This window comes from Candida margitis (assembly GCF_024628925.1).
Source record: "Candida margitis strain CBS 14175 chromosome Unknown scaffold38, whole genome shotgun sequence".
Lineage (NCBI taxonomy): Eukaryota > Fungi > Ascomycota > Pichiomycetes > Serinales > Debaryomycetaceae > Lodderomyces > Lodderomyces margitis.
The window spans coordinates 1-116491 of record NW_026261805.1 but is presented as its reverse complement, the minus strand read 5'-3'; the positions used below and the strand labels follow the sequence as shown (position 1 = coordinate 116491).

At 38.6% G+C, this 116491-nt stretch overlaps 43 protein-coding genes across 43 annotated transcripts; 20 read left to right on the top strand and 23 right to left on the bottom strand. All coding sequences in view use genetic code 12, as the record gives it.

Annotated features, from left to right (window-relative positions):
- On the bottom strand, positions 1-519 carry CANMA_002401 (FAD-binding oxidoreductase; the record flags this gene model as incomplete). The annotated part of the gene is made up of 1 exon (XM_051814466.1): positions 1-519. A coding segment is annotated over one exon (519 nt), but the record flags the coding sequence as incomplete, so codon positions are not given.
- Positions 520-765: 246 nt separating this feature from the next.
- Positions 766-2901, bottom strand: POX1-3 (acyl-CoA oxidase; the record flags this gene model as incomplete). Its single annotated transcript, XM_051814465.1, has 1 exon — positions 766-2901. The coding sequence occupies one exon, from the start codon at positions 2899-2901 to the stop codon at positions 766-768; it is 2136 nt and encodes a 711-aa protein (XP_051672032.1).
- Positions 2902-5458: 2557 nt separating this feature from the next.
- Positions 5459-6189, bottom strand: TOM6 (Tom6p; the record flags this gene model as incomplete). Its single annotated transcript, XM_051814464.1, has 2 exons — positions 5459-5621; positions 6041-6189. The coding sequence occupies 2 exons, from the start codon at positions 6187-6189 to the stop codon at positions 5459-5461; spliced, it is 312 nt and encodes a 103-aa protein (XP_051672031.1).
- Positions 6190-6401: 212 nt separating this feature from the next.
- RNA1 (GTPase-activating protein) lies at positions 6402-7643 on the top strand (the record flags this gene model as incomplete). The annotated part of the gene is made up of 1 exon (XM_051814463.1): positions 6402-7643. The coding sequence occupies one exon, from the start codon at positions 6402-6404 to the stop codon at positions 7641-7643; it is 1242 nt and encodes a 413-aa protein (XP_051672030.1).
- Positions 7644-7768: 125 nt separating this feature from the next.
- Positions 7769-11683, top strand: RAD50 (MRX complex DNA-binding subunit; the record flags this gene model as incomplete). The annotated part of the gene is made up of 1 exon (XM_051814462.1): positions 7769-11683. The coding sequence occupies one exon, from the start codon at positions 7769-7771 to the stop codon at positions 11681-11683; it is 3915 nt and encodes a 1304-aa protein (XP_051672029.1).
- An 81-nt stretch (positions 11684-11764) lies between these two features.
- Positions 11765-12544, bottom strand: CANMA_002396 (uncharacterized protein; the record flags this gene model as incomplete). Its single annotated transcript, XM_051814459.1, has 1 exon — positions 11765-12544. One exon carries the CDS (start codon positions 12542-12544, stop codon positions 11765-11767), a length of 780 nt encoding a protein of 259 aa, XP_051672028.1.
- Positions 12545-13024: 480 nt separating this feature from the next.
- Positions 13025-15487, top strand: CANMA_002395 (RNA-binding ribosome biosynthesis protein; the record flags this gene model as incomplete). The annotated part of the gene is made up of 1 exon (XM_051814458.1): positions 13025-15487. The coding sequence occupies one exon, from the start codon at positions 13025-13027 to the stop codon at positions 15485-15487; it is 2463 nt and encodes an 820-aa protein (XP_051672027.1).
- Positions 15488-15612: 125 nt separating this feature from the next.
- On the top strand, positions 15613-16599 carry CANMA_002394 (rhomboid protease; the record flags this gene model as incomplete). The annotated part of the gene is made up of 1 exon (XM_051814457.1): positions 15613-16599. One exon carries the CDS (start codon positions 15613-15615, stop codon positions 16597-16599), a length of 987 nt encoding a protein of 328 aa, XP_051672026.1.
- A 43-nt stretch (positions 16600-16642) lies between these two features.
- Positions 16643-17251, bottom strand: CANMA_002393 (uncharacterized protein; the record flags this gene model as incomplete). Its single annotated transcript, XM_051814456.1, has 1 exon — positions 16643-17251. The coding sequence occupies one exon, from the start codon at positions 17249-17251 to the stop codon at positions 16643-16645; it is 609 nt and encodes a 202-aa protein (XP_051672025.1).
- A 1807-nt stretch (positions 17252-19058) lies between these two features.
- Positions 19059-21233, bottom strand: PXP2 (Pxp2p; the record flags this gene model as incomplete). Its single annotated transcript, XM_051814455.1, has 1 exon — positions 19059-21233. One exon carries the CDS (start codon positions 21231-21233, stop codon positions 19059-19061), a length of 2175 nt encoding a protein of 724 aa, XP_051672024.1.
- A 2917-nt stretch (positions 21234-24150) lies between these two features.
- CANMA_002391 (uncharacterized protein) lies at positions 24151-25959 on the bottom strand (the record flags this gene model as incomplete). The annotated part of the gene is made up of 1 exon (XM_051814454.1): positions 24151-25959. The coding sequence occupies one exon, from the start codon at positions 25957-25959 to the stop codon at positions 24151-24153; it is 1809 nt and encodes a 602-aa protein (XP_051672023.1).
- A 3165-nt stretch (positions 25960-29124) lies between these two features.
- CANMA_002390 (uncharacterized protein) lies at positions 29125-30012 on the top strand (the record flags this gene model as incomplete). Its single annotated transcript, XM_051814453.1, has 1 exon — positions 29125-30012. The coding sequence occupies one exon, from the start codon at positions 29125-29127 to the stop codon at positions 30010-30012; it is 888 nt and encodes a 295-aa protein (XP_051672022.1).
- Positions 30013-30134: 122 nt separating this feature from the next.
- RPP2B (ribosomal protein P2) lies at positions 30135-30473 on the bottom strand (the record flags this gene model as incomplete). The annotated part of the gene is made up of 1 exon (XM_051814452.1): positions 30135-30473. One exon carries the CDS (start codon positions 30471-30473, stop codon positions 30135-30137), a length of 339 nt encoding a protein of 112 aa, XP_051672021.1.
- A 416-nt stretch (positions 30474-30889) lies between these two features.
- Positions 30890-31599, top strand: RPS15 (40S ribosomal protein uS19; the record flags this gene model as incomplete). The annotated part of the gene is made up of 2 exons (XM_051814451.1): positions 30890-30902; positions 31184-31599. The coding sequence occupies 2 exons, from the start codon at positions 30890-30892 to the stop codon at positions 31597-31599; spliced, it is 429 nt and encodes a 142-aa protein (XP_051672020.1).
- A 296-nt stretch (positions 31600-31895) lies between these two features.
- DBP5 (ATP-dependent RNA helicase) lies at positions 31896-33386 on the top strand (the record flags this gene model as incomplete). Its single annotated transcript, XM_051814450.1, has 1 exon — positions 31896-33386. One exon carries the CDS (start codon positions 31896-31898, stop codon positions 33384-33386), a length of 1491 nt encoding a protein of 496 aa, XP_051672019.1.
- Positions 33387-33455: 69 nt separating this feature from the next.
- Positions 33456-34505, bottom strand: CANMA_002386 (mitochondrial 37S ribosomal protein mS43; the record flags this gene model as incomplete). The annotated part of the gene is made up of 1 exon (XM_051814448.1): positions 33456-34505. One exon carries the CDS (start codon positions 34503-34505, stop codon positions 33456-33458), a length of 1050 nt encoding a protein of 349 aa, XP_051672018.1.
- A 330-nt stretch (positions 34506-34835) lies between these two features.
- On the bottom strand, positions 34836-37299 carry CANMA_002385 (uncharacterized protein; the record flags this gene model as incomplete). Its single annotated transcript, XM_051814447.1, has 2 exons — positions 34836-35925; positions 36713-37299. The coding sequence occupies 2 exons, from the start codon at positions 37297-37299 to the stop codon at positions 34836-34838; spliced, it is 1677 nt and encodes a 558-aa protein (XP_051672017.1).
- A 1523-nt stretch (positions 37300-38822) lies between these two features.
- On the bottom strand, positions 38823-40598 carry CANMA_002384 (uncharacterized protein; the record flags this gene model as incomplete). The annotated part of the gene is made up of 1 exon (XM_051814446.1): positions 38823-40598. One exon carries the CDS (start codon positions 40596-40598, stop codon positions 38823-38825), a length of 1776 nt encoding a protein of 591 aa, XP_051672016.1.
- Positions 40599-44200: 3602 nt separating this feature from the next.
- On the bottom strand, positions 44201-44986 carry ARV1 (sterol homeostasis protein; the record flags this gene model as incomplete). The annotated part of the gene is made up of 1 exon (XM_051814445.1): positions 44201-44986. The coding sequence occupies one exon, from the start codon at positions 44984-44986 to the stop codon at positions 44201-44203; it is 786 nt and encodes a 261-aa protein (XP_051672015.1).
- A 126-nt stretch (positions 44987-45112) lies between these two features.
- Positions 45113-46438, bottom strand: CANMA_002382 (FG-nucleoporin; the record flags this gene model as incomplete). Its single annotated transcript, XM_051814444.1, has 1 exon — positions 45113-46438. One exon carries the CDS (start codon positions 46436-46438, stop codon positions 45113-45115), a length of 1326 nt encoding a protein of 441 aa, XP_051672014.1.
- Positions 46439-46534: 96 nt separating this feature from the next.
- On the bottom strand, positions 46535-48232 carry CANMA_002381 (DNA topoisomerase 3; the record flags this gene model as incomplete). Its single annotated transcript, XM_051814443.1, has 1 exon — positions 46535-48232. One exon carries the CDS (start codon positions 48230-48232, stop codon positions 46535-46537), a length of 1698 nt encoding a protein of 565 aa, XP_051672013.1.
- A 673-nt stretch (positions 48233-48905) lies between these two features.
- CANMA_002380 (uncharacterized protein) lies at positions 48906-50576 on the top strand (the record flags this gene model as incomplete). Its single annotated transcript, XM_051814442.1, has 1 exon — positions 48906-50576. The coding sequence occupies one exon, from the start codon at positions 48906-48908 to the stop codon at positions 50574-50576; it is 1671 nt and encodes a 556-aa protein (XP_051672012.1).
- Positions 50577-50648: 72 nt separating this feature from the next.
- Positions 50649-56495, bottom strand: SEN1 (putative DNA/RNA helicase; the record flags this gene model as incomplete). The annotated part of the gene is made up of 1 exon (XM_051814441.1): positions 50649-56495. One exon carries the CDS (start codon positions 56493-56495, stop codon positions 50649-50651), a length of 5847 nt encoding a protein of 1948 aa, XP_051672011.1.
- A 444-nt stretch (positions 56496-56939) lies between these two features.
- On the bottom strand, positions 56940-57998 carry CANMA_002378 (uncharacterized protein; the record flags this gene model as incomplete). The annotated part of the gene is made up of 1 exon (XM_051814440.1): positions 56940-57998. The coding sequence occupies one exon, from the start codon at positions 57996-57998 to the stop codon at positions 56940-56942; it is 1059 nt and encodes a 352-aa protein (XP_051672010.1).
- A 587-nt stretch (positions 57999-58585) lies between these two features.
- Positions 58586-60013, top strand: CANMA_002377 (RBR-type E3 ubiquitin transferase; the record flags this gene model as incomplete). The annotated part of the gene is made up of 1 exon (XM_051814439.1): positions 58586-60013. The coding sequence occupies one exon, from the start codon at positions 58586-58588 to the stop codon at positions 60011-60013; it is 1428 nt and encodes a 475-aa protein (XP_051672009.1).
- A 28-nt stretch (positions 60014-60041) lies between these two features.
- On the bottom strand, positions 60042-61853 carry CANMA_002376 (uncharacterized protein; the record flags this gene model as incomplete). The annotated part of the gene is made up of 1 exon (XM_051814437.1): positions 60042-61853. The coding sequence occupies one exon, from the start codon at positions 61851-61853 to the stop codon at positions 60042-60044; it is 1812 nt and encodes a 603-aa protein (XP_051672008.1).
- A 504-nt stretch (positions 61854-62357) lies between these two features.
- On the bottom strand, positions 62358-63538 carry CANMA_002375 (uncharacterized protein; the record flags this gene model as incomplete). The annotated part of the gene is made up of 2 exons (XM_051814436.1): positions 62358-63176; positions 63521-63538. The coding sequence occupies 2 exons, from the start codon at positions 63536-63538 to the stop codon at positions 62358-62360; spliced, it is 837 nt and encodes a 278-aa protein (XP_051672007.1).
- Positions 63539-63849: 311 nt separating this feature from the next.
- On the bottom strand, positions 63850-69261 carry SEC7 (Arf family guanine nucleotide exchange factor; the record flags this gene model as incomplete). Its single annotated transcript, XM_051814435.1, has 1 exon — positions 63850-69261. One exon carries the CDS (start codon positions 69259-69261, stop codon positions 63850-63852), a length of 5412 nt encoding a protein of 1803 aa, XP_051672006.1.
- A 232-nt stretch (positions 69262-69493) lies between these two features.
- On the bottom strand, positions 69494-75124 carry FAS2 (trifunctional fatty acid synthase subunit; the record flags this gene model as incomplete). The annotated part of the gene is made up of 1 exon (XM_051814434.1): positions 69494-75124. One exon carries the CDS (start codon positions 75122-75124, stop codon positions 69494-69496), a length of 5631 nt encoding a protein of 1876 aa, XP_051672005.1.
- Positions 75125-76009: 885 nt separating this feature from the next.
- CANMA_002372 (uncharacterized protein) lies at positions 76010-77227 on the bottom strand (the record flags this gene model as incomplete). The annotated part of the gene is made up of 1 exon (XM_051814433.1): positions 76010-77227. One exon carries the CDS (start codon positions 77225-77227, stop codon positions 76010-76012), a length of 1218 nt encoding a protein of 405 aa, XP_051672004.1.
- A 4426-nt stretch (positions 77228-81653) lies between these two features.
- On the top strand, positions 81654-83078 carry SFP1 (zinc-coordinating transcription factor; the record flags this gene model as incomplete). The annotated part of the gene is made up of 1 exon (XM_051814432.1): positions 81654-83078. One exon carries the CDS (start codon positions 81654-81656, stop codon positions 83076-83078), a length of 1425 nt encoding a protein of 474 aa, XP_051672003.1.
- Positions 83079-83847: 769 nt separating this feature from the next.
- Positions 83848-84834, top strand: CANMA_002370 (uncharacterized protein; the record flags this gene model as incomplete). The annotated part of the gene is made up of 1 exon (XM_051814431.1): positions 83848-84834. The coding sequence occupies one exon, from the start codon at positions 83848-83850 to the stop codon at positions 84832-84834; it is 987 nt and encodes a 328-aa protein (XP_051672002.1).
- Positions 84835-85241: 407 nt separating this feature from the next.
- On the bottom strand, positions 85242-89462 carry CANMA_002369 (uncharacterized protein; the record flags this gene model as incomplete). The annotated part of the gene is made up of 1 exon (XM_051814430.1): positions 85242-89462. One exon carries the CDS (start codon positions 89460-89462, stop codon positions 85242-85244), a length of 4221 nt encoding a protein of 1406 aa, XP_051672001.1.
- Positions 89463-94037: 4575 nt separating this feature from the next.
- CANMA_002368 (uncharacterized protein) lies at positions 94038-95093 on the top strand (the record flags this gene model as incomplete). Its single annotated transcript, XM_051814429.1, has 2 exons — positions 94038-94059; positions 94468-95093. 2 exons carry the CDS (start codon positions 94038-94040, stop codon positions 95091-95093), a joined length of 648 nt encoding a protein of 215 aa, XP_051672000.1.
- A 1115-nt stretch (positions 95094-96208) lies between these two features.
- USO6 (Uso6p) lies at positions 96209-99592 on the bottom strand (the record flags this gene model as incomplete). Its single annotated transcript, XM_051814428.1, has 1 exon — positions 96209-99592. One exon carries the CDS (start codon positions 99590-99592, stop codon positions 96209-96211), a length of 3384 nt encoding a protein of 1127 aa, XP_051671999.1.
- Positions 99593-100415: 823 nt separating this feature from the next.
- CANMA_002366 (bifunctional choline kinase/ethanolamine kinase) lies at positions 100416-102083 on the top strand (the record flags this gene model as incomplete). The annotated part of the gene is made up of 1 exon (XM_051814426.1): positions 100416-102083. One exon carries the CDS (start codon positions 100416-100418, stop codon positions 102081-102083), a length of 1668 nt encoding a protein of 555 aa, XP_051671998.1.
- Positions 102084-102220: 137 nt separating this feature from the next.
- PEX7 (Pex7p) lies at positions 102221-103351 on the top strand (the record flags this gene model as incomplete). The annotated part of the gene is made up of 1 exon (XM_051814425.1): positions 102221-103351. One exon carries the CDS (start codon positions 102221-102223, stop codon positions 103349-103351), a length of 1131 nt encoding a protein of 376 aa, XP_051671997.1.
- Positions 103352-103842: 491 nt separating this feature from the next.
- Positions 103843-106476, top strand: CANMA_002364 (uncharacterized protein; the record flags this gene model as incomplete). Its single annotated transcript, XM_051814424.1, has 1 exon — positions 103843-106476. The coding sequence occupies one exon, from the start codon at positions 103843-103845 to the stop codon at positions 106474-106476; it is 2634 nt and encodes an 877-aa protein (XP_051671996.1).
- Positions 106477-107490: 1014 nt separating this feature from the next.
- CANMA_002363 (uncharacterized protein) lies at positions 107491-108558 on the top strand (the record flags this gene model as incomplete). Its single annotated transcript, XM_051814423.1, has 1 exon — positions 107491-108558. One exon carries the CDS (start codon positions 107491-107493, stop codon positions 108556-108558), a length of 1068 nt encoding a protein of 355 aa, XP_051671995.1.
- A 596-nt stretch (positions 108559-109154) lies between these two features.
- Positions 109155-111209, top strand: HGT5 (Hgt5p; the record flags this gene model as incomplete). The annotated part of the gene is made up of 1 exon (XM_051814422.1): positions 109155-111209. One exon carries the CDS (start codon positions 109155-109157, stop codon positions 111207-111209), a length of 2055 nt encoding a protein of 684 aa, XP_051671994.1.
- A 1560-nt stretch (positions 111210-112769) lies between these two features.
- CANMA_002361 (uncharacterized protein) lies at positions 112770-114212 on the top strand (the record flags this gene model as incomplete). Its single annotated transcript, XM_051814421.1, has 1 exon — positions 112770-114212. One exon carries the CDS (start codon positions 112770-112772, stop codon positions 114210-114212), a length of 1443 nt encoding a protein of 480 aa, XP_051671993.1.
- Positions 114213-114593: 381 nt separating this feature from the next.
- Positions 114594-115385, top strand: RPL8B (60S ribosomal protein eL8; the record flags this gene model as incomplete). The annotated part of the gene is made up of 1 exon (XM_051814420.1): positions 114594-115385. One exon carries the CDS (start codon positions 114594-114596, stop codon positions 115383-115385), a length of 792 nt encoding a protein of 263 aa, XP_051671992.1.
- An 875-nt stretch (positions 115386-116260) lies between these two features.
- Positions 116261-116491, top strand: CANMA_002359 (uncharacterized protein; the record flags this gene model as incomplete). The annotated part of the gene is made up of 1 exon (XM_051814419.1): positions 116261-116491. A coding segment is annotated over one exon (231 nt), but the record flags the coding sequence as incomplete, so codon positions are not given.

Here is a 116491-nt window from a genome sequence, read left to right as displayed (position 1 = left end):
CCCACATTGAACGACCACATCTAAATCGTTATCGTTGACTGCTAACACTTGATTCATTCGCGATGTGTTAACCACAACACCCTTACGAGTGGAGTGAAAGTTACCTTCAATACTGCTACCTCCCGAAAATGGAACCACCGGTACACGCTCTCTATTGCAAATCTTTAGCACTTGTGACACTTCCTCTGTCGTCTTTGGGTAAACAACATAAAGTGGAACTTCATTCTCCAATGGTTTATGCGTGGTAAATTCGTTCCCGGTATGATGATCAATTTCAGGTTTACTATTGACAACCTCTATCTCTAATTTCGTAATTTCAGAAATCACTCGAGATATATCTTGGCAATACTTTGGTGACTCAAGTGAAGTCAATTTTGTTGTTGATGAATTGGGAAACAAGTGCAATGGCGGGCTTCTCAATACTTCGTATCGACCGTATTTGTAGGCAACGTATGAAACAATTGCTGTGCTTGTTATACCAGCAACTACTGGTCGCCACGGTAGTCTTTTCCACGACATAGTCTGACTGTTGAAAGTCAGCGTAGGAGTATATTTTCATATCTCACAAGACAAAAAAAATATGTGTTGCAAATATAATTGATAGCCACAGTTTATCGGCCAATCAGATTCGAGCTAAGCATAAAAGGAAAGAATAGTACACTAGTATTTGCTCAACTATACATTCTCTACACTTTTGCAATTAACTTATAACTTATTTCATTAAAAACTAACTATACATCACAATAAAAAATTTGACCAATTGCTTTACTTGGACAAGATTTCACCGGCTTCTAAGGTCTTTTCAAATCTTTCTCTTTCATCAATTGATGGACGGTTCAACATGCCTTCCAAAGCAGCTGAGTATGGGGCCTTGTGTTTGGCTGGTGGGTTCAAGGTCTTGACCAAGTCAAAGTAGTTTTCGTAAATGTCACCATCGTATCTACCAATAGCGGCATTGATCATCATATCAGACATTTGGAAAGAATCAGTCAATCCAACAACGTTTGGTCTGATTTGCTTACATAATTTTGGAATTTGAATCTTGGCCAATTCGGTGATGGCGTTGGTGGAAGCAACATTGAAAGTCAAGAAGGTACCGGCAAACTTGTCCAAAACAACAGTAGCGGCATATACTCTACCCAAGTCATACAAGTATGGCTTCAAGCTTTCGTCATCGTGTGTGTCAACTCTTCTGACATATTCACTCAACAAGTAGTGGTGAGCCTTCAACTTGGAAATGGTAACCAATTCAGCACCAACAAAGTCAAAGTTTTCCTTTCTAACAACCTTACCACTTTCATAAGACAACCTGATGATAGCAACTTCCAAAGACTTGATGAATTTCTTGAGGTCGTTGATGTCGTTGGCGTTATCCAAAATAACTTTGCTGGCTCCTGAGCCAGTGTATTCTTTCAATTGGTTCAAGAAATCTGAAGAACCCCTGACAACCTTATCGTCATCTTCAATAGCAATAACGTGTTTAACCAATGGCTTACCGATGTTGACACCCAAGATGTTGTTGTCACCTTCCCAAGTACATTGGACGACCCAATCGTTGTAGGCTCTTCCGAAACCGTTGTAAGCGGAGTAACCGTGACCACCACAAGCTTGTCTACATTGGTCAATACCTTCGGCAGCCAACCAAGTACAGGTGGATTTCAATGAACCAGAGTCGATAAACAATGATTTCATGGCATCGATAGACTTCATGATACCAACATCGTCACCTTCATCAACAGCATCGTCCAACAACAACAAGGTTTCTTCAATGGTTCTTTCAACCTTCAAGGCACCAGCTGAAACAACGTAAGCAGCAGCCAAGTATGGGAATAATCTCTTTTGGTGTAATGGGTAGTCCAACAATTGGGTTTCTAAAGCATCTTCATCATCTGGGTCGACATTGTCACCCTTAAACTGTCTTCTACCAATAGCATATCTCAAAGCAATGGTTGATACTCTGGCCAACATTCTGTAAGAATCCAAAACCATCATAACTCTACCACCCAACAATGCCGAGTAAGACAATTGTTCCAAAGGTGGCAAGATAACTTCACCTTCTCTTGAAACCTTACAGAATTTTTGCAACATAAAGAATCTTGGGATTCTGACGGAGGAGAATTGAATCCAACCGTTATCAATACCATCTCTACCCATCTTGGCACCAATGTCTCCAACACTGATACCTGGCATCAAGTCGTGGTTAGAGTCTCTTAATGGAACAACAAAAGTTTTGACACCATAATCTTCGTCATCGACAATCAATCTGGCGTAGACAGTACAGTGAGTGGCTGAGTGAGCAGCACCACCAATCCACCACTTAGTAGCACCAATGTGTGGGGTGTTGATGACGAATTCGTCACTTGACTTGTCAAAAGTAGCGGTGGTTTCAAGACCCATAACGTTTGAACCATGAGCCAATTCAGTCATACCGAAACAACCGTAAATACCTCTGATGTGAGCAGTGTGTTTGTCCAAAGCCCAGTATTTCAATTGGTCATAAGTACCGTTACCTCTGATACATGAGATGAACAAACCCAAGTTAACACCAATTCTAGTACCAACAGCTGGGTCGAAAACACCAAGCAATGAGATTCTTCTGTTGAAAACATCAATGGAGTCAGTTTCCAAATATCTCGAGATTCTGTTGATTTTGACTGCGGTGAATTCTCTTAATTGTTCCTTGTTCATGTCATAGTAAGAACCATCAGTCCACAAGATTGGGTCTCTTTCCATTTGTTGAGTCAAAGCCTTGATCAATTCAGCTCTGTCTTTGGAACCTTCCAAAAAGTATTGCATAGCTTGTGGGTTAATCTTTTGGGCGTCTCTTTCAGTTTGAAGAGATGTCTTTGGATCTGGACCCTTGCTTAAGCTGACGTTTTTAGTGGTGTATGGGACAGACATTGTGTATAAACTGTGTATATGTGGGGGTGTGTTTTTTAGTTGAGAGGGGCGTTAAAAAAATAATGATAATTCGTTAATAAAAAGTGACAATAATTCGAATAGCAAAATAGTTAATCTGAGTTTGACTATTTTATATGATGAATTAAATGTAAAGGGTGGGTGTAATATAACAGTAAATCTGTGATGATATATAAAAAGAAGAAAAAGGAAAAGGAAAAGGAAAAGGAAATTTCGGAAGGATAGAAAATCTGGAGAAATATTTGATGATATTTATATTTGAAATTGTAGTGGGAGATTTTGATTTTAATTTTTTTTTTTTTCACAGGGAAATGTTATGCACGAAGTCAATTTTGTCTGTTTGTCAAATTTATTTTTCTGTTTTTATTTTATGGAGAAAGAACCGACGAGGTTTAAAGCAAGCACAATACTAACGCTTTACAATATAAGAATTTGATTCCAATAACACTTTGTCTAGTGGGGCCACTCTATCCCCTATCCCCAATTCTCTCCTTCTTTAGCATACCTCTGATACTGGTTTTCTTATGAAGCATGCAGATACTCTTGCCTCTCTTTTTCGGCTAAATTATGGAAACCTTGTCATCAAAAATTGCTTTCTGACGCGACATCGTTTGCTTTACATTTGTCAGTTGAATTGTCCAGTTTTTTTTTTGTGTCTGGTGTCTGAATTCTGTCCGTTGTGTCTGTCTCATTCTCTCTTACTCCGCAAAATGTGAAAAAAAAAATTATTTAAAAAAATCAAAGAAAAAGAAAATAAAAAATATTATTTCCTCCTAACTCCGACACAAAATAATCTTCACCTCGGAGTCAAAAGCTATGTGGATATTTTCTCCTCCACGNGACTCGCCACTGCCCCCCCCCCCCCCCCCACCCTCCTGTATTTCAACTGACCCCAATGTTGATCGATATCTAGGCCTGGTTCAAATCTCACAGGGCAAGTAGAGGGATACTCTCGCACGATGCTTTTCCCCCGCAATTTACCTCAAAATCCGCTAACGTCTATTGCAAAATATTGATTACAATACAGCATCAGGTGCTTTTATTTTTTTTTTTGCTTTTTCAGTCTCTTTCTCGTTCCCTGGTCTTATTCAACTACATATCATCGGTAAATAAAGTTTCAATTTAGACCGATGCTGGATGTAGACAAGTACAAAAGGCTAAGGGCTTATCAGAACTGCACAATAATAAGGAGAGGGGTGAACAATTTCTAGTAATTTTCCCGTTTTGTAAAGTTTTTTTCTTTGCCCTATTGTTCACAAAACTTACTTCTACCGAGGTCAATGCTTTGACCGAGGCCAAAAGTTTCACGTGACTATTTCAACTGTACAGAGAGAAAAACGTTTTTTTTATCACACAAACTGGAAATAACTTTATTTTATCACACGCTTTCTTACTCAGAAGATGACGTTTAGGAGCATCTGAAGCCTTCTTTCTCCTCCTTTTTCTTCATAACAAACGCAACTTTCTAGAATGTGGATCCTTAGTAAACTCCGAAATTGTCGAAATAGTTGTCAAAGGTATCTTTAATTGAGCTCTTCCTAGGCAGTTATTCACTCTCAATCCTTTGGTTTCCTCGGAACGAATCTGTGTATGTTACCTGCATGCAATGCATGCGAGTGTTTTTTTTTATATATCTGCGGTGGCCTGATTTAACCTTGTCCCTTACCAGCCGGATTTTACGCAAGCCCAATTCTTTCTCTCGCTCTGATTTAGCGGTTGCGGATAGTGAAAAATTACACAATACCTAGAAAATTTATATCCAACCTCAATGAAGCAAAAGGTTTGAAACGAAAAAAAAAACATGTCATAGATGATCAAGAGTTTGTCTTATGACTGTGTACTTTTTGGCCATTGAACGTTATCACTATGCGTCCCATTAAAAAATAAAGCTTTTTCTCAGAAGCTTTTCTTGTGTGTCCCGCGGAATAGGTGATGAATGTATCAAAAACATAAAATGTGGGGTACATTTTGGCGATCTACTCCGAATCTGATACAAATGTCAAATGCTTTTTTTAAGGGTAGCTACCACTTCCTCTATGACATTGTTTCACATGCATACTGGGTCCCTCTTTTTAAAGCTTAATGTATAATATGTCATGTGCTTTGCACTATCTATAACTTTATTTTCTTCTAATTACTCTATAGAGTGTGTAGATCAGAGTATTACTATAATGCTGTGATTTACTTGTCCTTGAAAACAAAGGGTCTGAATAATACTATATACTCTATAGGTAAATCTGCACTATAACTCTTTATCTATTTTACAGCCAATTCTTTTCACTTGTGCTTTCCAAAGGAGAACAGGCTTTGGAACAAGAGCCTTGATTTTCTATTATGGCCACTTTAATAGAATAGATGCTTTGTGAATTGGCTACCGAGTACCATTATCTTGTGGCCTTTTGCTTGATTGCCACTATAGTAGCTGATTCGGATGTCGTTGCTAAAAATGCATTTGATAGTAGTTAAAAGAGCAGAGAGCAGGCTGCATTGCAGAGTCCACGATTATCTAAATCTACCATATCAGATTCGTTTTTGTTCATCATTGTAATTCCACATCAGCCGTCAGCACAACAGAAATTGATGCAGTGTATGGCACCAGAATTATATTGTATGGGGGTTTCAGGTGACCTTCGCCGTTGCCATCTAATTCACCTTTGCATTTACTGGCAGACATAATGCTCTTTGTTTCTCCAGTAGCGTCACTTTAATCTTCATGACAACTGCATCCTCAATCGAATCCGGATAAAGTGTTCGCCACTTGAAATAGAGGTGAAAAGAAAGAGATATAGTAGTCTTCAAATACTTTCTTGCATGTTTCAGTGTGACAGAACATTTTGCGAACGGGATAGACCTCAAATAAAATCGATATCACTTTGCTTTTCATGTGGATCTATATTCATCCACGATAGATATATCATCATCTCACACAGCAACATCATCTAAGCGACACCTAAGTCCATCCCATTGAATCGCTGACCATCATCCCACTCCCAAGCAAGTAAAGCCACTCCTTCTTTTACAACAATAATCCCCTCCAAAACAATAAAATCAGTCTATATTAACCAAATACTATATACATCTGGGATACGTTTCCTTTCAAACTTATAATTGTGGTACCAACATCTCCATCAATGGTGATTGAATAAAGGCAACGCCTAATCCAAACAATGCAACTTGTACACCGACAGTAAAACCAGGTGAGTTTCTAATTTTCTGATACGTTGATGGTTCTTCTTGGGCCTTTGGTGGTGCTCTAGTTTGGAAATTCATCTTTGATAATCAATTAAAACACTTTGTGGAAAATGAGTGTTGTTGCTCTGTTTGGAGTGTGTATCAAAATTTTTTCTCTTCTTTTTTTCTTTTTCTTCAATGTCCAACGTCATTATTCGGATATTTTTTTTTTCTTTCTCATTTTTTGATCGTTGGTGCACATCAACAGAATATCCAAAACACCGGAGTATAGACAAAGCAAAAAATAACAGATGGCTTCAGTTGATGTTGAGTTGGGAGTAACTCCTGAAACTACTTATTCCATCGCTGGAAAACAAATCAAATTCAACAGTGAGGCGGACATTGAGCCATACCTTAAGGAACTAAACGAGGTTAAAAACGTCACCAAGATTGACTTCTCAGGAAACACAATAGGGATCGATGCATCTAAAGCATTAAGTGAAGCCCTTTTGAAGCACAAGGATACTGTCGTTGAAATCAACTTTTCTGATTTGTACACTGGACGTTTAAACACGGAAATCCCCCAATCATTGAATTATATATTGCCAGCATTGTTGAAATTTCCAAACTTGAAATTAATCAACTTGAGTGACAATGCCTTTGGATTGCAAACAATAGACCCCATCGAGGCATATATTGCAAAAGCTGTATCTTTGGAACATTTGATTTTGTCCAACAATGGTATGGGACCCTTTGCCGGGTCTAGAATCGGTGGCTCATTGTTTAAATTAGCCAGAGCTCAAATAGCCGCTCAAAAATCGTCTTCGTTAAAGACATTTATTTGTGGTAGAAATAGATTGGAGAATGGATCAATCAACTACTTGGCTGTTGGGTTGAGAAATCACAAGAATTTGGAAGTAGTTAGACTATACCAAAATGGTATCAGACCTGCCGGAATTTCCAAATTAGTCGAGAAAGGATTAACTCACAACAAAAAATTAAAGGTGTTGGATTTACAAGATAACACTATCACAACTTCCGGAGCTATCAAACTTGCTGAATCGATATCGAACTGGCCTGGTTTGGTTGAATTGAACTTGAATGACTCTTTGTTGAAAAACAAAGGCTCCTTGGAGGTTGTTAGAGCTTTTGGAAAGAACAAAAAGGAAAATTTAACTGTCCTTAAGTTGCAATATAATGAGTTAGAAACAGACAGTTTGGCAGTATTGGCTGACTTGATTGGGGAATATTTGCCTAATTTGAAGCTTTTAGAATTAAACGGGAATAGGTTCGAGGAAGATTCAGAACATATAGAAAGCATCAAGGAAGTGTTCGAAAAAAGAGGTTTTGGAGAGATCGATGAGTTGGACGAGTTGGAAGAATTAGACAGTGATGAGGAAGAAGAGGACGACGAGGACGAAGAAGAGGACTCGTTAGAAGTGGACCTTGATTTGGAAGAGTTGGAGGAAGAACTTGCTGGTGTTACACTTGATGACAAAGATCAAGCTGTGGATGACATTGCCGATGAGTTATCAAAGGCCCATATTGATTAGGGTGTTTAGACTTTGAAATATAAATGCTCTCTCCTCTTCGGTAGCGTTTGTACTTTCGAGACGCGATTCTACTTTTTTTTTCAATTATGGCAGGCATAAGTTAAGTATGGTTGATCTCGATTACCATGTCAAGCATATACAAACTATCCATAAAGGGTATCAGATCATTTGAACCTGAATCAGATGAAACGATTCAATTTGGATTCCCATTGACGTTAATCTGTGGTCAAAATGGATGTGGGAAAACAACCGTCATTGAGTGTCTACGATACGCAACTACAGGTAACCTTCCACCGAATTCAAAGGGTGGTGCCTTTGTTCATGATCCAAGTCTCAGTTCCCGAACTTCAGTGACAGGCCAAGTGAAGTTGGCTTTCAAGAATGCCAATGGCAAGTCAATGATCACAACGAGATCAGTACAAGCAAGCATCAAGAATACAAAGACTGCCAGTACTAATACAATCACATTTAAATCGATGGAAGGCCAATTAGCTTATATTGAAAATGGTAAAAAGACAAGCATATCGTCCAAAAATGCTGAACTTGATTCGCAGATCCCCATTTTTCTCGGTGCATCAACAGCAATTCTAGATAATGTGATATTTTGTCATCAGGATGAAAGTTTGTGGCCCTTGAGTGAAGCATCAGTGTTGAAAAAGAAGTTTGATGATATTTTTGAAGCCTCAAAATTCACCAAAGTTATTGATAATTTGAAAAGTATCAAAAAAGACATGACTACGGATATAAAGTTGATTGAGCAGAGCGTTAACCATTTAAAAATTGATAAGGACCGTGCAAAAAAGGTACGCGATCGCTTAGCCGAGATGAACCATTCGGTTGAGAAGTTTACTTCAGAGATTAGCGAATTGAATATTCAGATTGAGCAAAAGGATATCGAGGCGGAGAAATTATTTGCAACGAATCAAGAGTTCCAAAAGACTTTAAGTGATTACGAAAATATGTTGATGAAAAAGGCTTCCCTTGAGGAAAACATTGAAAGATTGAAGAATTCGATTGAGATTTTACCCGATAATGACGAGGAATTGCTCAACAAACAACAAAACTTTGCCGTAATTGTGGCTGATAATAAAAAGTCAATCGGCACTTTACAAAAAGTCGAGCACGATCTTAATTCCAGCTTGAAGGAGAAAACAAAAGAGTATAATGAATTGATAAGGTTGGATGGTTCACTCAAAGCCAAGAAAACAGATTATGATGCCAATAAAGGTAAAATGACCAAATTGATGAAGGAAAATGCGGCAGAAGTTGATCTTGATGAAGATGAAGATGAAGATGCCTCAAAGAATATAGCCATGTTCAAGGATGCCATAAGCAGTAAACTTCTGGACGTGCAAAACGAGGAAAAAGAATTGCTTTCAAATCACAAGTCCATTGAAGCGGGAAAGCAGAAGCAATTGAAGGAAGTTGAAGACGAGATACTCAAAGACGAGCAAACATTGAAGTATATTGACAGCGATTTGCAAAAGTTTCAGCAAAATTTGAGTCAGTTGAAAAGGAAATTTGACGCATCCACGAATGATGAATCTGAATTGGTTTCGCGGAAAGAGGAGTTGGCTGCGACCATAGAGGAACTCGATTCTAAAAAAGGTAAAAGAGAAGTGAAAGAGCTTGATGCGAAAATAACGGCGGGGAATGCCGAAAATGCAAAACTTGAGTTTGAGTTGGACGAGATATCCAAACGATTGCTGATTAGTAACAAGCAGTCAGGATTGAGAACACAACTAAGATTTTTTGAGGACGAAGTCAAATCAAAAAATGCAGAAATAGACAAAATTATGCAAAGAATCAACAACAATTTTAAGTCGGTAGTTGGACTTGATATTGATGTTGATTTTGCTGAGCCCAAGCTTAGGGAGAAGTACGAGGAGTTGAAGCTGGAAGTGGACAGTCGGCAAAAAAAAGTGTATAATATTCAAAGTGAAGTTGAATCAATGAAGAACTCAAGAAAGGGGATCTTGAATAATATATCCGACAATGCATCCAAAATCGATGGGTTGAAATCAGATATCACCGAAGTTATTCAAGAGACGGAGATTGATGAGTATGAAAGCATTTTGCGTGACTTGGAGGAAGATTATCGAAACGTCACTGAAGATGTGAATACTTCTGAAGTGACAAAGAGTTATGGTAAATCAGCATTGGAAATGGCAGAGAAAAATAAATGCTGCTTATTATGTAAGCGAATGTTTGACGATCCTGCATTGCAAAAGTTTATCAACGAATTGAAGCAAGGATTTGATGAGGAGAAAATTAGAGAGGTGAAGAAAAATGCTGAGGAGATAGGAAAAGAGTTGGATGCTATAAAGAATATAAGCTTGAAGGTGATCAACTATAAGGAATGTATCGCATTAAAGCCGAAACTTGAGGAAGATTTGAACACTATTGACGACAAAATTAATGGACTAAGCGACACATTGAAAAATGAAATTAAAACACTTGACAGTACGAGACAAGCATTTGAATCTGCCGTCATCTTGAAAAAGCCGCTCGATGATGCGACCAGATTGAATCATGAAGTTCAAGACCTTGATATCAAAGTGGACAAGTTAAATGATGAACTAGATGAATATGGTACGTGTCTAGCCTCTGTAGAGGAGTTGCAGAGACAACAACAGGATATGAATGTAAAAAATCGTAAAATTAGACAAGAGGTGGCTAACTTGAATGACGAAAAGTACAAGGTGCAGAAGGATATTCAGAGGTTGGAAAATAAAGTCAAGGATGTGAAGTTAATTATTAGTAACCTAGAGAGGTCATTGGCGGAAGTACTGAATATTAAACGATCCATAGAGGATCTAGAAACAAGCATTACCAGTTCTGAATCTAGAAGTAGAGAAATTAAATTAAGGTTGCTGCATTCAAGAAAGAGCAGGGAGAAAGAGTCTCGCGAATTGAAGCAAATTCAAATGGATCATTCTCTGGCAGCAAGCCAGATGCTGAAGAAAGTCAAGTCACTTGACTCTTCAGTGGGAACATTCCAAACACTTTTTATTGCAGTGACCGATTTCGAAGCTGTCGGATTGCCTAGAATGGAGACAAACATTTCCAAAATCGAAGCAACTTCGAAGGAGTGTGATTCCATTAAGGCGCGAATCTCGGAAAATGCTATTAAAATCAAAAATTATGAGAAATTAGTGATGGATTCTTCGCGTGTCGAGCACAACATCATTGCCAACATTGACTATCGGGCACAAATTAGTCGTTTGGATGAAACTGAATTTCAATTGAACTCAATCGACATTGAAAATGCTCAGTTGCAAAAAGAAGAATATCAACAAAACTCGAAACGTATTCGAGATGAAATATCCAACCTTTCTTCACAACATGCTGGGAAAGTAGGTGAAGTGAAGCAAATTAAGGATCAAATTGAAACATTGAAGAAGGAATTGGCAACTGAATATAAAAATGTTGAGGAAATGTATCATGAAGAATGGATCAAGTTGCAAACTAATTTGCTTGTGTCTAATGACATACAAAATTACTCAAAGGCATTGGACAATGCCATTATGAAATACCATAGTATCAAAATGGAAGATATAAATCGTATCTTGACTGAATTATGGTCCCAAACCTATCAAGGAACCGACATCTCAACAATAGCTATCAAGAGTGACGTTAATCTTCAGGCTAAAGGTAATAGGTCGTACAACTATCGAGTGGTTATGGTTAAAGATTCAAGTGAATTGGACATGCGAGGCCGTTGCTCGGCAGGGCAAAAGGTATTGGCGAGCATTTTGATTCGGTTAGCATTGGCTGAATGTTTTGGGTCAAATTGTGGTATAATTGCCTTGGATGAGCCCACAACCAATTTAGATAGTGAAAATGCTGAGGCGTTGGCGTCGGCATTGAATCGAGTCATTGATTATAGGAAACGACAACTGAACTTTCAATTGATTGTAATTACTCATGATGAAAAGTTTTTAAGTCATTTGCGTGAGTTTACTGATCATTATTACCGAATTGACAGAGATGAAAAGAGCAAGTCGAGGATCTATAGGATGAGCTTTGCAACGAGGTAATTTCGATATATCAGCAGCTATATAGTTTTATCCAATATGATTGGGCGAATTGTTGCACTTGCGTAGAGGATATAATCACTACTAGATCACCCCCGATATGGAGGAGCTAAAGGTGGTGTGTCGATTGTAATTTCTCATTTGATGCAGATTATTCTCCTCCTTAATTTGTGTGATTATCTTATCCTTGTGCTTCCACAAGTGTTCCAAATACCGTTCCAATTTCTTTCTTTTATTAGGTATTCGGGCGATTGATCTTACTTTGACATAGACAAGCACGGTGATGGGATCTTTTGAGGAAAAGATTTCCAACAATGTAGGTGGTTTATAGTCGACCTCATTGCCACTTCGACGACAATACAAAATTGTCAAGTCATACAAATTGGAATAAGCGTGTGGTTTGAATTTTGTCAAGGCAGTTATTATATTATGAAAGGCTGAGTATCGTGGGTAAAGCAAATGCTGTAGTTTTGGAAGGAAGTACTTTTCACCAACCTGCTGCTGCAATTCGAAACCGTCAATGGTCCACACATTCACTTCCGGAAACAACGCAATCCATTCAGAGAACTTGCTCTTGAGTAATTTAGAAAAGACGTAGAGGATTGAACTTTCTTCTAGCTCCCAATTTTCATCTGTTTTCAATAAATGAGACAAGATTTTGATTGTTGGAACTCTCCATACTAGAAACCATGAGAAAAAGTTGATAATTGGCAACTTAAGACTCCTGTTTTGCGGTATTCCATGAACTGAATCCCTTTCAGGTTTTGTGGATAGCCTTGATAGGTGCTGCAAAACAAAATAGTCTGCTAATGAAGCATGGTTGCTGATAACTACTGCTGGATTTGGGTTGAGTTCGTCTCCCATAACCTTTATCTTGACTTTATTCAAATGCTTCAAATGTTAGAGTCTGGTAAAGTATTGAGAATTTAGTTGAAACATACCATTAGATAGAGACCGAAGTCCCAGAAGAAGTTGCCACATTTATTCTTAATCAAGTTGGCTGTGTCTGGAATTGGCAGTGCCAAAACTGTTGCAAAAATTGAAACCACATGATAGAATAATATATAAAGTAACAACATGACTAGATTGCCGATGCCTTTGGACCAAATTGAAAATGCCATATCACTCTCTTTTGTGTGTCGAATGCCAATTAGATCAATTAATTCCATGTTTGACACCTGATTGATATTTACCGCTTAACGGGTTGGTGGTAAAGTGAAATAGAGGACTGCGATACTTTCGTTGCACAAAAAAGGGAAGAGAAAAAAATAAACCACAATCGAAAATTGATTTTAGACCTCATCGCCAAAACATTCCCCTCTTCACACAACAGCATAGACAACTATGTCAAGACTAATTGTTAAGGGACTTCCAAAGTACTATACAGAAGAGAACTTGAAAAACCACTTCAGTCAACAGGGCGAAGTAACTGATGTCAAACTAGTCAAGGCTAAGAATGGGGAGTCAAGAAGGTTTGCATTCATTGGGTACAAATCAAACGAATCGGCAGAGAAAGCAGTAAAGTTTTTCAACAAGTCTTTCATAGATACAGCAAGAATAGATGTTCAAATAGCCAAATCGTTTTCTGATCCTAGTGTGCCATTATCGTTTAAGGAAAAGAGAAAGAGAGAGAATGAAAGGTTAAGGAGAGAAGAGGATTTGTTGATTGAAGAGAATAACAAACTTAAAGCTAAGAAGCAAAAGGTGGAACGGAAATCACTAATCGAGGAGGAGATGGAAAATGATCCCAAATTTAAGGAATATATGGAGGTAATGAAACCATCACATCAAGTCAAGTCATGGGCAAATGATACCATAGCAGACGGATCAGGGGGTCCTTCGAATGCGGACTTGGAACGAGCTCTAGAAGGAGACAGCACACAAGCTATTGAAAAACTCAAGCCTGAAGTGATAGAGGCTCAGGATCAGGAGAGTGACGACGAGTACAACGATTTCAATGGGCCAGTTGATAATGAGGACGAAGAAGAGGAGATGATGCCTTTAGACAACTTGAAGGAGGGTGAATCTGGCACCTTGGCTAAAGATGAAAACGTTTCAGATTTGGATTGGTTGAAATCGCGAAGCATTCGTATCAAAGAAGATGGTGAATTGCCAGCGGATAATAATGCGCCGAACCGAGAGACCAAAACTCAAGACGAGCACCCAGTCAGACCCACTCCAGTTTACAAATCCGACGAAGAAAAAGCAAGAGATAAAATTGAAGAGACTGGGCGGTTGTTTATCAGAAACATCCTGTACGATGCTACTGAAGATGATTTTAGGCAGTTGTTTGAGGCATATGGTCCACTAGAGGAAGTACATATTGCTGTGGATACCAGAACCGGTAAATCAAAAGGTTTTGTTTATATTCAATTTGGCAACACCACCGACGCAGTCAATGCGTTTGAGTCACTTGATAAGGAAATATTCCAGGGAAGGCTCTTGCATATACTTGCTGCCGATAGGAAAAAGAGTCACAGGCTAGATGAATTTGATTTGAAAAATTTGCCTTTGAAAAAGCAGAGGGAGTTGAAGAAGAAAGCACAGGCTTCTAAGAGCCAATTCAGCTGGAATTCTCTCTATATGAATACAGATGCAATTATGGATTCGATGGCAGCAAAGTTGGGTGTCACAAAATCACAGTTGATTAACCCTGAAAATTCAAACTCAGCCGTGAAGCAGGCGCTTGCTGAAGCACATGTCATTGGTGACGTAAGGCAATTTTTTGAAGAACGGGGAGTTGATCTTGCGAGTTTTAATCAAAAGGAAAGAGACGATAAGGTCATTTTAGTGAAAAACTTTTCATTTGGAACAACCGTAGAAGAATTGGGCGAGCTATTTTCACAATACGGTCCAATTAAAAGAATAATCATGCCGCCTTCAGGAACAATTGCAATTGTTGAGTTCAGCGATGCCCCTAGTGCCAGAGCTGCGTTTACCAAATTGGCCTATAAACGATTCGGCCCAAGCATTCTTTACCTCGAGAAAGGTCCAAAAGATTTATTTACTCGTGAACCTGCTGAAAATGAAAGTGTCAAAATATCTGAGCCTGAAAAGGTTGTTGAGGCAAAAATATCTGCCAGTGATGTTCTTGGTGAACCAGAAGCGGAAGAAGAAGAGGAAATCCAAGCTCCCACTGTCGCCATCTTTGTCAAGAATCTCAATTTCAGCACAACAGTACAGCAACTTTCTGACTTGTTCAAGCCACTACCTGGCTTTGTTTTGGCTACAGTCAAGACTAAACCGGATCCAAAAAATTCAGGCAAGACACTAAGTATGGGTTTTGGTTTTGTTGAGTTTAAATCGCTAGCTCAAGCAAATGCAGCAATAGCTACATTAGATGGACATGTCTTGGATGGACACAAGTTGCAGTTGAAAATTTCACACAAACAAGGAGGTGCTACTTCATCCACTGCCAAATCCGCCAAATCGAGTAAAATCATTATCAAAAACTTGCCATTCGAAGCTTCTCGTAAGGACATTTTGGAATTGTTTGGTGCTTTTGGTCAATTGAAATCAGTTAGGGTACCGAAAAAATTCGATCAAAGTGCAAGAGGGTTTGCCTTTGTTGAATTCAACTTGTTGAAAGAGGCAGAAAATGCCATGAAACAATTGGAAGGAGTACATTTATTAGGAAGACGTTTGGTTATGCAATATGCTGAACAAGATTCAGACGATGCCGAAGCTGAGATTGAAAAGATGACAAAGAAGGTCAAGAGGCAAGTTGGAACACAGAATTTAGCAGCTGCTAGATTGGCGGGTAAATCAAAAATTGAATTGGAAGAGAAGGATGATGAATTTGAGTAAGATTTTTATAGAGCTAAGATAGCAACGAGCGTTGAAGTAAAATAGAGAAGAAAAAGAAAAAATTCTAATTCACATTTAACAGAGCCTTATCTCACTCCGGCTAGTCAATCTCGTTGCCACCAAGAATGTTTCAAGCATTACGATTTATGAAGCCTAGTCTAGGTCGTAATTACTTATTCAGCAACAACAGCCTTTTATCACTAACGTTTAAAAACGTAAGACAATATAAGAATGTACTGTTCAACTCCAATGTTCAAATCTTGCAATCATCGATGAACCCATGGCAAAGAAACTTCCTAAAGCAGTTTATGAACCAGCAAGCCAAACAATCTCCCCTTAGCAGAAGCCCAACTTGGAAGAGTTATAACCTGTACTATAATAGGTCGAATTGGGACAAGTTGAAAAAGCCTCTATTGTTCACGGTGGCATTTTGTGTGGGCACAACGCTTTTAACTCCTTATTTATACAGCCATACACCCTTGTCAGTGCTCAAGCAGTACCCACAGGCGTTAGTATGGGGAATCATTGCTATAAACGGTGCTGTGTTTTTAATGTGGAGGGTGCCTCAATTACAACGTTTCACCATGCAATATGCAATCTTATTTAAAGATAATATCCAATCACCGTGGACTTTGTTGGGGTCGGCATTTTCTCATCAGAGTTTTGCTCATTTCTTTATCAATATGCTTTGTTTTCAATCATTTGCTGCGTCGTTGGTGGGCATACTTGGTGTGTCAAACTTCACCATTATGTACTTGAATGCCGCTGTTCTTTCATCGTTTGCATCCCTTGCCATTCCCATGTTTTTGGGTAGTTCGTTGGCAGTTGCGTCCCTTGGAGCATCAGGTGCCATATTCGGAGTGTTTGGTTGTTTTTCATACTTGTTCCCCGCTGCACCTGTCGGTATATTCTTTATCCCCGTCCCTGGTGGAGCCTGGGTCTTGTTTCTAGGCACCATGCTTTGGAATGCGGCAGGAACTGTCTTACGATGGGGAACGTTCGACTATGCTGCCCATTTGGGAGGTAGTTTGGTTGGAATTGCCTACGGTTATTACTATAACAAAAAGAGAAGAGAACTGATCCGGAGAAGAACATTAGTATTAGACTTTTAGTCTAGGCTGAATATCCACTTGTATATATATATAGAATTTAGACTCATGCGAAACTCACCTTTTTCTTCTTTGGTCTTGTTTCTTCTACCTCTTCCTCGGCCCTTCTAGCTTTTGCATTCTTTCTTCTGGTTGACCTAGCGACTGAAGCTTTGTTTCTCAACTCGTCCTTCTTTCCATCCAATTTGTCCTTCTTTTGTTGTTCTTTCCTTTCAATCTCCTGTCTCTTTAACTCCCTTATTTCTTCCAACCGTTTAGATTTTTCCAATTTACTCTCATTAACCTCGTCGTGCTTGTCATTTATACTCTTGACCAACCTAGTTAGAGTCAATGTGTCATGGTCATCGACGAACTTCTTGCCCTTTTTACCACGCTTGACCTTGACACCTGGTACTATCGCCCTATTCAAAGTCGGTATATCTAACTGTTCCTCCTTGTATTCTTTACCATTCTTTGCCCCGTATAGCCTTATTTTGGCCTGTTGTTTCTTGACTTGTAATTTAGAGAGCTTCTTAACTTTTGACTTTGGAGTTAATTTTGGTTGATCAGCTAAGAGGTTCCTTGCTGCCGAATCTGATACAATATCTGACTCATTTTCTCTCGTCTTATTTTGAGTTTTATTCCTCTTAGCTGTCTTGGACTGTCTAGGTGCCATTATGCTCTTTGGTGGTGTGGGATGAAGAGTGGATGAACAGAGAGATGAGTTACAAAAAAAAAACTTAAAGAATCAATGTAGAGCGAGGGAGAAGCTTTAGCTTATAAGCACCCATACGAAGAGATAATAAGTATCACTATTATATACCCACTGGATAGTTAAGTTGGCCCCTGCTCTCATGGAACCTAACTATCTGAAAGATACACTACAAAAGTCTCACCCTTTGAGCAAGTAACACTTGTTCAAAATTCTCCAACCGCGGCACCGATGCGTTTGGTCGGCACTAGGACGGAAAAACCGGCCTACACAATAAATTTACTTTTCTCATCACAGCCAAGGGCTCCTATCCGCTGTTGAGGGTATAAAAAAGAACATTGTAGCTTCAATTTACAATTTACTCTAACTCTACTCTCCACTTGACCCTCCACCTTCATGATGCTTACCCTATTTCGACTCGCCAACTTGATACTCCTCGGCAACGGGTTGTATAAATCCTTAACAACTAAACTACCATCTCATTTAATCAAATCAGGCCAATTCTAATTCATTACCAATTGTTCATTATTGCTCACAGTAATCAACCTTGTTTTATCATTACTTAGGCTCAAATCAGTCTGGCTCTACAATTTAGCCAGTAACTTGGAGTTTAATGTTGTTGTATCCTACTGGACTATGGCAGTCTTGTTTCCCCAAATGGTGGCAGAAGACGATGTTGATCGCAACTTGTTCATGGATCTACAAGTACATGCATTCCCTTATGTATATTTGATAATTGATAGTCAGCCAGAACTATCACTAGCTGTATCCACGCTGATTACTTTTGCATTTGTTTTTGTCTATTGGTTGTATATTGAGTGGCAGTGTGGTCAACATATTGCCGATGGTGTTAGTGGTTATCCGTATCCGTTCTTGAAAGGTAAGAGTCAGTGGCAGAGGTTTTCATGTATATCTGTGTTTGCTATAATTGCTTGCTGCAATTGGTTTATTTTGAGTATCAGAAATTGAGGTTGTAAATAAATTTGCAACTTTCCAATCATCTGTTGAACTCTTATTTTTCTCACTCGTAAATAGATTGCCTGATTTTTAATAAACGTCCGCTGCCAACCATCCACATATTACTTTGTCCCTCTGCTCATTAACATGTCCACATACCCTCTATTATTTCATCTAATCTCCCTAGCTGTATGCTTAAGTGGATTATGGGACTGCTTTCACCAACAACTCCCCCAGCATTTACTTAGAGGCGGCCAATTCCAATTCCTCACAAACGTATCACTCATGCTTACAATTGCATATACTATTCTATCATTATTTAATATCAGATGTTTTACATTCTACAACGCAGTGGCTAACTTGGAATTTGCGGTAACAATAACTTACTGGCTGTTGTTGCTAATCTTTCCCCATTTCTTGAATACTAAAACCCTACCACCGACTTTGCAATTAGATTTCAAAATTCATCTTTGGCCGTATTTATATCTCCTTGCTTTGAATGAGAAGGCTAGTATCAAAGGAATCCCATTATCTGGTGCATTGCTTTTAATGTATTCGCTGTATGGTGAGCTAATAGTGGCAACTGATCCCACTGGCGAAAGCAAATTTGCCTATCCTTTTCTCAACAATTGTAGTGTCCCCGGAAGGGCGGTGTGGATGCTTGCAATATGGGCTATTAGTAGTTTAAACTACCTCATAATGAAATTTATAGAGAGGATATAGAATAATAGAATAAACTCACTTTTTCTTTATTCATACCAGGAATAATATTTATCAAGGATATCAAAACTATAAATTCAGCTCATTTTTTGCTTTACTTGGATAAGATAGCAGCGGTTTTCTCTGATTTTTCACCTCTTTCTCTTTCATCCAATGAACTTCTGTTCAACATGTCTTCAAGAGCAACACTGTATGGGGCTTTAGGATCACGTGGATTGTTGACCGATTTAACTGCTGATAAGTAGTTGTTGTAAATGTCACCATTGTACTTACCAATCAATGAGTGGATAATGTTATCTGGTTGCTGGAATGAGTCTGTTAATCCAATAACATATGGTCTAACCTTTAAGCACAAAGCTTGGGGGTAGACATAGGTGATGTACTTGGCAACATTTGGAGAAATGACACCGTATCTCAAGAATTCACCAATAAATGGACCCAAGATGTTTGTGACGTAGTACAACTTGAGAACGTCTTCCAAATGAGGTCTTGCTGGTGACTTGGCGGTGATTTGAGTTTCCAATCTTTCGATAAATGTTTCCAAAAGGTAGTAGTGGCATCTCAATTTAGATAAAACGACTCTTTGTGCACTAATAGCATCCCATGATTGATGAGACATTGGAATCAAGTCCATAGAAGTTTTGGAGATTAAACTTGCAATGGCCTTCAAAACACGATCAGGTTCGTCAACATGGTCCTTGACTCTGATAACTGGTTTCTTAGCCTTAGCCAACTCTGGGGCAGCGTTAAGGAATTCCAAAGTAGAATTCTTGACCTTCTTACCATTCAAAACTTGTTGAACAGTCTTGATAACGGCCTTACCAGCAGCCATTGCTAAAACATTGTTGTCACCTTCCCAGGTACATTGAACTGCCCAATCATTGTATGTTTTACCAAAGGCATTGTAACCAGAGTAACCGTGACCACCACAAGATTGTCTGCACTCGTCAATCAAGTTGGAAGCTTCCCAAGTCAAAGTAGACTTCAATGAACCTGAATCAACAAACATGGACTTGGTGTCAGCTATAGTAGTTTTCAACAACAACTTGTCGTTTGTCTTTAACCCTTTGTCCAAATTGTCCAACAATTGGTTATGTTCAACCTCCAATCTGTCAGTACCAACAGCAGCAGCATAGGTCAATGCCAAGTATGGGAATAATCTTCTCTGGTGCAAAGTGTAGTCAATCAATTGAGTCTCTTGAGGGCCACCGCTCTTGTTGAATTGTCTTCTACCAACAGCATATCTCAAAGCAATGGTGGTGAATCTTGCTCCAATTCTATAAGAATCAGCAGCCATACCAACTCTACCTTCCAAAAGTGAGATGTAACTCAATTGTTCCAATGGTGGCAAGGTCACATTACCTTTACGGTCAACCTTACACCACCTTTGCAACATAAAGAATCTTGGGATTCTAACTTCGGTAAATTGAATCCAACCATTATCAATACCTTGTCTACCCATCTTTGCACCAATATCACCAATAGCAATACCAGGCAACAAGTTGTGTTGTGAGTCTCTCAATGGAACAACAAAAGTCTTGACACCATAGTCAACATCTTTAATGATTAATCTGGCGTAACAAACAGTGTGAGTAGCAGAGTGGGCAGCGCCACCAATCCACCACTTAGTAGCACCAATGTGTGGAGTATCAATGATAAACTCATCTGTCTTTGGGTCAAAAGTAGCTGTAGTTTCACAACCGGCGACATTGGAACCGTGGGCCAATTCAGTCATACCAAAACAACCATACATTTGTTTAATGATGGCACTTTCCTTCTTGTGGGCCCAGAAATCGTATTGTTTTGAGGTACCATTTCCTCTGATACAGTTTAAAAACAACCCCAAGTTGACCGACATTCTAACACCCAAGGATGGGTCAATAACAGTCATCAATTGCATTCTTCTTCTAAATTTTTCATATGGTTCGATTTCAATAAATCTAGCCATCTTGTCAATTCTCTTAGCGACCAATTCTCTTTCTTCCTTTTGAGTAATATCAAAGTGTTCTGGTCTTGTTTGTAAAATTGGGTCACGTTCAATCGATTGGTAAAGACGTAATATTTCGTTAGATTTAGCTTCGTTACCTTCCAAAAATTCGTGAACTTCCTTCAAGTTCCAATCGATGTTAGCTCTTTCCTTTGCGATATCCTCAGCTGGATTAGGAGCTGGGCGTGATGAAATGACATCCTTGACAATTCTAGCATGGGTGTCGGGATCCTTCTTGGTAGCATTGAGGTGAAGATCAGGTGGAAGACTTGTAATAGCCATTGTAACTAAAGTTTACTTTGTAGAAGATATATATATATATGTAAGTTGGAATCAAATAGGTCTTTTATTGGAAAACCTCAAATTATGATGTTAAAAGAAGAAAAGAAGGGAATAAAATTTAAATTAAAGAAAACTAAAGGGGAGAGAATTTTGGCATGATATTTATATACAACAGAAGAAAATGATGTTAGCCTATTGTTTTTTTAATTAAAAAATAAAAATTGAGAGACAAAACGGTGATAATAAAAATTGAACAGACAGAAAGTACAAAGCGTATACCCCTGTAGAAGCATCTTATTATTAAAATCCGAGAAACATACACAACTCCCATATACACGATCCATTTTTGTTTAAATAGACTTGCATTTTTCAAAAATCAGGCGTTTAAGCTTATATTCCACGGATATCATCAATTTCGTAAAAAAAAAGAGCTCTTTGTTTTGTTCTAAGGGTGGGGAAGACAGGTGAAGAAACGAGGGTTGCCAATCAACAAAAGAACGAAAAGTCTGGCACTATGTGTGCAACTTCTTTAAAGTATGGACCTCGAACCAGCTCCGAAAATATTAACCGATTGTAAATCTACAATCGGTTAATCTATCATCACCGAAAACCTTGGGTTTTGGGGTGTTTGTTCAGCGGCAAAATCAGAGAGAAATTGGAATGTATATGGAAATTTTATTCGAAGAGAGAGCGAGATAAAAATCAAAATGTGGGGCAAATGGGTGTCCGCATGTCTGTCTGTCTGATTTTTTTTTTGTCTGTCTGAAATATATATAAAAATATGCAAAACAGAAGAGGTTAGAATAATGGTTGCCGACGGGTCGTTAGGCTCTAATCAATGGACTTAAGGGATAATAACCATATGTCATTTGATAATGTTGTTAGATCATACGATTTTTCTATTACAGCTCTTGGAAAACCATACAGGAAGGGAAATTTAAGTTTCACTATCTTATGAAAAACAAAATCCCTCCCTTAAAAGAGTGAAATTTCCGCATATGCTATTTATCCGCTTAACTTTTTGTGCGCTACCTTCATTATATTCCTCGGTTGAATGTCGGTTAAAAAAACGAAAAGCAAAATTAAAGGAATCAACGGTTTTCACAGCAAAGAACTATGGTTTGAGTCAACTGACTAAAGCACTTTCGTAGCCCCTGTTTCCCATTTGTATACAAAGATGGATGGTTATATCCTGTAGCATAATATGTAGCTCTGTGTTTATATGCATTTTTGTTTCACAGGCTAAATAACGTTACCTTTGTACCGATGCTCATGTCACAACCAAATACCCTAACCTAAGAAAACGAGACTTGGTCTGGTAGTTATACTGCGATATGTTTCTTTTGAGATTTCCATCTAACATTAGGAACATTTGCTATTTAGACTTTTCGCAAAAGATTGATGCAAAAAATTTGGTTGTATCACCAAGTGATTTTATTGGAATGGTCAAGTCAAGTGGCACAAAGAAACAGCCTCTTTGGGTTTTAAATAAACACAGGCCATATTAAGGAAACCACTCCCATATATTGAGATTTGTGTTTTGCTTACTAACTATGAGACTGACTGCAGCTTCAGCAGAAGGTGAGTTCCAATCCATGTGTTTAGACAACCACATTCGTGACAAATGTGGGGTTTACTCTAGTTTTACCATCACGGGGCTGTAGTTTATAACAGTATTGTCTCTTTTGGATAGAGAGTTTGAAATTGTAAGCATAGACTATTCAAAAAATGCTTTGGGTGCAAAAAAAAAACAAATACAATTTCCATATAGAGTTAAAACTTTCGCTAAAATTGACGAACAGGGTAATAGCATAAATTGTGTTGTTAATTCTAAGCCAAGTTTTCCAATATATTCTCCTGGTAGCTTAGTTGGTTTAAAGCACAAGACTGTAAATATTTCCAGATTTTGTAATCTTGGGATCGGGCGTTCGACTCGCCCCCGGGAGATTTTTTTTTCCAAGTGAACTAATTTGTTTTTGTTTTTTAAGGTTCTTATTTCTTCTTTCGGGTTTCAAAGACCTGGAACGTTCCTCTATTGAAGCTTCTCTGTTGATTTACCATCTCATATAGTTGAGTATTAAGGTAGGTACATGGGAAGCTTTTTCTTTTCCTGCTAGTGCTCCTTTATTTTTGCAATCACTTGAACTGCTTCATGAAAAATAGAGGTATGGCTATAGACGGCGAAGCTTTCTCTAAATAAGAATCCAACTTCCAGCAACTTTAGTTTACTGTCATGATAAATGGTCTCTATCCACTTCCAGTTTTACAATTAATGTTTTATCTCTCGTAGAGGTACTGGTAAATGCTCTTTTACAACAAAATTAGGCCTGCAGGATAAGGTAGTACGGGCCACTTTTCTTTTCTTTTTCCTTATCAATTAAAGGGGTCTCCATGCAGCCTCCTTGCTGCAACGGTTACAATCAGGGCGTCGTCGGACCAAAACCTGAACTAAATAAAAAACAAACGTACCTCACTAAATCAGGTACTGATTTACTCTCTGTAAGCACCTGCCTCAATAATATCACAATTTTTAGTTGCTGTGTTTCTAAACTCCAAACCGTGGTTTTTGGTTCGGTTTTTGGTCCGCAGCATATGTGTATGTGTGTATGTCGCGCGTAAAATCTTACACTTTGCACTGCATACATACATACATTATTGTTTTATTGTGTTGTGTTTATTATTATTATTATTACACGCTCTATTTACAAACAAAAAGATGTACAATGCACAAAGTATTAAAAACCTCGAGGCAAAATAATAATAAAGGTGTACACATAAATGTTTATAAATATTCCGGACGAAAATATGCGGGTAGGAGGGAACTGCTACAACAACCGTGTTGTTGTATGATATGCTTGACGGATTGTTAATGTGTATAAAGTCTTTTCTTTTTTTCTTTTCTGCCTAGCAGCTTTATTCATCCGGAGTGGGACAGTTGAGGTCTCTCAAACAGCAGCATATCTTCATCGCTTGAACTGGACATGACATTCTCTTGCTCGTGACTTAGTTGTTGTTGTGGCTCCTTCGGCTGATTGGAAGGCAAAGAGCGGTGTTTGTGGTGGTGTATGTGGTGTTGTTTAATGGACAGACCTGTTGCTGTTGATGCAGCTTCACCCAGTTGTAAATTGCTATTCAAATGATTCAATATTTGATCCATTTTATCTGCCGTTTCTGCTCGTAGATTCTTGATCTCCTCTTTCATCGATGATATATCTGACTTATACTGAGACTGCAGTGCTAAAATCTGTTTGAGTACTGCTTGTGTTGCATTCTGTGCTTGAACCAGTTGTTGTATAAGTGCTCGAATTTGTTGAGGTTGTGTCAAGCTTTGTGATTGTTGTTGCAGTTGTGGCTGTTGTGGCTGTTGTTGTTGTTGTTGTTGTTGTTGTTGTTGTTGTTGTTGTTGTTGTTGTTGTTGTTGTTGTTGTTGTTGTTGTTGTTGTTGTTGTTGTTGTTGTTGTAATTGCGACGATTCTTCACTCGTCAGGTATGGCTCAGATAGCAGCTTGTTATCTAGACGTGCTGGTGGTTGAAAATTCGGCTGTGACGAGTACTGATTTGGCTCGTAGGTCGCATGCTCAAATTGTGGAGTTGTAATGGACATATGCCTAGCCCTTGTACGTGCCAGATTAGTTGTTTGTTGAGGTGAAATGGCCGAGGAAGGGTTACTCGAGCTCGTCGACTTCAAGTACGGAGTTTTGAATGCGCTTGAGGGCTCTTCAACTGTTGGGGAAAACAATGCATGTTGTGAGAAGTTGGAGTGAGGTCCGATTGTGCCTGGCTGTAGACCTTGTTGTTGCTGCTGAAGATTTTGACGAGGATTTTGTTGTTGTAGGCCATCAAACATCCCCAGTGAATGTCCCGGTTGAATAGCTTCAGATGCCACGTTTAACTGGTGGGTCTCCAGCGGTTGTTCTTGGGGAAACAACGGCTGCTGTTGGTACAAGTTTTGCTGTAATTGTTGGGCAGCTGCAACTTCATGCAGCAAGACGTAAGGGTTCCTTATTTGACTTGCTCTATTGTTGTACGATAGCGGGCCTTCTCCTAGCATACTATGATTTTCAACAGATTGAGCATGGTTTGATAATAGCTCAGCACTGGAGTAGTCACTTGAATCACGGTTCTCTTGATGCGATCCCGTTAACATTGATGATGGAAGAGAGCTATTTGAAGTGCCTGTTGTATAACCACCCTTGCTCCTAGGTTTATAACCAGCAGCAGCGGTTGCAGCGGTTGCAGGAGCAGCAGTAGCTGCTCTATCAGAATGATCCAGACCACGTGAATCAGTTGATGACCGTGTCGCTAGAAAACTCGCCACGTCACCTGTGCCCAACGAAAAAGGATTCGTTGAAGTGTAATTATTCTTGTACATGTAATCCATGATATCAATCAATAACTTTTCATTTTCATTAAGATTCATCTGTTGTATTGGCTGATGTTCATGAACAAGTTTGTTCTCCAAATTCTTTCTCAATGTTTGGAAACGATGGTTTATCGTACGACTTTGTATAATTTTGGCGTTGTACTCATCATTGAATTCAGATAAAACGGATTCCCAAGTTTTGATTCGGTTCCCTCTTGTGAATATATCTTCCTTGTATTTGTGTATTAGTGATAACAAATAGTTTTCGGAATCGTATGTAAACTGAAAATTACTTCGCTTGTTTTGTTGTTTTGAAACAAATGACTGTGACAGTTGAGAAAGGTTAGATTCGTCTTGATTCATAATAAGGATCACCCTTCGCTTTATCTTCTATGTTCTTTTCTTTTTTCTTCTTTTACCCTTATTTTTTGTCTTTGATTTTATAACTTTGCTAAATGTTGATAAAATTGATCGATTGTTTTTGTTTTTGAGTTGATTTCGAGGTTGGAGTTGTCGTGGTTTTTTTTTATACCAGATTTCTTGACACACACTATGCTTACTAGGGAATGATAAATGATCTGTGGTCAAATGAGATGGTTTGGGAGTAATTAGTTATTTGCCTGGTGAAATATAAAACTCATCCATCTGATAGGGTTAGCATGAAAATTAGTGATGTGAGTGATTTTGGTGAAAAATTATTTGATGATTTCGTTGGGTATAAATACCCACACTTACATACGCCAGAATCATGCATTATGCAAAAGCTCTTAAAATTGAATTGTAATAAATGTTTTACTTTTCTAATATGCAAGAAAATCTATGTGAAAAGAGTAAACAATAGGTTGGATGCAAAAGGGTAGAGCGGGCTTTCAAAGTGTGCTTGTATACGACTGTTGTAATTTGCGAACACAAAACTTGAATAAACACTAAGTTATGTGCGAATGATTATAATTCTTAGCGCATACTCTTTCGAAAATTGGAGAGTTTGCGCTGATGTTCGTGGTGTCTGTCACAAGCTCGTATGCTATTACCAATGGAATAAAGTAAAAATAAAAATAAAAACAAAAATAAAATTTAGACTAAAAAATAAAAAATAAAAATAATATTTATATCGTTTGTGTAACCAATGGTTTGTTTTTTGCAAATGACTTAATAGTTTACATGCTTTCTTTCCTTCCATCCATTTTTCATAAAAGCGTGAAGAACCTTGCTTCCGGAAATAAAATTTCATCATGATACTGCTAATACATAAGGAAAACCAGGTTCCAATAGGACAGTAATCTAAGTCCCATTTCTCTGGTGTTGCCACCCATATATTTGTGGCTAGTGTACTTCGGAACTCCAGCGGCCAGAAAATTAAATTTCTGGTATCTAATCCGATTCCCGTGGAAGGGTTTGGGTTATCCGCCAAACACAACACCCATGTGAAAGTCCACTGTCTAAGGTGTACACTTAACAAAATATGAGATGAAAGTGTCTGATATTCCACGACCTTCTATGCATGAGACAATAGTAAATATAAGTTGAGCCTATCATTTCTTTTCTTTTCTTGTTTTCTCCTTACTAATTTCTTTTTGCTAAGTGGTATCGATTATGACCCTTTTTTGTGTGTTGTTAAGAAATGCCTGTTTACTGGATTGGGACATAAGCGCTTTGACTTTGAAGAAGACGCCTTATTAGTGAAACCACATTTTTGCAGCCCCTATTTCTGCAAAGAAGTTTCCTAACAGTAGATACTTCTAACCGTTCAAAAAAGATGACACTTGTCTTTGGTTTGAGATAAAACCAAAAATATATTTCTTTTTCTATTTTAGTCCTTTTTTTACTCTGACCACAAAACCAATTAATTATTATTATTATATACTTATTTTATTACTATTATTATTATTATTATTATTTTATGTACTTGGTATTATTTTTTTTTAATTTTCTTGAGGGCATTAAATGCCGATCTTCCTAACGGATTTAGCAATTGCGATTTTGTGACAAAAGTTTAAATCAGAGGTAACTTTTGGATAAGGTAAAATGCGACACCTTTCAAGAATCTTCCAGAAGATCAAGGAGGATAATAGTTACAGGCGAGTCCTGTGCATTCTAAAGTTTTGTTTTTGTCTTTCAGTTTTCGAGTAAACATAGTTAAGGATGGATACGCCTGTCACTTTGACTTTGTGAGAAATATCTCGTACTTCTGTCTTTATACGACGTAACACCTTTTGCTGTCGCCTGTCGAGACTCATCTCTATTCTTTCTAACTTTTTTTTCTGCTTTTATTTTGCTTTACCTTACATCAGAAAAGGGTCTTTTGCTCCGTTATTTGCGTGAAAACTTGAAACCGTGAAGTTTCAGCAAACGTATGACAACGTAAGATTACCGAAACCACTGATTTCAGCCTTTTCTCTTTCTTCTTTCTGTTTTTCTTTTTTCTTTTTCTTTTACGTAAATGTTCTATACATGTCTTACAATAGAGCTAGCTTATGATCCTGTGCTCTTCTAGTTTATTCTTTGAGGTTCGATAAAAAAAAACTAATAAGCGGACTGACTTTAAAGGTCACACATTCATGCAGGTTTAACCGACGTGCATTAATCTATACGTGCCTCGGAAATAAATGTCCGACACCACCCCCAAATATTCCCTATGGAGTCATATTCCCAATCTTTATTGCCGGATATAACTTCATTACTTTAAAGAAGCTACCCATGTAGAATATGTTGTACTCTTCACTTTTTGCAATCATCTAAGGCGGATGAATGGATATGACATAGAAGAAAAGCAGGAATGAAAACCAGTTAATGCCCGGACTCTGTTGTCTCACCATTTTCATAAATTTTACACACATTTTAGGTACCTTTGTATAATGTGGATTATACTGAGTTTAAGTTATTTAAGCGAATTTAGTTTTTCCGAGAGGATCAAAGTTTAACTTAATTTCGATTTTTTTTTGTTCACACGAGTGGAATCTGGGGTTGGTGACGTGGGAAATAGTATTAGCTGCCGCTGCATCGTAATATGGTCCTTGCAAGGTGATGCAAGGATATAAGAAAAGTACAACACTGCTGCTAAGTTGCAACAAATGGGAACCCTACCCTGAATCATTCAATATATTTTAAACTAGTTACTTACAACGTAATTAGGCAACTCTGACACCAGCTTTAATTCTAGTTTTGGAATCATCACATTGTCAAATGCCAATTGTAAAGTTATCAAATCGCCTGATAACTAATCCTTGTAGTCCAGTGTGTATTGGCCGCAAGGCGGCTATGTTTTCTGTCATATTTGATGCCGGACCAAACCCCATATTGAACTACATGGGGGTCTGAATCGACTAATTATGCAACATGCGCAATAACCATCTGGATTCTTTGAATTCAGAGCTAAGGTTGTAACTTGAAGCATGACGCAAATTACAATTCTATTCATGCGCGTTGTTTGCGAAACACAAAAATGGAACAAGAAAAACAAAGAAAGCAAACAATTGTTCAAACAATTGAATAGAAGGTGATGGTAGATTGATAGTTACATCATCCTTCATGTCGCCAGAACATTCGCACCGATACACTAGGACGTTTATTGATAGTCAGTTGAGCCTTCTACGGAAACCATTAGTCATAGATGAATCTGTTTCCGAGGTACTATCAAATCAGGAAAGTGGAATAAGTCAATCTCAATTACAAGACATCCTCAACAAAGTCAATGCGTCATTGAATACTAGGTATGATGAGATATTTTCACCTCAGCGGAACAACCAGGTAATTGAGAGGGTCGCAGGAATGGAAATACAAAATCTACTCAAAGTTGATCAGCAAATCTTCAAGATTCATAATCAGTTGCAAGATTTTGATGTATCTGGTTTCAACACCTCATCAACAGATGAATGGAGAATAAAACTTCAAAGACTAGGCGAAATGATCAGAAACTTACCAGAGCCAAAATACCTTTACTTATTAGACAATGGGGGTAATTTACATTACCTGGAGATGAAACCTAATACAGATTGCAGTGAACGGGTCAATATAGCATTGCTGCACCAAAATAACTGCCGCCAAAATGAACAGGTACAGTCTGAGCGTAGCACAAGAAAAATAGAGTTAAGTAGTCTGTCGCCAAAGTCCAGCCTGTTGAAGGTGACAGATGGTGAACTCGTGGCTGAATTGCTAGCAAAGTACACCAGGTTGAGGAGTAAGTTAACCACGTTGAGTGATACACTACAGTATAATTTTGATAAATTGGAATATCTCCGAGGGTTGAATACCAAGATGAATGAAACGTTTAGTGCAGAGAAGCAACTTACAGACTCGACAGCCAATAAAGATGAGAGCCCCTGTTTTGACAACTTGCAAGAAGAATTTGACAGGTTTAGGATACTTGTGGAAAAGATTGCATACAAGTCTAGTCTAGAGGATCTACGCAGCTCGTAGCTCCAAAAGGCTCATTTTAGACGGTCTACGCCATTCAGCTACAATTATTTTAGTTCTATTATCCATTAGTGAAATTTTTCATGCACATCTTATACTAAGCATTTACACATTACACACTCTCCTTAATCGAATAAACCGAAACCCATGTCATCATCAGATTCTTCCTTGGCTTCTTCCTTAGCTTCTTCCTTGGCTTCTTCATCAGCAGCACCACCGGCAGCAGCGGAGGCACCTGAACCTGAAGCAACAGCAGCACCACCAGATGGAACTGAAGCCAACTTGGTGTTACCTTCAGCAATCAACTCGTTGATGTCTTTACCTTCCAAATCTTTCAACAAGGTAGATAATCTTGATTCTTCAATTTCAACACCAACAGATTCCAATAAAGATGAAATGTCTGAGGCAGATGGGGAGGCGTTACCACCTTGGACCAACAATAAGTAAGCAGCTAAGTATTTCATTTTTTATGTATGATGAGTAGAATAATCACTTTTAAGCAAATAGGTTATGCAGACTATCCTTTGGTTTGTTGAAAAGAGATCTTTCTAAGAAGATGCGTTTGGGATATCTTTTGGTGATATTTTTCATTTTTTTTTCCTCTGTGGTTAGGGCAAGGAAATTCTAGTGTGGGAAAAGAGTTAATAGAGCACGTGCAGGAGTATAGGGCTTGAAATCAATATAAAATGCTTGATCTATGTGCAGTACTTAGTACCATTGATTGGTAGCACAAAACATTTTTTTTTTCTCTTCCTTAACTATGTAATCAATATTCACACAGTGTGTAGAGGAGAGAGAGAGAGTGAGAGAAAAAGATTTTTAATTTTCAAAATTTCAAAAACCTCTTTCGAATAATATACCAACAACGACAGCATAGAACATGGTTGACGCTAGTATGTTTTAGAAATCATATTATGATATTATTAGGAGGAAATCAAAAATGGATAGCAGAGACCAGGAGAGGACAAGAGAAGAATATCGACGAAGTTTATATAAAGAAGGGAGAACATATTGATTAAACACAATTTTACCACTCATCCATTTGAATGATCAAAGAACAGTACTGTCACATAGCTGGAGCTTAGCCTATACCCTGTGATGTTATTCTCTTCCTCCAGAGCTATATCATTTTCTACCTTATCCACAACACAATTACTAACTATTCCTCTTTTAGCTGAAAAAAAGAAGAGAACATTCAAGCAATTCTCCTTCAAGGGTGTTGATTTAAAAGACTTGGTTGAAATGCCAACCGAAGAATTCACCAAATTATGTGGTGCCAGAGTAAGAAGAAGATTCTCCAGAGGTTTGGACTCAAAGCCAATGGGTCTCATCAAGAAATTGAGAGCTGCCAGAGCTGCTGCTGAACCAAACGAAAGACCAGCCATCGTCAAGACTCACTTGAGAAATATGATTGTTGTTCCAGAAATGATTGGTTCCGTTGTTGGTGTTTACAATGGTAAAGTTTTCAACACTGTTGAAATCAAACCAGAAATGGTTGGTCACTACTTGGGTGAATTCTCAATTTCTTACACTCCAGTTAGACACGGTAGAGCAGGTAACGCTTCATCAAGATTCATGCCATTGAGATAAAGGGTAAATACGTATACTACGCAACCTTTTTTTTCCCAAGAACAACACAATGTATTGATCTGTTTGTCCGGTTTGATGCATTTAAAATTTTTTTAAAACTTTGTAATTTATAGTCAATAGGGGTTTTAATCAACACAAACTTAGTAAAAGTAATCTAGTGTAGATCAGTGTATGGGGTCGGGAGGTTATTTGCATGGAAGCTCTGAATTAGCAAATGCGATGAAATTTAGTGGAAAAAAAAAATTGGTGTTGAGACATCTCACCGTTTGTCGTCGGTACACATACAATCGCCAATCATGCCTACAGATACAAAGAGAGTTGATGCCGATGCATCAGAATTACTCTCTAGTCTTTCTTTAAACAAACTGGAAAATAAAAAGGAAGAATCAAAGTCGGAGAAGGCACCACCATCGACTAAAGATAAGTCGCCAGTGGAAACCGAGCCATCGAGTGATTCGGCACTTGCTAGTTCAGCTGACCCCAAACCCGATGAGAACAAGAAGGATACATCCGAACCTGAGTCGAATTTAGTGTCCAGTCAATATGAAGTGCAGGTGAAATTGGCCGATTTGCAAGCCGATCCAAATTCACCTTTATATTCAGTAAAATCGTTTGATGAACTAGGACTCAAACCTGAATTACTCAAAGGTTTGTACGCCATGAAATTCAACAAGCCATCCAAAATTCAAGAAAAGGCTCTACCATTATTGATTTCTAACCCTCCCAAGAATATGATTGGACAATCGCAATCAGGTACTGGGAAAACAGCAGCATTTTCATTAACAATGTTGTCACGAGTCGATGAAAGCATCAAAGAACCGCAAGCTATATGCTTGGCACCTACAAGAGAATTGGCAAGACAAACGATGGAAGTTATCACCACCATGGGCAAATTCTCCTCAATAACTACGCAATTGGTGGTCCCCGAGCTGGTTCCTAGAGGACAGGCAGTGCATGCTCAAATCATTGTTGGAACGCCAGGTTTGGTTAATGATTTGGTTAATAGACGATTGATCAATATTAGTAATCTAAAGGTCTTTGTCCTTGATGAAGCTGATAATATGTTGGATGCGCAAAACTTGGGTGACCAATGTCTTAGACTTAAAAAGAGGTTACCTAAAACCACGCAATTGGTGTTGTTTAGTGCTACATTCCCCGATGAGGTTAGAAGGTATGCTGAAAGATTTGTCCCCAATGCAAATTCGTTGCAATTGAAACAAGAAGAGTTGAATGTTGCTGGTATCAAACAATTGTACATGGATTGTCGTTCAGAGGATCATAAGTTTGAAGTATTGTGCGAATTGTATGGATTGTTAACGATTGGATCATCAATTATATTCGTTGAAAAGAAGGACACTTCCGAAAGATTATGGCACAAGATGAAACAAGAAGGGCATAAGGTGTCATTGTTGCACGGTAGTTTAGAAGCAAGTGAACGTGATCGTTTAATTGATGATTTTAGAGAAGGTAGATCAAAGGTATTGATTACAACAAACGTTCTTGCCAGAGGTATTGATATCGCGTCCGTTTCCATGGTGGTTAATTATGATTTACCGGTAACAGGGCCAGAAAGAAGAGCTGACCCTTCAACTTATTTGCATAGAATTGGAAGAACGGGTAGATTTGGGAGAGTTGGAGTGTCCGTTTCATTTGTAGCTAGTGAACGTGACTTGAAGGTATTGCAAGCAATTCAACAGTATTTCGGTGGTATTGAAATGACTAGAGTACCTACTGATGACTGGGATGAGGTTGAGGAAATTGTCACAAAGGTTATAAAGAGTAAATAAATAAAGTCACATTGTATATGCTTGATTGACTTGTAGAGTTCTTCTTCTATGGCCTGTATTGAAATCTATTTACACGGTGATTGCTTGTTTCGACCTATTGGGTAATCTTCTCAACACCACATCCCAGTCAATACATTCCCAACAATTTTCCAAATATTTTTGTTTACCAAACACACCATAATCTAACAAATAGTTTCTTGGTGATGCGTCAATTGACAATGCCGGGATTAATTTTTTATTCAAATACGATGTTTCCAATTCTGCTTGTTCAGCAGTACCCAATTTCAACGCATTTGGTTCAAATTCTTCATTTACTTTCTCTTCTTTAACGTCACTCTCTTCGACATCATCTTCAGCGGGATTACCCTCGCCCTCACCTTGCAACATACTCTTTATACGTCTAATTTGACCAGATCTTTCTGAATCATCAACAGTGCCACCATTATATGTCACAACAATGGCTAAATTGTGAAATGTTGGTGTTGAAGTGAATCCAGAGATGGCTCCACTGCCTGGACCTCTATTCAAATAATTCTGTCCAATAGTCAGCTCAGCAACTAGCCACACCGACCCATCTCCCTTGATTGCTTTCGCCGTGTTTATCAACAATGTACGAAACTCAACCACTGATCCAAAAGAGTGGTTAATCCAATCGAGTAAAACTTCATCTGTGGGCACATTGTCAAAGGAGTCGCCATTGGGAGTCTCCAACAAGCTCAGAGCATTAGGTCTGACAGTCTCAAAGGGAACTTGCTGTTGCAAAGGTCGTAAATTTTCAAAAAATTGGTGAAGATTGTGCAACTTCGATGCATTTTTATGTATATGGTATAATTCCGGCTTATTGATGGTGGCAGCAACAAGTTCGGGTAAAGTGTATGACTTGTCCTCCAAGTTTGACGCTTGAATCATATGTTGATTCAAATTCTGAATTAATTGATTACCCTGTTTAAACCATAATTGATCCAAGGCTGAATGAGAAAAGAGGCCCTCGAAATTGGCATTGGTGGCTTTTAGAACCTCTAGGGTCTTGTTGACTGGGAGCGAAAATGAACCAGATATCGACCTAGTAAACTGTAGTCCCACTGGGATCCTCTTTGTCGTTAGACTTCTATGGAGCATGTCTTTAATGAGCTTCAGGTGTAGTGTGGTGTGGTGTGGTGTGTGTGATGTATGGTGCAATTTTTTTTTTCCTCCTACCTTTTGGTGGTGAAAAATTATTTCAAAGGTCTCTCTGTGTAAGCTTTTTGACTCTCTTCTTTATTAATATAACTAAAACCTATACAATATAAAACTCATACATATAAAATTGGTATCTTCAACAAAATAAAAAAAAACATAAAACAAACGCTTTAGCAAAATGTCATAAATAAAGTAACGTACACTAAGCTGGATTATCTATAACTTGCGGGGGAAGGGCAAAATCCAATGGTAGTGTGCTTGGCAACTTCTCTACCTCTTTACCTTCAAACTCTTGACTCTTCTGATTAACGAGTTACCTCTTGACGGTTTCAAATCGTCGTCATCTCCGGTATCTATGTCCAACGCATTCAACGAGCCTCTTCTGACATTTTCACCGCTATTTCTGTCATCGTTGGAGTTTCTTCTCGATGTGTTGGAAGACCCGTTACCTTTGAATCGTTGCACCAACGACTTTTTCCTACCCAACCCTCCACTTGGTGGTGCTAAAAAATCGTCAGCACCTCTTGGAGCTGGAGCTCCATCGAGGAAAGTAGTTGACCCTAAACCAGCGGTTGTTGAACCATGAACTGGCTCTGCTTTTTGGGTCGAGTCGAAATTGATTACTGATGGATTTTGCTTAGGTGTGTAGATACTTGTTTGGGGGTCGTTTGACACTCTGTTGGTTTTTATCAAAGGTACGGCCTCTTTGCTTTCGGCTTTAGCGTGGCTTTTTTCGCCATCAAGTTTGCTATCATTAGCCTCATCATAGCCAAATGCAAGATTCATTTGTTGATTTTTATCAAAGTTACCTGCACCAGCAATGGAGTTATTAGGCCCATCAGCGGGGAAAGCCATGACAGGAGCCTTCTTTGAATTCTTGTTTCTATGTGGTGTACAAGCGTCAAACGGTCCATCATGGTGGAAGCCACCGCCGAAAAACCCAGTGACATCCAACTTATCAATAGTGTCCATATTCTTTGCTGGTACTACTTCTGGCTTACGTTTACTTGGTGACTTGTTCCTTGAACTAGATGATTTGTGGTGGCGCGACGACGATGATTTACGGTGGCTTCTGTGATGGTGGGAGTCTGAATGTGAACGATGTTGCCTTGTTGAATGTGACGACGAGCCTGGCTCTTTTTCTCTTCTATACTCTCTCTTGGCAGCTTCAGGGCCAGCAGCTTCTTCGTACGATGGTGGGGCGAATTCACCTTCTGCTGGTTTTGGGGGACGTGCTGGTGGGGTATTGGAGTGTCTAGGTGGGGAAAGTTGCGGCTCGCGTTCGCGTTGAATTTGAGGCTGGACTAGCTCTTCTGGTTCATTTGCAGATGTAACGAATGGATTATTAGACTTCATGGCTCTGGGAGAAAGAAAGTTTGTTAGTATATGTTGTGTATAATAGTATCTTTAGCGTTTGTTTGTCGTTTGGAATAAAAGAAATGGTTGAGTCGAGGTGAACGATTGTATTTCTGTTATTTTTAGCTTTTTCTTTTTTTTTTTATTTGTTTTTCTTGCTTCTGTTTTTCTGTTGTCTGTTGTCTGTTTTGACTTCTCTCTATCAAAAAGACAACAAAACAGGGAAAGTCACAAAATTCCCAGTGGAAACAAATTAAGATTGCTCTGCTGGGAGGAATATCAAGCCAGTTTATAGCGTTTTGACAGATGGAATGTGGATGTTATACTTGAAAAGATCTCATCATATGACCTAATTCGTGATATGCTACCGTGGGCTTAGCTGTGAAATAGCAAGCGTAAATCTATGCACTATGTACATAATAAAATGTATGGTTGATTGATAGCTTTGCCCCTTTTTCTTTTTCTTGTTTTTGTCTGGTGCCAAAAAAAACTATTGAGACAATAAAAATAAAAAATAGAACCGCGCATTGTGGCTATGGATTTAAAGACTCACACGCAAAAAAAGTAGCAAAAGACACTGAACTGGATGACTCGGAGATGACACTGGGCTACTTGGAGATAACATTGTACACCATCCCTTGTTGTAATTTCAGCAAAAGCAACAAAGAAAAGATTAGTGTGTTAGCACTCCAAGAGAAGCCTTGTTGTTTGGAGTCACACCTGTTGACTTCCACCCCTCTTTTTATTCCAAACAAACGCTAGATGGAAATAGTTAGTAAAATAGTACATACCTGTTTGAGTAACTGACGCTTGAATCACTGTCTGATCTTATTGCTTGTGGCTTGATTGGTCTTGAATAGCCATTACTTTGATGCTCATTAAAACTGCCCACATATTGTGGCCCCTGGTTAGTAGCACTACCCCCACTGTTGATTCTACTATACCTCCTAGCGTTTTTACCATGACCACCAATGTTACTATCAAGGGAGGCGTTATTATTTTGATAATAGCTGAGAATCTTGTTTGGACTTACTTGGGAATCAGTTTCAGGGTCACCATAAAGTTCTTCATCGTCACTGCCATCAACAAGCTGTCTATTCTTAGCCACCCATTCATCGAAATGAGCTGACGATGTTGATTGGTTACTCAAGGTTGATGCCTTGCGAGGACTATGAGCATAATGTTTAGCTAGTATACTATTATGACTATTATTTGCATTTTGGTATCCCAAACCATGTTGAGGCATTTGAAGCAGCAGCAGAGACGATTGTGGTTGAATTGGGGCTGGAGATGGTTGGTATTGTCTAAATGGATTGTTGGATGACAATCTACGCAAAGAATCGCTTGACGAGTACGAATGATTTGGTTGTTGATACATTATGGCTTGGTAGAGCTCTTTGGGAGAAAGGAGTGATTATCAATAGTGTAGTGATGGGCTGGGTCTATATCCTTTGTTGCTGTTTTGGAGTTAAAAATTTTGTCTGACAATAGTTGTGTAGTGCGTAGTCGAAGGTGGGAAAAGTGCGTGTAGAATACTAATGAATGGAGTCTAGTTTATTTCTCTTGTATATTCGACTTGTATGTCTCCACTGGTATAACCTGCTCCTTTTTCTTTTGATTGCTTAAGGAATAAAAAAACACCAAGACGTGTGATTGATTTTGAAAATGAATTGGAAAAAGGATTAGCAGATTTCAGAGACGAAAAAAAAAAAGAATTTAATTTTTTTGTTTTAATGAATTTTATTTTTTGTTTTAGATTCAGTTTATATACAGTACATAGTAGGTAATAATATCTCCTCAAATCTACTCATGGACAGGAGGGAGGTGCATTTGATAATGTAATTGCATAAGCAAAGAGTGTGAATTTCCACTTGCAAGACATGTGTGAGATCAATCTTTGCGTGTTCATAAAAAACACAACTTCTAACAAGGAAGTGTATCACTTAGACAACAGGGAATAACTAATTCGGTTTAAAAGTGTGTCAACTCGCGTTCAGCGGGATATAAATTTGAGTCTCATCAGAGCTATAAGTACTAGCAACCCGAGGTAGTCTCTTCACTTTCTACATGCTGAACTCGTAGAACCACTAAGTTGATCCACCAGAGACAACTATGCATATATCAAACTAGAAATAGAGTTTATTACAACTAAGCCATTCCATGTGTAGGCTAAAGCCGTTTACATTACATTTAGCCACTACGCGTCTAAATAAAACCATTAACTCTCGGTTCTAGATCCCCTTGAGCCGCCTCGCCCCATAATTTTATTTCGTGCCACACGTATTAACATTTCGCTTCTGCTTTATTCAAACGCCTTAGATTGTTCTATGACAAATTTGACAGTTGTTTAATTAATTTATTCCCAAAGGAGGTGTGTATTATTAACAAATGAAATTGTGTAGTTTTTGTGGCATATGACACGCGTTGATTTTGATCTTTTTTTCCCTTTTCTGAAATATTTTCTCTATTACGTAAGAACTTACTAAAGTAGAACATAAATTTGGTCCTGTCGTCACAAGGCACTTTACGACATTGTGTTTTTACTGTCAAATGGTTGCAAACACCGCACAGAGATAGCTAAAGAATGTTGGTTTCTGTGGTTATGCTTCGTCGTATTGTAGCTTAATGAGGTAGCAAGTACTGAGTGGTACAGTTTAACACGAGCTCACAAAATGTGAGTAAGCCACAGTTCAATACATTTATGTCACTACCGAGAATCGATTCTACCTTAAGCAATGTAAAAAGGACACAGTTGCCACCAACTCCTGGTTGTAAGAGGGGGGGCTTAGAATGTGCGTTGAAGCACCTGTATCAAGTTTCAACAAATATAAAATTTAATAAATAAAAATAAAACAAAGATAAGAAGCTACAACAAAGAAACACACTACAGCTTTCAACTTCCTAAAAAGAACTCCACGTCCAATCAGTAGGCATATCACCAGCAACACTTATTCGGCGTTCACTCTCAGTACAAACATCATTACTTTCAGTTCCAATCCCCCCATTTTTAGGACTACATATACTCAATCGCTTGAAATTAAACGTTGTTGTATCGCAGCCAAACATTTTGCCATCTTGTATGTAGGGATTCTCGACCACAACATATGGAGTGTTTACAATGCTTGAATCCCTTTCCACTCTATCGAGTAAATTAGTAACGTTTTCTGGATTACTGATCTCAGCGACTAGCACCAGATAAAGAGTAGTGCACTTGGGACATGTCTTGAAGCGAGGCAAAGACGCAAGGTTGGTAGAAGTTGCTGTTGTCACTGGGATAATAAAATTGGCATTTTTATCAATTATTGGCTTCATTGTTGCGACGGTACTGGTTTGTTGTGAATTTATGGTTGCTACTAAAGATGCGGTTGATGAAGATCCTGTTGTCGGCGTATTTGAAGTTTGTGTAGGATTTAAGCACAGCTTACAAAAGACCAATCCGCAAAAGCGACAATGATGACGTTTCGGCACGTCATATATCATAGTGACAAGCGAGCTGTAAAATGGACGAAGGCACGACATGCAGGCTTTGGTTGCGTTGTTTGGTTGCCAATGATGGTGACTTGGCTCAATGCCAATGTTAAGAGCTTGTTGCTCTACTGTAAATATTGTGAATTTTGATGTAAAAGCTTTAGCATTTTGTGGTTGAGTAGATTGCAGCTTGGGCCAACAAGGTTGTGGGTGGATTACTTCTTGGGGCGGTAAATACTGGCATTGCTCCTGAATTGGCTGAGGTTCTGCTCTCAAAACTGCCGGTGTCAACAATGGCTTTTTCATTTGGTACACTTGGTTCAACTTTTGCTTCAGATCCTTGTGATATAACTTTGGGAAGCTTACTTGATTCTTGAGCCGAGCAGAGCTATTTCCTTGCATAGATGACAAACTACCCTCCTGCTGAGTGCTGTTCAGTGTAGTCAAGGATTGAAGTTTATTATTTTCATAAATGCAATTGTTGCGAGTATATTCCTCAAGTAACCTGATTTCATCATTCAAAGTAACTTTATTTGGTGTTGAATAGCGTCTTATCGGCTGATTCAAATCAAAAAAAGCCGGTTTGTACCCTTCGTCAACAGCATAGTCTTTTACATCCTTAATTAATACTTTAGCTTCCTCCTCCTCCTTTACCGCCGCCGCCGCCGTTGCCATCTCAAACGATTCATTGCTGTTGTTAATTGGATTATATACGTAATTATTGGTTTTCATCTGAGGAAACCTGATTTGTTGGTCGTAGTCATCAAGTTCAATGTGCTTTGGCAATTTGTGGTGCAGTTTGTCAAATTGAGATTGTCTTGGAGGGTTCTTTTTACCGAAACTTGTTGTAATATTCAGCATTATTTTGTCACTAAAGTTTCTTTTATCTTCTATGGGCTTTTTCAGAAATGAGAATGGCGGAAGTTCAGCAGATTTGCAATTCTTGGCTTCAAGGTTGTTCGAAATACCATCAGTCTCTTCATACAACGGGGTCGTGGTTCCAGTGCCATTTGAAGCGCTCAACAAGTTGTTGTCCAAAGAACCACAGAGAATTTGGGATGGAGTAACTACAATCTGCGACATTCTCCTTGTGTTAGTTTCTTTTGTTGTGACAGATTCTGTGGCAGTTGCTGGGGGTATTGAAGTTGGTTTAGACTTAAGAGAAGACGACTCTGCTGTGGGTTGGTTTCGGATAGCTGTTTCTAACATCTTTAAAACTTGTGCAAAGCTTCGCTTCTAGATATGAGTAGGGGTATTTATGTGGAATAGATGTATATATATATATATATGACAGCTGATAATAACTGACAATCGATTACTCTCTATGAATGTGACGTTGATTTTGCTTATTGTTTGCATCTGTTGTGTAATTCATTGTCGTATTCAATTTGTGTAATTATTGACCAAGATTAACGATAAGATCAATTCAACAAAGGTGGCGTAGGTTCACAGTACACATCTCTTACGATTCATTAAGGGGAGCTGAAGAATTAAAAAACCGAGAGCAGCTCCTATAATGTACGCTTCTTCATCAAGTGTCACATTGAAGTAAAGCATTTCGTTTTTGATTTTATTGCTAACCTCTCTTGACTAGAAGAGGATTGTTTTGTGGATTTTCTTCTCTATGTACCAAAAGTCCTGGGCAAAACAATGAGCTCTTGGTCAAAAAAGTTCATTTTTGTTTTGTTTCCATTCTCTTGAGTCACTAAGGATGTGACAAGCAAACAACAAAACCCAACCCGTCCCGTGCACTTTGTTCCAGAACATATGTTGAAATCTAGACAGGAAGTAAATTGCTGAGATTTTAATTTCACAAATAGAGAAAGAATTTTTTCTTCTTCTTCTTTTGGCATTACTAAGCAATTATATATTTTTCTAGAATGATCTCCATTGTATCTAACTAGAATTGGTGTATCTTTGTAGTTCGTGTTATATGTGTTTTATCAGTATAAGGTATAAAAAAAACGTTGATTAAACCCCTATACAAAATTGAGAAATTGAAGAGGAGAAATCAACTTCTTAAGAACAGCTTGTTTTTCAACACATAATTCCTTTATTCTACACAGGCATTGTCCTGTAAAAACTAATAAATAGACAATAAGCATACTTTAGTTCTTGGTGTATTTGCAACCATTCTCTATTTTCCCATGTCAATCAATGGTCGTGCATGACATTCAAAATAACATACTACACCAACCATTTTTACGTAATACATTACATAATAGATAACGATAATAAAGTTCAATAACAACTTTTGATTGGTCTGATTAATTCCATGTATCAAAATTACAAAACACTTCAGTTTTTGTTAGTCTTGCTTCAATTTGAAAGGTCAATTTAGCCCTCAACCTACAATATTATATACATATTGATATATCTAACACAATGGCCCAAACAAATGTGGTTGCACACTATCTCACGTTTCAGGGGTCGCGTCTATAGAATTCAACTTGACTTGGTACCTTTTTTTAGACAGAATGCGCAAACTTCGGTGCCTTGAATTAAGTATTGGCATATTGGGAGTTGATACAATCCCTAGACGCATAAGACGCATAAATTTGGACTGCAAAGTGCGAATTATAACCCATAGACTGTGTTATGACAAAATTGAATCTCTAAAAAGGTTCAAGAAGAATTGGCATGCTTGTGTTACGGAGGACTCGGTGGTTTTTGACTACTTTGCATGTAATATTTCTTCCCCACGCCGACGTCGCCGCAAAGTTTTTAAGGAGGTTGTTCTTACGTTTGGTACTACCAAATGGTTTGTTGTAAACCCATTTATATGAAAAGCTAAAGCGGGGTATTAGAGCTGAGATATAGGTGTTTCACTTGTAAATCAAAGGCTACGTTTACATGTTTGAAAGTAGGCAGTCCTTCAAATCAACTCATTTGTCTAATAAGTTTCATTAAGTACAAGATCTTAAAAATATTAATGTTATTAAACAATATATAATAAGCAAGGAAAATACTGGATAAATTCAAGGAATGTAGCAAATTTCAACCCAAAAGTGAAAACAAAAAGATGAACACCAAGAGAAGACTGGTCACAGTTCCCATATTTATATATAGAAATAGTTGATAAATTGTCTAATAGAAAGAAAGGACCGTCCTCTTAAACGATCTTTTTGAAAGAGGTGATTCTTATTTATATACACCCAATATATTATGATACGCAAACCAAAAGATCGAGACTGTGTAGAAGTTGCAAAAGAGTTCAAATTGCACAGGTAAAAAAATAGCAAAATCAAAATAACTAAAAGAAAAAAAATGAGCTGTGTATATTTCTAAAGGGGTGGTTATACCGCTATTATGTATGACAGGAGGTATTGCAGGGTAATGTATCTTTATTCACATGAGCTATGAATAAAAGTAGGTACCAATTAAAGCTCAAAAGAGGCTGTATGCAGGATCAAATTCAAACGAGATCTTCATCATATGTTTGTGTGATATGAGGGAGATAGTGTTACAAGTGAAAAGATACAAACAACGTATATATTCTATATACTAATCAACCACATACTAAGTGAATATATATATAGATAGATAGAGAGAGAGAGAGTGTGTGTGTGTGCTTGTATTGCTATTGATCATAGCAAAACAAAAATTATCCCTTTATTCAAATTTAATCTTTAAGAACCACATACAAAGCGTGCAAAATACCTGGGAAATAAATGAAGATACAAAGCAAAATGTTTAGCCAGAAAGAAGGTCCCAACCCATCCTTCATAAACACTGCCAACGGTGGCAAGAAGATAGCAAGGATAACAGCGACAATTTTTTCAGAATCCATATTTATTTAAAATTCTCCTTTTCTATTGGGGATATAAAGTGAAGTGATAATGGCGACAAGGGGTGAAACAGCAGTATATGTATGTGTGTGACAAAAGAAGACGTCTTTGGAATAGGGGTCTCTAGTTACGTAGTATCAATTAGGAGATTAACTCAATTGGTGATAGCAATGGGTACTGTTTTTGATATGGTCCAAGGTGATAGGGTGTATATATCTTTCTCTTTCTCTTTCTCTTTCTCTAGTAATCTTTTTTTTTTCTTCTTTGTCTTTCTTTTTGTTGTTGGGTTTTTGAAGTTTTAAATAGGGAAATTTAAATGAATTTTATATACACTACCTTACTTACTTTCTTATTTACTTCCTATTATTTTGTGTAAAGTATTAAGGAAAGAAATATCGCATTACATTTATTCCCACTAACCGACTAAACTGACTAAATTCCCAATTTAGCCGTTATAACTAGACACACACACAGTGCCGAAAAACGAGATAGTCCAATCTTCTCTTGGCTTTTTCGTTCAAAAATCGTATACGGAATTAGATCTTTAGTTGTTTTCTACTCACATAGTGTTCGGTTTCCAATTCAACTGGGTTGTAATAGTTGAAAGTAACAAGGGTTTAATCCGTCTTTTGTTCAACTTTGTTTAGTAGAGATTACTTTACCAAAAGGCGCATCCCATATTAAACAGTTTACGCCGTGGTTTATATGTGGCTCATACATGGACCTCGCTATTCCCGACAGGGGGACTCGTAGCTACATATTCCCTGGAACTTTAACGGTTCATCTCATCTTGCAGTCATTCAATTTCATATTCGGAATTTATGGTTCAAAAAATAGAACTGATTGATGACTCAAAAGCTGGTAAATTTGTGCGGGACTAATTGTTCTCGTCACGAATCTTTAAACTCCGACATTTGTCTCGGAGTTAAAACCTCGGAAATCCTACAAAGGTATACCGAAAAAGAAAAAGAAACTCAATCCAACTCCGCATTTCATTGCAACGGCATCGCTTGGTGACACTATTCACCCTATATACCCAACTAAAACCCATTTCAACCAAGCGACAACAACATACAGTGCCAATGACGAAACAAGCACCGTTGTCACCACCGTCATATACGCCAATCCAGTCACAACGTGTAACGCTTCAACAACATATATAAACTCAATCACATCAAATGTTCGATATGGCATTGAAATATCATAGGGCCAAATCAATGTCAAGATACGGAACAACTTGATCGAGCCTGAACACATGATTGTCGTTAAAAGTACTGCTGTTATGTAACCCCATTGATCACGTTGCGGAATTGTTGTGTTTGGCCAGTTTCCAAATCCAAATTGACCTCGCATTATCGACTGTATCATAAAGTTAAATACCAAATGACGTAGACTTATCACCACTATAAAGAAGGTGTACTGGTTGATCAAATTTTGTCGTAGTATAAGCTGTACAATACCATTATCAGCACCACCATCTTGTTGCCAAAATCGGCTCTTTTCGCATGTCGCCCATGTCAAATACACGTCAAATAAGACAATCAAAGTAATCAATCGAATCAAATTCTGATACTTCAAGCCCCAACTTGTATGATTACGGATCTTCCATTCGGTTAAATTATACGATAAATGACGGTATGCTGGTTTTTTCAATAATAAAATATCAAGAAATAAAATCACTGCGTCATATTCAATATACTTGTCACAAACTTTGTTGCATGACTCACAAACAGTCAATTTCACGTATTCGCTCTTGTATTTGGAGTATAAGTTAGGTATATTGCGATGCCCACATTCGATACAAATCATGGATTGATGTGGAAGTGGAGTTGTGTTTTTTTTTTTTTTCATTTTTTTTCTTTCAGTTTTCGCAGTACAAAACAACAGGATGTCAAAATCGTAACTTCATTAAATACCTCTGAGATATACGTAGCTCTAAATACATAGCTCTTGTGGCGGAGGAATATCTGGAATATGGCCCAACTCAAATTCTGGTGCTCTAAAGGCTTCCTGTACAGCTAAACTCAAATTAGCAAGCAGATTAGACATATCGCCTTGCTTAACCGTTCCAAACAGCGGCTTTGCATTTGTATTACTTGTAGAGCCAAATGGCAACAGGGAAACTTGGTGGTTTCCGGCTTGATTTGGTGCCTGACTTGAGCCAAATGGGTTCAGGTTGGTCTGGGTTGAAAATGGTGACAGGGTCAGCTGCGGTTTAGCCTGTCCAAAGGGGGACAGTGACAGTGTTGTGTTTTGCGTTCCGAATGCATTAGTGGCTGTGGAGGCTGGTGTCAATGATGGAGCGGCGCCAAATGGAGAAGTAGTTGATGATTGTTGTTGTTGCCCAAATGGGTTTGATGCAATAGCACCAAATGGTGATGCCGTCGTACTCGTCGATGAATTATTTCCAAAAGCTGAAGTAGGGGCAGTATTGGCCCCCGTTGAGCCAAATACAGAATCCTTAGCTAATGTGTTTGAAGACCCAAATGCCAGTGATTGACTCGAGTTGACATTGCCAAACCCACTGTTACCTGAGTTGCTAGCCCCAAATCCACTACTGCCAAACCCGCTACTGCCAAACCCGCTACTGCCAAACCCGCTACTGCCAAATCCGCTACTGCCAAACCCGCTACTGCCAGACGCAGAAGAAGTAGGTTTATTTCCCAGCCCAAAAGCAGACGACGCTGATGGATTACCAAATCCTGAACTATTTGCCTTACTGGAAACAGCATTACCAAACGGATTTGATGCAACCTTGGCTGCTCCAAATGCTCCACTTGTTGTACCTTGATTCAGACTAGAACCAAATGCTGATTGACTTGTCTGATTACCGAAAGCTGATGTTGGTTGACTTGTTGTTTGATTTCCAAATGCAGATCCAGTATTAGAGTTCAGCAACGCTCCAAATGGACTAGCATGTGATAAACTTTTATCTTGTGCGCCAAATGCCAGGGTAGTATTACCGATATTGTTGTTGTTGTTTGCGCCAAATGCTGAGCTGCCAAATCCCGAATTTCCAAATCCGGTGCTATTGCCTGTAGTTGTAGATGCTGGTTTACCAAACCCTGAGCTTCCAAACCCCGAACTTCCAAACCCTGAACTTCCAAATCCGGAGCCTCCAAATCCAGCACTCCCAAATGCTTGACCAGTGTTTGGCAAACTACCAGAGCCAAATCCCGAGTTCGCCGACTTAGAGTTCGCCGCAAATGGATTGGCTTGATTTCCGAATGCGCCTGATGAAGTCCTCTGTGACCCAAACATATGACCTGCTTTATAAAAGAAAACGGAGAGGTTTCGTTGCCTTAACTTATTTTTTTTTGGCTTCATCACTTTCTTTTTTGTGTAAATTATATTCTATTACCTAATATTAGTTTGATTAATTATCGTTCTACATTCATTAGTTAAAAGTGAAACCTTCTGGGAGCATATACCATATGCGTCGTGGTATATCCGTTTCATTTCTTCCACCACTTGAGGTTTGGTTTTCGATCCATTGCAAATTTCCTGTAAGGAATTCTCCAACGCTTTTCGCAAGAATGGCTTTGATAGGGAAATTCCATTAAACTCCATCTTATCAAATCCTTCAATAAGACCAATGCCTAGCGGCGAAGGCTCAATGTAATCAGCTTTCCCCTTTTTCACCTTGGTGACATACTTTCGAGATATAATTTTGTCGATATGCTCTGCAATTGTGGCATCAGTACCTATACCATTGGCATCCATTAAGGCAATTAGTTCAGGTTCAGTCATTGATTGTGGTGGACTTGTTTTGCCTTCTTTCATCAAGCCGCTTGAAATTTTCACCTTCTCGCCCTCGTGAAAACTAGGCAACAGCTTTGAGCTTTCCCATTTCTTGTACGTGAATATGTCAAGATAGTTTCTCTCAGTAACCATTAGTCCGCTCGCTGTAAAGAATTCATCCCCCCATTTCAATGTTGCCAGCGTTAACATACCCTTGGCATCTTTTGAGCAACATGCTAGAAACCGTCGCACAACATATTCGTACACTTTCTTTTCATTGGCACTGCTCAACGAATCAATGGACACATAGTTTACCGGGTGAATTGCTGGATGTGCATGATCATCATGTGATCCATTCCTTGGTTGCTCGTGGCCATTGCTTAGCAAGCCTCCACTATACGACCCCCATCGAGGATCCTGTTTTTGCTTTTCAAAAATACCTCTAAAGTCCATCGAGGAAGGATACTTGTCAGTCTCTGTTCTCGGATATGATAGAAAGCCTCGGTTATACAATTTTTCAGCAGCCTCAAGAGTAGCCTTTGCTGACAATTTAAAGTATTTAGCACAATCCTTTTGCAACTCAACAGTGGTGAGGGGTAACGGTCGGTAGTTTGTCGTTGGCTTGGTCTCTAGTTTAGTGATTTCGCCAGACTCTTCTTTAAGACATCGTTCGTACATGAGCAAAACGTACAATCTATCAAAGATATGTCCCTTTACCCAACCGAAGGTTGTCCTCTTATTCTCCTTCCGTAGCATTGGCTCGATATACCAAAAGGGTTCTGGCTTAAAGTTTTTGATTCTCTTGTACCTATCGACAACAAAACCAAGGGTTGGGAATTGACATGTACCGTAGGATGCTATATCTTTTTTATCAATGATGCTATTTGATTTCAAATTGTCCGTTAAAAGACGTGTAAAACTTGTTCCAACTCTAAAATCGAGTTCCATACGACACGATACGGCTGATGCCGCCTTCATATCTAACGAGATTGGCGACCTGGCTGCATGTAAAATATGATTTCGTTCAAGATGAGAAAATTTGCTTCTCCAGACATCGTTGAGCGAAATCCTACCATTCCCCTTTTTTGCCGCATCAAAGATCTCCTTGCCAATAAATTCACCCTCACGATCACAGTCAGTCCATATCATCAACTTGTCTGAGTTTCTAGCCTCGCTCGCTATATTGTCAAACACGTCCTGTTTCGTCACTTTTGTTACAATTTCCGCAGTGAAAAGCCTTTCTGCAGAACATTTACCCCACTGGAACTGCGGTGGGAAATCAAGGTTGGTGATGTGACCTACCACTGAAGTCATTGTCACGTCGCACAGGCCGCGATTGGGAAAGGTAAATTTAAAGTCATAGTTTTTGATGTACTTGTTTTTCGAGTTTCGGACCAGTACTCGTCCTCCTGCCAATATGTTTGCAACTTCCTTCGCAATAGATGGTTTCTCTGCCACACATAGAATTTTCATGCGTTATTTGTGTTTCTTTGAGGGCGGTTGGTGGTTTGAGATATAGGATCAGATCTGTTTCTTACATTTTTTTTTTTCTTTTTCTATGGGTTTGGCCAACGCGTGTGTCACAAAGTTGGTACAAAGTGGTAGGGGAAGTGAGAGTATCTCTGATGTACTGTTTTACAGTAGCATCTTCAGTTAGACTCCCAGACTTGATGCAATATATCTCTCTGCTGGTGAATGCTACTTTCGTAGCACAAAGCTCACAGAAAAGTTGCGTTGCCTGAATTGGACCCGAAATTATCACTCAGCAAAACTCAAGTAGAAAACTGGCCCTTAAACCTGAGTAATATAGGAATCACAGCTATTCAGGCAACCCACTACGCGTTTCAGTTGAATTATTAGCCAGCTAGCCTATATTTATATGCTATAAAAACCTTTGTGTGTACTGTGGTTCCATCTTCGCAATAGACAAAAGATAAGATAATAACCAAACACCATCTACTCTCAACAACTATACAAATCCGCATCGATGGAGAATGATTACGATTCAATAAACTTGGCATCCACACTCAAAAGTGAACTAAAAGCAACGTCGTCGCCTGGCCAGCGATCACCCTACCAACAAAAAATACCAGTTTCGGAGAGTGAAAGTTATGATGACGATGAATTCGAGCATGACCCAGAAGAGTTTATAACAAACAAACATGGAGATCTGCAATTGGAACCCATTTTCCAGGATTTCGCTCTGCGTACTACCGATGAGCAAGATGATCAACTAGCAGGTTCAAACAACACTTTGAGATTAGGACTGTTGCATTTATCTGAGCTTTTGCCCCCTCTGAATAGCCAAAACTTTGATGAACCAATCCAGCATCTCTCAGGACGGATAAAAGCATTAGAGGGAAAATTGATAGAGCACTCACAAGTCTATAGTACTTTATTGAGAGAAGGGGATTCCAATGTGGCCGAAATGAGATCGGTCATTCTACAAATTTTTCATCAACTATCTGAATGCTATTTTTCCTTGAATGAGTTGTACTCGAAAGACATGTCGTATACAAAGTCTGTAAATACCTACTTTGATGCCTGGAATTTAAAGCATGACAGGGTATTGCTGAAAATAAAACGGGAAAAAAGTGAGAGGAGTACGCATGGTGCCAAACTTTCGAGGTTGTTAAATGAATCAACAGCGCTTGATGACGATATCGATGAACTCCAACAGCGAGTGGCAGTGTTGCAGAAGAAGAAATTGGTTTTGAACAAGGAGATAGAAGATACCACTAGCGTGTTGGAGAGTAAAACCGCTACATATGGGGAAAACTTGCGGTATTTGGAACAAAACGGCAGAGAAATCCTACAAGACTATTTGCATTACAATGGTCTACCAGAATCTGATTTTACAACTTTGTTGAAAGAACAAACTATAGACCTTTCATTCAGCATGCCTAAAAGGTCAACTTTCGACGTGGCAACCAATTTCGAGCATCCACATTCAAATATGCCTAGACTCCAGCCCAATGCTAATACCACCCCTATAAGCAGCGTTGGCAATGGGGGTTCAATAGGAATGAAGCCTTACGAACCTCCTTTGGTACCTTCATCACCTACATTGCCACTGCAAAAGCCTCTCCCCCTTCACGACGAGTCTTTGATGAATCATGGCCACGGTCCCACCGCATTTGAGAAAGGATATGCCATTGGAGCTCAAAATTCAAAGCTACTCAAAAGCCAGGTTCAAAGCTTCCTTCACAATGTTGTTCTGCATGTACCAAAGAAAAGCGAGGTATCTCAATTAAAGCATTTGAATCGTACAGTCACTACAACTTTGGATGTAGAACCCATTACCACTTTCTTACGACTACGTGTGGATGCTTTGAGTGATCTAGTAATAAGCACATCTAAGAAGGCTGCTTATTATCACGATTGTGATAAGCAATGGTCCCAAATCCAACGAATAATAAGTTTGCAAGAGGAACAACTAGAACGCATTTTAAAGGAGTCAAAGGCCGACGAAGATATTACGCCAGTCATCAACGCCTTGAATCAAACACGGGCTCAGTTAGAATTGGCCATGAAACCAATTTTGCTTTTGAATTTGGGGGGAGTTTTACTGCAATTGGTTCGTAATGAAGTCGAAGCAGTGACAGAAGCCTTGTCAATTGTGTCAAAAGGAAAAAGTATGAGTCAAAAACAAAGCTAATGAAGGAGAGACAAGGCAATGTAAAAGTATTGTGTAATTCTTAATGTAAATGCTATTAATTAAATGCTAAGTTCACCTTTTAGGTGGTTTCCTTCGAATAAACATGCTTGGAGTCTGTGGCTTTGGTGGTAGCACCATGCCTGAAGATGTTGGACCAACAGGTCGCTTTGGAAGTGTGCCAGAAGAACTTGGTTTTGGACGATTGTCAACATTAGAATTACCAGACGACTTCTTCTCAATTGGATTAGGTGGTACTGGTCCCGCTTGCGTAACTGATCTCCCATTAACAACTTTTGCTTCACTTGGTTTAGTTTCCACCACCACTGAACCTGCACTCCCTGGTCTGACTGGAAGAGTTCCGGAACGGATTGGTTTTACTGAGCTTGTCGATGATGGCATTTGGTTTGCTAATGCAGGTAGAGATCCACTGGTCGGTTTCTTTGGCAAGCCTTGATTCAAATTAGCTTTTTGCTTTTTGTTTTTAGATTGCTGTCCATCATTTTGAGGCCGCTTCAAAGCTCTCTCCGTAGGCTTGAATGTCGACGTACTTGCATAGCTGCTTAAGAACCCCGAATGTGCCTTTGTGACCGCATTTCTATTCTCAGCATCGTCTAGCAATCTCTTCCACACGGCATTTCTCTCCAATGAGCTCTTGTTACCCAATATCCACAAAGTTGTGCATGCACGAGTAAGTGCCACATTCATACGACGAATATCACTTAAAAATCCAATGCTTCCATTAGCACTAGCTCGAACACAGGACATAATGATAATCTCTTTCTCCTGACCCTGAAAACCGTCCACAGTATTGAAATCAATTTCGTTGAAAATTATTCTTCCATACGCTCTTTCAAACACACTTTTGATGGTCCTGATTTGCTCTTTGTATGGCGAAATGATACCAATCTTTCCAGCGATTTCCCCTTGCGGAACCATGGCCATCATTTTTTGAACCAATTGCAAACACACATTGGCTTCTTCTGTGTTAAACAACGATCGTGTCAACTCGTTCTTCTCGTGTCGACTAACAATGTCGAAAAACCTATATGGCGTCAAAGGCTCAACCAGGTGCCAAGGTCGAGTATTCTTTTCCTTCATCCCAGGTCCATCAAGTAACTTAGAGTGATAAAACTCAGCGCTGGGAAATTTTGAAATCAGGGGGTGCATTCTGTACTGCGTATTCAACAAGTAAATTGAGTTGGGATGATTTTGCTGCATTCTCACAAATAAACTCTGGTCATAATTGAACGATGCAGCTGCTTGAGACAATACCGTAGGCGGTAATTGATTTGGATCACCAACCATGATACACTTTCTACAACCATACCGAAGTGGAATGATTGCCGCCAGCTCTAAACACTGACAAGCCTCGTCAATTATCACTTGATCAAATGTCACCGATAAATTGGCAACCAAGTCATGGGCAGATCCTGATAATGTAGAGCACAAGATGTGTGCTTCCGACAAGATTCTGGCTTGAATATTTCTTCTATCAATCTCCTTGTTTCGGTAGGCAATAGACGTGCGCTCTCTTTGCTCATCAAGTTTCTTAGTGAGTTCACTTCTTTGCTTGTTGATTTCACGCAACATCTGCTGAACGCTCTCCCTCTCCTTTGGATCTAATGTCTCGTCGTTGAGTCTAGATCTAAGCCTATCTTTTTCTTGCGTCTTTTTGGTGAGTTCAGTCCTGAGATTTGGATCTGCTGCAACGTCTACTTGCTTAGTTTGCAACTCTTTATCTACCAACTCTTCCAACGTCAAGTCCCTCACTGCTGGATTAATAGCATCACTTCGTCCAAGTCGAACAACCTTTAACGGCATATGTTCACCTTTTGAGTTCCTTACCCCATTTCTTAATCTCACAACCAATTCATCAACGGCAGCATTACTTGGTGCACATATTAAAATCTTGGCCTTTTCTGATGGCGACGGAGCCTTGGAAGGCATGTCGATGGCTTTTTCATTCCTTCCGTGGGATAATGAATATCCTACAATACCTAAAATAGTTTTTGTTTTACCTGTTCCTGGGGGACCTTGAATCAAGGAGAATCCTTCACTCAGGTAAGAGCCAATGATGGCCTTTGCTTGAGACATATTGACATCGTAGAGTTTAAGCATGTGTTCCACATCCTTGTCTGCGACTTGCGTAGGGGCAGTAGGTATTGCCAGAATGATTGAGTCTACCAAATCATAATACTGCAACCCTTGCAACGAGGAATATTCTCTTTCTGCTGTCACCATTTGCATTACTCTCATACCAAGGATAGTTGCTTTAGGGGCTAGAGTTGCCACGAGCGGCGAGGTCCTTGCAATCCGCAAAGTAACATCAGAATACTCATGATTAACATATTTGATTTGTCTAATTTTCGCCAAACATGTCGGAGTGCTTTCAGACTTCATATACTTTCTTCTTTCCTTGGGTTGGGCTATCGATTCGTTATCACATGCGAGTACAAGCAAATCGCTTTCTGTCAACTTTCTATTCTCGATGGTTTTCTTGCTCATTGACGTGAATACATCATAAAATCCATCCACTGATGTTCTCGTCCCAACGAGGATCTCAAAAGGGTCTTCGTCAACTGTATCTCTAGCTGATTGGACCTGTTGCCAGCACTCGAGCATGAATAATGGCTCCATAGTTGACACATACTCATTAACATCATTGTAATGGTCTTTAACCTTGGTGTACGCTGATCTGTCATTTGAGGGGTAGTCATTTTTGAAATTGTAGTTCCATTGCAAGATATTGAGATATAAAGATTTAAGATCGACATTTAATCTTAATCTCATCCTTTCCTTTTCCAGCTTCTCAGAATGTGCTCTTTTCCGAGGCATTCTATCTATCAGGCGAATCGCTTTCCCATTCAAATCAACCTCGGTGATCTTAGAAGCCTTTTTCTTGCTAACAAAGAGGTCGCTAGTATCTATATCACCTTCATCATCAGACGAATCCGACACAACTTTCTTTGCCCTAAGAGTGTTCAAAGATCGGCCTATCACTGGTGGCGCCTTCTTTGAATTGAACCCAGCCGGACGAGGAGGAGCAGGTGCATGTACAGGTACTTTTTCAGGTTTTGATGTAACTCGGGAGTTTTTCAAATCCCGACGAATATTGTCGAGGCTGTTCAATCCCTTGACTTCCTTCGGCAGTGGCGCGACCGGGGGTTCACTTGAAATATGTCCAAATCTAGCCAATGTTTGTTGCTGCTTTGAACTAGTTTGAAATTTGTTTGCTGTAGTTGGCGAGACCTCTCTAACGAATTCAACTTTCAGTTTTTCTTTCACATTGGCTTCTTCAACAATCTTGTTGACCAAATTTGGGTTGACTGACTTTGCTCGTGATATAATTTCGTTTCTTTGAACCTCGGTTAATTTGTTGTTGAACTTCTTAGCTTTAACTCCAAAGTTTGCAAGTTTTTCAAGAATACTGTCGTCCAACACAAAATTCCTGTCATTGGCCAAGTCAAAAACTTTGAAAACTAGAGACACACACGAATCTAAAAGAGCCGTATCGCCTAATTTAAGCCAAGTCACCATATACTGAAATGCATTCATGAAAACAGCAAATAAGTCGGGCGCTGACTTTTCACCAGCATGAGGAGTAACTGCATCAGCAAATGAGACAAATGATTCCAACAAAAGTCGACTCAAATCTAAAGTGTCCCGAGTAAAGTCCACCAACTCGTGCATGTGGTACTTGCCTGCCCAAAGCATTGCTTTCTGGTATATCATGATCAAAAATAACAAGCTCGAACTCCAAAATTGTTCAACATCTTTATAGGCTCTGGAAACATCTGGCAGTGACAAAATTGAACTCAACGGATCGGTTAATGCCGACACCACATCCATTACAATTCTAACTGCTTTGGGTGTTGGCTCGAATGCCTCCAAGTTAGTCAATACTGAGACGCTGGAGTTTATTGCACTCAATGTTAGTTTGAAATTGTGGTTCAAACTTTCCTCGATGCACTCAAATCTCCCACTACCATCGTACACTTGACTTAAAAGTTCTAAAGCTGATTGAGTGCACAAAGGTGAAAAAATACAGGACCATATGGTGTCAACGCATTGCGAATTATTTAGTAAATCTTTGAGTAGTATCTGAGGTGCAAGACTGATATTACCAAATATCAGGTTCACATACTTGATTACAGTGTCCAAAGATCTTGCATGCTGCTCTTTTGCCTCTGTTAATCGTTTGTTCACACCTTCAACTTTGGTAGGATGAAATCGTATTACAACAATCAATTTTTTCAAACTCTTCATAATTTCTTTTGCAAGATTTACATCGGAGTTGATTTTTGACTTGGCCAAAGCTTCCCAAAGCATTGGAAAGGTGTCAAATAATATGGGGATTTTATATTCAAGCAACAACACACTGTTGTGGCTCAAAATGGCAATATCATACCTAATGCATTTGGTGATGAGTTCGATTGCACACTCACTTTTTGCATTGATAGCTAATGCAATTAACGCTTCACCGATGCAATCAATCCTTGCCCTTAAGTGTCTGTAGGTCAGTAGCTTGATGGCGTAGTTTGCATCACTCAAGTCACCCTCATCGTCGAAATCAAAAACTCTGTTGAATAGATTGCAGCCAAAATTTCGCACGTATATTTCTCTTTTCAAGCTTGGATCATTAGCTGATGATGTGCCCCCAACTGAAAAGTTCAATAAAAACATGCCCAATTTTAAGCACACATTCTCTCTTTCAGACAGAGCAATCGATTCAATTATTCTGGGCATCCACTGTAACAAGTCATCCAAAATCCAATCGTTCAATGCACACCCCTCCGCCGATGCTTGCAACAATTGTTTACGGAATGCAGGATTAAATTTGATGCAATCTATAATCTGCAGGTGGTTTATGGGTCCAGTAGTTATCCAAAAACGCGAATTCAAGCGACACAAGAGTTTTCCAAATACTTTCAACAATGTCGGTAGTGGTTCGTTCAAGTTTGACATCAAACTATTTGCAAGTAGTCTAATGACGGGGTAAAGTCTTAGATTTTTGTGTTGGCTCATGACCTCAATGTCCGCTGGCACATTGAGCCTCGTTTCAAATGCATCGTCATCAGTAAAGTCCACAAGGTTATTGAAGTTTTGCCAGAACTTGATTGCATTTTTGTCGGTGTAAAAGGAGGGATCCTGTATTTTGTACAAATGAATATCAAACTCTTGAATAACTGCTTCACTGAGTCCCATTTTATCATAAACCACCTGATTTTGTCTCAATTTTTTGATCCACCGCGTCACCAATGACTTCTCATCACCTTCCCCTTCAAACATTAAATACACTAACCCCGGAAGCAAATTTGGAGGTACGTAATCATCCAGTCTGTTTACCAATTGTGAAATTATGCTCAAAAATGTATCTTTGATTGGTCCAGATTGCCTCAATATGTTCGGATTATTTAAGCACCAATAAACTGCAATCTTGAGCTTTTCATCTGTATTTGTATGCATCGCATTAAGACACTGGTATGATGCTTTTATCAATGGAGATAAAATTGAACATTCCCATGCTGTAATTGTATTCAAAAATTGCTCAACATTGGCGATTGGGATTCTTCGCTTTGTTGCAAAGCTTAGTCTCAATTCGGCCTTCCCCTTATTGAAATAGCGCTGGCATTTTTCGCATGTAGTTAGACACTTGGCATAGCTTGGTTGTAGATCTGTACCATATGAGCTATTTGGAAATGAAAAAAGGATTAAGGAGTAGGTGGCTATGGGGTATAGACGCTTGTTGCAAAACCAATGATCTGTTGATGTATGTTTCATCAAATAATTATGACTACGTGTGATAGCTTGTTCATGTACGGACCCGTCACGGGCTCCGTCTAGAGACCTGCTAATGATTGACACGAGATCATCGTATTCGTTGTCGTCATTAGTGGCGTTTTGCTGAACGCTCGTCATTAATGATTATATATCGAGCGACGTGTAACTTTCGAGTTAGTCGGCAACAGTAATAATATTACTCCTTCTTCAAAAGGGGGGAAGAGCACAGTATTGTTGCTTCAACGAACAAAGCTTTATGCTGTAAAGAGAGCGTTTAAATATCAAAGCGATCGTTGCAAATCCTCTTGAACAGGTGAATGGATCAGTATGCATTTTTCCTTTCTCTTTTTTTAGTGAGAGCCCTTCTTTTATAGTTAATTGCGCTACCGGGCATCGGCTAACAGCAGACGCGTTTAAGGGTATCCCGTTGAGAGAGAAGAGGATTTCACCCAGAGATACAAAACAGAAAGGTGGTGCTTTTACACAGACATGGACTTTTGGAATTGTAAGTTTTGGTGTTAGAGAACTTATATACAACGTGCCAAGGATGCTGCGAGACTCACTTTGACTTTTTCAATCAATCTACTCCAGCACATTTGACAAATCCTTATCTAATAAACCTCCTTCTTTTCTTTCCTTACCCTGTTCAACGTACTTTTTCCCAAATAGAAGTACTAGCAACTTTTCGTATAAATTGAAGAGGTATCCAGCTGCTACTAATAAACCACCTGCAATTGTCCCCAATTTTGCAATAAACTGTAGGAATGGAATTCTCTTTTCTCTTATAACCAACTTGATAGGTTCAAATTCGTAGGCAAAATATATTCCTGGTATGTTTTGAGGTCGTTTTGAATGTGAGTCGACCTTCACAACGTGGTGATGTTCAGTCAATGAATACTGAGTTGTGTCGACTTCTAAACCTAACTTCTCGTACAAGGTAGGAACTACTTTTGCATGATACTGGTACATTTGCAACTTTTCGTCAGTCACTTTTCCCGTGGCGTCCAATGGATTGTTCAAAAAGGGGAAGAAATCACCATAAGAAAACTCTTGTATCACATGGCTAAAATTCAACGCTTCCAAGGGTACAAACAGTCTATCCCTGTATCCAAACCCTTTGGCTGTTATTCTAAAATCTCCTTTAACTTGGTTGACTGGTATCGAGCCAAATATATGACAGGCAGGAGCTCCCTCATTTACTCTTCGACCCAACTGGCCAAATTCGGCTCTCAAACTCTCCTGCATAACTTCATCCAAATCGGGGGTTTCATGGAAATCATTTGGATTATTGATGGAAAAGCCTGGAGGGATGAAAAACTTGATTCCCTCAAAATTTAAAGTCTCACCGGCAAGAAACCTGTCTCTAGTGATATCTTCGACGTTTGTGTGTAAGAACTCACACGGCATTGCCACAATCATATCAAGATTTATAGTCAAATCGGACCGTAAAGCGTCATCAACAATGAATTGTCTATCCACATATCCACCTATGTATCCACCGATCTCGACCCACAATATAAGTAGTCCAAAAAAATATGTAAGCAAAGTAGAAAACCCTCCTCTCTGCGATCGCACCTGAGACAGGGGGTCCACTTTTGGAAATGCGTCAAAAGTTTTCACCCGTTTGGAGAATGAGTCCATGGAAAGTGTAGTTTGTAGAAGGTCTAAGAAATCAAAAGTCCTGCGCTTGGTTCAGCCAGTTTTGACACGACTTTAAATTTCTGTTGTCTTTTTTTTTCTCTTTCTTTGAATTTGGTTCAAGCGACCTGTAAAACGCTGGAAAATGATACAACTAACGTCGGTGTAAGACAAGTAGTGAGAGCAATTTCAAAAACATTGGAGGTCTGCGGTGTTGCTCTGGAGTGAGCCCTTCGGTTTCTGGAATGATAGACTATAGTGTAATGGAAAAGGGCTGATATCTTTGCAAATATATGTATATCAGTAGGTATCTACCTTGATGGGGCCAAGACACAAGTTTAGATGGCATCACCACTTTTCTCTTGAAAGGCAAACCACACTGAGTATATAACGTACTTCCAAGCCAATAGAAGTGGTGGTACTTCAACTACCGTTTATTCTATTTTGATTTCGGTACATGGTAGCATCAGAAAACGTTTTGCGCATATAATATGCACGATTTCTTAACATTTATTTAGATGATATCTGACTAATAGATGGCAACTCCTCCCTGAGTACCACTCGATAGCGAGAGTGACGACTAGACACCAATGAATGACGAAATAGAGTTTTCCCAAGATCCAAATATACAAGAGCTACAATCGTGCTCTCTCATCTTTGATAAACTTAAAGTTGATTACGATAACCTCGGTGGATCGATAGAGGTGCCGTTGCAAATGGATGAAGGAAAGACAATAACCTTGGTACAAGCAGGGGAACGAGGACAATCTGTTCCTTTGTCGTCTAAGAAAGTGGGGTTCTTACCACCACTAGAGTTGCAGTTCCATTTGCTGCACGGATACCCTGAGCAAAATCCACCTATTGTCAACTTGAAATGTTCAGTATTGATGCAAGAGAAGATCGACGAGTTGCAGGAACAGTTGTTTCAACTATGGCAAGATTACAAGGACCGTGTGATATTTAGCTTGATTGATTATTTGCAAGAACGATCTCAGTCTTTTCTCGATGAGCTTTTACCGCCCACCATTGAAGTTTCAGATTTGGACCAGTACAACTATATCTTAGCCTATGATGTGCATTCCAAAGAAGAGGTGTTCAACAATCAAACGTACACGTGTGAGATATGTCAAATGGGAAACAAAGGAATAAACTGCACACAGTTTGACGAATGCTTGCATGTTTTCTGTAACGATTGTTTGAAGAGTTATTTCACATCGAGTATAGTTCAAGGTGAGGTGGATAAAATACACTGCCCTGAATACCAATGCACAAGGAAATATATCACCACTAGAGATGAGCTTATGAAACTAGAAACTTGGACGATGAAAGACGAGGGAGTGAAGGAAGTTGTTGGGACTTTATTGACACCTACAGTCTCGGCGGGTAAGCTAAAGAAAATACTCCTGACTGACTTGATACAACGTTATTTATCGCTCTTCAAGAAGTCTCAGTATGAAATGATTGGCAGGCTTCTACCGAGAAGACTTGTCAAATGCCCGCGAATCGGTTGCGACGAAGTGATCTTTCGAGAAGATTTGAATGAAAAATTAGTTGTTTGTCCAAAATGTCGGTATGCATTTTGCAACGATTGTCGAAAATCATACCACGCAAGATTTAAAACCTGTGTGAAAGTTGAGGGAGATGATGGTAAGTATGGAGGCATATCAATAGAGGACTTGGAAGCTTACAATCATATGGCCCAAGGTTCACATGACAAGAAGATATTAAACGCAAAGTATGGTCGAAATAAAATCTTGAAAGCTATTGACGAGTACGAGATGGACAAATTGTTTGAACAAATGTTGAAGCAGGGCACTGATCTCAAAGAATGTCCCGGTTGTGGCGCTGTTATTGAAAAGTTTGAAGGGTGTAACAAGATGAAATGTAGCGAATGTCTCACTTGTTTCTGCTTCAATTGTGGAACCCAAACTGACAATAGTTATGATCACTTTACCGATCCGCGTTCCCCCTGCTACAAGTTATTATTCTTTGGGATGCTAGGGGCTGAAGATGACTAAGCCAAAAAAGGTGAGCAAGCTTTTGTATTTATGCGCTCTTGGGTCTTTTATGTGGCCTTCCGTACCTATAACACTCCCTATATAATCTCCTTCTTCTGAATTCATAAACAATATCCAGGTGCACAACTCCTTCCATGTTGTCGTATATCCACCCTTCTTCTTCATTGTCTTTGACTATAAACAAATCCGGTTTCAATGATCTCTCCTCGATGAAAGCTTTCGGATTTGTGTCCAAAACCCACTTGTTAACGAAGCCCATGTCAAACTTCCAGTCATGAGGAGGTAACACCTCAGACAAATACTCAACTCCTGTTGGCCTCCTGCCAGAAACCCTGGTTTTGTTCTCGGTGTCGTACATGGTAGTTGAATACCTATAGAACGACCAGTTGTGCTTCAATATACTCTTGATTTGCAATTGAAATACCTCAACTACCCTGACCTCTGGCGCATCATCGACGATAATATCATCACGATCAAATTTCTTTCCATCATTGAGAAGTTCATCTATGAATGATGAGCTTATTTTACCATTCAGCTCCTCTGATACCTGCAGCTCTGCATCTTGTGATAACTCGGCTTCTTCTTTGGCTTTTCTGGCTCTAGCTTTCCTTGTATTGCTCATATCCACCAAATACTTTTTGGCCTTGGGATGACACAAAATTAGTCCTACCCAGCCAGATTGGATGAAAATGGCCCTCCAGGGGATAAATTGCCCAAGAAACAATGTTCCAAACGTGGCAAGTAATACACCATAGAATATAAACGTCGATAATCTCTCATCCTTGAATCCAGCAGTCTCAAAGTAGAATTGTTCCCCTTTGTCCATTCCTTTAATCAAGTCGGACGTCAAATTTTGAAAGTCTCGCAAGTTGATTAACAAATCCAAATTGGATTTTCTGTGCCTTGCTGTCTCCTTCTTCTCTTTTGGTGCATTGTTGCTTTTCGCCTCATTTGACGTTATTTGAGCAGATGAAAGAGTCACATCAGAAGCTTCATCTGAAATTGAATATGTTGATGATGCAACCTCGGCATCCTCCCGTAAATAATCCTCATCGACCATATCTTCAACAATACTTGACTCTGGGGTTGAATTGAAGAAGCTTAACAATGACTGGCCCCTTTTCTTCACTTTGATCAAGTCAAGGCGTCTTGGAGGATGTCTGTAAACGTATCCTGGGATAAGAACACCAAAAAGGAGAAATATCAATGGATAGGCGATAATCAAATGTGGCCAAAGGCAAGCGGCAGTGTATAGCACGAGAACACTCAACGTTTTAGTTGGTTGTTTCCAAGTAACAATGTAAATTAACGCATACTGTAATGCAAAGAAATTTGTCATCTTACTTGCCAACTTCTTCACATTGGATGCCAACGTTCCAATTGACAATCCAGGCCGCTTGTTTCTCTCGGGGTCACGTAAACGCTTTTCAAACACCTCTCTCTCTGGGATATCTTCCGGTAATGTAGACTTTAACAACTTTTCAATCATACGATCAGCAAAGTGACTATTTGTGGATGATGACTTGCTTTCGTTATCCTCGGCCGAATCTGGCATGGATGCAATGTGTTGAATGTCCTCGGCTGTTAAGTTGGAAGGTAATCCTAACCCCTTACCATTGCTATTGAACTTTTCCATACTCATTTCCAAGAGTGTCGATGCTGTTGATGCTGCAATTGCTCTTTTACTGCCTGGCTTTTGTTGGGCTATGTTGTTACCTTTTTGTACTGCGCTGTTGACGAGATTGAATGCGAGATCCCTGTAATGTTGCTTTGACGAAGATTCCTCTTGGGGATTGGAGGCAAATGCTGATTGGTATTGCTCTTCTTCTTCTCTATCCATGCTATTTCACCCGATTCAAATTGTATTTTAAACTTTCTTGGAAAGAAACTGTTGAAGAAAGAGCTTAGGTTTAAAAAGAATGTGGGGGTAGTGTGAGTAGATTTTGATTTTTGACAAAATCAGAAAGCGCATATGACAATTTTTCTTTACAATATTCGCAACTTTACGTATTGTAACCAGTGGTCGATCAATTGCATCTGAACATTGGTTTGCCAGATATGACCAAAAACTTCCTACATTGTAACTAAAGAAGCTGGTAAAGGACGCACACAAAAGGATTGGAGATATTGTGAACAACTGATATTAACAAAAAAATTAACAGCCATAAAATGCATCTACATAAAACAGGGTTGGGTTGTGTTGCCAAAGGGAACACAAACGTACTTTAGAGTAGATAGGCATTGTCGACGATAGACTCACTGGTTTTGGTAACGACTAGTATATCCATTTCATTGAAATTAAATACAGTTCCCTAAGGAAATATACAATATACTATCAGCTTAATCATAAAGATGGGAAATCGTTTTCATTGAAAGATTTTCCACCTCTGAGGCCGCCTCTGCTGTTACCTCTACTGTTTCCTCTGCTGCTGCCTCTGCCGTTACCTCTGTTGTTACCTCTACTGTTACCTCTGAAGCCTCCTCTCTTTTCACCTCTGAAACCACCTCTTGGTTCTTGTGGTTGCTCATCAGCAAAAACGGCATCAAATTCCAAGAAAACCTTCTCCTTTGGAGCCTTTGATTTGGTCTTCTTTTGGTGAGTAGAAGCAAAGTACTCTTCTTGAGTCTTTTCAATCTTTTCCTCAGAATTCCACTTTTGTTCAGCACCTTCGTTGGCTTTTCTCAATTTCTTAGCACCATCCAACTCCCTTTGTTTTTGTTCTTGTTCAGCAAGGTATTCTTGAAGGGATTTCTTAGGAGTGGTATCGACTTCCTCTTCAGCTTCCTCTACCAAGTCAGCCTCAGCATCTTCGGTTCCTTCAGCTTCACCTTCCAATTCTCTAGTATCGGTGTTACCCCAACCTTGCTTAATCTTTTTGCTGGAGTCGGTCTTACCAGATCTTGAGTGACGGTCGAATGGCTTCTTTTGGTGCTTGGTAGCGGTCGATTGTGGTGGTGCAACATCCTTGTTGTTGTTCTTGGTCTTCAAAGCACCTTCGTTTCCAGCTGGCTTGGCCTTCTTCTTAGCCTTGGTTGGGTCTGCTGATGGTGGTGGAACATCAGCCTTTTTAGAAGAGGTGTTCTTCCTTACAACCTCCTTGATTGGAAGGTTAGCAGCGGCATTGTCTTCCTCGACATCGTTACCTAACAAGTCGTATAAATTCTAGATTGTAGTTAGTATCTCGTACAGTAGGTTTGTAATGGAGTCATGAAGTTTTCAAGCTTCACGCGCAAATTGAGAAAGATCACACGAGCAATTGTTCTGTTCACAGATTCTGGCAAATCAAAAGCGTGCTATAGGTAATTTGAAACAAAGTGAAAACGAAGCAGTACAGTTCCTCTTTCTTAAGCTTTCAGTCTTTGGGACTTCCCCTAGTCTGCAAAAATGAATGGGTAAGGCTGACAAAAAAAAAGACCTATGCTTCCCCTCCTTACTATGAATCTTCTAAACAGCACCCAATTGACGCTCAATTCCAAGTCATTCTTAAAAACGAGAATAAAACATACTTTGTTTTGAAAAGACATGATGTCTGCTATTCGGATTTCTTTGATATAATCAACGATAACTCTCTTTACAAAGTGGAGGTTTTAAAATTTTTCTCTTTTCTTCAAAATGTTGAAAATTTCATAAAAACCTGTGAGTGAGGAAAAAAATTTTCTGTGACTTTGTTTGGACTTATATGCAGAACAAGTGAATGGAAGTACTGTATTTTGCTACTTCTTCTCCAACGCTACCAGCAAATTACTCCGAAATATCTACACCACAACCAAAAGGCAAGCCATTTTGTATGATTGATTAAGTACATTATCTTCTACGCAAAATAAACCTTACAAATCTATACCAGATTGTCAGTTTTCACGAAATCAACACCAATTCTCGCCAAAAATGCTCTAATTGCAACTCTCATGTCACTTGATAAATTCTTTGACAATATTTCCAACACTAACTTGTACATCGATGGGCCGTATTTTTTGAAATCCTCGTCATCCAACTCGACATACCCTTCGTAGATTTCAATTATGACCGGTTTCCAAGTACTTATATTTCTTTGCTGATTTGTCTCATCAAATTTTAAAAAGTTATCAACGATGGCAATACACAACGTATGCAATTTTGTCAAGATTGCTCTCTTGTCCTCTGATGAAACTTTTTCATCGTCACAATACATGCGGAACATTATATTGATGTAAACCGCAGACGACGACGACTCTTGTTTCAAAAGGTTTGGCAAGCGCTCTATCACACCTGCATTCCATAATCGAACCCTCAAATCGTAATTTTCATTGAATGACTTTGCAAAACTGTACGAACTATTCAAATAGTCAGCCAACTTCATCAACTGGTTTAAGGGAATACTGTCATAAAATAACTCATTTTCGAATAATTCAGACAAAGTTTGAATTAATAGCAATTGCAAGACACTCTTCACAACAATCGACGATTTCTCTCTTGATTTTTTCAACCTAACTTCATTGTCATCGAGTAGTTCCTTCTTCAACTTCGAATCTTCCTCTCCGTTCCCAGTTATAGAGAGGTTATCCTCGTTTCCTTCGTACAATGGATCCAATGTGAATAATTCTTTGGCGGTGGTGAGCTCAAACAAGCTAGCAAATGCTTCTGATATTTCTTCCCATTGTGATGCATTGAACTTGGATGAATTATCAATCAACACCGTTGTAAGGCATTCGCGTCCTATTCTTGCAATGGTGTCATTCTCCTGACAGATACACGATATGATCAACTTCAAGTATTCATTCAACATGTGGCTCAACTCTGTGAAATAACTGGTAAACAAATTAATCATGCTTTTCAAAGCTTGGATAAGCGTTGTCGATAACCATACCGATAAGCTATCGTTCAACTCATCCAAGCTCAATTCCCAGTGGTTTCCCAAGACCTGGAACATTGGGAATAACAACTCACGACTAATTAAATTCCAAAAGTCTTGGTCAAAGTACTTTCCATACTTCATGATCAAGTCAAATAAATTGTTCAATGCTCTCGATCTCACTTCCAATTCCTCACCTGTCATAATGACATCATAGAAGCCAAATAATACAGGAAACCAAAGTTTTTGTAAAGATTCGCCGCGGTTTGGATGCTCAACATTGTTTTGATCAAACAAACTGTATTGTGCAATCTCGTGAATCAACTTTGATAAAACATCCAAAGACAATAAACTAATCCGTTGGTACCTTTCATTCTTGGTCAACGTAGTGAAACATACAACCAAATCGGAAAATGAATCCTGCTTTTTCACCTCTTCGACATATTCTTTATTAATCCAAATTGCCATTTTATAGCTCTTCATTACCAAGGTCTCCTTGTTCTCTTTTGCTGCTGCAGTAAGAACGTTGAATATGGTTTTCCAGCCTGACTTTATTTGAGAAGCTCTGGCAAGAATCATATTGTTTATACACTCAAGTACCATGTCCTTTACCTCTAGTGATCGGTTGTGGATTATCACATACTCGAATGGCTTGAGAAATTGCTTCTGAAATTTAAAATTTGCCAACTCTTCGATTTCAAGAAACCTCATTGAAAGCTGTCTTAATGAGTCCAATGCGAAAAACAGGATGGACGGATTCGAGTGGCACCCTAACGCATTGAATGTCTCACCCATAGTTGCCCAAAGTTGTGACCACTCCAAACGAATTCTGTTCATATTGTAGTAGCAAATGTCGACAAATTTCTGCAATGAAAATGTTCTCGGGTTCGCACTTTGGCCAGAGGAATCAATCTCTCCCTTGGCAACTTCTGACAAGGCCTTAACAAATTCAACAATGCTGCTCCCATTTAAATTAGCACTGTTGGTGAATACTTTGTCGATTGCAACTTCTAAATCTGTTTTGACCAACAATCTTGCCACTTCGTCAGAAAGATGCTGATTATGGAATTTGCTTGCAGCCGACTGTGCAGGACTTTGCGATGTAAATGAACTAAAGAAGCTCGTACTTGTCCTTGTACTATCTGTTGAACCTCTGGTTATAAGTTTCGAGGTCGTAACATCGGGTATGGAATCCTGATCCACCCCCTGAGCAATCAACTGCAAACGCTCAATCTGTGAAATGGATGTCAAAATTTGATTCCAAGCTGCCCCTAAATGATCACCTTCCGAAACTGCCAAGTCCAACATAATGTAAATTGCATCAACATTTTTGCGCTTCATCTCTTCAAAGTTGCTCAAGTTTTGAAACTGAACTAATGCACCAATAAATGATGCTCTTGCATAGTCCAAGTCAAACATACAAGCGATACGGATTGACAACTTTATTCCCTCCAAGCAGGCCTTTGTTACCACATCATCATCATACTCTTTGAATGGCGGTGTCAATCCCGCAAGTATTGACATCCACAAAGTGTCAAATATGGATTTCACGTGTAAGACACTAGTTGCTGCGTAAAACATCACATCTCGGTCATCCACTTTCGCTTTCTTTCCTAGATTCTTCATCAACTTTTCTGTCTTTGTTGTCATTTCCTTTGATGCAAACATATAAGCTTCACGAGCCAAATCGCGCCCTCCAAAGAACCCTATGGATTGAGATGATGGCGCAATTTGTATATCACCTGCAATGAGAGCAGCGTGTTGCTCAGACTGTAATTTGATCTCATTGTTCAAAATTTCGTCATATATCCTCTGTAGCAAATCTCTTGGCAAGTCTTTTCCATCGTCTATACCTGAGTTGTTCATTATGAAATTGTCAATATTCATCCTGTTTTTAACCTGTGGTGAGTGAAGATCAGTATTTAGCATGATAACCGAGTATCCTAACACATAAGCCGTATCAGCGTTTGCAAAAAGGTGAGGGTTTCCTTTGACATAACGTTCAGCAAACTTTAACAAAAATCGATCAATTTTTTGCGCTTCTCCTGGCAACCTGAAAGATTGCAAGAATCGCCTCATTGCATCAACGAATTCAGCATTTTCAAAGTCCATCTGATCCACAAAAGAGTGCATGATGGAAATGTTTTTATCATCACCTTCACCGAGATACTCACCAATGGTGGCCTTGTCAAGGCCGTCAGTTTCCAAAAGAAAAGTCGCAATGTCTTCAGAAGAGTCGGATTTAATGAATCCCTTTTCTAAGAAATACTTTATTCCTCTCTTAGCCTTCTGGTTGAATTGCTTTATCCCTTCAAGTAGCGCCTTCTTTCTCTGTTTCTGGTTTTCAAATTGTTCAATCTTGTCTGACTCGGTCTTATTCAAGTCATCTCCATTGATAAACGACGTATTTCTTGTAACATTCAGTGATGTGTTGTTCGAATCAGAGCGGTTACGGTTCAACGACAAGTACGACTCGCTGCCTTGTTCCAAGAGTTGCATCTTGTTTGAATTCAGTATTCCCTTTTGTGCCCACGAATGCAAGGAGCGCAAGAAGGCGACGGAACAGCTAATTGATGTCATTTTTAAAGCATACTCCAATGGAAACAATGAATAAACGGTTGGCTGTGGTGGTTTTGACGACATCGTGCTGCTTGTTAAGTTGGCCACTTTGCCAACATCATAAACCGCTATACCGCTTCTCCGATTTTCCCTAAAAGCTTGCTTCTGCTGGGGCGTCACCTCAACACGCTGTAATGAAAGTTTGGTCAAATAGTCAATGATTTTCTCACACATATTTGGCATGTTACTGTCACAGTCGTAGTTTAAATAGAATTCAATAATACACCTAGAATCATTGCACAACCTCTCGATGACTGACAATAGATAGCGCTTCTGGTGTGGACTCGAAGTTTTCATTTCAGCAACGGGGAAATAAATTTCATCCCAAAAGACGGGAATCTCCCTCTTGAACTCCGATCGCAAATTGGAAATGATTATCCAAAATATTTCCAATGATAACTCAAACACTGGTGCTAGGTCAGATGCAGCATTCTTTGATAATGCTAGGTTAATGTATTGTCTGACGGCATTTATCAAGCGTACTTTTTCATGGGCACTGGGTGATAAAATTACCACGTCGTGGCTTAAGAAAATTTCTATATGCTCCTTGAGAATAGTATGAATAATGTGTAGTGACAAAAGTTTAGATCTCACCGAGTGCGATTTCATATCAACAGTAGTGGAATCTAAAGTTTTGATCGAAAGCTTACACATAGCTCTAAACACCAAAAACGCATCTTTGACTTCTAGATCCTGGTCATCTTCTGTGGCGCTGCTGGCTTCATTTACCCTGTCGTTGTCATTTAAGGAATCGTTGATTGTCTCTAATTGCGACAACGTTAACCTCTCCTCTTCTCTACCATCTGGAAGATTTACATTTTCAATAGACTCAAAATTCAACTTTGACGTGTTATTGCTTTGGCTTCGGGACTTTCTTGACTCTTCGACTCGAGAAAAGATTGCTCCAATGACCTGTGTTAAAATACCCTGGGCAATCGCCTGGTTTCTTGCCGTTAAGGAAAAAATAAAAACATTGTAGATTTGTCTCACCGCTTGCAATAAAGATGCTCCGTGACAAGGCATTAAAAGTATTGAGTGCATCAAAGCCCGAACTACTTGCAACTCCAACTCGGGGTCTGTTCCTTCTCCTTCAAAACAAGACGATATAACACTAACTGAGTCGTCGGTGAGTTTCTTCTTTTCTAATGGGTCATCAAATTGAGCGTAATCAAATAGTTTTGCAAACAAATCAACGGCCTTGGACTTCAACTCGACACTATTCGAGTCACAGCAAGCTTTTAACGCATCAAATATCATGTACGGTTCTCTTTCCTCGGACTTACTTAAGTAATCAAGGGCACGCTGTATCAAACCTTTAAATTGTTCATTCTTTTTAGCTTCTTTCGACTCCAATATGGAGTCAAAGCTTTTCTTGAAGATTTGCGAGTTATCGACGGTTGCACTAGAGGCAAAAGACAACACCGAGGTCTGCCTTCTGTGATTGGCATTTGCTGAGGACTGTGCTACAACTGGACTACTAGCAGCCGAAACTATGGGGGATGATTGTGTAATGGTTACATCAACATTGTTGGTATCAGAACTGTTGTCATTTCGGGTCAGCTCATTGTGGCCAGAGACTTCACCAGAAGCATCCTCCCCATTGTTCTGCTGAGCTTCTAGCGTGTTTTGTTCAGATCCTTCCAACTCCACTTTAATTCCATTCTCAGTGGACGTATCATTCTTGTTGGCGTCCCCATTGACCTTCTCCTCTTGTGAATCTTCAATTGCGTGATCTTGATCTTTTGCATGAGCTGGTTCTTCTGTGGACCCATTAATGGTACCTTCCTGATTTACAGACATGAATTGGGGTTTTGTGGGTATAATATTCCGGCTCTTGAAGTGATTTAGTGCTTTGTTGAACCTCGCTGTTTTAATTTTGTTGGCCCGTAACTATTTTTATTTTTTTTTTCTCTCGTTCTTCTGTTGTTTTTGTTCAGATTTGCATGGCTTTGTGAAAGAACACGGATCAATTTACAATAAAGTTAGGTCACTTTATATTTATTCACACATATACTTATAAAACCTATAAACTCTAAAATTCACTAAGAGCGACAGCAGTAGCTTGGAAATCGTCGTGTGAAATGGACACATTGACATTCTTGACTCCTGCAGCTTGTGCAGCTGTCTTTGCATTTCCATTCAAGACAACTTTTGGTGCACCATTGCCATCTCTAATAATCTCAATCTCTTTCAAGCTGGCGCCGCCACCTTGAGATTTAACACCCAAGGCTTTGAAAGTGGCCTCTTTTGCCGACCAGGTTCCAGTGAAAGACGCTTGAGGATTGGAAGAGTTTTGGCAATACTTGATCTCCTCCGGGCTGAAATTTCTCTCCATAAACGTTTCATTGTCAATGTTTAATTCTGACAACAACTCAACATCAACACCAACACCCTTGGATGACTTGTTTAAAGACGATAAAGCTTTGGCAGTTGCGTTCGAAATTTCACTCACGTATGACTTGTCTGATTGAACAGATTTCTTTGAAAAGACAAACTCATTCTTTGTTTTGGAAACTCTAGCCAATGGGTCCAAGTACACATCCATGGTCAATTCATCACTATAAGGAGCCTTGTCCTTGGCAACAAACATGGTGTTTCTGGTGATAGCATTGTGCATGTAACGGTATGTCTTCTTGTTTCTTGCTGTAACTCTTTGAGCATAATCTTCATAAGTTGATTTGTCCAAAACGGCGTACAAGTAATCGGGATGAACAACAACAGCTTGAGCACCCTTTTGACCAAAACCAAAAGATGTAACCGAAACTGCCTTGATACCATCGGTTTGGATGGATCTGGATGGGTACAACACATACTCATACTGCTCCAATACCTTGTCAACATTATCGGCGTTCCTGTTACCAGGAACGATACCAGACTCTAAAATTTGGATTGCACCATTCAACATCCAGGCACCGGCAGCACCCTTTGGATGGCCAGTTAAGTATTTCTGGAATACACCAAATACAGGGTTTCCCTCTGATCTACCCAAATGTTTCATCATATTATCAATGGTTGCCGACTCATTCTTGTCATTTGCAACAGTTGAAGTACCATGGAATGAAGCAACTCCAATGTCATCAATAGTCAAGTTAAATGTAGCCAAGGCTCCCCTCAATGGAGCAATTCTAGGATCAGAGTTGTAGAACGAGTTACCCCATTGCTTCTTAGCATCAGCAACTTGTCTCTTGGACTCTCTGTAAATTTCTTCGGTTCTTTCTCTCATAAACTCAGCTTCTGAGAATGCTTCACCAAATTCTTCTCTAGCCAACTCAGCCTCGTCTTGCAAGTAGTTAAGCTCTGATGATTCCCACGATTTAATTTGATCCAACCTCTTCGACAATTGTCTCTTTCTGTACTTGATGTTCAATAATGGAGATGGGTATTTCAAGCTTCCGTGATGCTCTCTTGCTGTGGTCAAGATACCCTTACCAGGTGCTGGAACTGATCTTCCAATCTTGTCAGTTGCTGTGGCTGACATAGCCAAAACAGCGTGAATAGGGACACCCATTTTAATAGCCAAGTCAGCTGACATGATAACTTGAATACCTGACCCTTGTGCTTCCATGAAACCATTTCTAGTTGTTGTTGTAGGTCTAGACATTTCCTTTGGTGTTCTACCATGTTTGAATTCATTGATAGCATTCGATGTGGCATTCATATTGGCGAACTCATAAGAACCCTCCTCTTGGAAATCATCGTAACCACCAACCATGACAACCTTGGCCTTACCCGACAAAATAGTTTCAATACCAATATCAACTGATTCGACAGCTGTGGCACATGCACCCACTGGTGTTTTGATAGGACCGGAAGCCGACAATAACAACATATTGACCCAAGCAGACATGGTATTGATAAAAGACTCTTGCAAAATGTCATTTTGAACTGGCTTGTCAGCATATCTGTCTTTGAACATACCTCTCAAGGCACTAACACCACCCATACCAGAACCGGAACAGTTACCAACTTCAGAAACGTGAACGTATTTGTAGAATTCGTATGGATCAGTGATACCAGCAGACAACAAAGCCTCAACTGTGGCAACCAAGACGTACAACGTAATTGGATCAACTTGGTTAATAGTATCCTCTGGAATGCCGTAGGTACGAGCATCCCAACCACTTGGAATTTGACCTGCAACCAACCTGTCGAATCTCAATGCCTTCGGAATAAACAATGTGGCACCCTTCAAAATTCTAACGCTGTACTCACCACTTTCTTCAATCTCGGAAATTTCACACTTTTCACCGTGCTCGTGTTTGTATTGTTCAGCAGTTTCCTTTGAACACTCAAATGGCTCCAAGTCATGTTGAATAACAACTTCCTGGATCATTTGCTTTTTCTTTGGATCATAACCATTGAATAACTCAGGTTCAATTAATCTTATACCAGAGTGATCCAAAATCTCCTCCTCGTACTTGGCCTTGATGTCTTTATCATCAACTGGTGTTTGTGTCTTGGCGTCAATCCAACCAGAGTATGGCTTTCCTTTCAAGTTACCGTTGTGGTATTTGATCATACCCATGATCCAAGCCATTTCAATGGCACCTTCGAGAGAGAATTCACCTTTCGATTCCATTTCCCATCTTGTTCTTGCGTTACCCCATGGACCAACTTCAGCAAATCCTGTAACCACCACAACGTTTTCCAAGTCCAACATTCCTTCCAAGTCAGGAGCAATTTGCTTGATGTCTTCATAGGATTTCAAAGTTGGGAAGTCAAACTTCATGTTTGCTCTTGGTTGAACAGTAAGCTTGGTGTAGTTTGAGTCAACATTTTCACCATTGATAACCTTTTGTTCAATTGCAGACTCAATAGAGACAGCTCTTCTAATATCTGCAGTTTCAGTCAAATCATTTCTCAATTTGGAAGTAAATTCTTTAAGGTTTTCGATAAACTGCAAACCACCATTCAAATCTGCCATAACTGGTTCTTCTTGACACAAGTTGACAATCTCTGGGGTCAATAATCCTAGAATGTTGAAGGCCATTTCCTTTTGTGAGAATGTTCTAACTCCCATCTTCTCAATGCCCTCAGCAATGATGTTGTTTGCACTCATTAAACCAGTACCTCTTGTCCAACCAATGATGGCACCACAGACGGTCAACTTAGTTCCCCAATCTTCAGAATACCATCTGTTGAACAAAGTCTCTAATGAAATCTTTGACTCTGAGTATAACCCGTCAAATCCAAAAGTACCGTGGTTTGGTGACAATGGCAAGATACACTGAGCAGGTCTAGTATCGGTTGTCTTTCTGGCTTTCACTGCACCCAACAATCTCAAAAGGTTGGTCAACATGATTCTGTGAGCAAATTCTGACTTCGAATCGATGTTGTCAATACCATTACCGTTTTCAGGAATAGCAGCAAATGGAATAATGACATCCAAGTCCCAACCCAATCCGCCTTTCTTTGGGTCGTTATAGATGTACTCGACCAACGAGTCAACATCTTGCTTAGAACCTTGGTTGAAAGGGACAACAATCAAAGTGGATCCAGCAGCACCGTATCTAGCATACATGTTTTGATAATACTCTGTCACTTTCTTGGAGTAACGAGATGTGGTGACAATAACCTTGGCACCACCACTAATCAAACCTTGCAAGATTTCTGCACCGATAGAACCAGCTCCAGCTCCAGTAACCAACACGTACTTGTCACTGAAGGTCAACCCATTAATGGCTGCCGATTCCAAACCATCCAAGTAGATTGAGGATAATTTACGATCATACTCCCAGTTTCCACTCTCGGATTTGCTTTGAATGTGCAAGAATGGAATGGTTTTGTTTGGTATGGTTGAAGAAATTGGTTGGATAATGGATGTTTTATCAGGCAAAGATGCAATCTCGTCGTCGTCAGAAGCTGTTGACAACTCGTCCTCCTCTGTAGGAGTGTTTGCACCTGTTGGAATAGCCAAAGCATCTTGTGTGGTTTGCTCAGTTTCAATCTCAGTAGATCCAGCAACAACCTTTAACAATTGATCATAGACTTTTTGTAATTCCAACTTGCTATCTCTTGAAGCTTGCTTCGAGATTGCCTTGTAAACTCTGGCCAAATCTTCCTGGATTGTGGATTGCTTCATCTTGGTCATTGAACCACCTTGAGCCATTTCAAAAACATATTGCTCAAATTTTCTGACTGAATCCTTGTTGGCTTCTTCGTATACAATGTCACCCTTTGCACCAACAGTTGTTTTTGGGCCAGTGATTCTGCTGACATCCTTGTATACAGGTTTTTGTCCCAAGACTTGCTTACAGTTTTCAATCAACTGTTCACCCAATCTCTTTCCCAACTTGTAAGTTTCTCCTCTGTAAGTAGGGCAAAGATCAACGTGGTACTGCATAAACTTAATCAAGGTTGGATTGGCTCTATTCATAATTTGGATACATTGATTAATAGTTTCCCTATCAACAGATGTCAATTTCCCAAAAATAATGTCAAACCACATTGACAAAACATCTTGCCTTGCCCAGTTCCAGTAGGAGTCGTAGGTTCTTGATTTCAATGATGAAAATACAGGCTTAATACCCTTTGCGTAAAACTCACCATGCTCTGCTTCCCACAAATCCAATTCTTGCTGCAAGACAGTAGTAGCCTCTTTTTCCTTGATGAAAGCCTTTTCACCTTTACTCAAATCAACCTGAAGATACCTTGCTAAAGTTTCTAACTGCTGTCTAGCTAATTTCTTGTTTTCAGCAGTTAGAGCATCCAAAGCTGCACTGTCAACAACGGCAGCTCCTGCACCGGAGCTAGCACCTCCTGCCGAAGGTGATGATAACGAAATTCCTGCATGTGATGCATATTTCTGAGCCATTGAATCCAAGAAGGATTTGGCATCTGCGTCAGATCCCAATCTAGCAGCTGGCTCATTACACAATGCGGTCAACAAAACTGAATCTTGTCTTCCGGAGCCCAAGCCAAATCTCGACTCTAAATACTTTCTTGCAGTTGTAATAGAAAATCCTCCGGGCATCTTTGATGACATTAATCTTCCAATCAATGAAGTCGATGTCTTACCCAACGATCCAGAGAAGGTATCTTGGAATTGTTCTGCCAATTCATCCAATGGGGTTTCCTCGGGTTTTTCTGGAGTCGATCCGAATTCCTTACCCAAATCTCCCAAAATTTCATTTTGAACAGTAGATTTACCATTAACCAAATCCTTAATTGCTTTTGACATGGGAACGGCATCCAAAGGTTTCTTTAATTTTTGTGCAACCAAGACGTGTATCAACAAAGCAGCTTTAACCGGTTCATCAGGGATCGATTCAACTGGTCCAGCAGATGGTGCTGGTGGCGCTGGTGGCGCATTAGTTGCAGCAGCTGGTACTTCTGCGGGTACTGATTCAGTCTTTTGCTCTTCAGTTGCTGGTGGTTCAACTGGATCAGGAGTGTAGTAGATTTCCTTTCCATCTTTGGAGTAGCACAACACTTGACGTTGCAAAGATAATGCGGCATCGTACGACTGGTACTTAGCCTTAATGGTTCTTGAAGCCATACCAGCCAATGTTGGAGATGGTCCAATTTCAATTACTCTCTCGGTGTTGTGTTGTTTTAAAAAGACATCTTGAGTTTCGATCCATCTAACTGGCGAAGCAAATTGATATGCCAACAATTCTGTTAACAAAGTGTGAGATAATTCTTGTTCAATTTCCGGCTTCATTGTAGCGTATGCTGTTGGTGATGATGACAAGAAGAAGTTAGCTGAAAAATTAGGACAAGCTAACCTTATTTAAATTAAAAGTGAATTTACCCAAAAATATTTTAGTTGGATAAAAAGTTGGTGCTTTGAGTTACACAAAACTGACGATAGTCCGAAAGAGATAAAAAATTGTTGGAAAAATGGGCCATGGCGGTGGAAGGAAAAACACAGTTGTTAAGAAAGGTAGAGAAGTTATTATCTTCTACTGTGCTACGTACAGTTATAAACTATCTACTAGACAGGTGATGGTGTTTTCACTAACTCGTTGGTGATTCTGTATCCTCCTCCCAACAAATGCTGCAACCAACAAACAATAAAATATTGTCTAATATGCAGGTTGAAAGTTTATCAAAAGTTGTTGAGCTGAGCTTTCTTTTTCTTTTGTTGTTTTGTTTGGCCAGTGTCGCGTATCAAAATGCATCCCCTAAAGATTCGACACGACACATTGTAGAAAGGATCAATAAAGACTTAAAAATTTTTCAACCAAAAAAAACTAAACATTTGGTCTCCTTTCTTTTTCCCTTTTTCCTTTCTAATAACATCACCAAAGCTTAATGCCTTCTCATTTACCCTGAGTGTATTCGTTTACGTTCAGTTTAAAATGGTACAAGAGAACACTTTTGCAAATTGGGAGATCAAAATCACAGGTCATCTCCACCCTGGAATGAATCTCTTTAAAAGAGGATTTCCTTTTTATTTCGGGACTATTACAAATGATCTACAACTGTTGAAAATTGTTTCAGTAAGCAACTGCAGCACCCTGCTTAATTAACAGTCAGTGTGAAGTAAAGAATGTGGTTGAGAGGATAAAGTAACACATTACAAAATAGTTTCTATTCCCTCAATTCATAATAATGTATTTACAATATCACCAAAGTAACAGCTAAATCTTTCTCTATAAATGACCAGTTCGGAGCACTCAAAAACATACTTTTTGTTGTTTCCATTAAACATCACCCACTGTAGGTTATTCAAACGACGATGGTACTCCAAAACAAAGTCCTGAAACTTTAAAAGATTCTGATCCACAGTGCACTCCCAGTATTCATCTGCAATTAAACAGTTGTTACGTTCGGTTGTTTCCAAAACATGCAAATGAAGAAATTGTGTTGACTGCGAGATAAATGGCAATATTTCAAGGATATCTTTCTCGAGAACAGGTATTTGCAAATATCTCAAATTGGTAAAGCGCGATAACTGTTTCAAGCACGTCAAGTCAAACTTGGAATTGAGTTCCAACCGCATGATCCCAGAGTTCAATTTGTGTAGAACACCACTTGTAGGAGTCTCTGTCTTCAATAGCAATGATCTAAGGTTTAATTTTGATAAAAGCTTTACCATTGAAGGATCGTCTTCAACAATGAGTGATAAATGCTCCAACGACGTGAAATCTTGGTCAAAAAGATAGTCTCGTTTATATGTACAGTTATCCAATGTTAAGCTTTGGACTTGACTAAAGTCGTATTCCAAATCAGTTAAATCGATATTTCGTAATGTTATTGTATCGAGATCTTGAGCAATGTCAACTTCAGTGTAGACTCCTTTCGTCATGCAGGGAAATTGGGCACAGCAATCGGTCTCTATTAGTCCACTCATTGTACAAATCTGGGAGTTGTATTTCAAGTAGCTCAAAGGGAGGGGAACGATGTGGTTCCAGGAAAATATCTGCAACTGGATCATTAAAGGAAGGATTTTTCCAAAATAATCAAATGACACTAGATCCGAAATATCAGGTAAATTGCTCACCATGAGTGCCTTGATATAGTGGGCGTACTTGACCACACACTTCATAAATGCTTTGAGCGCAAACACTGACCTTATTCTAACACCTCTCACAAACTTTCCTTCGATTTTGTAGTCGTTGCGGTGCTGTTGAAATGCATTTAACGATTTGGTATCATAGTGGAATAGATGTGGGGATGAGTCAAAGATTATAACTGAGTATAACCGGGGATGCAAAAGACGGTAAAAGTACCGGCTTGTTGTCATCAACGAAAGTAAGTCATTTTGCGGTAGCAATACGCCAATCTTTTCAACTACTTCTGGTGGTAAAAGGTGTAACATTATTTACTACTGAGTGAATCGTTAATTTTCAGAATTCATGGTGAAATTTGTTGATATAAATATGGAAATCACATCTAACTAAGTTTTCCCACGTCAAAGTGTCACAATATCCTCATCCACAATCCGTCTCGGATTTGAAATTTTATTTCATCTGTTACACAAAATTATTTCATTCGCTATAGAAAAAAGTTATCTCTTCGGATCTATAAGTCCAGGAGAGAAGAATAATAGAGGCTATATTTCTTGGGTCCTGAATTTGGTTCTAGTTAGATGTGGTCTGCTAGATCTTAATTATCTTTTCAAAACACACCTCTGTTGGGGATCGCAACTGAAGTAAGATGGTGTTTGGTGCAACAAAGCGTAAACCTTTCCCAAAAAGGGCTTATATTGTTTCCATGAATTGGTCGAGGGATGAGAGTAGACAATTGATGCAGTACCATTACTGCATTAATTTTGTGAATTTGCAACTCAACTGTTTCAAATCTTGAAGGCAAACCTCCTTGGCGTTTTCATTCGTGTGCCAAGGTAATATCGGCTACTTTTGTTTCCTGGGAGAGGTAAAGTGGGACCTCTAGTAGAGCTTTGTGCTATCGCAACTACTATCCCAATCTGCTTTGATTCGTTAAAGCGCTTGCTGTGTGTCCTTCAGTAAGCTTAAGCAGTATTTAAACACACTTGATTAGCCTGTTTCCAGTTAACAGAGGTGGTTTACAAATAACGAGACTGCCTATCAAAGTGCAAAATATACCATTTTAGACAAACAAGGCTATTATGGCTACTCTTCTAATTTGAATAATCTAGCGAATTGTGCTCGGGAAGACTGCTCACGAGGTTGCTTTTTTCTCATAATCCAGCTATAAAATGAACCTGATAGAACAAATACCGAAATAATTCCTCTCGATCACTGACTATACTTGCATATTTGCACCCTCCCTCCAATGAATCATTTGCCGGAGAGGGCCACTACCAGATGAAAAATAGGCACCATAACCCTCCTAAAAGGAACCAAAACGTGACCACCAATGTCTTGGTACGTTTTTTCAAAGGTAAAACCAATTCGAAAACAGCCTGGCTAGCTCAATCGGCTAGAGCATTCGACTCTTAATAACTAGTAATCGAAAGGTTGCGGGTTCGAGTCCCGCGTTGGGCTTTGTTTTTCACCGGCCTGGCTAGCTCAATCGGCTAGAGCATTCGACTCTTAATAACTAGTAATCGAAAGGTTGCGGGTTCGAGTCCCGCGTTGGGCTTATTTTTTTGTTAAATTTCTAACCATAATGTGGAACTAGGTATTGTTTTATTATCTGGCCATTATATTTTTTTTTTTTTTTGAATAATGAGAATTGCCGTGTATATTCTTGATCTACATGTGTATGATTATTTGGTTCTTAATTTTTTTGCGTACAAATTGTACCAAAAATAGTTATAATAAAACTCAGAAAGAAAGAATTCTGTAACAATTTACAAACTTTGAAACTTTTTGGGTTGCTCTTCTTTTTCAGCTTTTGTTTTTGCTAGTTTAGCGTTTTCCATGACATCCATTCATTTGAGCAAGAGATAACTACTATTAGTTGTCACCACCTTGAATTAAGAGCTTACATTTTACTGCAAATGGCATAAATTTCGAGGATTTTGCAAAGTCTGGTAAGTAGAAACGCTCTTTGAAATAGGCAAAGAAACCGTAAGTCCAGAGTTGGAACCATACGCGAGTTCATTTCATGCTGCTGCTATGCATTATGCAGAGGATAAAAGAAGATGTCGTCAGTTCGTATCAATTACCAAATATACAACTTACATGAGAGTTTCCGAGCCGAGGCTAAACTAACGCAAAGATGATTATGAAGTTTAGGATGTAGCTGTGATGATGTCTTGTGCACAAAACCAATTGTTTATATCTATGGGAGAGAGAAAAAAATAACAAGACAAACGGCATTATTGAAGTGTAAATTGGTCTGGGACACACTCGATGAGTTTCAGTTTTGTGTTTACATTCTTTAAAGGTCGTGAGACATCCAAGAGAATCAATCACCGATGCTCCATCACCTCTTCGCTTTCAAAGAAATGAAGCTATATAAGTTAACAGATTCTTACTGGTCAGACTGATCAATAGCACTTTTTCTCTGCTTTGCAGAATCCCGTAGAAAGAGATGTTAGTCATTGTGATACATCTTCGCTCTGCCAACTCAAAGTGAATTGAATTCCAATTTCGTTCTCTAAGTCTATCACATGTGAAAAAACACAGTGAGGGTGCACTGGTACTTCATACTAAGTGAGAGATTTTCTAGCCCTGCTAGTTGATGATTTTTGTTGGCTTCGAAGCCGTAAATAAAGCGAAGTCCTTCCGATGAATGCTATACACATGTTTAGACTATAAGACTTAGCTTGACCACAGGTATACAATGCCAGGCACAACCACAATGTAATTACTAGTCTGCAGATAAATATTGTGATTTGATTTGCAGCTTAAACTAAACAAAATTGTGCAATGCAAAAGCTTGGCGTTTGGCATCGTAATCCGAATTGTAAGTCTAGCTACTACTTCCAGTACCCTTCACCAAACCTAAATATAGATCAGTGGACGCTGTGATCTTAACACTGCCACTAATTAAAGGAAGTAGCAGTCTAAAATTGCGACAAGGTATTGAATTTTCTCGCGCTACCCACAAACAAAAACAATAGGGGTGTTATTTGTAGACCCAAACACACATAATCCGCGGAAGTGTTCAGCGGCACCGTTATACATTGAAATATTACACAAATCCGAACACACAAAATGAAACGATTACTTAACCAACAAACTTATATGCAGTACTACATAAAAAAGACAAAAAGCCAAAAAAAGAGAAAAAAAGAAATTCTCCCCCCAAAAATAAGACAAAAGTTTGGCAATTCTGTCCAGCTGAAAAATCAGATAGAAAGGGGACATCAAAAAAAGAAAAAGTTACACCTCAAGCTTGGACTGAAACAAACAGTTGAGCTTATGCAGTTCAACGGGGATTAACTGGTAAGCAAATGTAAATAAACATCATCACACTTGTGCTCAATAAATACAAACGTTTTTGAACTCTAAGCAATAGACAGCTTTTGATTTGAATAAGAGATTACAAAACCATCAAGCGCTAATACATATACTAAATGGAGAATTTGGGAAGTACAAGTTTAAGCGTACAAACAAACAAACAAACAACAGTATCTTTACTTCCACTCTTCTGCTGCAACCAGCTGACTTTGTCTTTGTAGAGAGTATTGCATAAATTTTGGTTCGATTATTTGATTGTCACACTGCCTGATGACCAGAAATGTGCCGTACTTACAACATTTAGTTCGCTTCTTCTTCCTCCTCTACCTATATAATTCCGTGGGCTCATTCTAATTTTGTCCCCATGCAGGTGGCTATATCCGACGTTTGGTAAAATCAAAATAAACTTTGCGGTTTGTTTTGACTTTCAACTATTATTGTTAGTTTAAGGTCCAGCTTTTGTTACACTATGCTTTGAATAAAAAAATCGTCAAATTTTTAGAACTTTGAGAATAATAATAACAACAATAATAACAACGTCTTTGTCTCGTGCTCTTTATTAGGGACTCAATATTACAAACTGGTATGTGTGTCTAGTAGCTCTTACAATTTAAAGACATAATTCTGGAATTCGTGCATGGAAGCACCGTCAAAAGAACAACAACACAAGCAATTTGAGTACGTTGATGTCCTACTCTGGCAGTAAAGTCAATGAGTTGTGGCAGGAATGAAGAAAACACAATAAACTGCTCTGATTGCTTCTGCTTCAAGATTTTTTGTCAAATTGGTTCAATCTCTACCTTTTAAATTAAAAGACTCAATATACCCTTTTGTCTGTCAATAAAGTGTATATATATTTTTATATAGTGTTATAATATTATGAAACATATGCATAATTTATTAAATTTTATTTTTAATTTTTAATTTTTAATATTTTGAAAAATTCCAAATTATTGTGCACACGTACACTACCAATTGTCTTTTACTAATTAACTAAAAAAATACATACAGACAGACACTTTCTGATATAACACCCAAGTCCACTTTTTTTTCTATTGCAAACACAAGAACAACTTTTTATAGAGATCAACCAGGGTAAATATCTATTTGAGTAATTGCATTACGTATTTTACATATCACACCCCATAGAATCTATACTCCATCCACTTATAAGGTACCCACCTCATACACACACATACACTTGTGTTCTGATAATTTTAATTTATTTCTTTTTTTTTTTTTTTTGGTTGGTTTAGGATAGATTGCCACTGGACAATAACGTAATCATCCCTCTCGCAAGAGTTATAATCCACCATTCCATCACATCACATCACATCCCCGCCTTTTTGGACTGTATTATACAAGCAATACCACACTACATCAAGATAGACGCTCAAATACCCACACGATATGTTTAATACTAAAATCTTTGATAATAGTGCTAGTTCAGGGTCTGCCACTGCCACTGCCACTGCTGTAAATATCCCCCTAAATAACAATGCATCAGGATCAGGATCTGGTACATCATTTGGACATTCACAGCAGCAGCAACAACAGCAACAACAACAGCAGCAGCAGAACCAACACCTGTACAACAATGACCAGCCGCAACCGATTGATATCACATTTAATCATCGGCCATCCATTTTCAACAACTCCAGATTTAGAAGGGAATCAGTAGCGCATTCACAAGGAATGGGTGGTATTTCATGGGGGTCGGTAACGATAGGCTCATGGTTGAAAGATGAAGTGATGTCGGTCAATATAGGCGGCGGGCTGAATAATTTTTTAAACCCTCATTATAATCAGCAACAGCACCACCACCAACAACAACAACAACAGCAGCAGCAACTGAACCATCACAACTTGCAACAGTCGCATACCAATCATCAAAATTTGATAAATCCGCGCAGAGGATCCTTTCGCACAGCTTTCCACCCTAGCATGTCGCCGCAGCAGCAAACATCATATCTACCAGACTTGGAAGCTGATTATTGCAAAGATTATAATTGTTGTGGTGAAATATTGCCTACATTGCATGATTTATTAAGACATTATGAGGAGGCCCATATACTGGCATCCCCTCCAGTAGATGCTACCCAGAATTTACTAAACAATAACCGCAATCGTAACAATTACAACAATATACACAATGTGATGGAAACAGTATCGACAACAGATGTATTCCTCAACAATAACCACCATCAGGGAGTCGATGTAACTAAAGGTTACGACGGAGGTAATAATTATCAGTTCAATAGCAACCCAGAATCACAAATAAACCCAAACCAACAACAACAACAACAACAACAACAACAACAACAGCAGCATCAACAACAACAACAGCAACATCAGACACCACAAAGCCTCGAGCAGCAGCAACAACAACTGCACCTACAGCAAAATCAACAACAGTCACAGCTGCAATTTGCCAATACTCAATTTGCAAACCAACAATCTCCACTCAGTCCATCACAAGCAGGAGGTACACCAATGCAAACTGATGACGATGATATTTATATTGACGATCCAGCGCGTCATTTATACGTGATGGAAAATGAAGAAAATAAACCATTTAGATGCCCAGTCATTGGATGCGACAAGACCTACAAGAACCAGAATGGATTGAAATATCATCGTGCTCATGGCCATCAAGGACAAAGACTTCGTGAAAACCCCGATGGTACGATATCCATCATTGATCCAGAATCAAATAGTCCTTATTTGGACAATTCAGCATTGGAAAAGGATAAACCATATCGTTGTGAAGTTTGTGGAAAGAGGTATAAGAATCTCAATGGGTTGAAATACCATCGTGGTCATACTACCCATTAGATGTACATATGAGGAGGAGAGAGAGAGAGACATTACGTTGTTGCATTTTCTTTTTATTTTCCAATCCGAATGTTGTAATTTTTGATGTAACGTTTTATTTTTCATTGTTGTTGTTTTTTTTATTATTTATCTTTGAATTGTTTTTACTGGGTAAAGGGTTCCTTGGCATTTTTACATAGTTATTTAGTATTATTCGTATGTTATTAGTAATTTCTTCTTGTGTTAAGTGATTGAAACGTGAACTTGCTCTAGCTTTGAGTAGTAGTGGGTTGAAGTAGAAAGACTATTATTTTCATCTCTCAACAAGGGGAATGAGGTTGGGGATGTTCCTTTGGATAGGAAGTGTAGTACAGTTACCTATACTGTCTAAATTTTACATCTCAGAGTGTAAAATTCCTCAGAGCATAATTTACATGGGGTGAATGTAGGTTTACACTGGTTCGGATAGCGCAAGAAAGTGTAGACAAAAATAAATCTCCAGAATATTTTTTTGGAAGAAAAGCAAATAGGTTTTACACTGATATCGCAAAAGCATTAGCTCAAAGGCATTAGCTGCAGAATAGTCACTTCTGTTTAAATTGGGTCTCCTTGATTTTGTTGCACAACGAGGCTTGTACACGCACAACAGACAGTTGCTCACACACATCATTACACGCCCCACCCCCTTCCCCACGCACCCACGCCTGATTGATTCTCTCCATACTACAACAACCTTATACACTTGAAACACATTCGATTTAATTTCCTAAAAAAAGAGCCAAACCATAAAATGAAATTGATTACGACGCTCGGGTTTAATCTACCATTAGCAGCAACTAGAACCTGGCTCTATTTCACATCGACAGTGGTTGCATTAATCCTTCTTGTACCATCATCCATCATTGGCTACTATGTATACTACACCACATTGATTCCCGAGACGTACTCACCGTCAATCCCATTAGATTTCATCACTACTAAAATTGTTACTCCTGTCAAAACATCACAATTTGGGCACAGTTATCGACCAGACAGGTTTGTATATTTATCAAGTCCAGTTGATCCGCAATCAATAACCCAGGATTCTGTATTCACTTTTGATAAGGATTCCATCTACACTTTTAAGCTCAACTTGGACCTATATTGCGACCATCAATTTGCTTACGATACCAGTATTCATACAGTTTATTATAGCTTACAACTGAATGTCAAACCCATGACATTTAACAAGGATGCAGATCGATGGGACTATGGAAGCGACGAGCCAGTATTCAAACATGGATCATTCATATTGGATTGTGATCCGAATTTGTCCTTTGGACTCCGCAATCAATTTGTGCCATTGGCATTACGAAATTGGGTTCCATCCTTTTTGATTGATTATCGCAAATCTCGCGCTGTTGAAATCGATGCTTTTGATATCCTAGGTTCAGGATTATTCACCAATGATAAGTTGGCTGCTGTGACCAACAACAACGACGACCATACTGCCAATGGAAACAATCCACCTCCATCTTCATTCAGTTTAATCCTACAATCACCAGAAGATACATCACGCTCCAACCAACGAGTCTTTACCATTGATCGCAGTTCTAGTTTTGCTCAATTTCAATTGAAATTGACGGGGTTTAGATACTTTATGGCGAAATATTTCTTTACGTTTTATTTCATTGGTAGTTTAATATTTTATGTCATTTGTTGCTTTGTTACATTTGTTACCGGATATGGGATTTTATTCACTAGATCTAGGCCAGTTGGGGCTGCTAAAAGGAGGTAGGAGCTAGAGAGGAAAGAGAGGAAAGAGAGGTATTAGTATCGCGAGAAGAGCTCAAAGTGATAACAGAGATGTGGTGAGGTGGATATAAAGGTATTAAAAGCGGATATAGAGCAATGAAAAAAGTACAGTTTGTTGTTTTTGCATTGAATTCTTGAACTACGGCAGCATCTTGAAACCACTCATAGAGTCGTGCTATGGGAGTGGATATGCCCATCCTTTTATATCATCTACTTTTGCAAAAACTCTATTACCTGTAAATCTAAAATCTTTATTTAAAAGTAATTCTATAAAAACATGATTTAAAGAAATCAAAAACCAAAATTAAAACCAAAAAGCCAAAAAAACCAAAAAAACCAAAAAAACCAAAAAAAAAAATCAAAATCTTAAAAATCGCCCTCTAAAGTAGCTTAATTTGCATTCAACAACTTCATTTCATTACTTGAATCAACACTTAAAAACGGAATAATTCGTTTGAAATAAATAAATTCATTGAAATCCTTACCTCGAACAGTAAATGATTTGACTCCACTCAGATTGGCACTACCACAACCGCTAGTATCGCCACCCACATTCTCTTCACTGTCATCAATTCCACTAAATACAGGAAACTCCACACCTTCAACGGCGCTTGAATCAGTGTCACTATACCCAGCACTCAGATACAATGCATCAGCATCAATCCGGTTATTCAAGTACTTTCTAAATTCATCAATGGTCAAATTCAACTCATTAATTGATTTACCTAAATTAATCATGGTGGTCATTGACGATGATGAGGTATTTGAAAACACGGAAGACTTTATCTTCCTGGCTGGATGATAGGATCTAGTTCCAGAAACAGGATCTAAACTCGATGAAGATATGTTTGAATTTGACACATCTTGAGTGTAATACTCTTCAAGAAATATTCCATCTTCTTCTTCATTTATATAAACCATCTTGTTATTGTATAAATCAGTATTGATGAATAATGAAATGTATGGAAGTTGTGGATGATGAGGAAAATACAACACGGTGGATTTGGACAAGTTGTTGCTGTTGTTGTTGTTGTTGTTGGTGTTGTTATTGTTGGATCTCGAACTTGAACCCGATCCAGACGAAGACGAGCTTGTAGCTGTAGTTCTCGATGACATTGATGGCAAATGACCATCCGAATTATAAAACATTTGTTGACGAACCAATGAATTTTTATGATTGATAATTTGAAATTTCTCATTAACCGATTCATGACATACAATAATATCAAACTTGAAAATTGGACGAACAATCTCTGGCGGTAATCGAGCCAATTCAGGCGGTTGTATATTATATGATTGTTGCAACTGAGACAGCTTCTTCTTTGTCAAAGGGGACTTGCCTTGACCCGATTGCTGCATTCTTTGTTGGGCGCCAAAACTTGCATCTTGTAATGAATTGTTCAACTTGATCGTATCAAGAGAGTAAACTGACTCATTATCGGACCTTGTAGATGAGGACTCAGTGACCGATGTAGGAGTCGACCTGAATGACATAATACTGGGCGACGATGAGCGTGACTTGAATGAATTTGTCGTTGATAATGAAGTAGATGATTCTGAGTTGCGAGTAATGTCGTTTCCACCAGTTTGACCATTATTGTCAGGCCGATTTGCCAAAACTTCCTTCGGATCAACCATCTTATCATCCTCATCATCATTATCGTCAGAAACAATACGTAACAATCTCCCAATAGAACTAACCAATGACGTTCCCTTTGATCCTATTGAGCCTGCCACCGAATTTGACGACGAAGAGGAGCCCCTTCTTGACCCATCAGCTTCATTGTTAGTTGAATCGCTCAAAACAGGTGGCACCGTAGCACAGGTGTAAATGGCTTCATCGAAAATTTCAAATGCATGTGTCTTTCTCAATTCTGATGATTTCGATAATGAAGTGGCAGCGGCTGAAGCCATAAACATATCTTGTGGTTGATCATCGTAGCTGCTATTGTTACCAATGGACAAGTAATCATCGCGAGCACTAACAGGTAAAATACCAAATTTTCGATTAACCAAGGGTTTATCAGGTTTAAAATTTAACGTAAACTTTTGACTCCAGCTGGTGTCACCACCACATTCTTTTCGATTGTGTTCATTACACATCTTCATCGTATACGTCTGCAATGCCTCAAGAGATTGATCCAATTTGTATTGCAAATTTCTCGTCACTTGTATTGTTGCTGATGACTGATAGTTATTAACGCCAATAATTCTCCAAACCAAAAACTTGATATAGTATGATCTTACTAGTGGGTTCCAATGGACAAACAAGGTGCGGAACATATCATCGCTGATGATATAGTTTATGAAATTCAACTTGAATGAATCTTCCGTATTTGTTATCCATTTATAATTCTCGTCATCAATACTACCAATGAGCCCAAACTCCAGGCGTTGCGGTTTAACAAATGAGCACAATGCATCGGGAATCATATCCCATATATTGAAAAGAAATGCAAAGTTCTTCAACAAACTTTGTACGTGATCCGAGTGACTAATCATCATGTAATTACAACTTAACCAAAACTCCCAACTGATGAGATATTTCACCTCGTTGGATATATTGTTTTCAATATGGTTGACAAATTCAAGAACAATACCTAGAATCAATCCATTCTTGTTAAAATCATAGATGGTCACCTCTTTTGCTATTGAGATCAAGCACAAGTCTATAATCTTGACCACACTGGCACTTATACAGTCAATGGATTTATTCTCAAGTGTAGCACAGTAAATCACATCACGCACAGTCTTGAATATCTTGATTATTGAATTATAGTACATGTCACTTTGCTTGATATTTATGTTGAATTGTGGAGGTGGTGGCGGTACAGGTGATTTGAATCGTTGGCCATTGGAGTTGAAGGTATTATGTGGCGGTGGAGGAGACGGAGGCGGTGCAGGTGCACCTTCTGAATTCTCATCCCGTTTACGATTTGCCATGGTAGGTACTGGTGGAAGTGGAGCATTCTTGGTGATGTTTGTAAAGCTTGGCTTAGCAGAACTAGTGATTCGAGTAATGGCAATATGAAAAATCTGATAAATATGACTCAAGATGACACTAAATCCAGGACATTTTAACAAAACCATCACATCATCATCAATGACCGGTAGCAAACTCTTTTGAACAATTTCAATATAATGACGCAAAAATGAGTTGAAAACATTAGAGTCAGATCCACACCAGCGTCTAACCCAATCACCATTGGGGTTCTTGATTCCATCAACAGGATGTTTGGGTGGTGGTGTGCAATTCATAAAACATTTTTGTCCCTTGTCTGACAAATTTGTTAAACCTTGGAAATCAATCAAGTGATGCAAGTGCTTAGGAAAAATACTGTACAACTCTCGATAATCATGAGTGCTGGGACTTGGCAAAGTCTTGACACAAGATTCTAGAGTAATTTGCTTCACATTAAGTAAAAACAACAATGCATTTGAAACGTTGGGAATCTTGAAAAAACTAAAGGCAAAAACTTTTCCAATAAATGCTGCCATTGGACCTGATATCGTTTTCAATGTAGTCAATTTATCAATACAGAAGTCCAATGTTGTAGTGAGTAAGACTTGGTAATCATTGAATTCATCGTAGTAGACCCAATCGTCTCGTGAAATAATCCGCGAAACACACTCCAAATAAGCATTACGATCAGAAGCAGGTATGCTAGTGAAATGAATAGGCTCAGCACTGGATATCAAAGAGTGGGAAAACGAGCCTGAAGTGGATGATGACGATTTTGCAGCCCCTGTGGAAGCTGCCGATAAATTGGCAGTAAATCTCAAATTTCCAATCAATGAATTCCACCATTTAATCAATATAGCCAATACAACACAAGACAAACTTTTATAAACCTTGGAGTCTTTGGCGAAAAACTGGTCCAACTGATTTGCACTTCTCAAAAATGGAATTAACGATGTTCGAAGTAAGTTTCCCTTCATTATAGCTCCATTCACGGTTTTGCTGCTATTGGAGTTGTGATTATACTTTTTCGAATTAAACTTGTTCAATGCTAGTTCCAACTTCTTGTATCGCTTTAGTAGGGTTTGTATAAGTTTGTCATTGTTGTTGTTATTATTGTTGTTATTGCTGTTACCGCTATTAATTGATGCATTTGTCGATATCGAGCTTGCACTTGGTATCGAAGAATAAGATGATAGTGAAGCATGTGAAGATCCCGATCTAGGAAGTCGATAACTAGCAGATGGTGGAGTTAAAGGAGGAGGTGGTTGTAATGCAGGAACTTTCGGCGATGCCTTTGTTACCGGAGACGCCTGTAGCGTTGAAGTTGATGTGTTTAATGACGATGACGATGATGATGATGCAAGAATGTTCCTCTGTGAAGGTACAGGAGACGACCTTAGTAATTTTGAGGGCAGCTGCATTGTTACAGCGGCAGGCTTCGTTGGCGGAGGTGGGGGAGGCAGTGAATTCAGTGGCGTCTGTTGAGCGAAAAGTGAATTGGAGGAAAACTTTCTGCTTATGAAACTTTTCGACTTTGAGATAGTCTTTGATGGTGTAGTTTCCGTGGCGGAATCTTCATTTTCGTTATTTGTGACGGCTGAGTTAGAATCACCTTGTGCGCCGCCTGATTTAGACAACGCATTGGTCATGGTAGCAAACAACGGTGTAGCGAGCTAGCCCAACAACAATGTATCAAAATGCAAATAAATATATATCCAAGGGAGCCTGATGGCACTTGGATCTATTATAAAATGTAAACTAGGAAAAGCGAAGGAAGCTTGCCCAAATCCAAATGAAGAAAAGAAAAGCTCCGTAAAATTTGGCAAGCAAAAGCGATTGAATCGGAGCTTTGGTAGTAGCTAATGTAGCGATAGTGCGATGATCTATTCCTAATCTCAACTAGGATGAAAGGGGGAAGTGGGGAGAACTTTCAGGAGAAGGAGGGGAACGAACTCAAAGGACAATAGTGTAGTCTAATTGCTATTGCCTTCTGCCTTTTGAAATTTCGATTGTAAAGTGATTCTGTTATTGTGGATTCTCTTAAATCTGCTTCTCCTGATGATCCAAAAGCAAACGTTTTTTTTTTTTTATGTTGCAATCGGTTTATTGGTTAGTGTATGGCTTGGTGGTGTTGCAGCAACGTGGTTTCGTGACTGGAGATGTAGAACGATCGAATGATGTAGTTTGGCGTGGTCTTGTACTCTAGAGTAGTAAAACAAATGACACAGGTGTTTTAGTGTTGCTGAAAGTTTTGGTGTATGGTGTGTTCTGTCTCCTTCCTTTCAAGCGTTAAGTAGGGTCGAGAGTGGTTGTGTTGGTTGTTGGTTGTTGGTTGTTTGACGTGTCTCTCTAGCTAACTTTGAGTTGTGCTTGTTATATATGGTGGGTGTAAGGTGCTGTGTTGTTGTTGTTGTTGTTGTTGTTGTTGTTGTTGTTGTTGTTGTTGTTGGGGACTAAAGTTGCTCTATGGTTGCTTAGTTTGTTTGATTTGTTGTTGCTAAAATATATTTATATGTTTTTGTTTGGTTGTAAAAAAAAAATAGTATTAAGAAAATAGAAAAATGTATATGTATACGTTTTATTGATGAATGTATATATTGTAGTATACTGTATTGTGTAAGTGTTTACTTTTTATTTTCTCCAAAGTATATAGTACTGCATATAACCAATTCCCATCCGAAGTATAATTACATAATCCATTACGTAATAATCACCATCACTACATCTACAATACATACAATACAATACAATACAGACAGAACTCCATTGTAGAAGAATCTCTCTTTGGCTGTGTCTTTATATTGTTCTAGTATACTATAGAGTAAACACATTATGTCTTTATTGTATTCATTTCATGGGATACACATATTGTAGAACAATTGTGTACGGTTAAGTTAGTGAGAATACGGTGTATGTATGTATGTATGTATTTTAGGAGTTTGTGTGCAATTTGTCTCGAATGAAATTATGTGAAATTTCACTTTTGTAATAATAAGGGACGACAATGTAAATGAAATTTTTCAGTTACAATAGATTTTATTGTTTAAAGTTGCTTATAGTGAGATATTGATACAAAAATGGACAGAGTATACGAAACTGAACGAGGAGGGAGATATAGAGACGAAGTGAGCTGACCAAAGTGCAAGAACTCCATAATACTTGCTTCGTGCTAATAGTGTGTGTACTTCTCTTAAGACGTATAAACACTTTGCATATACAGAACTTATTCTTTTCTATTCTTAAACGCCTTCTTACTTTCTCAAAATGGCAATTATAAGCCCCTTTTTTATCAAGTCTAGGGATAGATATGTAAACAAACAAAGCCAGCAGAGCAATTGTATCATTCAAATATATATAGTAGGCCAAGTACTGCCATAGGTGCTGATACCTCATCCTCATTAATATCGTTGACCTGATTATCACCTTTATAATTCAAACTATTTTCAAAAAATTTGAGATGTATTATATTTTCACTAATCGTTGAGCTAAAAATAACCAACTACTACCACCACACACCATCTACAAAAAACAATAAGTTACAAATATTAAGCCTCCCCTTATTATTACTATTATTATCATTATTATTTCCTCTGTACTAAACTTGAACAAACACAAAATATAACCGTCTCAATAAAACCTAAAGGAAGGCAACGTATGGCTTACGTCATTTCCAAATGTCTTCCATTGAAGGTTCACCAGCAAACCATCTCAACCATAACCCAAGAACGTGGCTTCCTACTCTTGCATATTCCTTGGTATATCTACATGTAACCCTCAGGGAAAACAACAAAGAAGCGAAAAGCAACATAAGAAAAAATTATTTTATTTTTCGAGGATTGGTTCCTATTGTTTATAGAAGTTACGAGCCCTTTCGCCCAAACTTTAAAAGTAATGATATTTAAAGAAGAAGAGTGACAAAAATTCTCCACAATCTTCAGAAACCACATAACTAAAAATAGACCCTACAACATACACTGCTAGTCAAGGAATAATGAAACTAATAAATTCAACTCTGTATCTGGTAAATATACTTTATTGTTATCCAAATCCCAATCGCCATTGAACAACTCCTTTATTCTTGTAAATCTAAACACACACACAAACACACTGCAAAAGCCTTGCACCTTTTCTTAAGCAACTGAGCTTTTATCGAATTGCATTTACCTATCCATTTTCGGTAATCACTCACCCAATTTGGGAAACTAACCATTCAATATTTGTTTGCTTTAGTAAGGCTTTTTTGAATTTTTCTTGTTTTCTCGTTTTACCGGAAGTATCGGAGAAATAACTGATCCAAAAAATAAACAAATACAAAGCGCAATTATTTTGCGCGTTGATTTCATTTCTACGTTAACCCGAGTTAGTGAATGATATACCGTCTTCCTTTTATTCTATTGCGAGCCACTTGCTTTTCAAAAGTGAAGAATTATTTTGCGCTTGTGTTTTCTTCCATTGACATCATATCTCAGTCCGAAAAGTTTTAACATTCAAGTGTGTTATTGGGGAAGAGAGGAGAGGTACCTAGTCGTCTAAAGCAGCCGAATTTTCTTTTTTTTGCACTGGGGAGTCAAAGTGATATGGTGAATGCTACAAATAGGATCTCTCTTTGTTGTGACGCTGGACCCATGTAGATGCTTATTTCATCATCGCACCAGTCAAAAGATGTACTTTTGCAAAATTTGTGTCAGAACTCTTTAATGTTTCCTTAAATTGGACTTAGGCGGACAATAAATATCGAATCTCTAGGATGTATTCTACAACTTGCTAGGTAGCCTATTCTATACCCATCATGCCACATTCTGACTTACCAATTGAGCTACTTGCTAGAATTCTTCCCATAGAGGATTGCCTTCTAGACTTGCCCAATGAGATTATTATTCCTTGGTTAAATTTGTTGCCCCAGGTGGAGCTGTTTAGAGTTTTGGGCTATAGCGGTTTTGGATGTAATTTTAACGAGAAAAATGGGAAATCAGAAGTAACTTTATCAGGCAAAATTTGCACCAAGTAGGAGATTATTGGGAAATAACACAAGCTTGCCTTGAAAAAGTGCTGGTTAAATATTTGAGCGAAATATTTATCAAAACTGAGCATTTTGTTGGAGTCAAATACTATAAAAAGTCATATTTGACTTTAGGGCCATTGGAAATTTGTAAATTGATTACCACAAGCTTCTGTACTGCCCAGTACTGCTTGAGGCTTTGGACAAGTTGTGATAGACAAATTGTTCTCCTATGGACTAATTACTTTGCGTGGGGTTATTTTCGAAAAAAGACTTGTCTTTCGCATCCTTCAAGGTTTCATGCGGATGCCGAATTAATAAAGTTTCCCGACTCTTGCTTTAAATAATTCTTAACGAATCCTTCTATGTCAGAAGGCTGTCCTCAGTTGTTCCAAAGAATTGAAACCTTGGAACTAGTTATGTCTATTGACGAATTTGTTGGGATGAAAAGCAATTTTCCACCTGTGGACAGCTACTTCCAACCTAGACAATCGAGGTTATTTTTGAATTTGGTTCAATACAGTATAGGAGAAGTTGTAAACACAAAATACCCAAACGATTTCCCCATCCAATGGATCGTAGATTTATTCGCTGTACAAAAGGTTCAGAGATTCAGCATACACTATTTTGATTCCAACACCACTTTCGATGACCTTGACAAACTCTTTCATCAAATGCCCGCCCTTTTGGAACTCGATCTTAGCTTTGGCAAATTGGGGTTTGAGAATGTTGTAATGCTGGTGCCGTTTAAAAAGAATGACTTTCACATTCAAACCAAGGTTGACAAAAGTTTCTTTGAAGCATACTAGTTCATATACAATAAATCCGTTTGGAGGATAAATATTCAGGATATATTTGCCCGAGGTTAGCTATATCAAAAGGGCAATTGCATCCAACTCTACTGAGGAACCGTTAACGCCTGCACGGTGTATTGGTCTTTGGTTTGAGTACCAAAGGTGGAAATTGAGACAACGAAGAAGCACATTAGCAAAAGATAAAGGAGTAAAGTTATAGAGAAATAGAGTAAAAATAGAATTAGATTGAAAGTTTACGTGCTTGTGCATCTCTTCACATAATACTCTAAAATAGGGATGGAAGAAAGGAGGATGTCCTGTGTAGTGAGTGTACTTATATCTTAAGATGTGGCGGGACAGGATTATTCCTGCAGAAAATGGCAAAGAAAGCACAGAGCGTTGAAGTTTTGGGAATACCAAAACAAATCAAAATGAGGTGTTTGTTAAAGGAAAGTACGTCTAACAATTTGTGAAATTTTGTATACAAAATCAGATCCAAACCTCACAAGAAAAAAAAAAAAGTTTTGCAACACTTTTAACATCTTTAGAGTTACACATAACAAGCGAAATCAAATAGTCTCCATTTACATGAACAATACAACTTCTCCAACACCAAACCTCTCTCAGGATGAAGCTAATTTCATGAACATTGTCTTTTACTGGAATCATTGTCAACGACTTTGGTTCAGTGCTATATTAGCAGTTTTTTGGCATTTTCAATTATTTGTTAAAAATATGACATCGCGTCTTTAACACAGTCATGATTGGATAAAAAAACAAGAACCTGGGGAAGAAAAAATTTGTGTAAGACTTTTAATGGAGCAAGGGCTTAAAGATTTGGAAAAGTCATCAATGACCTAGCAAGAACCAACAAAGTCCTTGAAGATAGAGTCAAATGGTTGGAAAAGGTAGTTGAGCATAGCTCTCAGCAGATACCCTTGTTGAACACTGAAGCGTATGAGAACCAAAATGTCCTGGGAACAAAGGTAAAAACTAAGCTTGACGCAGCTGTACCTTTGCTAAAATCTGAAGAATTGACTGACCTACATTTTGAAAAGGATGCTAGAGAAGTCGCCTCGACAACGAGCACTGTCTGCAAAGGTAAAGGCTTACCTAATCATCACGCTTCATCAAGTGGACTGGAGATTAGTGACAAGATTGTGAGGGTTTATTCAAGTGGTATTGAGTCAGAGGATATTCATCTTCAATCTGATATTATCGAAAAAGCAATTGCTCCAGTTGAGGCGGCTCAAAGTTTATTTGCTACTAGTGATGAACATTTGAATGAAAGCTGGAAATTGGAGTGGGAAAAGAAAATGATGGATGAGGAATATCCGGTGTCTGGTGCGTTAACTATGGAAGAAGGTAGAGAAGAAGAAGCAGAACAACAAGCTACACTTTTCCAGCTCCTTTTGAAGATGCCTGAAGATTTTTCTGTCAGCCCCCCCGCAACATTATGCTTTGGGTGTTTATCTTTTGCTTTATGATGTTGTAGCTGATCACATATGCGTACTCCGGTACTTGATAAAATGGATCGATTGGGCCCTTAGAGAATACCAGAGCTGTTCAAACTTCATGCTAGTCTTTGAATTCAAGTAAGTAGAAGGTTGTGCGGTTGACTTAAGTAAATCTATAGGTGGCTTAATTCTAATAAAATTAATAGTTTGCCTGGATATTAAGGTGTTTGAGGTTTAAAGAACGATTTCATTTTGAAGTTGAAGTTGGATAGCTTGGGCTGAGAATTCATGTATTTTTCTGGGTGAGCCGTTGCAAATTAGGATAGAGCAAGACATTGTAATACTTGATAGTAAATTTAGAGAATCTATACGAACACACACACAACCCTAAGTCATTATTCATCTTATGAGCTTCACTCAACTGTAAATTGCCAGATGTGTATCACAACAAGTCGAGTATCTTAACAAAAACGCTTAAGTACCTTGTGCCACAAACTTCAACAGATCCTAGGAAGCGTTTGGATTCGTAGTGATTTGTTTAAGTTGTTTCTTCTTTCTAGTAAGTTTGATGTTCGGGATCCACATCATTCCGCGTACTATGTTTGCCAAGGATTGAAGAAATTCCTTTGCAGTTGCACTATCCTATACCGGGCAACTGGCAAAGTCTGTGCCTGAATTCATGATTCCATGCAAGTTGTTGCATCCACAGTGACTGGCAATCGTGACAACCTCATTTGTTCTTATTATGATGCTTGTGTCATTATTTGCTATATTGGTTGTCTCCAATATGCATTTGTCCCACCACCCAGCACTTTGATTTCAACCTTTTGCTTGTTCCATTCAAGTTTCACTACCTTGCATCATGTTAGGTCTCCAGAAAGTTGGAGGACAAACTAGAAAACTAGGGCTTTAATATCCAGCTGAGAACAATTTAAGGAAACATTAAAGGGTCCTGATTTTGATTGGAAAACACTGTATATAAATAAACATTGCGCTTAGTGTACAAATCTAATATTACATTCTATTACATAACGAAAGTTACTCACAGATCCACAAAGTATACAATAGACGATTAAAGAACTAGATATGGATCAAAGTTTAACTGTATTGGTGATTGCATATACACGAGTCCTCTAATTTTTCTTTCAAAATCCAGTCCTTGATTTCTTCTTTTTACTCTTCTTCGACTTCAGTTTAGTGGGGGAACCTGAATTTGATTTCGAGCTAGTCTTACTTGGACTTTGATTAGACGTCAGGGGCTTTGTTGGTGTTTCATTAGAGACAACATCATCCTTGGCTATTGAACTTTGTTTATCGTTGGCATCTCCTAAACTTAAACTATCATTGTTATCCGTGGGAGATTCACTGTCAATTGATCCTTGGCTCTTGGCGACTTCTTCATCACTAACATCCTCTTCCTTTTCGTTAAATGAATAAGTTGAACTATTAGCATCATCATCCTTATGTTTGTCACTCTCATGGTAAATCTGTTTATTAGTTTCTGCATTATGCGACGTGTAATCTTTGACTTCCTCGACAACACTTTCAGTATGTTCACGAGATTCAATAATATTTTCCGCAATCTCAGTACCTACTGATGCTGAATAGTCAGTGGCTGCTGTTTCTTTAGGAGGCTGTGAAGTTGATGGTTGTTTTCCTTCATCTAAGCTAGGAGTTGATGGTTGTTCCTCATTATCCGGTTGCGGGGTTAATTCTGCTTGCCCTTTCTCTGGCTTCGTTGATAAGGTTGGTTTTTCTTCATCTGCTTTAGGAGTAGCGCTTGCCACTTTCTTTTCCGACGTTGGAGCTTCAGAGGGCTCTATATTATCATCAACGTTAGTAGTACCCAACCCTTTTGCTTCAGTTGCAGTAGTTTTCTCACCCGAATTAGACTTGGCAAAAGTTGAATCATCCTCGTCTATCTTAGACAGTGATATTCCCTCCAGTCTTTCAACACTAGAAGTTTCAGGGTCCAAATTTGTGTTTTTATTTGATGGTTCATCTTTCTTAGCTTTATCATTTGTAGAGCCTGTTTCTCCATTCTGAGTATTAGACTTATTTCCAGCTTGATCCTTTTCCTTTGCATCTTCTAAATCTCTCTTGAAGGCTTCAAATTTTTCTTGACCAACACTCCTTGAATGGAGCACCGATTCAGGTTCGTTAGAGAGAGGATCAACTGGTACATCTGTCCCGACACTATCTCCAACGCTTTCAGCTGCTACGATGTCATATCTGCTCAAGATTTCTTTGTCCTCTTTGACCTCCTCCTCTCCTAACGACTTCTCATCCTGAGCAGTTTTCTCCTCCGCTATTACATCATCATGTAGCTTTGCATCGATTTTTGCCAATGTCGACTCACTTTCTTCAGAGACAGCGCCTTGGTTTGATGCATTAGCATCTGTATTTTCATTGGATTTGGTCTCATTAGAAGTATCAAATGTGGCTGCATCTTCTTGTTCTGTCGAACTTGCCTCTTCTGTATTTGCTCCTTCAGAATCACCCGCTTGAGAAGTTCTACTTTCATTATCACTTTTAGCATCATCCTTGGTAACTGGTATGGTTGTTGGTGGTGGTGTGGAAGAATTCTGCGTCACAGTTTTAAAAACAGGAGCAGATGGAGCGAAATCTGAATCCACATTACTAGTTGCACCTGTCGTATTAATAGACTCCCACATGGAAGCAAGTGGTTGCTTGGTTTTTTTGCCTGTTAAAGGAGTCGTGCTTCTTGAAATTGGCTTTGAAGAATCCTGACTCCTGACCTCTGGTTTGCTTGTAGGCAATTCCTCCACTGTGTTTTTCCTACCTGATTCCTGAATCGATTCCTTAGGGGTCTTATAGTGATAATTATCTTCACTATCAAACCCCTTAGTGTTCTCAACCTCAGTATACTTCAAATCAGATGTCTTAGGATTATTATCCTCCGCATTATCGACATTGGATTTAGAATCATCCGGTGGGAATGCCTTGCTATCCTTTTGGTTCGCTACTTCATTTTCTTCAGTTTCGTTTGAACTGACACGTTCCGAGACAGTACCATTTACAGCGTCTATAACATTGCTTGGCAAGTATCCACCTTTCTCTTGTTGCTCAGGCTTCTCTCCCTTCTCAACACCATCTGCATTCAAACTATCTTCAATCTTTCCATACGCTTCATGCAAAATCTGCTTCAATTTTGTCTCATTCAATGGTCCACTTGCAAGCTCATCTTCCATCAATTTCCGTGACTCAATAATACTGGACAAAACTACAACATTTCTTGACTCAGCGATACTTAACTGATCCTTGACTTGTGTAACCTCCTTCTTTAAGTCAATATTGGTCGAATTCCGTTTACTTGATATGTTCTTTTCTGTAGCCAATCGTGCCCTCAATTCTTCAACATACCATTCGATTAGCCTGAATGTATTCCTCGATGCTTTCTTTGTCAATATGGCAAACTCATTCTGATCCACTTCTCCGGTCTTTATATCTGAAATGTACTCCTCATCTGAATGGTAGTCTTCACCAGACGACACCGCCTCATAATTTGTGGCGCCTTGTTCGAGGTGCTTGGCAATCCCTGCAAAGCTAGGGTCAAGGCGTTTCAAATCCTCGACGTAGTCACCACACCTTTTGAAAAATGCTTGGTACATTTGTAGCTCTTTAGTTGCCAAATCAATCTCTTCAGACAAGGAGTGGTTTCCGGCCTTCGTTTCCTTGAGCTCATTGTTTAATTTTGTTTCCGACTGCACGAGTATTTCTGCTCTTTCTTTAAGATCGACCAAAGCCTTTCTAGTATCATCAAGATCGCCAGAGACTTTCACGTAATCTTCGTGCATAATCTTGTATGTGGCTCTCAACTCTTCCAAATCTTTTTGCTGTTGGTCATAATCCTTGGTAAGTTGGTTGATTTTATCAATTTGATGGTTGTTGTCATTTTCAAGTTCCTCAATCTTTTGTTGCATTGCATCTTGCGATCGACGAAGTTCAATGATAATCTCATCTTTACCACCCTCAGATTCCTTAAACAACTCCTTTTGTTGTAGTATTTTACGTTCTGCGGTGGCAATTAACTCTTCCAACTCCGCGATTCTCGAGTCTTTCTCCACAGCCAAACTCTCTATCCCAGTGTTTAACTGGAATTTATAGTCCTGGGCAAGTTTTTGGCTATGTTTCTGAGCTTTTTGTAAATCAGCCTTCAACTGATCAGTTTGCTTCTCGAAAGATGTGGTCTTCTTCATCAAATTTATTGTATCTGAGGTCAACTTCTCTTCGGAAAGAGTCAATTTCTCGGTATTTTTAACACAATCTTTCAACTGAGACTCAAGAAGTTCATTTTGTTTTCGGAACTGTTCAAGCTTCTCAGATGATTCCTTTTTGGAGGCTTCTAGTTGCTGATTTTGCTCATCATGTGATGATTTTGTCGATTTCACGTAGTTTTCAAATTCTAATTGCACCAAACGCAATTTCGCTGATTTCGATTCATGTAGCTTGTAAAGCACTATCACCAAAATGCAGGCGAGTGCTGTGAGAAGCGCTGAATATGACATGACGTGGCTAATGTGACACAAGTAGATGATTTTGCCACAGGCTGGGAGCACATTTATAAGTTTTTTTTTCATTTTTTTCAGTAAGGTGTATTACGCTACCTTAAAGCGTCTTACGATAACTAGACCACTAGTATAGCTGTTTTGATAAGAGTTGTAAGCGCTATAGTGAGAGGTATGGCCTGAAGCGAAACCCGTTCATGGATTTCTTTTAGTTTTGCAACTAAAGACTTTTATGAAAAACTTGGTGTTCCTGCGATGTATCAGTTTGATACTGTGTTTTTTTCTTCGCGGCTGAACTCTCGAAGGTTCAAACAACTACATTGGTGAACACCAAGTAGCTAGGAAAAAGATGACTCCGCGACCCACTAAACAGACTGATATATGTCTTATTGATGCTAGACCGGTATTGCAAATCCAAAGTGTTTATAGAAACTTTAAAAAGAAGTATCTTTGAAGGTGTGCACACACTGATACACAACTGATCCCTTTGATTATCACAACGTGGCCACATCTGTATCCTATCATTCTTACAGCATTAAACAAGCAAGGCATTCATAGTAAAACGTTGCAATTGTTTCCCTTTTGTGTTCATCTTATTGTTAGTTTTTTTCATTAAGTACGATCTAATTCCTAAATAGGGAGAAAGTGCAGGAAAAATTAGACGCCGACTATGAAAACTTTCTTCTTAGCTATCGTATATCAGTCAGTATCCACCGGCGATATTATTTTAGTGACTTCTCGTACCAGTTCATATAGACGAAACTGACTCATAGCTTACTATAGACCAAGCCTACTATCACTCTCACCCCCATCTTGTTCAAACATGGAGATATCACCAGCAAGTCTAACCCCACGACCAAGATCAAGGTCAAGAACGAGAAACTCGACCGCCAATTCAAGGTCTACCTCAGCAACGAGAAGGCCGAGTTTGTCGGGGTCAAGAAGGTCGTTATCAAGCTCTTCCTTGAACAAATTGACCATCACACCAACGCAAATTGACGATGAACGGTCGGTACCATCAGTGCAAGCTATTTTGGATAATTCATTGCCTGCTGATTTTTTCAAGCAAGATATTGCAGCTTTGGCTAAAGCATTGAGGATCCATAAATGGCATAAACGAAACTTGAACATACACAGACTTAGAATTACAAGAATTTCTGGGGCTTTAACCAATTCAATTTACAAAATCGACTATGATGATGACGAGCAAGATATCCATTTGCCTTCATTATTGTTAAGAGTATATGGAAAGAACGTCGACGAGTTGATAGATAGAGATAACGAGCTAGTTACATTGATTAAGCTATCGCAAAAGCGAATTGGCCCTAGGTTGTTGGGAATATTTACAAACGGAAGATTTGAACAGTTTTTAGATGGATTTGTCACTTTAACAAAAGATCAAATAAGGGACCAAGTTATTTCGCAAATGATTGGTAGAAGAATGAAAGATTTGCATTACAAGGTTGAATTAACTAATGAGGAGTTACAAGCCACTGTACCCACTTGCTGGAGATTGATTGAAAAATGGCTCAAAATCTTTGAAACTGAATATAAGCCGGGTTACGAGAAGGCAAATATCGACCTCAAAGATATTTTTATGATGGAATTTGATGAGTTTAAAGAGCTTGTGTTCAAGTACAAGCAGTGGTTGTTTAAAAAGTACGACGAGGAAGGTTTTTCTTCAAACTACAAATTTTGCCATAACGACACTCAGTATGGTAACTTGCTTCTCCATCAATCGTTTAATCCAAAAGAAATTGTTCTCGACACGCCAAATGGATCGAGTACAAATTTACCCGAGGTTGCCATCAAGTCGACTTCTAATAAAAAGGATTCAAACTTGGTGGTGATAGATTTTGAATATTCAGGACCAAATTTCCCTGCATTTGACATTGTAAACCATTTCAGTGAATGGATGTCCAACTATCACGACCCGGAAAGGTCATATTTCATCAACAACGAGGCTTTTCCTACCCAAGTGGAGCAATTGAATTTTATCAAAGCTTATATTGAATATGATTTTCAATTGCCGTCATCGAACTTGGTGTCGGCAAAATCAGACGAGGAGCTTTTGAACAATACGAATAACCACGCTGTCGGCATTATTCAGTATGAAATTGAAAAGATGTTTAATGAGTGTATCTACTGGCGGTCATCGGTCCAAATTTTCTGGGCTCTTTGGGGATTGATCCAAAATGGTCCTATTGAACCAAGACCAGAGTTGAGCAGTCAAGAAAGTGAAAAAGGTGTTGACAGTACATACAGTATCACCGTTGAGATGGAAAAGTTTGGACTTCAAGATTTAGATCTAACTGCTGGCGATGCTATAACTTCTAGTGATGACGATTTTGATTACTTGAAATATAGTAACCAAAAAATAGCAATCGTTGCTGGTGACACTATACAATTTGGATTACTTGATAAGGGTAATGTTGATTCGAAGTTCCACGATAGTATCAAGTACTTAAGTTCAAAGACTTATGACTTGTAAAGATGAGTTCTTTTGTATATACTGCATATAGTTTTCAAATTTTATAGATCTTTATATCCCCCACTTTGACAAAACGAAAAACAAAAAAATCTAGGATAATAGTTTAGGCTGCAATTAGCGCCACTCCTAATACATTCATGTTATCCTTTCGTACCAAGGGCTATAATGGTTATGGAGTCCAGTACTCGCCTTTTTTCGACAACAAAGTAGCAGTGGCAGCAGCTGCCAACTATGGTCTTGTGGGGAATGGGAGATTATTTATTCTAGACATTGAACCAAATGGACAGATCTCGAATCCCATATCTTGGGAAACACAAGATGGATTATTTGACCTATCATGGAGCGAAATAAACGAAAACCAATGTGTGGTGGCAAGTGGAGATGGTCTGATTAAGTTATTTGATCATACAGTGCCTCAATTTCCCATAATGCAGTGGAAAGAACATCAACGAGAGGTGTTTTCTGTAAACTGGAATTTAGTAGACAAGACTAATTTTGCCACATCAAGTTGGGATGGAACTATAAAGCTCTGGTCAAGTCAGAGACAGGAGTCAATGCTTACGTTAAATCCAGGTGGAACTGACTTTACAACGGTGGCGGCTCCAGTTTCATCAACCGCACAACCACCACTTCTGCATCAACAACAGCACCAAAGGAACCAAAATAGTAATACTAAAAACTGTATCTATGCAGCCCAATTTTCACCCCACTCGCCTTCAATGCTTGTGTCATGTACTGGTGCATCACAAGTGCAAATCTGGGACATTAGAGCACCTCACCCATTGCAACTACATTTCGTATCACATGACGGTCTAGAGACTCTTTCAGTTGACTGGAACAAGTACAAGTCAACGGTTATCGCATCTGGAGGGACTGATAAATCTGTTAGAGTATGGGATTTGCGCATGGTTTCCAATTTGGATCAGCCTTCTGCTCATTCGCCTATGCCTCTGCACCACCACCGCGGCCCTAGCGCGTTAAATCACTTTGTAGGCCACGAGTTTGCCGTGAGGCGAGTGCAATGGTCTCCCCATACCGGCAAAGAATTACTAAGCACATCGTACGATATGACAGCCAGAGTGTGGGTCGATGAGCTGGATGAGCGAGCAAGATTTCTAAACACCAAAACCGGTGGCATGAGAGGTGTATTCAACAAGCATAGAGAGTTTGTCATAGGATGTGATTATAGTCTTTGGGGAGAACCTGGGTGGTGTGCTACCACTGGCTGGGATGAAATGGTGTATGTTTGGGATTCAAAGAGGCTTTAAAGATGAGATACTCTATTTGGTAAATGCATGTGTAAGCAATGATCTCGTAAATGAACTATGACACAATATGCAACTAAGATGTTTCTTCTTCTTCTGCTTCTTTTGCTATCCCAACGTCTTTTTTACCTTTTACGGATGATTCTGTTATTAATCTCTCTCATTTTGTATAATGTACCTTTTGGTGTAGATGAGTTTCCTATTTAGTTCAAATTCAAAATAAAATTTCTATGCATGGAAAAAAAAATGTTATCAATTTTCCTAAATAGGTAAGCGAATATTAACTTTTGCTGTTTATTACTATATGGACTACTACCTTTGATTTTGCAACTCAAAAAAGGGAATGATTACATACAAGGCTTATTTGTGGTATCAGTAGAGGAGTGGGGGAGGGGGAGATCATATATAATCGATCATGGGTTTCTTACATGTATTTTTGCGATGTCGTACGGGTGAAATTACTTTACACGTTTTATATTTTGCATAGGATAATCATGACAGTCACTACAGTTACCTTAAACTTGGCCTACAGTTTCAGAATTGATCCGAAGGCAACTAGAAAGTCATCCAACTACCAAACATATTATGAAACCAACAATGGGTTATGGAAGACGCATTTAAATGACTTGACTGGGGAGTCGTACAAGGTGATGGATAACTTGTCCAAATTGAGTTCAATATGCAACGAGATTAACATGGCAGGAAGCTTGGTCAATTACGTTGAGTTGATTTCTCCCCTGATGAATAACCATCGAATCATAGTGCATTTACACGGCGAAGAGTCCTTTCTAGCCAAGTCCAAGACGAAAATCCTCCATTCGTACAACTACACAAGTTCAAAAACATTGACCCTTGATGAATCGCAGTATATGAAGATTGACGAACAATTTATCCACCAAATGAACGCATTATGTCAAAGATACCCAGTCGAAGTGATTATAAATAATGAAAAATCGTCATTTAGTAAAAAAGCATCCGAATCAGCATATTCCATCCACATAGTTGGACATCAAGACAATGTAACTTTCTTTGGCACTGCATTGAAGGTGTTAATTGATCTGCATTTGAATAACTACACCATAGATTCTTACTCAATACCATTGAGCTTGATTCCATTAACTGGTGGCACAAGTTTATCCAACTTTAAACAAATTGCCAAACAAACTAGGTCCAATATATACATCCCTGACCTATTACCCAATATATTCAATTCTAGTATACTTACCAGCAATTTTGACATGACCGTTTGGATCACTGCTAAGTACGCTAGGGACTTGATCTTAGCAAAGTCTATTTTGGATAAAATGTTTTACAAGAGGAGTCAATTGATTTCAAAGTCGATTGAAATGTGTCAATCAAAAATTGACTTGATCCTCTTGCATAACCAACAAAGTGTGATTGATTTGATGTTGAAACATGGGGTCTTTATTCAATTACCCAGTTTAGGTGAGGAAAACCAATCAGTTGTAATCCAAGGATTACAAGCAGATGCCATTGATGAATGTATTAAGGATATTGGATCGATAGCAACTGAATATTATACAGTTTCGGGTATATGCTCCAATAAGAGTGAAATCTTGCAATTGTCCCAGTACACTAAAACATGCACAGTGGTAGTTACCGGTAATACTTTTGTGATCAATGGCCATTACAAGGAGATCAAATCGTTAATCCACAACTTGTCATCACTTTCATCAACATTGAATGTTCGTATTGAAGTAAACAACGACCAAAAAGATTTCATTAGTGGTAAGAAAAATGGTAAATTGGTTAAAATTCTTAATCAAGTGAACAATATCCCATCGATTAAATTCATTGCCTACAATGAGTATCGATTCTACATTGATATTGAATCGTCGTCGGCCATAATTAGTCAAGCTATTGATTTGATCGAATTGGAATTACCCCTGGAATTGAAATTTAACATACCTGAAGTATTCCATAAATCAATAATTGGTAATGGTGGGTCCATGATTCAATCAATAATGAAGAAGTATAATGTCTTTATTAAATTTTCATCAAACTTCGACACATCAACCAATGTGTATTCGCTATTACGTCAACCAAATGTGTTGATCAAGTGTCCTCAGAAAAATATGGCCAATATTCCATTAGTAAAACAAGAGATTGATGACTTGGTGTTCAAGTACTGTATGAATGATGTTCAACAACAAAACGTATCCATTTATTATAACCTCAAATTCCAAATTTTAAAAGGTCAATACTTGCTGTTGGTGAATAGTAACAAGCTCCATTTAATTAATCAATACGAGCATGACTACAACTCATTTATAGATTTCCCAACATCAATTGATGCGTTCAAGACAAGCAATGTTGTTGAATTTAACATCAAGGGTTCGGAAACAAAAATCAAGTCGTGTGCTAAGCAATTGCAAACAATTCTTGCCACCAGCTATGAATTTAAATTTGCTGGCAACTCAACCAAATTTAATCAATATTTTAAAACAACAAGGGCATTTGAAGATGAAGTGGTGATTCCATTTAAATTGATGTTTGGGTTCGATGTGATTGTTAATGAACTGCCATTAAATTCCGATTTACCCTATTACCAAGTTGTGATGTCTTATTATTGCGACACCAAATTAAGCGAAGCTATCGAGTCTTTAACCTTTTGGTTAAGAGAATGCGGGTTCCTCATTTACGAAAAAGCTGAAATGAAGTTTAATTCAATATTAGAGTCGTCATTATCGTCGCCAATCAAGCTTCATCGTTTCTCCAATCAGATTCCATTGCAATCAATCACTAATGTCAATATCAACATGATGACACCATCTTCATCGCCAGTAAGGAAATTGCAGCCAACAACAACAACAACAACATCATCATCATCTGTGGCTGCAACATCACCAATCAAGAGTTATATGGTGTCCCCTTCGCGACAACAGTTGATGATGTCGTCACCTATTAGGAATAACATGTATCTGCCGATGATTGGACCTCAATCTCCAACTAAACAAAAGATGTCGACGCAGGTGCAGTCACCGGTAAGGTACAACAATTTCGGAGCTAATCTGGACCAAGCAGTACCACCAGTGGTCAAGTTGCTGCCGGTCAAGTTCAGTTTAGAACCGGCTTTTAGCGCTGGGAATCACGTATACAATATATAGTTAACGACAATGAAATGTTTACACGATATACGCATCTACTTTGAAGATTTCTTTCTTAGTAAGAATCATATTCACCTGTGGCATTACAGCAGATAGGTCGGGAATGGCTTGTAACTGGTTATTCTTTCGGTTCAAACCGACAAGACAAACTATTGAAGAAGGTAGCTCCGCCAGAAGACAAAGATTGGAATCCCTTCATATTGGTATAATACCTCTCTCTTCTAGTTCTATTCCCGCAAAATAAGCGAATTTGCTATCCCTTATCCGCCTTCTCCAATAAGGGGTTACAAAAGTTAGAAAGAAAACGTTTTTTTTTTGTTATTTTTTTTACCACAACTTCACTGTTTTTGGTTTTGCTGGGGTTTTATGAATTTAGCCGAGGGTAAGTTCTCTTTTTTTTTGTTGAGAACTGAGAAACATTAGACGCCAAATAAGAATGACAACCAAAAAATTTACTTTGTTGAACCAGCTGCTCAACAAGTCAAGCTTTAAGACAACCTACATTCATATCTTTGCATTATGTACGGCTGAATGAACTCTATCACGCTCTTGATTTACACTCCGCTGGATCCTTCTCTTCTGCTTTATCTCAAGAAGTAAGTTCGTAGTTTTACCCAACATTCTATTTTTAAACTTTGTGTAAGGGACTTTAATTGCACCCAAAAAAAAAAAGAACAATTACAAAATTACAAACCGAGATATATCATTTAAGTCCGAAAACAATGAACAAAAATTAGACAGAACTTCCAGCAAAGACGCAACCAGACTTAAAACAGAATAATAGTGTACTCCATACGAACCCACGCACAAACAAACTTTAACTTCAATGTGCAGAGAGTAAAGAAAAAAATAACGCAAAAAGCTTTTTGCTTGTTTAGTTTAGTGTAGTTTTGTTTTTGCTTTTTTTTTTTTCGTGTTGTATAAAATGCATGAAAAAAGTCCATCCATCAAGATGACTGCTGCTCTGTTCAGATTTCAGCCGACTTTGCCAATTATTCCACATAATAAACAACCATGTTGATGAAGTTTGGTCTTCCCAGTGCTGATGCCTGGAGCAAAGTGCCTACCCTTGAAACTCCAGTAGCTCCGAGCCCATTCACCTGTCAATACTTGACTCAATTGTATGAATTCACCATGAAAGGTTCGACTCCATTAACCATTGCCATTATTTATTTCACTTCGGTGCATCTTATGAATAAGGTTGTCAGGAATAGACAAGTTCGTAAACAACAGGAATTGGAGAAAACGAGTGATTATAAAGGGGGAAAAGGACAGAAAAAGCAAAGATTACCAGCTGCTCCTTATTCCATCTCCAAGACTCCGTTATTCAAAGTCTTTGTCATCTTGCACAATATATTTTTATGTGCTTATTCTGTATGGACATTTATTGGAATCACAACCACAATTGCATCAACCATGGACATTTTCAAATTAGAATTGATTCCATCATTTTATCAAACTCTTAAAATTGAAAACTACACCTTGCAAAAATTAGATGTGTTTTTCCAAAGTGTCTGTGACCCCAATAGTGGAATTTTTTCCAGAGTCATTACATCAACTCAAGGATTGCATAACTTGGAAATATTGGGTTTCTGGTTTTATATTTCTAAATTTTACGAAGTTATTGACACCATTGTCATTCTTCTCAAGGGACGTCCATCATCATTATTGCAAAGTTATCATCATGCTGGAGCCATGATGTGCATGTGGGCTGGAGTTAGATTCCAATCGCCACCAATTTGGATCTTTGTTGTATTCAATTCATTCATCCATTCATTAATGTATCTCTACTTTACGTTATCTTGTTTCCATGTTAGAGTCCCTCAAGTGTTTAAAAGGATGTTGACATCGATGCAAATCACTCAATTTGTTGTCGGTGGCAGTATTGCTATTTTACATTGTTTTGTTTGGATTATTGATACTAGTAAAATGGTTAGTGCCGAGAACATGGAGTTGGTGAATTGTATCAGCACTCCTGATCAAGCATTACCAGTGTTGATTAATGTTGCATATTTGACCCCATTAACGGCTTTATTTGCTGCTTTTTACATTGAAAGTTATTTCAAAAAGAAGACCGCTTAGACTTTAGGGGCAGTGAAGTGGAAGCATAGAAGTTTATTCATTGTCGCATACTAGTTTGATCTGTATATATTCACATATAATAATAATTAGCTGATTACCAGTTGCATTTGTCTCCTCTGTTTATTCAGTAGCTGCAAAAAAAGAATAAAATAGAGTCATGTGTTTGTGAAGGGAAAGTATTGGACCTGAATGCACTGCAGTTCAGGTAGCTAATGGTATTGAAAGTGTACTGCCTGAGTGATTTACCAGGTTCAGAAGCTATCATAACCCTTAAACAATTACTACAGATGAACTAGCTTTTAATTCTTCCACATTGACTGTATATAGTTCATTCACCAGCAACACTTGGTTTACAAAAAGCCCCGAATAAATCTTACACAAAACATACGTCATACTTATTTCTTTTAAATAAAAAGTCAACCACGAGAACAAAAGGGGAACAAAATTCAACAACAAAAACATCCAAAAATCTCTATTTTATATTGAACACTAAACCATTTTAGAACAATCTATTCATTTTCTATTTAAACTCAAGCAGTCCACTTTACGTATTCCAAATTAAAACCAATATAGTCATCAATGTGTCTGGTGCGAAAATGTCATACAATCCACTAAGCAACGATTCTCAAGATCCCTTTTCTGACCAAAACATATTATCCATTGAGCAACCAGCTGCTATTCATGCCACAGAACTGTTGATATCAACGCAGCAGCAGCAACAACAGAGCCAAGACTCCAACATGAATGATGATTTAAAAGCCAACGGTGGTAAAAATTTCAATCATAATGAGTTTGCCAGTAGTCTGCTGGAACATGCAGAAGAAGAAGAAGAGGAAGATGATGAAGATTACGATAGATTTGACCCTATACAATTCAAGCACTCTGGAGATGGCCAAGACGATTATGACGACGACGACTTGGAGCGCAGTTCAACTGATTCGTTTACTGACGCATTTGGTAATCATTACGCTATAGATTTTAACAATAAGGCGTATACGCTGAAACTTAGATTTAAAGGAAACACATTGGTTTACTTCACGTCGGCGTTTGTCAGTTTATTTGTCAGTTTATTTGGTTACGAACAAGGTGTATGCAGTGGTATATTAGCCTTTGACACGTTTAATGGGTTTTTCCATTCACCAGGTCCGGCAATGATTGGATTTGTGATTTCGATATTGGAAATCGGGGCCATGGTGAGTTCGATATTAGTTGCCAAGATATCTGATACTTTTGGCAGGAAAAGAACCATTTTATTGGGTACTTTTGTGTTTATGATTGGTGGTACCTTGCAAACATTTTGTCCCAACATGTTTGTGTTTGCCTTGGGAAGAGTGTTTAGTGGAATTGGGGTGGGGATTCTTTCAACTATAGTGCCCTCATATCAATGTGAAATTAGTCCTAGTGAAGAACGAGGTAAGTTGGTCTGTGGCGAGTTTACGGGGAATATAACGGGGTATGCTCTTAGTGTTTGGGTTGATTATTTCTGTTATTTCATTCAAAACATTGGTGATACTAGATCCAAGCCGCATTCATTCTTGGCTCATTTGAGTTGGCGATTGCCTTTATTTATCCAAGTTGCCATTGCATTTGTCTTGTTTATCGGTGGGTTCTTCATTGTTGAAAGTCCTCGTTGGTTGTTGGATAATGATATGGACCAACAAGGATTCAATGTCCTTAGTTTATTGTATGACTCGCATAAATTGTCAACTAAACCCAAAAGTGAATTTTTCATGATTAAAAATTCCATCTTGCATGAACGGAAAACGACTCCTAAATCAGAACGTACTTGGAGACATTTATTAAAACATTATAAAAAGAGAGTGTTTGTTGCTTGTTCTTCATTGATTTTTGCGCAATTGAATGGAATCAATATCATTTCCTATTATGCACCACTGGTATTTCAAGAAGCTGGCTTTGACGATGCTGGTGCATTATTAATGACGGGGGTCAATGGTATCATATACTTATTATCAACAATCCCACCCTGGTTTTTGGTGGATCGATGGGGAAGACGGCCTATTTTGGTTAGTAGTGGGTTGGCAATGGGAATTTGCTTGATTTTGGTGTCGGTGTTTATGCTCCTCAACCGATCCTATACTCCATCGGTGGTGGCAGTGCTTGTCATTATTTACAATGCGTCATTTGGATTTGGATTTGGACCTATCCCATTCTTATTATCAGGTGAATCATACCCCCTTTCGGTTCGATCAAAGGGGGTATCACTTGCCGTTGCCTGTAATTGGCTCAGCAATTTCATTGTCGGCTTATTTGCTCCCATAATGCGCCACAATATCAAATGGGCCATGTACTTATTTCCTGCTGGTTCATGTTTTATAAGTATTGTCTGTGTCATTTTGTTTTATCCTGAAACCAAGGGCATTGAATTGGAACAAATTGATGAAATATTTGATGAGTTTTATTCAATCAATCCCTTCAAACGTGTTGTCGGTAGTTTTGATATGATTTTGAGAAAGAGGAAGAGAATTAGAGATAAACAGAGTAGACGATTGCATGCAAAGTATAATCGATTGAGCGATGGGCAACAGCAGTCACAACTGCACCGTCGATCAAGGGACTTTGGTGGCGCAGATGATGATACGTTTGAATTACAAGCCTTGAATGAAATGGACTATGAGAACCCAGATCTATAGTTGTTATAAAGTTGTCTATACTAAATCAAAAAAAGAGTTGGCAGAGTAATAAGTAAATAGTGGGGCAATGGGGCCATAGAAGTCAATACTGTAGTGAAGTTTGAGCTCGGATTCTGACGGTTTCTCTTTAAGTTGCCGAATTCGGTAATTACATCCAGAACGTGTTAAACGAGATTTTATTTTAACGGTTGTGTATATTGTGTGTACAGAAAGAAAAAGGATTGCGGCATTTCTCTCTACACACGACATCTGTACACATACACACACACTCCGAGAAAAATTCTAGACCCATTTTTTTGAGATCGAATCGACCCCCACCCACCCATGCCACTGCTTTTAACGTCGGCAATAAGCGAGTTTAGTTCAAAGAGGGTTCATCATGGTAAATTAGGGAGTCTCATTAGCAAGGCAATTGGTGGAGACAATCAGATACCTTAACTGAGTCAAATGTTTCTCTAGCACGTCATTTTATAGGAAAAGTTGTGCCACATATACCAACGGAAAACAAAATTTAAAACAATTGAAAATGTAAATAACAAAAAAATAGTTTAAGCGATGAAGTCAACTTTAACAGACTGGTTTGGATAGTTTGGGGCCAAAAAAGAACAGCAACTTTACTAACAGAAAGATAGTAGTAATGTACTGATAGCAAAGAACGTTTGTTCTTCGTTTTAGATACATCGGCGTATACCGACGCCTATTAAAAGCAAGGACTGTGTTATTGTTTTTCGAGTTGTTGTTGTTGTTGTTGTTGTTGTTTTCTTATCTATGAAATTTTTATACCAAAACAAGCGCAATTATCGTGTAATAGAATTTAGCTCATTTTATTTTCGTTTGCTATGAAAGATGAGATCATTCATTTTTCATTCAACAATAGCAAGTTAGACTTTACATGTAATGTAAAGTGGGATAAGAGGAGAGAGAGAGAGATCATTATATTGAGATGTGGTTTAAGCGTTGTCTCTTTACGGTAATAAAACTTTCCTCCAGTCTGATTTCTGTTGATTACTCTTTTCGTTGTTTGTCTGTTGTCTTGTTGTATTCTTTTGTTTTATTGTTACAGTCATTCCACAAAATATTAATGCCCCCAATGTTACATGAACTGTTGAACAATAGATTTAGTTTACACGATAATGCATAGAACAATAGTGTAGTAATGTATTCGCCCCCATACTTTTATACTTGTGAAGTAGAAGTTATATTAGACAAAGGCATTGAAGTAGTAGAGAGTGTGTATATAAAAATTAAAAGAAATTAAAAGAAATAAAAAAAAATCTAATACGTATATAATAGGTATATATATATTATACCAACCCTTTAACTCTAATCTAATAAGTTATACAGATCTTCATTTTATACCAATTAAATTGTATTTACTCAGTGAACCCAATCAACAAGGGTAGTCTATACATTCACCTGTCACGCACACGAAGCAGGAAAAGTGTTTACGTTTTGCGGATTTAGAATTTGGTACCATCCCGCTTATTCCCTTTGGAAACTAGTACTTGAAAGCATAATAGACATGGCAATATAACACACCTCCAAAAACACTTGGCAAAAATGTATATTGACATGGAGCAACAACCATTATTCGACCAGGAGTGTCTACAAGAAGTTTGCAATCAACAATACTGCTCATCGACATGTATACCAAAATCCAAACCTGTAAAGATTCGAAAATACAAAGCCAACATTGCAACAAGAGAGAAAAGCAAGAGGCAAAGGGGGATCTCCGAATTAGCTAGAGCCCAGCATTTAAAACACCCATTGGATGATACTTTTAAAGTGATTAATGACGACGAGGATAATTGTTCAGAGGATGATTACGATTCACTAGACGATATCTCATACTCATCTTGCTCGTCAGCGTCAGACAATTTTAAAGACCATCAGTTATTTCCAAACTATTCCTACGGTTCATCATCACCTCGTACCAACTCTTATGTCGATAATAGTATAGCCAGCTGCAGATCAGGCATTTCACTACTTTCATTAAATGGCACCACATTTTCTCCGTCGTCTTTAGCCAGTACCCCATCTACAACCACTGCGTTCTTAACCACCACAGCCACACCTACTTCCCCTTTAGAGTCCATAGAAGGTACTGGTCCTAAAGCTACTACACCATATCTTGCACCTAGTTCATCGCCACTCTCAACATCTGTTTCCCTTGAAGGAACAAATACTCCGAAGACAACCAAGTCCCTCAAACTTCATAGGACTACATCTACTGAATGCTTGAACAAAGTGCTCCTCAAGTACAAACTGAAGCAATCACTATACTCCAACCTCACAGTGTCACTAAAATCTTTAAGAGATAGACTTGTCACAACGAGCTTGTCTGATATTGACATGTCTCCTTCAATCTTGGATGTTTCTCCTTCAACTGTAATTGATGAACCAATTTCACCGCATATAATCACAGATGAGCTTCCATCGCAGGAATTGATTACGTTTTTTGAAGCCAAACATGACCATGATACCATCCAAGAATACACCAAATCTCCATTCAAAAACAGAGACCATCGCATCAACTCCCAGTTCCTCAGATTATATGCTTATGACTACAATGCACGTATGAATTCACGATCGCTTCCTAATTCGCTTTCACAAGAAGAATTGGTTAGTATTATCATGGATAGGCCGCACTTGAAACCATTTCATAAGAAGCACAACATTTATCACATTTCCAACCTATCAAGAGAGAAACTTTGGAACTCGGTAGTTCTCAAACCTAGACTCGATAAATCGCCACAGCAAAATATCGACTATGAAGATTACATATGTACTGATAATGATAATAAACTTACTTATGCTTCGATAACACGAAAACATGGTAAGTATTTACCATGGGATTTGAAGCCTAGTATTAAACCAGCAGGGGTTTTGCCTGGCGGTAAATGGGAATTCAATGGTCAAGCTCCCAATCTGGGGATCAGCAAGACACAATTTACAGTTAAAGGTTGGTGTAATAGCAGATGGGTTGCAAAGACACAAGGCTAGGGAAACATCTGCGGTTGACAAAGCTCCACCCACCCCTCAAAGGCATTCAGTTCAATTTCTTTCTTTTTTTCAACTATCGTTTAATTTGGGTAGATTTTATAGATTTTACAATGGATTTAGTTTTATACTGCATTTGTTGCAAAGTTGCAATTTTAGAGTACGCGATACTATAATGCGACACTCGAATGCCACATTCCAGCGCGACAGTGAAAAGAAAAAAACAGTCCCATTAGGTCACATGACGTTTTAGGTTTCTTTTCTCGCTCGTCCTACATACTATGCAGAAACATCTCACGCACTAACCAAACAAAAATAAATTTTCAAAAACCTGCCTATCCCTCTATACCAACCTCTCTCTCTACACCAGATCATAACTACATAATGGCTCCAAAAGGAAAGAAGGTGGCACCAGCCCCATTTGCTGCCAAGTCTAGCAAATCTACTGAAGCTAAGAACCCATTACTCGAATCCACCCCAAAGAACTTTGGAATCGGTCAATCAATCCAACCAAAGAGAAACTTGTCTAGATTCGTTAAATGGCCAGAATACGTTAGATTGCAAAGACAAAAGAAGATCTTGTCCCTCAGATTGAAGGTTCCACCATCTATCGCCCAATTCAACCAAACTTTGGACAAGAACACTGCTGCTCAAGCTTTCAAATTGTTCAACAAGTACAGACCAGAAACTGCTGCTGAAAAGAAGGAAAGATTGACCAAGGAGGCTGCTGCTGTTGCTGAAGGTAAATCCGCTAAGGATGCTTCACCAAAGCCAGTTGTCGTCAAGTACGGTTTGAACCACGTTGTCTCCCTTATTGAAAACAAAAAGGCTAAATTGGTTCTTATTGCCAACGATGTTGACCCAATTGAATTGGTTATCTTCTTGCCAGCTTTATGTAAGAAGATGGGTGTCCCATACGCTATTGTCAAGGGTAAGGCTAGATTGGGAACTTTGGTTCACAAAAAGACCTCATCAGTCGCCGCTTTGACCGAAGTTTCATCTGCTGATGAAGCTGAATTATCTAAATTGGTTTCAACTATTGATGTTAACTACTTGCAAAAATACGAAGAAAACAAGAAGCACTGGGGTGGTGGTATCATGGGTTCTAAAGCTAATGATAAATTGGCCAGAAAGGCTAAGGCTGCTGCTGCTGCCGCTTCTACTACTGGTCATTAAGAGAAGTAGTGGAGTTTATCCATTTGTATAGTAATGTACTAAAGAAATATTTTTTTAATCGGTAATCGAAGTCGCATATGTAAGAGTAGAGAGTAATTTGTCACCAAGCAGCGTGGTAACATAGGAGTTTCTTCATACATTTCATACAATTAATTCTATTTTTATTTTTTTGCTGCCAAATTGATCAAAATAACAATATCCATAAAAGTAAGGAAAAGCATCACCACAATGATTTGATGTTTTGGGGAGTCTATAGGGAGATTCTCAGCGAATTTTTCTCTTATGACAGTGTTTCTGATGAAGAAGGGCAACTCAAAATGGAATTTCCATTGTTTGTGGTTTAATTTTTGACAGACGCTACATTTGTACAACATTCGAGAGAGTTCTTACGCACTTCTTAATAACGTCAACAATTTGAAATATAGTAGCTTCCCGCACTCATTACTGGGATCTTGTGTAGCTGAACACATCTTCTTGTTTGTATGACTGATGCATTATGCAGAGATCTAATTGCTTCACCACACTTCCGGTCATATGCGACATTCAATTGTAGTAATGTAGTAATGTCGCAACTTATCAAAACATGAAACCCCACTTCTAAATGTCAAAAGTCTCCCCAATGGAAAAGCGACAAAAAGTAAAAACAAAATAAAGTTTGCACAAACTATTTATTATTAATACCCCATTCCTAATGCGTTTTGTACTACAGAATGTGATTCGTTATTTGCAGATCTAAAGATCTATAGCATTTGTCTTTTGAAAGAAAATGGTTTCATTGTGTTTGGTTATAAATAGGGGCATATTCTTCCTTCCAACGAAATTGAAAGAGCAAAGAAAGAAAAGAATTTAGATTACCCTTCCTCATTGTGTTAACCATGTCAAACTTGTTTTCATCAAAAAGATGCACCGCTGATGAAGCATTCTCAAAGTTGCCAGTTGTTGATGTCACCGAATCAATTCCCTTGGGTGCAGACTCCAACAGGTACAATAGTTCCAACTATTCTGAGACTTTTAGAAATAAAGCCCATCCTCAATATTTGATAGATTCGATACACCCAGACTTGAGCACTCATCCGAAATTATTCAACCATGCTGCTAAGCTTTAC